This window comes from Solanum dulcamara, chromosome 4, assembly GCF_947179165.1.
Source record: "Solanum dulcamara chromosome 4, daSolDulc1.2, whole genome shotgun sequence".
NCBI lineage: Eukaryota > Viridiplantae > Streptophyta > Magnoliopsida > Solanales > Solanaceae > Solanum > Solanum dulcamara.
The window spans coordinates 12,760,984-12,888,977 of record NC_077240.1 but is presented as its reverse complement, the minus strand read 5'-3'; the positions used below and the strand labels follow the sequence as shown (position 1 = coordinate 12,888,977).

Below are 127,994 nucleotides of genomic sequence, written 5' to 3'. Positions count from 1 at the left end.
TAGTCGGCTCGTTGGTTCTTTGCCACTTTCTGAAGTGAATCAGACAAACTATAACCAACGAGAAAGAGGGTATGACCCCAGTAGTGATCGTGATCGAAGAATAAATTATAATTATGATGTTCGTCTAGCACCTAGAAATGATCAACAATACAAAAAGAAGAGTGAAAAATAAAAAGTTATTTCAAAGATAAATTCAGAAAGTATATGTCATAGATGTGGAGGTATGGGGCACTGGTCACGGACCTACCGGTCATCAAAACGTCTGGTTAAGCTATATTAGGCATCCTTACAGAGAATAAAAAATAATCCAGAGACAAACTTTATCTGTGAAGATAATATTGAGCGTATGCATCTGGATGTAGTTGATTTTTTCAATTTCAGAATGAAATATGAATATTGATAAGCCTGATAATATTTAAATATTTTTTTTCATTTGTCTGTACTAAATAATATGTTTATATTTTCTAATCCATGTAAATAAAAAAATTGTATAATGAGTCATGTTTTAATTATAATGTTTACTTTATTTCTTTTGAAGAAAAATATGGATATGCCTCAAATTTTGTTTGGATCAATGATCAATCACGAGGATATTTGTGTAATTGATAGTGAAATGACTCATGCCATTTTTAAATATGAGAAAAATTTCCTACTTGCTTAGAAGAAAAACAAATGTTACTATAATTTCTGGTAATTCGAAAATGATTGAAGGCTCCGGAAGATCTACTATATTTCTGTCTAAGGGGACAAAAATTATTATAGAAGATGCACTATTCTCTTCTAAATCCCTAAGAAACTTGTTAAGTTTTAAGGATACTCGCAAAAATGGATATCATGTTGAAACACTAAATGAAATGAATATTGAATACCTTGGTATAACAAAGAGTGTCTCAGACCAGAAATATATTTTGAAAAAATTATCAACTTTGTCGTCTAGCCTATATTATGCAGAAATTAGTGCAATTGAAGCACATTTGATCGTAAATCAGAAGTTTACTGATCTAAATATATTTGTGGTATGACATAATTGAATAAGTCATCCTGGATCAATAATGATGAGACGAGTTCTTGAAAATTCATCTGCACACCCATTAAAGAACCTGAAGATTCTTACGAATAATAAATTTTCATGTGCTCCTTATTATCAAGGCAAATTAATTAACAGACCATCAACTTTGAAGGTTGACATCGAATATCCTGATTTTTTAGAGCGTATACATGGAGATATATGTGGACCATATTTTATGGTCCTAATAGATACATCATCAAGATGGTATCATGTGTGCCTCTTATCATCTCAAAGTTATTAGCACAAATAGTAAGTTTAAGGGCGCAATTTTCAGATTATTCAATTAAAGCTATTCACCTTGATACTGCTAGAGATTTTACATTCCAAGCTTTTGATAATTATTGCTTATCAATTGGGATAAATAATTGAACATCATGTTGCTCATATTCATATTCAAAATGGCCTTGGAGAGTCATTTATTAAGCGCCTACAATTAATAGCAAGATCTCTACTTATGAAAATAAAATTATCGATTACTGTTTGAGTCATGCTATCTTACATGCAGCAGCACGTGTACGTCTCATATCAATAAATTATAATAAATACTCTCCGTCACAATTAGTATTTAGTCATGAGTTAAATATAGCATATCTACGAATTTTTTGCTGTGCGATATACGTGCCTGTAGCACTACCACAATATACAAAGATGGGCCCTCAACGAAGGTTGGGCATATATGTTGAGTTTGACTCACTCTCCATAATTCGCTATCTTGAACCGTTGACAGGAGACTTATTTACTGTTCGATTTGCAGATTGTCGGTTTGATGAAATAATTTTTCCGCAATTAGGGGAAGAGAAAAAGGAACTCAAAAGAGAAGAGAAATTGCATGAAAAGTTTCATCACTATCTCATTTTGATCCATGTACCCGCACATGTGAGCAGGAAGTTCAGAAAATCATCCATTTATATAAAATAGCACATCAAATGTCAGATGCATTTACTGATTTAAAACGGACAACTAAGTCACATATCCCTGCTGTGAATGTGCCTATTCGGATTGATGTCCCAAAAGGACCGTCTACTATTTGATAGCTTCTTATCCCAAACACGCCTGAAGCGTGGTAGACCATTGGGTTCAAAGGATAAAAATCCTAGAAAAAGAAACAGGAAAAATAATAAAAAATGATACTACAAAAGAACCTCGTGAAAAAGGTCAAGATTTGAGTAATCCTGATATTCTTGAAGAAATCACTGAACCCTAAACTCAAGTGAATGAAGAATTTTCAATAAATTCTATTGGATATGAGATAAGGTTAGATCGATCAAAAATTATGATGGATAGTGTTTTTGCATATAATGTTACACTTAACGTCATGCAAGATAGTGAAAGTTTTAAGGTTAAATTTATCGAAGAATGTCGACGTAGATGTGATTGGCCAGAATGGAAAAAAGGCAATACAATCAGAATTAGACTCACTTGCTAAACATGAGGTTTTGGACCTCTAGTCCAAACCCCTGAAGATGTAAAATCAATTGACTATAAATGGGTTTTTGTGCAAAAATGAAATGAGATAAATGAAATTGTAAGATACAAGTCACGCCTTGTTGCAAAAGAAGTATCTCAAAGACCCGAGGTCAACTATGAAGAAAATATTCACATGCTATGGATAGAATAACTTTTTGATACTCATTAGTTTAGGTGTACATAAAATTCTTGAAATACATCTAATGGATGTAGTTACAGCTTACCTTTATGATTCACTTGATAATGAAATTTACATGAAAATCTCAGAAGGATTAAAATTGGCTGAAGCATGTACTAAGTCTTGGTAGATATACTCAATCAAATTGCAAAGATCATTATATGGTCTGAAACAATCAGGGCGTATGTGGTATAATCGCTTTAGTGAGTACTTGATAAATGAAATGATATCATTTGTCTATGTGTTTTTATTAAGAAAACAGAATCAAAGTTTGTTATACTCGCCGTTTATGTTGATGGCATAAATCTCATTGGAACCCCTGAAGAGGTCCAAACGGTGATTGAATATCTAAAAAAAGAATTTGAGAGAAAAAATCTTGGAAAGACAAAACTTTGTTTGGGTCTACAAATTGAACACTTAGCAAACATGGTCTTTGTCTACCAATCTGCCTACACTAAGGAAATCTTAAAAAGATTTTACATGGATAAAGCACATCCATTAAGTACTTCAATGGTTGTTCGATCATTTGAAATGGATAAAGATCCATTTCGATCTCCAGAAGAGAATGAAGAACTTCTTGGTAATGAAATACCATATCTCAGTGATATTGATGCACTTACGTATCTTGCTAACGCAATGAGGCTTGATATAACATTTTCTGTTAATTTGCTGGCAAGATATAGTTCATCCCCAATGCGAAGTCATTGGAACGGTATCAAGCATATTTTGCGATACTTAAAGGGTACCATTGATATGAGTTTGTTTTATACTAACAAAGGTTGTGCAGACCTTGTTGGTTATGCAGATGCATGTTATTTATCAGACCCACATAAAGCTCGATCTCCAATAGACTATCTATTTACATACGGAAGAACTGCTATATTATGACGATCTACAAAGCAGTCTATTGTAGCTACTTCTTCAAATCATGCTGAAATAATAACAAATAATGAAACAAGTAGAGAATGTGTGTGGTTGAGATCAATGATAAAGTTTATCAAAGAAAGATGCGGCCTGAAAAATGATGTTAAAGTACCCACACTTATATTTGAAGACAATGTTGCGTGCATAGCTCAATTGAAAGGTGGCTTGATAAAAAGAGATAGAACGAAACGTATTTCACCAAAATTATTCTTCACATATGATCTCCAGAAGAATGGTGATATTGATGTACAACAAGTTCGTTCGAGTGATAATCTTGCAGATTTATTCACAAAGGCATTATCAATATTAACTTTTGAAAAGCTAAGTTATAAGATTGGAATGCGTCATCTCCAAAATATCAAATGAAGTTTTCATTAGGGAGAGTAAAATACGCGTTGTACTCTTTTTCCTTAACCAAGGTTTTGTCCTACTAAATTTTTCTGATAAGATTTTTAATGAGGCACCACTCAAGGCGTATTATCAAATATGTGTACTCTTTTTTCCTCACTCGGCTTTTTCCCAATGAATTTTTCCTAGGAAGATTTTAACAAGGCACGATATCTATGTGTGTTCAAGATAATTATATATATGATTTCTTATAAATTTTTTAATAAGACACATTAATTGATTGATATAAATCCTTTCCTTCTCCGTAGAAATTCGGCTATATATAGCCTATCTCTTTTGTGTAATTAAACATATTGAATAAGCATATTACTTCTATGCCTTTTTCTTCCACTGCCACTTCTCCTCTTCATTTCTTTATCTAGATTTAATATTTTATTTTATAACAATGTCCAAATTAATTTAGTAGAACAAGAAGATAACGTACAAATTAGAATGCACACAGTACAACTCTCACAAAATCATAATCTAATAATTCCTCTTTTTTTTTTTTACTTGTCAAAAATTTCTTAATTTGATATTTTTTTTACTAATCAAATTTGACAAATCAAGAAAGTACAATCTGTTTTTACCTATTATATCCTCAATTTATTGAGAGAGTTAATATCTTTTATATCAAAATATTTTGAAATTTGAATTATGAATTTAGTGATAAATAAATATAAAATGATAAATTCAATAATTGATTTTTTTTTCGAGTTAAAAATTGACAAAGGGAACTGAGCGAGCGAGTAGTCAGGACTCCCTAATCTGCCCAAATCTCTCAGCTGCGATCTTGTAAAACCAGCACAAAAATCCTAATTCGGTGGCAAATTTTTTCCCACTTTCGATGGACTCCCAATGGCTATTTCCATGAGGAATCTTGAAAAAGTTGCAATCTTTAAGCCTTCTCCCCATTCAATTCCACTGCTCAACTTCAATGGCCACCAACTCCTCAACAGCGCCGCCACCCAGTTACTCTCTCTCGATGATGACCAACAAGCGGCTAGCCTACGAGGAAGATTTAGAAGAAGACAGCAAGCCTTCTTTCTTGTTGGTAGCTCTCTGTCCTTGTCTCGTTTGTTTCATTCTCTTGCTCATTGTAGCATCCATTTTTCTCATTGTCAAGTTTCATCTCTTTTGCCACACCCCACTTCACTCTTTATTTTTCAAGAAAAGTTGCCATTGAGTAATCCCAGAAGGATTTGGCCTCTTTTGCCAAAAGGGTGTTTTTATGTTACCTATAGTAGTCATCCAGATGTGAAGTGTTTGGAGTTGAATACTAAGCAATTTAGCACTGTTCAAACTTCACTTTGTACATCTCAAGGTAAGTTGTCATTTAGTAATCCCAGAAAGATTTGGCCTTTTTCATCAAAAGGGTGTTTTTATTTTACTGGTATTAAGTTAAATGTGAAGTCTTTGAAGTTGAGTTGTAGGGGAATTTGTAGTTGTGTAGATAATGATGGTGAATTAGGAAGTGATAATGATGTTGAAAGTGAGAGTGATGAGAGGGTGGTGGAGTCGAAGGCGGATCCTAAAGAGGTGGATAGGGTGTGTAAGGTTATTGATGAGTTGTTTTCATTAGATAGGAATATGGAGGCTGTTTTGGATGAATGTGGGATCAACCTAAGCCATGATTTGGTAGTAGATGTGTTGGAGAGGTTCAAGCATGCTAGAAAACCAGCATTCAGATTCTTTTGTTGGGCGGCTCGGAGGCCAGGGTATGCTCATGATTCAAGAACGTATAATGCAATGATGTCAATACTTGGAAAGACAAGGCAGTTTGAGACTATGGTCTCGGTTCTTGAAGAAATGGGGGAGAAAGGTTTGCTTACAATGGAGGCATTTCTGATCTCCATGAAAGCATTTGCTGCAGCAAAAGAGCGGAAGAAAGCTATTGGGATGTTTGAGTTGATGAAGAAGTACAAGTTTAAAGTTGGGGTGGAGACAATCAATTGTTTACTTGATGCCCTGGGAAGGGCAAAGCTTGGGAAAGAAGCACAATTATTGTTTGAGAAATTGGAGCATAGATTCACACCAAATTTACTAACATATACGGTTTTGCTCAATGGTTGGTGTAGGGTAAAGAATCTGATGGATGCTGGTAAAGTGTGGAATGAGATGATTGATAAGGGATTTAAACCTGATATTGTGGCCCATAACACAATGCTGGAAGGGCTGTTAAAGTGTAAAAAAAGGTCTGATGCGATCAAGCTGTTTGAGGTTATGAAAGGAAAGGGTCCATCACCTAATACAAGAAGTTATACGATCTTGATCCGGGATTTGTGTAAGCAGGGTAAGATGAATGAAGCAGTTGCCGGCTTTGAGGAAATGCTTAGCTCTGGATGTGAGGCAGATGCTTCAACTTTTACCTGTTTGGTAACAGGCTTTGGAAATCAAAAGAGGATGGATAAAGTCTTTGCATTGCTGAAGGAGATGAAGGAAAAAGGATGCCCGCCTGATGGAAGACTGTATAATGCACTGATCAAATTAATAATAAATCGACGATTGCCGGATGATGCGGTTATTTTATATAAAAAGATGATCCGGAATGGAATTCAACCAACTATTCACACTTACAATATGCTGATGAAATCATTCTTCATGACAAAGAACTATGACATGGCTCATGCAACTTGGGAGGAAATGAGCCTGAGGGGTTGCTGTCCGGATGAAAATTCTTACACCATCTTCATTGGAGGGCTTATAGGGCAGGGGCGATCTATGGAGGCGTGTAAATACTTGGAGGAAATGATAGAAAAGGGCATGAAAGCACCTCAACTTGACTACAATAAATTTGCAGCTGATTTTTCTCGGGGTGGTAGGCCTGATATACTGGAGGAGTTGGCTAAGAGGATGAAGTTCTCTGGGAAGTTTGAGGTCTCAAGTCTCTTTGCTAGGTGGGCTGAGATGATGAAGAGTAGAGTAAAGCGCAGGGATCCCAGCTGATTTGCAATGCGAATAAATTATCTGTCCTGGCCGTGGTATTTTATGTTCTCGATAATGCAGATGAGAGGATCAATGACAAAGGAGTGTCACTTTTTGTTGTCAGAATATCATACAAGGTCTGAATATGAAAACTCATTCTTATTCCTGCTCTAAATTCCTCTTGTTACAGAACATCTTGTATTTCGTATGTTTTACGTTTACCCAGTTAATCATTTGTTCTTTTGGCATTCATTGGGCTTCTTGTTAATTCAAAGCATCTTTAAATACTTCTGCTGTGGTATGTTCACTGTACTTACTAGAACAACAGAACACTGAAGTCGTATCTTTCTTTTCCTGCTGTGATATGGCAAAAGAAGTAGCAAAGTATACTTTTGTTCTTCTAGGATCTCACATTAACAAATTATTTCTGAAAAAAATGAGATTGTGGATGGAGGATTAGCACATTGCAACCATATATGTATAGTTGCTTGAACAAGTTCTTACAAATTTAACAATTTAGAGGCGTAGGAATTGCTAAAATATTCTAAGAGAAGGCAAACGAAAGGAGAAATAGAACAAAGAAAGCGTAGTTCGAGTCAGAAAGGCGTTGATGATTCAAGTTTTTAGTGCAATCATCCAATTTGCTCCAACATCTCCAGTAAACATATTCTATAGTTGGTCAAAGTAACTTCGTCACTTCCGTGTACACATTGCAGGGCAACTCTGTAGCTAGAGCCCCCAACAACAAAGAAATAGATATTATTAGTCGTATAATTAATTTAGCTAAATTGTCACTTTTGTTCCTTTCTATAAACACATGATATAACACTAGTAAAAGATAGAAAATTAAATTTGACCCTTCTTCAATATGCCAATCATATTGTTTGATCCTAAATTGGAGCCTTGGCAAGATAAATTTCCTTTGGATTTGGATTTGTAACAAAAAATAATTAAACTAAGATATATGGATTGTGCACTATGAGTTTTTAATTCCCTCGGGATGATCTACACAATGAAAATTAGAGGGCACTAGATATGTGTGTCCAAGAGAAAAACATAAAAAAGAATAAGCAGAGAGGTCAAAGTACAAAGGATGAATAAGTATGACAAAACATTCTGAAAAAAGGAACAATAACTATAATAAATAGTGCGATAATTGAAGTATATGAGATGATAGATAGTAAAGAAATTGAAGGACAAGAAACTAAGGAGAAATGCTATGACTATTAGTATAGAAGGATAAGCGAGACAATACTCTACTATCTACAATCCTAATCCGTGTCCTTCATAATTTCCTATCTATGGTCATATCCTAGGTAAGCTACAACTGCATCATATCCCATCTAATCACATCTCCCCATTACTTCTTCGGTTTATTTCTATCTCTCATGAAACTAACCTCTCACTCTTTGCACTGAGGCATTCATGCATCGCCTCTTCACATATCCGGTCGGAACTATCTCGTGGCTTCACTTCCTGCATTTTGTCTTCCACCAGGTCATTCCTACCTTGTACAAGAAAAAGCATAGGAAAATAGTTTGGAAAAAGAAATATGAAAATGAAGAAGCCACGATAAATGAAAAATGAAATTACTACGAGCAATCCATATGATCCTCTATAATATTCATGAAGGGATATTATACTGCTTCTGTGTCCAATTAAGAAATTTTGGTTCTGTTAAATAATATTCATCCATTGGAGAAAAAAGAAACAATGAAATAATTTAATTTTATGTGAAAAAATCAAATTTGGTTAAATGATTTTCAGATATATATATGATGAATAAATTACACGTTTGGAAAGTTTCCATAATAACTACTCATAATTAATTTTAGGAAACTTTGGTAAACCTTTCCGATAAAAAATTGGACAAGTATGTATGTATATATAATATACTTTCTTTACTACCCTTTTTCATCCACATTACAACTAAGCTAGGTTTACTTGTTCATTGTTACAATATTCTTAGATCTCCAGAGACTAGCTACGTAGTTATGGCGATGCTTGATGTTAAGACACTGGAAAAAAAGAACAAGATTCTTTGGGCTGCGATGTTAAAGAAGCGTTATGCTAATGTGATCATGAAATCTCAACAACAAGTTCTTGGCAAAGCATTTGATGATAAAGCGATGAAGAAGAAGGCTGCAGTATGGGAGAAGCAGTTGCAAGAAGAAAAAGTGAAGTCACGGGAAAGAGACAGAAGCGGCGTGAATCGCACAGTTAGTTTTGGTGATGGTCTTCAAGCAGAAAAAGATTTGTTGGACATCATTGGTACTCCAAGTGGATGGTAAATCAAAGAGTTTGTATGTAGGAATGCATGATATATCACTGGATTGATATCTGTAAAATAATAGTACGTAGTATTCAATAGTTTATTTTTTCCATGTACTTGTTTCTTGATCTTAATTGTAGCCTATAAAGACATAGGAATTGCCTCTTGATTAGAATGTATTTCGTTTCATTTAACTTTGCTGTTCAAATTAATTAGAGTTTAGTACTACTATTTATTTTGCAACAAGTGCAACTACAAATTAAGCAGGATGTATATTATTTTTATTAGTTTCTAAACGATACAAATAATTCAATAATATAGAAATTTATACATGTGAAAAATATAGTCACGAGAACTTAAACGATAGTTAAAATGGATGCAACAATCGGGGATTTCACATTGAACAAAACTAAGGGGGTTAGGCAATTCCATGTCTATTGTGAATGTCTTCGTATTTGGGAGAAAGGAGTTGAAAATTGTATATTGTGTGTATTATTAATGTGATTTTGTACTCGATTACTTTGAGTTTTAAATAAAGAACTTCAACAAAAGACATAAACAAATTTACTATCCGTTCTAGTTAAGAAGTGATAAGTATGTATTCTTGTTCTTGAAATCATAATGGGATAGTATTTTATTGGTCTCCTTAACATCAATGGTCAAACGGAAAAGGAAAAATATTTGTGGGTGAAAAAGCAAATAAAAATATTGCTTAAATTTCCAAGTAATTCGAGTGGATTATGAAATTAAGAAAGTTTAATTTCTACTATAAGTTAAAAAATAAGTAAGAAATCAATTTGTTTTTCAAGAAAACAAGTTTAAAAAGGATAGTATATGCAAACACACACTTATTCAAAACTTTAAAAAGGATCGTAATGTTTTTTCTCGTTTTTTTCAAATCCAAACAATCGGAGTCTCATCCTCTTTTAAATTCTTCATTCTCCTACTTTCACTATTATGATCTCCATCTCCTCTCTTTCTGCACTCTCACTTGCCTCCCTCCTCTCTCTCCGCCATCTCTCCACTCTTTGTCTCCTCTCTCTCTGCCATCTCTCCACTCTTTGTCTCCTCTCTCTCGCCTTTGTCACTCTCTCTCTCTAATAAAAATACAGATGATAACAATTAAGGATACAAATACAATTGATAACACATAAATATAATATACAAGGTAACAGATGAATATAAATATAATTTGTTACAAATTACAATAGCGATACAATTGTATTTGTTGATATAATTATATTAGTTGATACAATTGTTTTTGGATACAAATTTTATTCGTTAATATACTTGATACAATTGATTTGCATCAACAAATTGAATACAATAGTCTTGATACAATTGTATTCATTGATACAAATCAATTGTATTCGTGATATAATTATCGATCAGATATACAATTATTGATTGGATATACAAATCAATTGTATCTCTTTCCCTTCTCTCCTCACTCTCTCAAATCTTGTTGCCTCTCTCCTCACTCTCTCAATCTAGCTCGCCTCTCTCCTCACTCTCTCAATCTCGCTCGTCTCTCTCCTAGTTCTGGTAGCTAGAGTTTGAAACAAATCAATTTATTCATAATACAATTGTCGATTCAATATATAAATCAATTGTGCGTCTCTCCTCTCTCTCTCTCTCTCATCTCGTTTGCCTTTCTCCTCTCTCTCCCAATCTCCTCGGCTCTCTCCTCCTTCTAACAAGTAGCAACAAATCATAAATTAAACAAACTATAGTTAAAGAGTCTAATTATATTTTCGGTTTTAATTATTTTTGAAATTTTCAAATACTTAGGGCATGTTTGGAAAGCCACCTTGGTAATTGGATTTGGTGTAATTTGATGTACTTACACTGTCTGACATGTTTAGTTGACCATGTAATTACTTGGTCAGCAGGTAATTGAGTGTAATTAGCAGAGGATAATTATACTCTCCAATTCTCAGGGGGAGGCTGTGAATTATTGTTATTACATGGTGTAATTACAAGCTGATTACTTTTTAATTTTTTTCTTATATTTCTTTTGTTTTAATTTATTTCTTCTTCTTATTATTTTTTAAAATTCTTATTATTTTAATATTCTAATATTTTCTAAAAATATATTTTTTATTTTGTATTGTTTATATTTCATTTTCTTTTCATTCTCAATTTTTACTTCATGCGATTCCATGCAATTTTTCATATTCACTTTTTAAAATTCTATGTATAGTATTTTCATTAGCATATTTTTGTTAGTATTCTAATTTTTAAATTAAAGTAGAAGTCATTGTTGAATAAAGTTGTAGACTTATGTTTTTATTTTCTTTTAAATCATATTTATGTACTTTGAAATTTGACATAAAAGTAGTATTATGTTAAAAAAATTATTTTGAAATTTAGAGCTTATGTTATATATTTAGTTTTATTTATTTTAGTATTATTGACTTGATATTTCACATTGCAAGCCAGTTATTTTTTAGTTAAGCTTGATAGATTAACTTTTTGTCAAATATTTTAATAATTTTATGACATTATATTTATAATATTAATATGTTTGTCTAATATGCATTTCATAATGTTCAAGGAAATCTTGTATTTTTAATTTTTATAATAATTTAATTAAAACATACTAATTTAAAAAATATAAATCAATTATTTTTATAATATTAGTAAGAATGTATGTATATTAATTAATATATTTTCAAAACACTATATATATCTTAAATATTTAATTTAATATCATTTATAAAGGCCCTTATTTGTCTAATATAAATTTTAAGTTTAGATAATTAACTTTTATTTTTAAAATATAATATAACATTGTAATTACACTTGTGCAACCAAAAGTACACTTGTATTTACACTGTAATTATAATGTGGCAAACAAACAACTCATTGTAATTACTAGGTTGTGTCACTACCCTAATAATTAGATCAATTCCAATTACTTGATGACTTTCCAAACAGACCCTAACTAATGTTGGTGGGTATTATGATAATATTCCCCTCTCCCCACTCTCTCAATCTCTCTGCTTCTCTCCTCCTGTTGATAGCTAGAGTTTGAAACAAATCAATTGTATTCGTAATACAGTTATCGATTCGATATATAAATCAATTGTGTGTCTCCTCTCTCTTTTCAATCTCGCTCGCCTCTCGCCTCTCTCCTCTCTCCTCTCTCCTCTCTCTCCCAATCTCCTCGTCTCTCTCCTCTTTCTAACAAATAGCAACAAATCATAATTAAGCAAATTATAGTTAAAACACCTAATTATATTTTTGATTTTAATTATTTTTAAAATTTTCAAATATCTTTTTTTAAATTAAATTTTCAAATACTTAAACTAATGTTGGTGGGTATTATGATAATATTCCTTGGTTACATGCTAAAGGAAAATTATCTTTAATTTTGCACCTATTATTTTCCTTTCCTTTGTCCATGTTTTCTTGTTTTTGGAGAAACTTGACAAGCCAAAGACAGGAAGAACCCATGGCTAGGAGCATCTCATACGTCACAGGCTCTCAGCTTCTCTCTCTCAAACGCCGCCCAAACATCGCCATCGTCGACGTCAGGTGATTACAAAGCTCAATTCTCACTTACATAATTTTCCAGATCTTTCTGCAAAACCCCATATCGTTTCTTTGTTTTTGGCCTCAAATTTGCAGGGATGATGAGAGGAGCTACGATGGGCACATAGCTGGGTCGCTTCACTTTGCCAGTGATACTTTTCTTGATAAAATACCCAGTCTTATTCAAGCTGCTAATGGCAAAGATACCCTTGTTTTCCACTGTGCTCTTAGCCAGGTTTGAATCTAGTTTTCTACTTTTTACCCATTTTTTGATGTTTGTCTATCTTTTTTCCATTTCCTTAATTGGGTATTTCTGTTTTTGGTTAAAGATTCTATCTTTGATCAGTCTATAGTTCCTGCACATATTCCTTTTATGGGGGTTTGTTTATCTGCTGTTGATGCATTTCTTTATGCAGCTGCTAATGGCATTGTGAACTTATCCTGGACTAATCTTGTTTCCTTATAGTCACACATTAGTTGGGAAATAGACTGGTTATCTGTTTATATGTATTTGACATCCTTCCCTCTTGAGCTATTTGAGATTGGGTCCCGCCCAAGTGTCCATCCTTGTGTGAGCCTGGTATTAAGGAGGTTGTTGGAATGGGTTAGAGTTCCACATTGGTCGTAGAATGCACCGGTGATCTCCTTATATGGACTTGGACAATCCTCCCTTCTTGAGCTAGCTTTTGGGGTTAAGTTAGGTCAAAGTATCATACCTTTACATTATCCATATTGTGTTTGGTAAAGATTGTATCTGGTTGGAAACTCAGTTGTATCTACATCACTCTACAAGTTTCTGCACATCTCCATATTGGTTTTCAATTGATTGGTATTTGTGGGGATTATTGGCTTGAATTTTGAATTGGTCAAAACTATGGGAAGGAAGGTGTTTTAGGATTTCAACTACTAGTAGTTGGAGTAATAACTTTTTAGAGTTATTGCAGTTGGTGGAACTAGAGATATCGAGATCAGTAAAGATACACAATGAAGCAAGGAAAGACTAATTAGAGTCTCTCTTTATCAAAAAATGGACTAATTAGAGAGTCTCATCTTATTTTTCTCCCTAATTATGGATATTCTTCATTGCTTAAGTTTCCTTCCTAGTATCAATCTTATGTCCCTTTCATGCGGTAATACCCTACAAGCTTCTCTAAAATATTAGGTAGTGTAGTCCTAAAAGTTACAGCACTTGGAGGAGAGAAGGGGCCCAGTTAACATGTAATATGCCAGAAATTTCTAGACTCCTTTAGTAAATTCTTAGAGTGTTATAAAGTGGATATTAGACTAAAAGTAATCATGCTACTGATATCTTTGTCTCTATGCTGAAAAGTACATTATGCCTTAGTATAAACCTTTAAAGCTTGGTTTTGTTCTGAAATTGCTCCAGTGTAACAATCCTCGACTCATCACATATAGCCCAAGCTTTTTTCCTCAATGGTGGGGTTCAGTCTGTCGGCTTGCTGGGATTCGAAAATTTGGTTCCTGAAGTTATTGTTCCAATCTACCTTCTCAAAAAAGTTGTTGTTCCAAACTTTGCCTGCTAAGCCCATCCCTTTGAGGCGAGTAAGAATAGTCCAAGCTTTTTGTGATTGTTCAGATTGTCACTGTGCAGTGTGACTATTAATTAACCTACATGTTTTTGGCATAGGCTTACAGTTTCTGTCCATGAGTTTTACCTACCACCAAAAGCTGTTACTGTGGGGTTAATAACAAACTAAGGATATATTGTTGTCCAACTTCAGATGTTCACTAGACAGTCATTATATTATACATAGTTCTGTGTGTTTGGAATCTTCAGGGACGAATTGCAGCATTCTATCTCCTTGTTAAAGCTTGAGAGATGCTTCTGCTGCACAATGTTTTAAGTTTATTTGGTAGCTACAATGTCTGATAAGATATATTGCTCTGTTTTTCACCATTTAACCATTAACTAAAATGTTTTGGTGATTTTTTTTTCTTCCAATAACATTCTGTATTCCTCAATCTGATCTTTACAATTGAAATTCAGAACTGCGTGGGGGATATTGTTGGGTCAATATGTAAAGCTATAATAATTTTTGATTAGAATTTGTTTAGTGATCTCTTTGGAATGTATATCCATTTGAGTAAAGGAGAATATGAAGCATCCTCCTACCTCCTTGTGCTAGCATTAGTGGGGGATATTGTTGGGTCAATATGTAAAGCTATAATAATTTTTGATTAGAATTTGTTTAGTGATCTCTTTGGAATGTATATCCATTTGAGTAAAGGAGAATATGAAGCATCCTCCTACCTCCTTGTGCTAGCATTAGTGGATACGCTATCTGTATCATAATTTTGCTATATATACCAATCTCGTTTTTGAAGCAACAACGAAAAGTTTATGAATAAAGTATATTGAAAGATTAGGGTAGACCGGTAGACTATACATAGATAGAGAGAGACAAAATAATAGTCAGTCTAGGCTGTGATTATTTGAAGCATGAAGTTGTAATTTGCAGAGCGAAGCAGTTACTAATTCTTGTTCTGGCATGCTAAGTTGCTCGGACACGGGTGCCGGTGTCCAAGACGGATGCGAATCCTAGAGTCAGATTCGGCAAAATCTAAATTTTAAGATTCGGGGATACAAATCCGAGTATGATACGGATGCGAGGATTCGGCTAAAATTTTTCAATATTATAAAAATATAGTTATAAAGATAAAGATATTCAGAAAAGAAAAAGAAAGTCATTCAAGACCTTTGGTATCATTGCTACTGTCTACCATGAGTCGGAACACAACTGCTTGAATATTTAGCATCTCTCTGTTTGGCTTGAAACAAGAAGCAACGAATATTGACCAAGAGGAAAAGTATCTTGGTTAACGTATCTGATGTGGGTTGACCGAATCCCACACCCACACCCGTCTGATGTATTTGATGTGGGTTGTTCATGGACTCTTGGTTAAAGTATCCGATTTGGGTTGACCGAATCCCACACGTGTCCCGCATACTCACCTGTCTCGTGTCGACACAGATGCGGCAACAAATATGAAGAGTCCGCGCAACTTAACTGGCATGTACGCTTAAGTCGCTACTCTGGAGTAAACCTGGAATGGGACAACTTATAGCTGATGGTGTCAGCTTGTGATTACGTCAAATAAGTTTAGAAATAGGAGGTAAAGTTTTAAAATAAGGCTTGCCTTTCTCAAAACTGTGAAAATTAGCAATAGCTTAAAGCCTAAAGGGTCATGTTATGTTAATATTCTTGCTTTTGGTCTTTGAAATTGCACTTGTTGCCCTATTCTAAGAGTAGGGCACAGGCAGTGCTAAGAGAGAGAGAGAGAGAGTACTTTTATAATACTGTACATTGCCAGTAAAGTTTACAGACATGAGATCTTATTTTCAAAGAATCGAACGAGCAAAAATGTGTCTAATATTGTCTTGAGTTATGGAATGGTTATGTTAGAAGTTATTAACTCAAATTCTAACCTTTGTAGTAGTTCTGAATATTTTTCATACTCGTAGTGCAAGTAGTAGCACTTCCTTTCGGCTTTAATTTAAATTTATGCTAATAAATACAAATAGATACTCTTCTCCATAACAACTTTTTCTCTACAAAAGTTCTTTCATAATACAAGAGTGGTATGTTAACGGAAACTGAATATTGCTACATCTTCAAGAAGAACTATTCATTTAACTTATTGAATCAAGAGGAGAATAATACCTCCTATCTGCGTCTCTTGTTTTCACATATGAATTAACTTGTTGAGTTGTGAATGACTATTTTCTAGGTTCGAGGACCAAAATGTGCAAGGAGGCTTGCAGAATATCTAGCTGAATCGAAAGATGATGTGGGAATAAAAAACATTATGGTATTGGAGCGTGGTTTTAATGGATGGGAGGCCTCTGGTAGACCAGTTTGTCGTTGCGCTGAGGTCTTCTGCAAGGGTCACAATGAACCAGCATAGCTATAAAAAGGGTAGATAAACCATGTCAAAGAAGAGGGGATATATTGTACCCTGATATAGTTCGACTGATTGTAATATTGCCCTATAAAAGGATCTATGGAGTTGTGATCTGAGAGGCATAAGTGGCTGTTTGGCTGCTGATACATGTATTATTGCTCATCAATTTTTTTGAAAAGAAACCAAATGATGCTATTTTCATTTTTATGCCATCTTAAATTACTATGTTGGCATAATTTGAATTTCCTTAAATTTCTTGTTCCGCTATCGTATGCCATCTTTGTTATATTCTGCGAGTGCGTGTTTGGTCATGAATTTTTTCACTTTTTTCAAAGTTCAACTTTGGAAAACACATTTAACATTTTGGAATTCAATTTGAACTAAGTTGAATTTCAGAATTTTCAAGAATTTGAATATAAAAAGGTGTTTTCATTTTTCTCAATTCAAATTACTCACTGAAAGTTTTTTTTTTTTAATGAAAAAAATTCAATTTGTATTCGTGGTCAAACATAATTTCAATTTTCAAAAATCATTTTACTTTAAAAATATTATTTTTTTTACAAATTTTACAATGAAACATGATTAAACACCCACCAATGAACGTTTGGCCATAAAGGAGTATCTTGTGTTCACATTTATTTTTTTAAAACTTTATTTGTTGAGAAATCAACTTTTCAGGACTAAACAATCAAAAGAAGAAACTTGCAGGACTAAAGTAGCATTAACATATTAGTTTACTCATAGATAGATAAATAACAATAGCGTTATCCTTACGTTGAATATCTGAGCCCTTCGTTTTTCCCTCTAATCCCTCTATGAGCAGCGCTTGTAACAATCCCCTTCTCTCTTCTTCCTTTCTTCATCAACCTCTCAAATCTTCAAGATTCCCAAATGTATCCATTTTATTGCCCAAAATTTCAAACCCCATTTCCCCAAATCGCTGCATTCGGATATACTCAAGTATTAAGGCATCTATGGAGTCCAGGAATCCCACACAGAGAAGAAGCACAAGTCCAAGAAAATTCAAACCCAGATATGGAACTTCAAGGAGATCAACTCTGAAGAAAAGTCTCAGTCAAGAACAAGTCAATTTTACTAAACCCATTCCTGATGACCCTGTCGTTGGGATTATTGGAGGTGGAATGTCTGGCCTTACCTGTGCTCTTTACTTGGAGAAAAGAGGCATTCGTTCAACCGTTTTCGACACGGTTGGTTATTTATTTCCCCTTTTTTGCGTTCTTTTAATCTATTTCACATTGCATTGGCTTAGTTCGTTTGTGATAATGTTTACTTACCTTGGAAAGAAACTTCAAAGTTCCACATATACTCGCTACGTGTCAATTATGTGTCTTTATTTTGTTTTTAGTCTGGCCTAGAAAGAGTGCGTCTTTGTATATTTAGTAAGTTTTCCAATTCCAACATCATACATGTCAAGTTTAATACCACGGGATTTAAAGGACTGGACACATCTTTAATGTAAGATAACAAGATTCAAAAGTGTCCCTTTATTTCTTAAACTCTGTGTCCTGTCAAACTAAGACACGGAAATTGGGACGAAAAGAGTATACTACCTCCTCCATCTCAGTTTACATTTCGTTTTGGCACGACCATGAATGTAGTAGTCGAAATATTTAATTGTGTTTAAATAAATTTGAAACCAAAACTAGCATAAAGCTGGCTTCTCGAAATATGTATGGCAAGCGTATTTAGAGAAACTACTGCTGGCAAGCATTCATTAAAACAATTAATATCTTTGCCATTTGTTTCTTCTCTAAATATTTATGGCAAAGTTTTACTTGTTGCTCTGTCAAACATTTCAATGTATCAACTACTATATGTGTCGTCTGGTTTATTATAATTGCTTGACAGTTATCGTTAGAGTTATATGATGATGCAGAGTAGAAGAATGCTATGGTGTATCTTATCATGTTTGATTGCTTTAGGGAATTCATGGGTTGGGAGGAAGAATGGGAACAAGAATGATTGATCATCAGCCTTTGATATTTGACCATGCAGCTCAGTTCTTCACGGTGACCAACCCCAAGTTTGCTGAGCTAGTTGATGACTGGTTGAAGAGAGATTTGGTTCGTGAATGGCAGGGTACAATTGGTGAGCTTGAAGTTGGTGGGAATTTTGTTCCATTTCCTTCTTCACCTCCCAAATATATAGCGGTCAACGGGATGCGCCCACTTGCGGATTCATTACTATCTCAGGTGCATAGCCTTTTGTGTTATACTTAACATCATTCTTCTCATAATGCCTCCATTCAACTAAGCAACTCCCTATAAATTTGTTTGTTGAGAATGTATGCTAGTGGGATTCTTTAATGCCGGTGTTTGTAAGTTTATGAAATTTCACTTTTTCACTGTCCTTCTATGTTTTGGTCGCATCATGTTTTTGGGTGCTATTTCCCCTCAATTTTATATAAGTTGATATGTTGGGCAGACTTCTTTGGTCAATGTGGTACGGCCTTGTTGGGTAAGTGCACTTGAACCATTTAATGGGACTTGGCACTTGAGTGAGAAGGGGAAGCCTTGTGGGCAGTTTGATGCAATTGTCATTGCACATAATGGTAATTCTTTTCAATTTATCTTGTAGTGTTGTCTTTAGATATTTTTTTTCTTTGCAAAAATTATCAAAATTTTAATGTGCTAAAGCAAACCTTCATTGAGTTTATCTCTTTAATCTGTCAAAGAGGACAACAGTTAGTGGTGGTGAAAGAGAAGATGCTCATATTTATTGGCCTGTATTTCACTTCAAAGAGCCTTTCCTCCTCATAGCTATGAGTTGGAGTTGTTGAAGTAAACTAATAATTGTTATCTTCCACCATGAAATTATTTTATCATCTTTACCTTATTACTATTTCATGTTTGTTTTTGGTTATTCAACTTACGTGCAGTAGAAAACCTTCATTTTTCCATAGTTTATCTCCTTGTTCTTTTTTCCTTTTGATCAAGTAAATTTATTGCCCTGTTTCATTGAAGAATAAATTATTTGAGTTTTTTTAGCCCCCAATGTTTTGGTCTAGTGGTAAGAGTGCCCATGATATGTAGGTTAGGTGCACGTCGTGGGTTTGAACCCTGCTGCAGACAAAAAAAAAACCTGGTATAAAAGTGCAGAAGGCTAGAAGGGCGGCCCATCATCCACTGAGTTTCAAATCGTTCTCCTCTAACCTCGGAAATTTATTGGTTGGCAATTTTTTTCGAGGTCTTAATCATATATCAGAGGAATAAATGTCGCCATGATGTTGCGATCTATGGGAACTAAAAGCATTCTTAGATCGTTCCCATTATCACCAACAAACAGTAGAGTTATGGATATATTAAAAAGTCTGTAATGAGGTATATGGTGATTAATAAAACCACCTTACCTTATTATCAATTAAATGATGATCAATCTAGTACTCAAAGTTAGACCCAAAGGCAGAATTAAGAAAACCACCTATCCACTTCTGATTCTTTTTACAATTCCATGATGTATAAACAAATAGACGATAAGTTTTGATGTTTGATTCTGCCTTGGTGGCAGGCCAATTTTGAGTACAATGGAAAAAAGGCCATGGAGACATATATCTAGTATATTATTTATGGAACTGGAGGCTGCATGACCTCTGCCAATCCATCCTGCTATTGGTCTAGTCCTGCATCTTTTTTCTTTTTTTGTGAACAGGAACTTTAATCCTGCATCTTTTGATGATTTCTTTGTGTTTATGTGTAAGTTTTATTGTTGCCTGCTTATGTTGACAGAACTTTTTGGATTCAGTCTACTAGAGAAAGCACATATACTTGCACCTTCTGCATAATTGCGATTTCTCCTTGGGTACGCTCATATTTTGTTTTACATGTCACCAGGAAAATGTGCAAATAGATTGCTTGCGGCATCAGGCTTACCCCTCATTGCAAGACAAATGAAGGTATTGGCAAATATTAGCTGGTCTTATCTCATCGATGCATATGTAACTTGATTCTTTTTTTCTTTCCTGTTTTATTGTTTCAATTCATGATTTTGTTTTTTCATAATCTTTCACAGAGACTTGAACTCAGTTCTATATGGGCTCTTCTTGCTGCATTTGAGGATCCTCTGCCTACTGCACTAAATGCAGAGTCCCTTTCCTTTGAAGGGGCTTTTGTAAAAGGGGTTGAATCTGTCTCATGGATGGCAAACAACACTAAGAAACTCTTAGCTTCAGATAGTGGTCCACAATGTTGGACATTTTTCAGCACTGCAACCTTTGGAAAGCAGAATAAAGTCCCTCAGGTCTCTTCTGTGACAATAGTTTGATCTCAAACTATTTATTTTTTGATTAAGTAAATGTATTTCATTCATAAACATGACCAAACTAGTTGTATGCAAGGGGTATACCAAAATATGATTCTCTACAAACTCCGCCCAAGCATCTATACAACAAGGAACTTTCTGTTTACACCAAAAGAAAATAAGGAAAGAAATGGAGACTATTCCTCAACTGGGAGAAACTCGACTCTACTCCCTTTTTTTTGTTGTTGATAAAGTTAACATTTTATAGACAAAAATACACCAAATAGTTTATTTCAGTAGCAACTATATCAGGATTATACAGTAAGCAAAACCAAAGAGATCTATCACCTATACGGCTATACTCCTCCTAAACCATCTAAAAAGTGAGTAGTATCCTCCACCTCTCTGGTGAGGACATAGTCAGACCAAAAATAAAAGGTTATTAGGCAGTTCAACTTCAAACTCTAGAAAGTGATGCTCTTGTTTTCAAAGCATCTCTGGTTCCTTCCCTCTCAAATTGTCCACCAGATGCAAGCAGGGACAATCTTCCATCTCTTTTGTGGCCTGGCATGTTCCCTTCTCTATTCCAGCATGCAAGAACTTCTGAGGTGTGCCCTGGCATGGACCAGCTGATACCCCTCAAATAAGAAAACACGTGCCACAGCTTCTCTATCACTCTGCAGTGTACTCCTTCAAAAGCTGTCATATTTCTCTCTCCAAACTGCCCACATTAACGCAACTGGAACCACATTCCAAGTTCTTCGTCTTCTCCTCCTTCTCCCATTCTTCCCGCTGAGCATCAAATCTTTCATAGTTTTTGGCATTGCCCAAGGGGTACCAAACCACTTAAACGTATCCCACCACAATCTCGTGGTTAGCTGCAATGTAATAGAAGATGATCCACGTCTTCACCCATCTCCCTACACATGTAGCACCAACTGATGCAGACAACCTTCTGCTTTCGAAGATTTTCCATTGTCAAAATCACCCCTCTAGTGGTTAGCCAAGTGAAAAAACGCACCTTCCTCGGCACACTTCGAACCCATATTGCATTACATGGGAAATCAGACTCCTCCCTAACCAAAAGTTTCTCATAAAAGGACTTCAATAGAACACTCCATTATTTTTCAGGCTGCATCACCACACATTGGGATTATCCACCTGATTGACTTGCCTATGAAGTAAGCCTAGTAGTCTTTGAAAGTCAGTCACTTCCCAATCTTGAAAATCTCTTCTAAATCTCAAGTCCCAAAAAATGATTAACCATATTTGCTTCAATAGCCATTGTATGAGTTGTTCATCGTAGGGTTAACCTTGAAAGCCCCTTTACTATTTGCTGTCCAGGCCATCCTATCAGCTTCCCATTCATTCCTTGAAATGAATCCAATGATCTGAAGAATTTCTTCATTCTATACAGCAACAAGTCATTTAAATTCCTTCTGAGTGTTTGGTTCCAGTCTTCAAGAGACATGCTTTACCCCAAATTTAGCTCTGCATCCTAAACTAGTCCATATAGATCTGGAAATTGATCTCTCAAAAGATAGTGCCTTATCCTGTTTTCATGCCAAAAAAGATGTTATTGCCATCTCAAGTCTCAACAGCTTATATCCAGTCCTTTCAGCAAAAAAAGGCCACAAAACCCTGATATGTCATCACAGCCCCACCCCATATGGGACAGTCACTGTATTGTTACACCACAATGAGTTCTCTTTGGCGTTGAACCTCCATAATCCCTTCATAAGCACCAGCTCTATTTCTCTAGATGGTTGGTATGCTCTTTTTCCCTCAAGGAATGTGTTCCCGTGATTGACTGATGAGATGGCTGGTCAATGCTTAATTTAGTTGGATTAGCCTGCTGCCTGCCTATCACTCATGTTTTATTATATTTGGCCCTTGACAGCTGTATTAGCTTAGTATTATATTTGAAGTGTTTCCAATCTTTAAATTTGTTAAAGAGGAGGTTCTGAGCCAAGTTTTAGGGGATGGTTAAATTTTTGTGATTTGTCGATTGTTGCTATATTAGCAGCCACATAGAACTTACATGGTCAGTATGATTGCTGAGGGAACTTTTCAGGTGAAGAATGTATGTGTATTATTTGTGGTGTGTGTGTGTTTGTGCACATATACATATACTGACAGCATTGGGCATACTCATGAAAGATCAAATTTTCTTTATCAGGAAAGTATTCCAAATGCTACGGCAGAGAAAGTGAAGGAAGCCATGCTTGAGGGTGTTGAGAAGGCTCTAGGACTATCAAAAAGATCACTCCAAAAGCCATTTTATACAAGATTACAACTATGGTATGAAGTTATGTTGAACAATCTAATCAATGTATGCTAATTGTCGCAAATGCTTAAATAAGAAACTGAGAGGAGGAGCACTATGACATAGAGTATTTTGTTACTATGGCATAGAGATGCTGCACCACTACCTATACAAATCAATCCTTATTCAGGACGCTTTTTTCATTCTCAGATTCTTCTATCTGGATCAATTGAAAAGATTACCTCTTCTCCTACATGTTTTGTCTATATTCTTTGTGTGATGGAGACTTCTCTTCATTGTTATTGATCATAAATTTTCTAATATAATTTAACAAGGCGAATGATCCTTCAAGTTCACATCTTTCCAATTTCAATCTAAGGCAGTAAACAGTTGGAACTGTAAGTTGGGAGTGGAGTGTTATTAGTAGGATCTTCTCTTCTGAAGCCGCTAATTTTATAGCAAATGGTCGTGTTTCTTGTTACTGCACCGTAGTTCCTGAAGCATGTCAATGTTGAATTTGGAGTCTCGGTTACTGTTATTGTCCAAGAACATGACTTAGTCCTATACTGAGAAAGCTATGCACTCTAAGAAATACGTGTTTCTTTTTTTTTGTGTGTGTGTTGGGGGTGATGGTGTGGATTAACTAACATTTTATTAATTACCAAGGATAAGCAGGACAAAACCATAGCGAACCTATCACAGTTTGCTATCTACTTGAGACTCAGTTACAAGCAGCAAAATAAAACTAAAGCAAATTAAAACAGGAGCTGTTGAATCTTGGCCCTGGTCCCTATAGGAGATCTAACATTACATGTATAAGCTACTTCTTTAGCTACTGCGTACTCTTGCCTTCAAGGTCCTCATGTTTCTTTCCACCCGTACTGTATGATTCTCCAGTATGTACTTTCTCATAGAAATTTAGGAAAAACCTTGTTTCAGATTCTTGTGTGTTGCTTTGTTGTAAAAATTGAATGAGCCAGTCCTGTTAATGCCACTTCCTGGTTTTCCTTTTTAGGAGTTTTCTGCTTATCTTTTTACTAAATCTATTGAAGAAGAAATTTTTTCCTGCTATCCATCTGTAATCATATGGGACTGGTTTATTTTACTACTTTGCAGGGGTGCAGCTCTTCCGACCAACACTCCTGGAATTCCATGCATCTTTGATCCTCGTGGAAGAGCTGGTATATGTGGTGATTGGCTACTTGGATCAAGCTTAGAAGCTGCAGCTTTAAGTGGCATAGCTCTTGCTGATCAAGTAATCCCCCTGAATTTCATTTTTCTGTCTCCTTATTGGCTCACTGCTAATTATGATAAAATATGAACATAAACCCATATTTGTTCTTGTTTGTGTCCATAAAGAAATGGATCTCGGCCCTAGCTCAACCCCAAAAGCTAGCTCAAGAGGTGAGGATTGTCCAAGCCATATTAAAGAGACCACCCAACCCTTAAAGGGCAGATGTGGGACTCTTCACGGTGTCTTTAATGGAGTACTCATTCTATTGAATTTACTCTGATGTTTAAAGCTGAAATGTTATTCCCAAGCTTATAGGACCTTCCCTACAGATTGCAGATTACTTCGAACAAGGTGGACCTTGCTCAGACGAGTTTGCTGTTGGTTTGCACGATGAATATAAGCCGCTTGAAGGACATGAAATAGGGCAGTTCCCAGGACTGGAATCTGTTGATCAAACCACAAATGTCCCAGCTTTGACACTTGCTACATGAATTGATCCTGTGACAAAGTCTTCAGTAAGTTCTTAAGCATTTATAATCTGTAATTCATGTTAGTTCCTTTTCTTAATGAAGACGCATTCTTCTTTTCTACATACATTTGATGCTCTTTCCGTTTTTCTGCAAAAGATGATTAGTTGGTTAAAGCAAGTGAACAAATTAAGACTCTCTATCAGAACAGGCAGTTTGCAATGCTGGTTATTGACAATACTTGAGCCTGAATCATTTTGCTAGCTCATGAGAAGGTATCAGATCTTCTGCATACTGGTATCCTTCAGAATGATAATTTTAGAATTTCAAGTTGGTGATAACCTTTTCTGCTGTCAGGTTCAGCTAAATACCTGATAATCGAAACCTGAGTTGGATTTCTCGAACCTGCATCTTTCAGTTGAAGAGGAACGCACACAGAAGTCAGAAGTCGAGACCCAATGTCATTAGAATCTCAGTTGGTGAGCAAGATTATTAAAACCTTGAACAACGAATTCTACAATTTCAGAAAGAAAATTTTGTAGTTTGAATATGCAGTGTGTTGTAGGTGTACATGAATTATCAGTATATATAGATGGTTTGGTAGGATCCCAAAAAGATGATGATTCGTAAGTAGGTAGTTCTTTCCACTTAAGGAAATTATTCTGTGGTTTGGGTATAAATAGACTGCCATTGTTATGAAGTTTGTCAAAATAGTGTGGTATCAAGCAAACAGAAGGTATTATTAAAAAAAAAAAAGACTTAGTAACTCAAGTGATCAGTATGTCTAAGGCTATTTCTAATCATAAAATTCAAATTTTGTATCCACCTTTTACTGTCTTTATCCTAACAACTATTTGTGAATTTTTGAACTCCATCTACCAATTGTTGAGGATTGAGTAAGAGCTTATCAGTAGATCTATCATGTTTCCCAATATTTTGTTTCACCTCAAAATTAGCATCATTTAAGGTTTAGGCACAGAAATTATTTAAATATTAATCATAAGGGTCATTTGATTAATATTAACCATGAACACAGTTCATAAAATATGTACAAATGTATGGTCATGAACACAAGTATTATTGCATATTAGCTTGAAGGTTATTATAAAACTTATAAACTTTAAATTTTTAATCCGCCTTTTTAAGTTTAATATAATACTTCAAACCACGAGATATATAAGTGTTAGAGGTAAATATGAAAGGAGGTTTATGAAATTATCAATCTTTATTTCATTGAGGCAATTAAGATATTGATAATTTGAAATTCCAAATGCAATCTAACTAAAATATGTTGAAATAAAACTATTCAACAAGTGCAGACCTTATCACTAACTTGTGAAGATAGAGATATTGTTTTTGAAAGACCTTTGATTCAAGTGTAGCAAATATAGGTACAAAAAAGGAGACAGTGAAGAAACTATAGCACGTAATAAGGAGACATTGTAAAGTCTACCAAAAAAGAGCAAAAACAACAATATAATGTGATACTCGAAATACAATACACAACATACTAGTATATATTATTGAAAACAAAAGCTACAATACAACTAATACTATGGCAAACACCAACCACTCTAACCGAGCCAACTACACTGCCTACTGACCTTCAACCCTAATACGAGTCTTCCACATCTTTCTATCTAAGATCATGTCCTCGATAACCTGCAAGTGCATCATATCATGTCTTATCACCTCTCCTCAATACTTCTTCGGGCTACCTTTACCTAATCTCCTCGAACCCTCTATAATCAACCTCCCACACCTCCTCACTGTGCATTTACGCATCTCCTCTTCACATGTCTCAAACATCTCAGTCTCGCTACCCTCAGCTTATCAATCACATATGTCACTCCCACCTTCACTCAAATATCCTCATTTCTAAGTAAAGGATATTTTTATTCAAACTATATTTGATATTATTAAAAAAAAAAGTTGTTCGGTAGTTGGTTAGAAGTATGTGAATATTAATAATGTAAAAATTATTTATGCGTGAATCTATTCATTATTTTATTAAGGTACTCCTTATGCAAAGTTTATTTATTTATATATTTATTTATGGGACAATTATTGTTATACCCCAAAAAGAAAAAATAGTTACCATTGAATACCTCATTACTTTCATTCCTCAAAAATGAGTTCGTGCGTCTTCTTGATATCAGAGTATATATATACCCTGATAGTATCATTAAAGGAAAAACACTGTTCAATTATTTCTTGATACTATCATAGTATATATATACTCTGACATTATCATGAAGGCATCAAGATCTGCTGTTAAAATGCTTAACTGTTATTGATACATTCAGAGTATATATATATCGTGCTGTTATCAAGGAGCAAAAAATAACTAATCACTAAATAAACTGTCCAATTACTTTTTGATACCATTAGAGTATATATGATTGTATATATACTCTGATAATATCATGAAGAGAAAACACTACAGTAAAAACACTGTTCAATTATTTCTTGATATCACCATAGTATATATATAATCTGACAGTATCAGCCTGGTCAAATGAAGAAGGGGCGGTGCGGTGCTGTAATTAAATTGGGCATTTGGTCCAATCAGGATAAATAAGTTGAGGTAAGTCTAATTTAAGTAAATAGTTCACTCCCTCAGTCTATTTTTTGTAGTTTTCTATTTATATATTAGTTATTCATACATTAGTATTTTCTTCTTCTATTTTACATAAAATAATATATAAATTATCTTATAACTTATACATGTATTAATTATGCGTGTTTCTAGATTACAAATCAAATATCATATTCATTTTACACAAATAATTTATCTCTAATCAGTTATCAAACGCAATATTACTTATGCATGATTTAATACTTACATAACTCACCTCCAAATCATTTACCAAATGACCTCTAATTCTTTTCAGTAATACTTCCTCCATTCCAAAATAATTGAATTGTTGGAATATTTTTTAGTGTTCAAAATAATTGAATTGTTAACTATTCAAGATAGATGATGGAAAACTTTTCTAATTTTATCCTTCATTAATTAAATTTCTAGGTTGACTTCCAAGAATAAATTAAATGAGTATTGAGATGTTAGCATTAAGTTTGAAAAGGGCAAAAATGAAAAAACATGACTAATTTTTGCCTTTATTTTTTTCTTAAGATGCGTGTCATATTCCAACAATTCAATTATTTTGAAATGGAGAAATAGTTTTTTTTTATTTTTCACCCGATATTTGATATCCATATTGAAGTTCAACTAAGTTGAAATTCACACCAAAAAATTCTATATTACGAGATAAAATGACGCCTAACAAAAATGACTCTATATACGAAAAAATTCTAATCCATAACCTCTAATTGTCTGCTCAAAACCTAATCACTCGTCGTACCTACAATTCAATTTTTGCTAGAAAATTAGAGGAAGATGGCTAGGGGTGTCAATGATTTTCAAAAAATCGACTTAACCAATCAAATCGAACCATACCAAACCGATTTTTAGGTTTATTTTATAAAATCGACGGTTTTTATATAAACTTATAACCATACTGAATAATTGAATAGGTTTTTCATTTTATAAAAATTAACCGAAAAAATAACGAATCGTATCGAATAATATAAGTGTAAAATATATTTTATATATTAAGTTTAAAAATAATAAAACATTAATTTTTTTTGCTTTAGGCCCAAGATAATGGAAGTAATTAAGGGATAACATAATTAACACTCAAAGTCACAACACTAAATCTTCTCGTACTACTCCGATTGAAACTAAATTAATTCTAACATCTCAACTCTCGATTAGTAACTAGTAAACTACAAGGTATTTAAATGATCTTGGATAATAAGTTACAAGTGATTAGACATTTTTTCTCTCTTATAGTTTAAATTTGTCTTATTGGATACTTAAATCAAGTAAATTTAGGTTTTGAGTTTTATCTTGATTGAGTTCTTTCCTCTTGTGTGATGTAAATTATATTTTTTTTTTGTCTTTGATTAATATTTTACACTGCCATAATATAATGGGATGAATCTCTATTCTTGTTTTTCTTAATCATCACCTTTTAAACAATAAAAATGTCTAGAATTTTTTTTTTTCAAAGTCATACAAAAGTATACATTGTAGCGTATAGTAACTTTTAAATTGTTTTTAAATACCAAATATTAATCGAACCATATCGATATAAAAAAAACACCAAAATATTGAGATGATTTTGAAAAGTTTTGTTTTGATTATATAAAATAAAATAATCAAAAAAAAAAGTATGATATAAATTTTATAAAATAACTGTCTGAATCGTACACCTTAAAATGGCTGTAATTTTATTTATTATAAAAAAATTGCAAACCCAAATCCCAATATATAAACCCCCTCCTTCTTGGGACATTATTCACACCCCTGTTCTTTTTCTTCTTCTTAAAAAAAGAAAAAAAAAACTCTCAAATTTCTCCATTTTCACTTCTTGATCCAAAAATTCAGAAAATGAAGATTCGTAAACACATACCAAATTCACCTTCATCATCTTCATCATCGTCATCATCTTCTTCTTCGTCTTCCTTATACACCTTTTCTTCCCTAACCGATAACTCCTTTGCTTCATCCATAGATTCATCTTCCTCAACTTCAACTTCTTCCTCTCTCACCACTGCCAGATGCCAGGGCCTTGATCTGCTCGTCAAAGCCATTCATCAGGTCACTGATGGTTCTGTTGTGGGTGTCCCTTACATTCAGAAAAGAGTTATCACGAGGAGGAGGAGAAGAGTTTTGAGTTTTGAACCTTTTTTTATAGCAGAGTGTTTCGAGAAACAGGATGATGGGGTGAAGTGCAAAGATGGGTCGTTGCCTAAACGACAGCAAAGGAAGAGATTGAAGACTGTTCCGACTAAATATCAAGATTCTGCTGTGATTCAGTCATCGAAGCCGAAACCCAAAAGCCGGAGACTTCAGAGATCTGCTAAGATTTGTGAGGAATTGGGGTCGTGAAACTGTTCTTTTTCGGTTTTCTCCATTTTGATTCTCCTCTTTTTCTGAGATCTTAGATGATCTTGTTCTCTTAGAGGTATCAATTTGATATATAGTATTTTTGTTTTTTTGGGTGGATGGGGGTAATTTTTCTGTTTTATGAATTTGTAATGGATTATGTTATAGTGAATTTTCGATCAATGAAGAAATGGAGAAAATTGAAAATTTTGGGGTATCAGATTCTGATCTGACTTGTGGATCCTTTGGATTTCATTGTAGCAAGTCAATTTTTGTACTCCTACTAGATTTTGGATTTATGAAATTTTTGAGTATTCCAAGATGAGATTTTGAAAGATTTTCTTGAGTTTTGGGCCATGGTTTTAAGGAACTTTCTAAATGCTGAAGCATAAACAATTTATTGCTCACTTTAGCTCAAAAAGTTCACAATTGACTTGGTGTCTTCTGTGTAGAGGAGATTTGAGCTGGAGATGTTGATCTTATCAATAATGAGCAAGTTCTTCTGAGTTCATGTGTCGATGGTCTAATTCTTGACTTCTACTCTTGATATTCACAACTTGCAGTTGGCATTCTGCTTATTTTGGATGGATTTAGGGTGATGCAGCTTGTCACTCTTACTTATTTATAGCTTGTTTAGTTTACTGTTTTGCTTCCATTGATCTTGGATGATGAAGCTTGATAATGGAAGATGTTACTTCTAATAGGTAAGCTAGTGAATTTCGTACACTCTACCCTTCCCAGGCCCACTTTGTGGGATTATACTGAGCATGTTGTTGTAAGCTAGTGAATTGGTTTAGCATTATGGTTATTTGGAATTTTAAAGCTTTATAATCTGAGTTTCTTGCAATGGAACAACTGCTTTTTGCTGAATATAAAGAGTATGTCAATTCTATATTTTCAAATATGTTGAAGGAGCTTAAGAGAGAACAGGTTTGAGGAGTGAAGCTAAGTCGTGAGCTGAAGTAGCTGCTCCTGGCAAATTAATCACCCCTCTATAATTAAGCACATGTTTTTCATATGACATTGGTGTTTGGGCCAGTTTGGGCGCCACTCGACTAGTCCACCACTTGCTACCTCCTATAGGTACCAGATAACTAATTCTATATACCAAGATGTAAGACATTTTTTGGTACTTACTGGGCAATTAATTGTAAGCACTTGTCTTCTTTCTTTCTTCTGTTTCTTTTGTTTCCCTTTGGCAAGCCCTTGTCGGAGTGAAAACAGTATAAAAAGTTTTCAGTTAAGAATTGCTTTAGTCTATGAACTGTTATTAAAGCAGTCAGGACAGTGGGAAGCTTCTTGGCCCTAGAAGATGATATGGAAGACAAAAACTCCTGTTAAGGTAGCTTGCTTTTGGTGGATAGCAACTTGGGGGGCATGTAATAAATTGCGAAGAGAGGTTTCGTCCTATGCCACAGATGCGACCTATGTCGGAAAAATTAGGACTCAGTTGAGCGCCTTTTTCTCCACTGCAGATTTGCCAGACAATGTCGGGATCTTTTTTAAGTATTTAGAGGTATTACGTGGGTGATGCCTCGTAATGTGAAGGGGTTAATGGAAAATTGGCAGTAGCAGGTGGTTCCTAAAGAGTTAAAGCAGATATGGAGGACTGTTCCATTGTGCATTTTCTGAAGGGCGGATTCTTATTTCTAGAACTAAAAGTTGATGCCTACAAAATTTGCATTTCTGGTATAAAAGTAGTCTACTAGTGAGTCTGAATCAGTATATGGATTTCTTAGATTTGTTAGGAAGGAGTGTATGATAGGCTGCCTGTTCGGAACTTTATATTTTGTGCCTTTTTCTGGACCATCTCGGTGCTAGTTAATAAAACCTTTACCTCATCAATAGTAAGCAAGTTCAAACTTTCTGAACTCATGTCTGATGTCTCTATGGTACAAGTCTTGATTTCTTCTTGATTCTCCCAAACTTGCAGCTGGGATTCTGATTAATTTGGATGGATTTAGGTTGATATTGCAGCTTGTCACTCTTATTTATAGCATGCTTAGTTTACTGTTTCCTCCATTGATCTTGGATGATGAAGCTTGATAATGGCAGATGTTGTTTCTAATAGATAAGCTAGTGAATCAGCTTAGCATTATGATTATCTTTCAAGTTTGAGGAGTGAGTCATGAGCTGAAGCAGCTGCTCCTGGCAAATTAATCACCACTCTATTACTAAGCACAGGATTTTCATATAATGGTGTCGTTTGGGCCAACTTGCGTGCGACTCAACCAGTCCACCACTTGCTACCTCCTATAGGTACCAGGTAACCAACTCTATATACTAGGTAACTGTCATGGTATTTTTAATTTTTCGCGAATTGTGTGTTTCACTTTGAAGAACCGTATGTTTTGCTTCTCGCTTTTCGCCTCACCCCCCATGGATCTTGTCACTTTTTTGAGCCATCTAGTTCACAGCATCCTCAATTGTAGTTTCTGTAACTGCAGGCAGTTGTTTCATGGTAGTGTAGTAGAAGAACATCTCACTTTTGCATTTGCCATGTCAAAGCATCTACTTTTAAAGCTCACATTAAGTGAAGGACTTGAAATTATACCAGTAGTTATAAGTTAAGCCTCTGGTGGGTTCTAAAATTGAACTTATGCCACTATCGTATAAGTTTTATAGAAATTAAGTTATACCTTGTAAGACATAAATTGTGTTTTAGTGAATATTGTCTTGCATTTTTTTTTTTTTCGATGTCAGAGGTATTTTCTTCGGCCACTATTTTGTTACTTAAAAGTGTTGAATAATAAAATTAAAGACACAAATTTAAAAGTAAAAAGTAAAGACCATCCCAAAATAGAAACATCGTGTGAAGGACCCTGTAATTACCAATAGTAATGTCCGTTTGCTCAAGTTTCTAAATACGCGTGATCTAAAACAACACATTTATGGGCCATTTGCACTTTGTCCCTATTTTGTATTGATCTTTACTTTATACATTTCATAACAAACCATTTTTTTATGGAATATAAATTTATATTTTTATATTATAATATTTTATAAGTTATGTTTAGACATAACTTTAATTTCTAAAAAATTATGCCTTCCGAAACACAATTCAATTGCTAAAAAGTAAAAATTAAAAATCAATTCATTTAAATGATAAAACGTGCCATTTTACATGACTCACTAGATGGCCCAAATATAAGAGGCCTGCGATTTGGGTTTGAGTAAAAGTTGAATGTCCAAAGCCTGTAAACTACATTAAGTCTTTCTATCAACAAAATCACTCAAATAAATTAGTTATGAAAAAAATTGGCATGGCAAAATATCTTTTTATATTATCTAAATATGAATCCATAAATAAATAAAATTTGTAAGCTCCTTCATTTAAATAATTTACTAGTACAAAACTATAAATATAAAACATAAAATAAAGAAAACAAAATAAAAGTGACTAAAATGATTTGAGGGGTATTTTGTCTTTACATATTTAATCTCATGATACTTTACATTTGACCGGATGTTGAGCCTCTCATAACCTAGTACGGGTGAACTAGGCAAGCGATTAAATCCCGTGTATTACTAATACCACCAAATGGAAGGTATTAGTTAAACATCCTATAATATCATGTAGGGTGTATAACTAATACATGTATTAGTTATACATAAACACAAAATTCCGATCAAACATAATACTAAATGATATCATACATAATACATGAATTATTTCTCTTAACACACTCTACCAATCAACCCCTAAATGAAAAAGGAACTCCTTTCAAATTGAACAAGAATTTTCACCAAATGATCCTCTTCTTCTGATAGCTATAAATTGTTATTAGGTAAATTATAGTAATTATAATTATACTCTAAATTATAGTTGTTTATGGAATTTATCTATCTATTTTTTTTTTGAAGCTAATGGAACTTTTAGATCACGTCTAAAAGAAGATTCTTTTGAATAAATTGAAAATCTAATGAAAAAAATTTGATTTCACAATTAAAAAAATTGTAAATTATACAAATGTTAGACAGTAATCTAATATTTTATTTATAAGGTTAAAAAATATATAATCAAATATTAGACTTTGGGTCTAATATTGTCTGGAAAAGCATTTTTCAAGGGGTAATATTTGCACCAACTTTTAAAATTAATGACAAAGTCAAATAAAAACCTAAAATGAGACATTTGCTGAATCAACAAAATTGAACCCTTATAGGCCCATATCGTACAAGTTTTATGAACCAACAAGACGAGCAGTAAATAATCCTCAAAATTTTTAAAATTTTTTATCAAATTACACATCTTATATTCCTATATTTTCAATTAATTCCTAGCATTTGTAAAAGTTTCAAAAATTCCTCTTCTGATACATACGAATGACGCTGATACATCGCGATTTGATACATAAGTCTTTTTCATGATACATCGCTAATTGATACAAACCAAACACACAATGTATCAGTAAAACATAAGTTTACTGTTATTTTTATTGTATTCATGATATATTAGGTGTTATAAGCTGATTCATAAAACAGAGTACTTAGAGTGCAAGTTCAGTGAGACACCTCAGGAGGTTGGCGCGAAAGTTAGTCTTGGTGACCAGGCCATCCAAAAGAAAAGTAGTTTCAAGTACCTTGAGTCTATCATACAAGGCAGCGGGGAGATTGACGATGATGTCACACATCGTATTGGGGCAGGGTGGATGAAATGGAGGCTCGCTTCCAGTGTGCTATGTGACAAGAAGGTGCCACTACAACTTAAGGGCAAGTTCTACAAAGTGGTGGTTAGACCGGCTATGTTATATGGGCCGGAGTGTTGGCCAGTTAAGGTCTGTTACATTTAAAAGATGAAAGTTTCCGAGGTGAGAATGTTGAGATGGATGTGTGGGCATACCAGGAGCGACAAGATTAGAAATGAGGTTATTCGAGACAAGGTAGGAGTGGCCTCGGTGGAAGACAAGATGTGAGAAATGCGACTGAGTTGGTTTGGGCATGTGAAGAGAAGAGACACAGATGCCCCAGTGCGGAGGTGTGAGAAGTTGGCCATGGATGGTTTCAGAAGAGGTAGGGATAGGCCAAAGAAATATTTGGGAGAGGTGATTAGACAGGGCATGACGCAGTTTAAGTTTACCGAGGACATGACCTTAGATAAGAAGGTGTGGATGACTCATATTAGGGTAGAAGGCTAGTACATAGTCTCGTTATTCTTTCGTATTAGTAGGCACAGTAGTGCACTATAATTTCTTATGCTCTGATTTTTATTATTATCTATTAATTTATGTACTTTGATTACTCTATTTTATCTGTGTCGCTTTCGTTATTTTCTTTCTCATATCGCTTTAACTTCTTAGCCTTATCTGACCTCTTTTTATGCTTTTATTGAGCCGATGGTCTCTCGGAAACAGTCGTTCTACCTTGGTAGAAGTAAGGTCTGCGTACACTTTACCCTCCTCAAACCCCACGATGTGGAATTTCACTGGGTTGTTGTTGTTGTAAGCTGATTCATAAGTTTTATTGATATTACAATGTTTGGTTTGTATCAACTAGCGATGTATCATGAAAAGGACTTATGTATCAAATCGCGATGTATCAGCGTCATTCGTATGTATCAGAAATCTGGAAAAAAAAAAAGGGAATTCGGATAATTACCAAAAAAATCGAGATAAATTGTAATTAGGTTTTTTCACTATGTGATTTAAGTAATCATCCCAAACTTTAATGTGTTTCTCTCTGTGCTTTTGTTTTTGTTTGGTACAATATGGTATTAAGCTTTGATACAATAGTTAAATTTTAGTTTAATAAATCGATAACCTTTCAAATTTGTCAGCTAATCTTATTTAGGCACTCAAACTTTAATTATTTAATTTTAAAACACATAATAAAGTATTTTCTTAAAAGTGATTCCGTTTTAAAACTGACATGTAAATACTAAGATTTTCTTTTTTGTATATGTTTTTTGTTGTTGTATATAATTTTTAAGAGATTTCTCATGAGCATAACCAACAAATGAAATTTCATGCATAGATAATTGAAAATGAAATTACATATGCAATAAACTTATCAGTAAATATAAATTTATGACGAGTCATACATATATGAAAAAGATAATTTTCTGCTCATTGTTGGAGCGGAATTCAGATTTTTTATTCATGAGGAAAAAGTCATTAATTCACTAAACTTCTTAAATATTCATACAAAGGTAATAAAAAACAGAAATAAGAAGACATTAATTAATGCATAATGACCGATTTTGTGTGATTACTTGTTATTTTAATACATTTTCTTCTTATTTTTATTTTTTACTTAAGCAGAGTGTAAAGTTGCTTTTCTTTCTTTTCTTTTTTCCCCTTTCTTACTCTCAAGTACTTTACATATATGTTGGGTCAATTCTTGCAAGTGCTAGTCTCCATGTTTAAAATTTTGAAAAAGAGAAGTCTTCTTTCAAAATTATAGAAGAAATATAGTATTTGGAGTTTCTTTAACTCTTGAGTAAAATATATTGACCAATAGTAATTAAGAAGTACTAATTGTATTGAGGATCGTGGAATCACTTGACATCACTGATTAGTTTGCTGATTAGTTGCCAGCTTAGCAGTTAGTCATTAGGCATAATTAATTATGTTAGTGTTGACAGGTGTATAACTTTGGTAGGTGGTTAAAGTAGTTAGTACAGTTATAGCCTAGCGTTATATATATTTATACCCAGTGCACTGTTACATTACACTTTTCATTATGAAAAAATATCCTTTAGCTCGTCCAGGGGCGGCTCAATACCCTTAAATGTGAGACATCCACCTTAGGCACTCAATTCAAATTTGAATTTAGTTTTCCTACTTTTTTATAGATCGTTTCGAAATGATAAAGAATATTTTTTTTTTATCAATTTTTAAATTTAACTTTTTACATGACATGTTTAAGATCACAAGATTAAAAGACATCTTGATATATATATATATATATATCTTTGATTTAAGACCATGAAAAATATAAAATTTAAAGTTTTCGATTTATTTTTGACTTTAGACCACTGATTAGCTTGAGCCGCCCTGAGCTCATCTTCCTCTCTTCTCTCTAATCAGATTCCATTGTTCATAGTTGTAGATATGAGAATTTGTCAAATTGTACAAGAATTGCACTCTATAATAACCTCTATAAAAAAAAGATGATATGACCTGATATGAGATCCATTATTTTTGTGTCTGAAAATTTATGATGACTTTAGTGATACAATCCATAACATTTGCATGCATTATAGATATGGCTATTAATATTTTATGTTTAAATAAGTGTTATATATCCCTTTGATGGAAGGAAACTTTTTAGTATTTTTTTTATTAGATAACTAATTCAAATCTCTATCTATCAAAACCAAATAAGCAATACACTTTTAAGCTTCGGTTGTTGTTCTCGAATTGATCACACATGTTAAACTTTCCAATTGGATCCACTTGAGATGCACAATATATACTAAATAAACCATGCATACAGGAAACAATCGTATAGTTTCTTTTTTTATAGTAATACTCCGTACTATTTTAACTTAGATCGATTATGAGGAATCAAGAGAAAATCTGAGAAAACGAACTGTCAAGGGTTTACGAGCACACTCTAAGACCTGTGGAGTGTTCTATGAGCCGTAGAGAGGCTCGTAGAAACCCCCCATCCCACCCCCAACACTTAGGCAAATTCTGAGTTCGGAGGTCCTTCCACGATGGCCTCTACGGTACGTAGAGTGTTCTACGGATAGTAGAGACCGTCCGTTGAAGGGGGCCTCCATGCCTAGCCCCAGGTTCCTTTTCACGAGCCTAGTTGACGACCCGTAGAAGGGTGTACGGGCCGTATAAGGTTTCGTAGGCCCAATCTCAAGGAAAACCTTCCCGATGCATGCATCCCCACAACGGATTTGTACGGCTCGTGAAAGGGTCTACGAACCGTAAAAGGTCCCATAGACTCAAACTCCAAGAGTCCCAGTTTCAGTAGCCTTTTCACGGACATCTTCAAGGGCCATGAAGGTTTGTACAGTCCATGAAAAGGCATCCGTAGATGACTCTGCTCAGATTTAATGCGAGGTACTTGAGTCTTTTCCCACCTTTTTCCAAACTAAACCCAAGATATTTTGGGACTAAAATTAGTCCCTTATCAATACCCAACGAGTTTTTTCTCTCATTTACACTTAGGATCTTTTGATAGAAAGAATTGGAGAGAAGGAGAAAAGCTAGGGTTCAGCGTTTCAACCAAATTCTTCAAGTTTCGTCTAAATCATTGATCTTCCTAGTATGTAAGGCTAATCACAACGTTGGACTAAGTTCGTCCCCGTGCCTTACATCTTCATTCAATCGAGTTGAGCTTTGAGTTTGAGTTTCAAGCCCGCTAAATTGAGTTTTTAAGTTATTTATGTAATTACTGAGTTCTTTGTATATATAAATATATGGTGATGATTCCCATGATTTGAATTCCTAAATTGTCGTTCATGACTACATTCACATGAATCTCAGTTAAATGTTTGCATTGTTTTTTAATGCATTATTTTAAGTTGCTTTTATTGCTTGTTTTACATACTTAAGTGAGTTAAACTGGTTGTTTACTATATAATCACAGTCTTTTGCATATGAGTTACTTAAGTCTTCAGTTCAACTTACTTAATTTCTTTCTTCCATATTATATATCATACAATACATTCCATGTACTAATGTCATTTGACGCTGCAATCCTTTTATGATGTAGACACAGGTGTTAGAGATCATCAACAGGTGTATCGTTGAGGATCATTTTTCGTTAGCCTATGGTGAGACCTAGCTCCTTGTATTCAGAGGAAATCTTGGGTCATCATTACAATCATTACTTACTAGTATTTGAGGTAGCCATGGGCATGTCCTGGTACCTATTTTCAGAGTCAGTTTTAGAGGTTTCATAGACTAGACACGCAGAGTTAGAGTCCTTTCAGTCTATTTTCAAAGATTATCTCTAAAGCTTTTTTTTACATAATTATATTATTTACAGGGTATTTTTTAGACTTATATTTAGAGAAGCTGGTAAAGTTGCTTGGGTTCAAGCCTTGAAAACAGCCTCTCGTAGAAATGCAAGGTAAGGCTGCGTACAACAGACCCTTGTGGTCGGGCCCTTCCCCGGACCCTGCGCATAGCGGGGGCTTAAATGCACCGGGCTGCCCTTTTTTTATATTTTGAGAAGCTGAACTTTATTTTCTTGTTTATGCCCATCTGAATTAATACTTTTTGTAAGGTAATGTCTTCCGCTAAGTAGTTAGATAATTCAAGGGTTCATTTGAAAACCAATAATGATTCTTGAGTGTCAGCCACATCTAGGGTGTAGACTCGGGCGTGACATTTTCAAAGCTTAAAAATATTTCAATTAGTAGATTCTTTGTTCCCTCATTTTCTTGAGTAAAAAAGGGATTGAGATGGGTTTAAATGTAACAATATGGACCATGGGAACTAATATTGCCGATTCTATTCGAGTTGATCAATTAAGGATTTGATTAACCTTTGCCATATATCTCGTACATTATATATTGAATAGATAATATTTTCAAGATACTTTCATGGTGAATAGTAGGAAATGTGAAGCTCATAATTTCGTACTAAAGAGAGTAGAGAGTTGAATCCTCTTCGAGGCATAATATTCAATAAGCATTTTCAATAAAAAAAAGATTGCATAAGGGCATATTTGAAATCCCATTGCAATTTACTTAAAATTGAGATGTAATCGCTATTGTATTGCTTTAAGTGAGGGGTATAATAAAATGGGAGAGTAAACAAAGGCTAATAATGTGTACTTATTTTACTAGATAATGGGTTATTTTAATATCAACAATATAATTAACTACTGTATATTTTTAAAGCTATGAAAATATATATATATATTAAATAAACTTAAGATCTTTTTTTAAAAAAATATTGATTTTAAATCAACTATTCTATTGAATCTCCCGGGACACTCGAAAGTTTGAACGAAGAAGTAGAAGAAAAGAAAGATGTGATAATAGTACAAGTGGTCTACTGAACTTTAATTTATCCAAAAAATATTCATAAAAAGTTAATACTATAAATACCAATCATGACAAGAATCTTTTTTTCTTAGACATAACAACTAACGAGTCATTTCTTATAACTGCAATTTTTTCTTTAATATCGTTATTAACTGTTACGAATGAATGGAAGAACCGTAAATTATGGTTGTCCTTTAGTAATCCCCCATTAAACTCTTCCTAAACCTACATTCTTTCCCTCCTATACAATACAATAAAGCCATAAATTTTTCACTAACCTTTAAAAAAAATAAAAAAAATCATCCCTTCTCTTTCTTCTTCTTCCAACACACTTTTAACGGCTAGCCACGGCGGTGAATTTTCTAAACTGCCATGGCAGCCTATTCTAACGTCCATTAACCTTCACCAGAAGACTGATTATCTTAATTGTATAATCTAATTTGTATTGTTGTTTTTATTATTGTTGTTGTTACAAGAAATTAAATTCCCGAAGTACGTACATGATAAAAACAAATTTTGATCTTAATATTTGAGATGGGGGATATTACAGATTCTCATGCAGATCAAGAGAAACATATGTCTTCATCGTCATCTAGTGAATTATCAGATCAATGCGACGAATTACAACGTTTAGAGGATGCACCACCTTTTTGGAGGAACCCTAATAAGAGGTTATCGAAACAACTTTCCATGTGTGAGATTCCACGTGACATTGCATGGGAAAAAAGACGTCGTCAATTTCTCCTTCAAGAGAGGAAAAAGAATATTATTGGGAATACTCAAGACCTTGAAGCTTATGTGACTGATGAGGATTTGAATGAACTAAAAGGTTGCATAGAATTAGGATTTGGATTCAACGAAGAAGAAGGACAAAGATTATGTAACACATTACCCGCACTTGATCTTTATTTCGCGGTAAATCGTCAGTATTTAACGAGCCCAATCTCTTCACCGGGTAGCAATAAAGGATCAATGTCATCTCCTGGTTCGTTGAATTCCCTCGGAGGAAGGTCATCATCGTTTGGAAGCCCTAGAAGTGATCATGTTGATGCATGGAAGATTTATAGCCCAGGTATTAATATAATTAATTGTAAGGTCTACGTACATCCTAGTCACTGGATATATTTGCTGATGATATAAATGTTGTGCAGGTGATGATCCTCAACAAGTTAAGACAAAGTTGAGGCATTGGGCGCAGGCAGTAGCTTGTTCCGTCAAACAGTCTTATTGAAGATGATGAAGGGGTGGTTCTGACTATGTTTTCTATTCAAGAAATTGATTTCCTCTTCATCGTATTGACCGATCTAGACCCTCGGACTTTTGCGGACTGAAATTTATGCGCCAATTGAAACAGAGCTACATAGTTTTAGCCGCTCAATTTCACCACTAGTTATGTTGATTCTCAATTTAGTTAATTGAGGCAACACGGATTTAAGAAGTTATATACACTACTGATATGTACATAATTATTTTATGTATTATTGTTGGTGTATTTTGACCTTTATTGATGATTGCTTCTCCTTTTTTTTTTTAAAAGAACTAGTTTAGAGTATGTGTTTTGCATCTGTGTTTCATGTTAATAAATAAAATTATATATTAAAAGAATAAACTTATTAAATAGTAGCAATTAATATTAAAATAAGTGTTATATCTATTTAAATGACATAAATATTATAATAATAATTAAATTACTATCTTAAAATCCTAAATATTAAAACAACTATTAAATTACTATTTTATTTAGTGTGAAATAATTTTTTAAAGGACAAAAAAGACGAACAATATTTCACTAACCTTGTTTGGATGGTTGTTACCCGTTGTATTGTATTGTATTGTTAGTTTAAATACAATATTTATTTTGATTGTATCCTATTGTTTAAATCGTATATTGTATTGTTTAACTCCATAGTTAGAATGAGATTTTTTATCGTTAGGTAACGACGAAAAGTCTCATTTTATGTAACGACTGATTTGGTGTGATCATGTTTTAATATTTTTTTCTCATTTTATCTTTATTTATTATTTAATAATAATTTTATTTTATCCTTTATCCTACCATTCCATAATATATAGCTCTATTCCGTATCCTACTTTTCTTGTAGGTTTATCATTCAAATTCTCGATGCATGACATTATATAACGACAGAGAACGATACAATCTATCCAAATATTGTATTCATTAAAATAATACAATACGATACAATACAACACAATATAATATAATACGATACATCATGAAACAATACATAACAACCATCCAAACAGAGTGTAAGAGGCTTGATGTTTTTAAATATACAAGAAAAAAAATGAAGTGATAAAAAAATCATCACGTACTCATGTTATAAACTGCCCAAACAACATATTAAAGACCAAATATTTGTGACCTCTTCGTCAGTGAAATTGCAATAAACTTGAAACTTTATATATAAAAAAGGTGAAATAAGTTTTAATATGCAAAATAAAAAAGTGGATTATTTTCATAAATAAAAAATATTAAAAACACAATAAACTAATTGGAAAAGGATAAATTAATATACTAACCTCAATAGATTTTAAGGATTGAAAAACTAAGATGAATGAGAGTTCACACTTTTATTAACATATGATATTTGTGTTTATATGCGTAAATAATAACATTCAAATTAGGATTTTTCTTTGTCTTGTTAAACTATTATTATTACTCCTTTTTTAATAATAATTTTTGTTTACATATATTCCAGGACTCCTTAAGTGTGATTCTCCTAAAATCCCTTATTATATATTTTCTTTTTACTATATATTTTAAAACTTTTTAATTTTAAAAATATTTTCCTCTTATCATATATTTTAACTCTTTGATTACAAAATATATATTTTGTACAAAAATGGTGAAAAGACAATTTGTCTAAAGTAGAATCTTTTAATTAAGAGCACAAAGTTCAAACAACATTATTAAGGAACTTCATGTTTTTAATGTAGTATAGATATAAATTAGCAATTGATGTTTATATGGAGAATTATTTGTAATTGTCTTTTATTTGATCCGATAAGATTAAAAATGGCTTATTTTCCCTACTATTAATATCTATTATCACTTGATGAAAGCCCCTGGTTGATGATGAAAATCATGATAAATATGATTTGGTGGTGTAAAAATTTCTTATATCGCCGTTATATGTAATTTATCATCCAATAGTTAATGTAGAAGCAATAATTGACTAAGATGTTCTAGTTGGAACAATCTATTTTAATTTGGTCAAAATTTAGTTATGATACTTTTTCCACCCATGGTGATTTAATTTAATTTTTTTACGTCCATGAACATGAATATGAGTCCTTTGGGTCTATACATCCCATACATATCGAGGGTATTATTGATGTCCAGCAATTTTCATTTTTCGATGTAAAATAAAATTAAGGATATTAGTTGATATCTTAAGAAGAAGTATCTTTTTCTTATCAGAGTTTTAAAGTGTTTTTCAAAATCAACCATCTAGACCCTTAATAAATAAATAAGACTAGTGTCACTCATCTAACTATCGACTTAAGAAAATGGAGAAAAGTTAAGCCCATTAACTATACAAGATACCTGCATGAATTGTGGTGATCAGTGGCGTACACGTTATTTTTTTTTAATAAGGGGTGTTGATAGAGATGACAAAACTAATTCATAATTTGTCCAACCTGCTTAAGTTCAGACAATGGCAGACTCATTTATTAGCTAAATTCATTTTGATTCATCCAATTCAACTTATTTAAAAAATAATTTGATATATAACTTAAATTGACCAATAATAAATCTCGTCTCAATCCGCCGTTTATTTTAGCTCAGTCCACCCTTTGACACCCCGAACTATCGACATTTGAACAAATAAGAAAATCACTATAATGAATTATATTAGAATACCACTGCACTGTATTCCAATTAACTAGACTCCACAAACTGTTGAGTACTAAAACGACACAATTGGTAATAAAATTATTTTGAAGGAAAATCGTGTTTACAAAATTGAAAATAACCATTTTGAAGCCATACTCTTTTTATTGCATTATGATAATTTAATTTAAACGATATATTTGATTTGCTAATAAGTCCTCATGATCAAATTTTATGTTTTAAGGAATTTCTTCACTTTATCAATTTTATATTGAGTAGTTAATCATTTTTTTCAAGTTGGGTGATTTTTAAGGTTTTGAGCTTGATATTAAAAGCTTAGAGAATGCTTTGGAAAATATATCTCCATTAAAATATAAATGGAATTGCAAATAAGAATGAATCTTAGCTAATTTCATAAAATTCAATCCATAAAAATAATAGTAAATATCATCAAATTCAAACTAGATAAGATTAAGAAGAAAGAGAAAAATAATAATTAAATAAAAGGGAGTAGTTAGCAAGAAAAATGTACTAGAAAATAGCATCAAGTTTGCTTAGAGCTCCAAATTGAATAGAAGAATGATATTTTTCAAAACGCCCCCTCTATCTCGGAGAGGTAATGATAAGGCTCATGTATATGTTATTCTTTTCTAGATCTCATTTTATAAAATTACACTAAATATATTGTTGTTATTGTTGTTTTATATTTATAAATTTCATCTAAATTCGAATTAGCAATTATTTTGAGTTAAGTTTCGCCCTTCGCCAATGCAACAAATATATTATTATACACATATTTGATTATTTTTTTTCCGATAATGGATTATCAAATCAAAATATTTTAACCACGGTAGTGGAATGGTCCATCATTATAAAAAGTCTCAAGTTCAAACCTTAATTATCAAGCAAATATAAATAAAATTATACTCATACACACGTAAAAAAATAAATAGGAAAAACTACCTAATTAGACAAACATTCCTATCATATATACTAATTCTTCCTATAATTTAAAATAATTACATATTATCTCGCTAATTAATTATTTCGTATCAAATTTCAAGTCAAATACATCTAAAAATGTATTTTTGCTACTAGATAACTAAAATAGGGAGAGAAGCGAGCGAGATAGGCTATGTATCCTAAGTGCATGCGAATCATACTAGATACAGGGAGAGGCGACCGAGATAGGAGAGAATCGAACGAGACAGTCAGATACATGCGAATCTACTTATATACAATGTATCTTGAACAAATTGCCAATGTATCCGAAGGCGCCAAATATATGTATCTAAAGTCCAAAATCTGATAAGATTCGCAATATTATAAATTAACATAAATCCAAATAATTAACTCATAAACTAGTGAGATTTCTGTAAGTTACCCAAAAATTAATAGGAAAAATACACAAATTAGACCACTTAGGTAAAATATTCACCCAAATTGGACCTAATTTAAACTATTTACCTTAATTGGACTCACGACCCAAACTATTTATTCGACTAACCTTTGTTCTATTCATTGAATCACTTCTTCTTCATACTTGATACCATCAGAGAGTATATATACTCTGATGATATCTATATATTTTGATGGTATGAAACAATAATTGAGTAGTCTTTTCACTGAAATACTGCATATACTCTAATGATATTAAAGAGAGACGCGAATTAATATATATATATATATATATTTTTTTTTTTTGGGTACAAGCGTTTATTTCCCAAAATTTATATTATGTAAAACCCAAAAGGTATTTGGGTTGACTGGAAGTCAAACTTGCAAAACCCTTGCTCTTTTTTTTCCCTCTTTTTTGGCAAAACCCTTGTTCGGCTGGTCTCATTGTATAAACACCATAAGTTTCTAGCGAAGCCTAAAGTAGAAATTATGGCTCCCGATGCTACTGATGCTCTTGCAGGTTTTGATTCTTTCACTTCTTTTTCCTTTCTTGAAATTTACTGCAAACAATAATGTTTTTAATATATATATATATATATATATATATATATATATATGTATGTATCGTGAAATTGTTTTGAGCAGTTAGAGAAAAAGTTAATAAGTTTCTGAAGGCTGCTTGTTCAGGGAATATTGATCTTATCAAGAGTAAGTTTTCAATTTCCTTCTTTATTTTGGGAATTCCAGTTTATGCTATGCTATATAGTATTGATGATTGTGAAACAGAGTTGGCAAAGCAACTGGATGACGGGAAAGGGTTGGCCGGTACAGTGGCGGATGTGAAGGATGCTAACAAAAGAGGGGCATTGATTTTTGCTGCTAGGGAAGGAAAAACTGAATTGTGCAAGTACTTGGTGGAAGACTTGAAGATTGATGTCAACGAAAAAGATGATGAAGGTATTTTATGAGCCACAGTAATAAATTTGTATAGGCCTAATTTGAGTTATTGTTTAGAAGAAGCACCCAAGGGTGTTGCCTAGTAGTCAATCAAGTGGTTGAGAGCCATCAGATCTCAGGTTCGAATACTATCGGAGACAAAAACACTAGGTCATTCTTCTTAGTACATGTTATCTCAAATGACCTAAAATATCTAAGAATCAATGCGAACTTGGGAATACAAAACGGGCAGATGCAAGTAATACATATAAGTGATACTAATTCGATGTGGTCAAGCATATCATTCAGGGACCCTCTAATTTTTGAAAACCCTTAATTTGCTTTGAAAGACAAATTATTCTTCAATATAGGAATGGTGGACTTAAATACAGCGGAATATATGGAGGATTTACATTATTGCTCCCATTTAATTTGATTTTGAGGCTCTTATTGATTGGTTGATTGATATGTGCTGAAAGTGATATTTCTGTATATTGATTTGAATATGTTGTTCATCATAGGTGAGACACCTGTTCTTCATGCTGCTAGGCAAGGACACACCGCTACTGTCCAGTATCTCATAGAACATGGTGCAGATCCTGCAATACCCAGCGCCTCGGGGGCAACAGCTTTGCATCATGCTGCAGGAAATGGTAGGTTCTTCCTCTTTGTTAATAGAAGTGATTGAAGCTTCTATTTGTGCCAGGGAAAGATTCCTGGGTTCATATGCATTTAATTGCCGTAACTTTGTGGCTCTTGTACAGTGAACTCTTCTATTTAAGGAGTTCCACATTTTAAAATAAAAATGTTTGACAAACCAGTCTATATATTTTTTTTAAAATTTTAATTGTTTGATATTAATTGATGGAACTTTTGGGGGGATAGAAATTGTTTTGGATGTAAGGAATATGAAAGAGAAAATTGTATTGAGAATTTGTCATATTATATAATATGCAAATTTCCTTTTTAGCAAAGTTTCCATAATTATTGAATCACATAATAATAGTTTAGTGACCCATGTTTTGGGAGTAAGAACTAAGAACTAAATCCCCTCAATGAATTGGTCAAAGTTCTTATTGTAAGCAAATAAACACAGAAAAGGCTAGGAAATCAGGCTATGATCAGCAGTAAGAAGCAGAGACGGATAGAGCGGGCTTTGCTATGTTTTCTATTTGCTTCACACTTTTCAGCCTTTCAGGTCACTTTTATACTTTCATCTGTCGAAAACCTAACTTTAGCCTCTATTTTGTTGGAACATCTGACCTTTCTTGCTTCATTCACCTTTTCTTTCCCTTCCCTCTGTCAATGCTACATCGTTTGTTCTCAATTGATGACTTGAAATGACCCTCGATTTCTAGAGCTTCAAAGAACTGGCATAACTCAAAACGTTATCTGATATTGTTAACTCTACGAGGAACATATAATGATGATGTAGTAAGGAAGACTGATACTTCTATGTCTCATTTGTTTGTTCTTCTAAGTCAACTCTATGAGGAACATAAAATTTGGGTTGTTGGTCATATAACTAGCCTTTGTTGTGTTCATAACAAACACATTATGAGACATCTTCATCTCAAACTGCAATTTGTTAATCATCATAAGCCTACCTGTTATGCCACATTTTTTCCACTTAATTCTAACATTTTCCTTTTTTTTTTCTCTTCTAAGTAGTATGAATGTGAATGGAGCGGGGTATCAAGAACAGAAGTACATGTGAAAGAAAAAACCACAAATTCTCCTGAAATATATTTGCAGAATTTTGTAGAGAATCATATTTTGTAGATTCTTTACCTTTTGGTTTATCCCTTGTATACGTCCAACTCGGCCATGTTTATGAATGAAATACTTTTACCTTAACCAAAATAAATAAATATTTGCAGATCTATTTTCTTGTTGGCACATAGTCTGAATTGGGGATCTAATCATGTTCTAATGGATATCAGTAGTTGAGATCTTAGTGTCAGCTTTTAGTTCTCTATTGGTAAAACAATGAGAGAAATCAATCAACATGTCATTCCTTGTTGCTTTATTGCTATTTATTGTGGTGTCCTGCATACTGTGATGTGTGTAGCTACATGCACTCTTCAATTTATTTGTACTTCTTTACACAGAGTGACACTTCATTGTGCATTGTTTTTGTTTGCAGGACATATTGAATTGGTTAAATTGTTACTGTCAAAGGGCGTAGATGTTGATTTACAAAGTGATGCTGGAACACCACTTATCTGGGCTGCAGGTCTCGGCCAGGATGATGTTGTCAAGGTTTTGCTGGAACACCATGCTAATGTGAGTGCTTTGTTACTTGCTTAAACCCCTCTTTCTCAATTTAAAAATACCAGCCATTGTTTAACAGTTCTCTTGACAAAGTGGAAAGCAGTTGTATGGTTTAAGTGTTTCCTATATAATGGCTTAAAGCTTCCTAGTTGGTTACTCAGTTCATTGTGGTTTTATAACAAGGAGAGACGTCGTTTTCAAACCTCGCCTCACCCTTATCGATGAAAATTTCACCCCACCCCTCCCCTCCAAAAGAAAAAAATGAGTCAGGCCATGTGAGGAGGCATGTTGATAAATAATAGAAGTATCTCCTCTCTAACAAGTTGCAATTAAAGCTTTTAGATGAGGTGGTTCCACAACCAAACAAATCCTTGCACACTGATGTATTCAAAAAGTGACCAATTAATAGATGTTAAGATGTTACTTTTTCCTCTTGTTTTATGTACTTTTTCCCCTTTGCCAAATAGTGTAGAATTTCCACTCCCAACCTGCCCTCTCTTCTTTTCTCACCCCGTCGCCTCTTTTCTTTTTTCTGTATTTGATAAAAATAAAATTGACCTGACCATCTTCTTTCATGCTTTTCAGTTTCACTTGGGGTGTGTTCGGTATGGAGGACATATTTTTGGGAAAATGTTTTCCAATTTTCTCATGTTCGGTTGGTCAAAATTTTTAGAAAATATTTCTTTAGGAAAGTAAGTTGTTTAAAAATGAGGAAATGACTTTTTAATAGAAGTAAGAAATACAAGTTCTACCAGTGGCATTCCACATTCCTCTCCACCCTTCAACACACCTCATCTTCACCCCCACACCTCTGTAGCCCCATCTCCCTCCACACCCCCTTCCAACCTTCATCTCTCATAATATTTGTTTAGATTATATGCAAATGGTTTTAGGATAATATTTTTTGCATATATACCGAACACAAGAAAACAATTAAGAAACCCATTTATTTTCTTAGAAAATATCTTCGAAGAGAACATATCTTCGAAGAGAACATGTTTTATGGAAAACATTTTCCTTGCTACCGAACACACCCTTGGTTGTTTTTTGATGTTTTGTGTTGCGAAAAAAGAAGTTAGCTTAGATATATGGAGAATTATCCTTTCTTGTATCTGATGGACAATTTGGAAGGAGAAGAATGCTAGATGTTTTGATAACATAGAGAATAGTATGCAAAAGATTAAGCTAAACTGCCTTTTGTTAATATGTTTTTGGTGTGATCAAATCTATTGAAATGACACTATCTCCATGATTGATGTTCTAGATTCAATTTAGGTAGGAGTTAGCAGGATTTTGAAGTAAATTTGTAATGGTTTTCAGTACATAGGTATGTACTGTTTGTGAGAAATATATGAAGTTACCAGTTCCAAAAAAAAAGATTTAGCTTAGATATAGTGTATACATCAGCTTTTGATTAGTTGATTCAACTTAAGATAAATTTTTCTTTCATAAGTTCAACTCAAGGTAATTTTCTCAGATCAATTCTTTATTGCATACAGCACCTGATTTGCATTTTTTACTGGTTAGAGAGGGCATATGTTGATAATATTTGGAAAAACCCAAGTCCTGGATTGTGCCCCCCCCCCCCCCAAAATAAAAAATAAAAAATAAATACAAATACATTTTGATGCATTCTTCTCTACTGTTGAGGATGGGTTTGTGGTTTAAGAAGATACTCTTTTGAAAAAATTATACTCCCTCTGTCCCAATTTATGTGATGTAGTTTGACTTGACACGGAATTTAAGAAAAAAGAAAGACTTTTGAAATTTTGGGTCTAAAATAAGTCATAGATATTTGTGGGTATAAATCATTTCATTAAGGTAAAATAGACATTTTAAAGTTAAATTGTTACTAAATATAGAATTATGTCTTCTTTTTTTTTTGGGACGGACTAAAAAGGAAAGTGAGTGGGATAGAGGGAGTAATTTCTATTTTTTCATTTGGCCTAAAAAATTACTTTGTGCAGATTCATGCTCAATCAGAAGATGATAATGTCTGTCCTTTGGTATCAGCTGTGGCAGCCGATTCATTCCCTTGCGTGGAGCTGTTAGTAAAGGTCAATAAAATTCTAATTTTTCATTAAGACTGCATATATTCATTCGATTGTTCTACTTTTTCACTTTTACTTTAAATTGCTGACTCCAATTGAGCATCCCGAAGAAGTTGTGTTGTAGAAAACATATGGTGCTGTTGTTTGATGAATTACAATTATGCACTTTGCTGTGTTGGAACCGTGCGAAATTTGTGCTAAAAGATTAAACCACAAGAAACTGCTTTGATCATATGAAGCTATGTGAGATTTGGTTCTATTACACCTTAGAGTTTTTCTTTCCTGAAACTCTCAACTTCTATTCTGCTTTTTTTTTTTAAAAAAATCTTTTTAAATATTTGTTTGAATAAATTGAAGATTAAACATGATTAAAAGGATAAAACAAGGCCTTGAGAGATACCCTAGAAAATTAAATGAGAAAAATTGCTAAAGAGAGAAGGGGAAAAAATTTCAGTTATGTACATTCAGTTTATTACCAGCATTAAGTGGTGAAGGGTAAAAGGGGTGGATTCATTATCCACCGAGTTTCTAACTTTGTGCCACTGGTCCTAGGGATTTTCTTGGTTATGAAAAAAGAAACTATTACCAGCAAAACTAACATATTTTAACCTCAATTTCACAGGCGATACAAGCCATTTAAAACACAATGTTACAATATAAAGTTTATTGACTAACTGTTTGGGACTTAAATTAGACTTCAGCTTTCAGGTTTATCAAAATAGGCAATTCAAACATTTCTTTTCACTGGATGGTCATCCTTTACAGTTTTATTATCTTGTTTCGATTTTGCTTTCTTCCCTTTTGCCTTTCTGTGGAAATGGGCTCCCTAATAGTACTTGAGGAACAAGGTTTGATCTCCTCTGCTTGTTAAATCTGCAACAGTTGTTAATGGCTCACACCCATGTTGCATTCATTTCAATGATTCTCTTTTAATTCTCTCTTTTTGTTTCTGAGATGTAGGAGAGGCTTTGCGTAGGAGCTTTATGTCTGGTTAAGCTCAATATTATGAAAAAATTTCTTGACCACATAGGTTTATGAATTTTGTGCACCTTACTTGACGTGGCATAAGCCAAGGCAAGAACCAACTACCTTTGTCAACATAGTCACACCTTATTAAAGTTGAAAAAGCGAAAGCATACAATTCGGAGGGAGTTTAGGTAGATAAATGCATAAAGACACTCAAGATTGCTCAATTAGTTTTGATCCAATAGAATAATGTAATCAATGTGGTACATAATGTAATTGCAAGATGGGGGTGCTTCCTACTACTTATCTTGGTCTACCACTTGGAGCATCTTATAAGGACCAAATAGTTTTAGGACCCGGTGATAGAAAGGGTAGAAAAGAGGTTTGCAGACTGCAAAAGAGATACTAAAAATATCATACTATCTTGAAGGAGTGGGAAGTGTTCTTTGGATATGTATCATTTAGGGTAGGTGATGGGAGTAGGATAAGTTTATGGAGATACAATACCTGCGGGAACAAGTAATTGAGTACCACATTTACAAATATGTACATAGTTTCATGCCAAAAGGAGACGTCAATTCAACGAATACAAATGGTGCAAGGTTAAGAAATATATATGGAATTGAGGATTTAGGAGAAACTTGCAAGTTTGGGAGGTCATAGAATTTCAGTCTATTTAAGAAACTTCATAAAAAAGTTCCCCACCAGCTAGCCGCGATGTACAGAAATGGGGAGCGGGGAATAATGGCATCTTTTTTTGTAAAGTCCCCTTAGAATTTTCTTGGTGGGGAGGAGCACACTTCTCCAAATATTTGGTGTTTCATTTCACATGGCTATCTACAATGTGACTTTGACGGTTGAAATTTGGGAAAGGAGGATTACATGTGTCAGTTGATGCTTCATGTGTAGAAGCTTCGCTGGAGATGTGAATCATCTTCTTCACATTATCAGTTAGTTTCGCTTGTGGTGGGAAATACCATGTTGGTTTGGTCTTTAATGGGTGCTGCCAGGCATGGTTAGAGAAGTATTGTTTAGTGGATCTTTCAAAGGCAAAAGAGATGACGCATGGCGTTGGATGTTGCTCCGCTATCACTTACGTGGACTATATATAGAGAAAGAAATAAGCGAGCTTTTGATGGAATAGAGAAGAATTTTGTACACTTATAGAATAGACTCTGAACCCTTAACGTGTTTTGGTGCACCCATGAGGTCACCGTAGGTTTAGAAGATTGGGTGTCATTTATAGAAAACCATATCTTTTTTTTAGGTTCTGTACTCTGTGATATACTTCATGCATATGTATATTTTCTTTCCCGTCGCTAATAAACTTTATTCTTTGATAAAAAGGAATAACAACACTTTTTACTTGACAAAGAAGGAATAACAACTTTTTGGTCCCTAAATTATTGGTAGATTTTACTTTTGGTCATTGTGATATATGACTCAACATATTTACCTTTAATTATTTAAGATGTGTGTTTTTGGCCCCTTCGTGATATGTTATATTTGCCTATTTAAAGAATGACATTACCATCAAATATGAAGTAACAATACAAATTTAGCATATTACATTAAGTGGTGAAACAATTAATAATTATGTTGAATTGTGAATATTCACAAGCAAAGGGAATGCCCAATTCAATCAATTGAAGATTTAATGTGCTTAGTTTGATACCATAGGGACTAAAATCAGAATTTATCAATAATTGAGTGATTAGAAGTGCTATTAACCCAAAAAAATGTTTCGAGAAAAGAGAAGTTAATGGAATTGAAAGTCTTGAGTGTTTGGTTCTACTTGGAAAGAGGAGTCTGTGGAGTCTCGACTGCCGGATGCATATTGTTTGTCACAATAGGAAACATATAATATGCGATCATGTTGTTCCCAATGAATTACTGTTTATCAGCTCTTCTTTCATCTTACCTTTTTTTCCTATGATTCCATTTGAAGTTATGGACGTTCTACTTTTAGACCCTTGTAGATATAGAGTACAACTAACACGGTTGGTTCTTAATCCAAGATGCTGGAGAAAACATTGCTTACATATTCGAAGATGGTTTATTGTGTAAAGCAATCTTTTCTGTCTACTTATCCAAAAAGGAAAAAGGAAAGAAAATTCATCTTCTCTCTGTAAAGCTATTTTTGCATATGCTACACCAGATTGGAGGAGTTGTTTGTGGGACCATCTATTTCACTTATTAGAACTGTCTTTTTCAATTTTTCCATTTTGGTTTGGATTTTGCTATGTTGCTTGGTTAAGCATGCCATCTGTCTACTCAAGGCTTAACTTCTTTTATGCTACCATACAGGCAGGGGCTGATGTCAATGTTAGGACTGGTGATGCAACTCCTTTGCTCATTGCTGCTCATAATGGTGGTGCAGAAATCATTAACTGCTTACTACAAGCTGGAGCTGATCCTAATGCTGCTGATGAGGTAATTGAAAAGAAAATCTAACAGAATATAATTTTCTTTATTATTTCACATCTTTTGTAGAAATTTCCAAGGAATCCTTCTTTTTTATAATGTTGGAAAGTTGATTCCGAACAATTTTAGTTTTATTTCATGTGTTCTATTTGTCAAGCTTGTATCAATTATATTCCTTATTACTTTCTAGTCTACTACCCCCTTATTCTTTTTAAGATTTGACATGCATAGTTTGGTTTGGACATCTAGATCCCTTGTAGAATATAGGTGCCTTGGTCATCTTTTCTCGGGGATTATTGAAGTTGAAGATATGTTCATAAACCCGGATTTAGAGTGAGAACTTATAACCGTAGGGTTATGAGTCAGTGGTTCATGATTTTGTTGAGAAAAATAATTCTATTTTGACTTCATAAGCATATCACAATTTTTTTGTTCTGAATATTTCTGAAATTACATAATTTTCAAAAGTATACAACATAAATTTGTTGTATTAAAAAAGCAATCCTTGTTGAGTTAATTCAATACATTCACATTCTGCAATGTAGTATCTTTTCATAGATATCAAATTTTAGGTATGTAAATTCAAACTAGGTAATGAGAAGATTGCTCACCCACAACTTATGGTCCTTCATCATCTAATATAACAAACTTAAGTACTAATGTGGTGTCCGAGTTACACCATGCTCCTTGTTGTCATTTTGTTATGTAGTAACGAAATCTCTCTTTTACGACCAAAAAAACCATATATCTACCAAGGTGTAAGCTTGTTACCCGGCTCAGTGCGCTTACACCCACACACACAAAAAGAAGAGAAGAAGAGAGAAAAGAAAAGACATGAATCTTGTAATATGGACTGTAGTCTGGTCCATTGTTGATCATTGTTGAAGACTACTGCTGCGATCTTCACCATTTTGGAGGGAGGGAGAGAGGGAGGGAGGGAGGGAATATCGGGCTGAAAAGGGGAATGTCAGTCAGAGAACATATAAAACCAAGACTAGGGTCTAGGTATTTTACTAATTGTGGTTTCTTAATGACCTTTTATGAGAAATTGTAAACCTGGTCATTTTGTTGTATAACCAGTCAATCCAATGGGTTTTCTGGTCCTACTGCTGGGTTCTCCGGTTCTGACAGGTTTTCAGGTAAACTGAGACCTGCTTTTTTGTGTTGACAGATCAACTGGTCCAATCTGGGGTTCAGAACATTTTACTGAAGAAAGTGTAGATAGTGCTTAGCTTTGCTGGATCAGATATGGTATGCATTCAGTATTAGCAGAACTAAGATTTAGTACTATCAGTGCATTCTGTAATGTGTCTGCGTAACTTCTTACAGCTTACTGTTTGCTGAAGGCTGATGCTCAATTGTCTCATGTTTTCTGGATCATCATTCATTACGATGAAAACCGACATGTATAGATGAAAGAGCTGGTGTATTACGTGTGATACCACTATTTTGTGACTTGAAGGGGCCTGGGAGTCTTCTTTTTGTCCTTGTCTAATGTATCTTTAACTTAGTATATGTGATTCATTCTGATCTAATTTAGAGACTCGGTGTCTGTACTTTACATATACTCATGTGGATTCTCCCTGGCATTCAGAACTTTCTTCTGGGTGAACACAGAACTTCAATCATGAACTTCATTAATTTCTGAACAAGTCGCCGGAAAAGAAATTCAATTTGCAATTTCAGCAGGGACTGTTATTGATACCGATATATTACTTTTGCTATTTCTACAGGATGGTACCAAACCAATACAAGTTGCAGCTACAAGAGGCAGTCGGGCAGCTGTTGAAGCTTTATTGCCCGTTACACAACGGATTCAAAGTGTTTCAGAATGGAGTGTGGATGGAGTGATTGAGTTTATGCAATCTGAATATAGGAGAGAACAGGTACTTAATTTGTCTCTCTGTAAGATAAATTGCTGCTGATTTTGTTCTTCTGTCTGAGTTGCTTGCAAATATTGGTATTAGCTGGGTTATTATTTCCTTCCCTTCACATGCAAATTTCAGCTTCTTTTTAATTGTCTAAACTGTGATAATACCAGGAAGGAGCAGAAGCTGGGAGGAAAGCAAACAAGTCAAGCGAACCTATTATTCTAAAGAAAGATTTACCTGAGGTCTGTTATTAATGGTCACTGTTTTCTTTTTTATGTGTGAATTTTGGGTCATTCTGTAGTCAAATTTTACATGAAAAGTATTAACTGCCTCTTTCTGTTGTTTCTTTTTTTACATTTGCCTTTTTGTATAATGTCAATAAGTGAAATATTTTCACATGTTTTTTTAGTTCTCCTTATGATAATAATCATTAACAAAAATGACTAAGCAGCATCTATGGTGAAGGGTAATTCTGGAACCAAAGTGAACCATTTCTGAAAATGGAACAAAATGAGCATACATTTTCCTCGTGTATATGCTATCTTTTGATCTTGCATTTCTTCTGGTTGAAGCACTCTTGAAGACAGACTTGAAATACTTTCATCGTGAATATGACAATACATCCAATTTAGGCAACAAATAGAATTTGCTTGTGCAAGTATATGTAGTAAAAAACATAATCAACACTGCATCTGGTTGCATGAAATTAATGTCCTCAATAAGTCCAATGAACAATGTTGTGGGAACAATTCAATGTTTGCTTACGGTACTGACCCAGTTAAACTATTCCTAGGGCTTCAAAATGCATAAAGTTTCTCTTTTATAGTTGGTGAAATCATACCAGTGATGTGGTTCCAGTTTTTCGTTTCAGCTGGCTTCAAATTGCCCAGAGGATCAATATCTTTTTTATACTCTATGTTTTACTTATATGTGTCTCTTACATTTGAAGAACCTCAGCATGGTCACCATCTTGTGTTGGAGAACCAGTTTATAGAATAGTGCTAAATATCTTGCATCGGCATAATTAATTGGTTTATAGGTGAATCCTGAAGCAAAGAAGAGAGCTGCAGATGCAAAGGCTAGGGGACACGAGGCATTTAAGATGAATGATTTTGCTATGGCTATAGATGCTTATACACAGGTACCTATTAGGCTTGCTTATTGAATTCCTCCTGAATTCCCCAGTAAAATACCTGCTAAAGGAAAAAAGAAAGAAGATAATGATGAGAGGAAGTAATTATCATGGTGCAAGTATATTGGATTAGACTAATTAATATTGTGTATGCATCACTTACGAGGCTCACTTGTGTTTGCTAATAATCTGCAGGCAATCGATTTTGATCCAACTGATGGCACTCTGGTTTCCAATAGAAGTCTCTGTTGGCTCCGCCTGGGTCAAGCTGAACATGCCTTAAGTGATGCCAAAGCCTGCAGAGAACTTAGACCAGATTGGGCAAAAGCTTGTTATCGGGAAGGTGCAGCTCTACGTCTATTGCAGGCATGCCCTTCTTCTCCTGGAGTCAAAATTTTCAAACTTGTATACCTATATTTTCTGATATTCTAATATTTCATTTTCAGAGGTTTGAAGAGGCAGCCAATGCTTTCTATGAGGGCGTACAGATCGACCCTGAAAGTATGGAGCTCGTAACTGCTTTCAGGTATGAATGTTGATACTTGAAGCTCTCCTGTTTAGCAAATGCAGTAGTTTCTATATCCGCATTCTTTCTCATTGTGATGAGGTACTAATATGATTGCAGGGAAGCTGTTGAGGCTGGTAGAAAATTTAATCGCAAACAAGTATAATTCACCGTCATCCTTGAATTAAAAAGCGCATAATGAGAGAACAAGTGGTCACTTCTTTTTTTGGGTGATAGGACTTTCGCTAGAGCAAGTAGATAATAGATCGGGCATGCCTTTTTTTTGGTAGTTCTAAATGTATTATTTAATATTTTGTTCTGTTGCAATTTATAGGCTCACAACATGATATGAATTCTTTAAGCTTTCTGATGTTCCTCCTGCAGATCTCAAGTTTTCACTTCTGAGTAATTTCAAAGTCATTATTTTTATGTTTTTATCTTTTAAAGTGGAGGATGATGCTTGGGTTTCAAGCTCTTTTGTTTTTCTCTATCTAGGTATAGGAAACTATCCATTAATATTATCTATAAAATCAGATTGTGTTCAATTGAAGAACATGTGATGTATAGATATGTATTTAAAACATTAAACATCGTAAATGTTTTCCAGAAACTCGGCACAAAGGGAGCAGAATTTCTAATTGGAAGAAAGAAAAAAAAAAGGCTAAGAAGAATGGGTTGTACTTTATTTTCCGGATATGATACAAAATGTGATATACTAATTATGTTTGATAACTAAGAGAAATAACTATATATTTTGTAATATTTTTATTCTGAGTAAAAAATAACGATCTAGCTTTATCAAGTAAGCCTAATAAAATATCATGATCTTGCTATACCATGAAAATAAAAAACATTTTCATTTAATTTGAAATTGTTGCGTTTGACTATAGTTTTTTTTAATTTTATTTATTTATAGAATTTGGATACTTTTTTATAAATATGATTTATATCCTCAATTTATTATAACTAGTAAAATAGCCTAACTTAACTTTTACAATATCACTATAATACAAAAAGTAAACAATATCCATCCATTATCATTTGCTTTTCAGATCATATGATTGTGGTCTTCCATGACTAGAATAAATAGGAAAGGTGATAGAGGATCACCTGTCTCAACCTCCTCTGTGATTGGAAAAAGCCTTTTGAGTTGCCATTTATGATTAGTGAAAACTTGACTTATGCAAAATTTTATACAGTTGAGGCCTTTTTCTTCCAAATCCCATGTCCTTCATAATCTTCAGCAGAAAAGACCAATTGACATGATCATAGGACTTCTATATCCAACTTATAAAGAATACTCGGAGATTTCTATTCAACTCTGGAATCCACCAACTCATAGGCAATAGGTGCATCATCCTCGATTTGTCTTCCTTTCAGAAAGACCATTTGATGCACACCAATCAACTTCCCCGTTACTGTCTTCAACCTCTCAGTTATCAACTTGGAGATAATCTTGTAGACTCCTCTTATCAAGTTGATAGGCCTGAAATCTTTCACTTCTTCAGCTCCAGCTTTCTTAGGGAGCAATGCTAAAAAAGTAGCATTGAAAGATTTTTCAAAGATTTCATTTTGATGGAAATTATGTATTGTCAACATCAGGTCTTCTTTTAGTATTTTTCCCTACAAGATTTGAGGAAGCTCATTGTGTAACCATCTGGGCCTGGGACTTTGCCACCATCACATTGTTTTAGACATTGCAAGACCTCTGACTCAGTAAAAGGTCTTTGCATCCATTCTTGTTCTTCTTCCTGGGATATAGTTGGGCAATCCAGGAGATCAAATATAGGTCTCCAGTCTTCAGGTTCAGTGTAAAGCTTATTGTAGAAATTAATCAGTGTTTCTGATCTCTATAGGGTCTTCAACGACCTGTCCTCTGCCCATCAGTCTATCAATAGTGTTGATCCGTTTGTGTGCTGTTGCCATATCCTGGAAGAGCCTTGTATTTTTATCTCCTCCTTTCAGCCACAACACACCGGATTTTTGTCTCCACTTGGATTCTTCATGTTTTGCCAATTCTTCCAGTTCCACAACTATAGTGGCTCTTACCATCATCTCATCTTTCATTAGGTCTCTACTCTCCAGTATCAAATCAATTTCAGCCAGTTCTTTAAGTAGCCTATTTTTCTTCTTGATTTGCTCTTCAAAATTTGATTTGCTCCATTCCTTGAGTTTCTGCGTTAGCATTTTTAATTTGATATTGAATCTATAATCTGGACAGCCTTCAAACAAGAATTCATTCCACCAGACCCGGTTCAATTCAGTGAAGCCCTCCACCTTGAGCCACCGATTTTCAAACTTAAAGTTTGACTTTTCTGCTCCCAGTTGCCACTCTCCAATAGGAAAGGGCAGTGATCAGATAAAACTCTAGGTAGTAGTTTTTGTCTGATGTTTTTGAATTTTTATTCCCATTCCATGGAGAGTAAGAATGTATTTAGTTGAGCTGCACTAGGATGATTAATGCCTCTAAACCAAGAAAACTTTCCACCAGTTAAATGGGGTCATGTAATTCCATCTCCTCTATCCACCTTGAGAAATAAGATATAACATATGAGATTCTGTTACACATCCTCTTCTTTCTTCCATAGTCCTGTTTGTGTTAAAATCTCCAAAGGTAATCAATGGGCCATCACAGAGTGTTTTGACTGCAGCCAATTCATTCCAACATAATAATTTCTCATTCTGGTATGAGGAGCATACACTCCGGTGAGGTAACAGGTAAAGAAATTGTGAGTTGATACAAATTCATATATAATGGAGTATTGGCCAGTTTCAACTAGAGTCTCGCTCCAACTTCTACTATCCCACAGCATAAGGATTCCCCCACAAATGTTTGGCCATAGCTTCTACTTCCTTGCTTATCTTTGTTTCTTGAAAACAATACACATCAGCCTTCCATTGTTGCATTAGACTCTTCATCAATGTTCTCTTGTTTTGGTTGTTTAGCCCCCTTACGTTCCTGGTGGTCAAGTTAGTTTTCATTTAAATTTTAGACTTAGATTTCTCCCTCTGCTTCTATTATCCTCTACTTCTTCATTTAAACAACAACAACAACAACATACCCAGTGAAATTCCACAAGTGCGGTGTGGGGAGGGTAGGACACCATTCTATTTCTACTAGCCTTTTATCCTAATCTGCGACCCCTTTCTATCTAAGGTCATGTCCTCGTTGGTATGAAGTAGCGCCATATCTTGTCTAATCAACTCTCTCCAATACTTTTTCGGTCTATCCCTACCTCTTCATTTAAACTGGATTTTAAAATTTTGAATTCATTTTTCCAAATTCCTCTGCTCTTTGGCGTTGTACTTGCCTTCCTCCTCCCCTTCTTGTTTAGTTGTGTTTTCCTCTCATCAATCTTCATCAACAAGGCTATGTTTTCTTTTTCAAAACCTTCAAAAGCCACCCCTTATGTGTTGCTCAGTTCTAGGATATGTGAATTAACCCAGTTTGATGATTCTGTCTCATTCTCTTCTTCAGAATTTGGGAGCTTAATGTTTACTGGTTCTGTGTCATGGATCTGTTGCAGCTGCATGTTTTCTTCTGTTGCTAGAGTATCGCCGTTCTGTCTCCTTTTCCTTCCTTGTCGTGTTCAAATTCCTGTGGACGACCTTCTTGAGACACGGTCTGACTGCAGCAGATATTTCTCTCTGGCTGCAGCAGATATTTCTCTCTTCCCCTTCACTTTGTATCTTCGTGTTCTTTTCTTTCGCAACAGATGTTTCCCAATTTCTGAATGCTTCCAGAAACTTGGCCGCCAGTTCTTTTAACTCTAAAAGGTTAAGTGCTCTGGTGGTTAAGAGAAATCTGGCCCAAATTAGTCTCTGACTTTGAATCATAAGTTGGTCCAGCTGCTTTACCATTTTCCCCTCCGCATGTGGTCTAGTGCTTACACTTCCACCTGCCTCTCTATTAACTCCTGGGTACTTCCTCGAGAACTGCTGGTTAATAGTTTTCTCCCTTTCTTCTTCTATGATACAGTACCTCCCCGGAATCTCTGTCCATAACTACATGGAGCAAGGAATTCCGGCGTCCTGTATGGTCACCTCCTTTGGAATTCTCGATCCATCACCTACGACTCTGTTTCTAGCCCACTTGAGATGATTTCGTAATTGTGTCTCCACAGAGGACTCCAATGGCCTTGAAATTTATCTGCGACCACAGGTGTAAGGGGAGCCCAATGATCTTGGTCCAGGTGGAACTCGGGCTGTTCTCCATATTTGTGGCCCCTATTATCGGAGTCCACCAATCAAGCATTACGTTTGAGTTATTCCAGACCCAATTGTCAGTGATCACCTGTTCTGCCATGTTTCTAGTCGCAAATTCGAACAAGAACTTCCTAGTCCCCATCTTGTATATTCAATCCGTGGCTTTGTCTCTAAAGATTGCTTGCCCATCTCCTCACCCCCGATAGGGTTGGCATCGTCATGTTCCTTCAAAATTCCCCACCAGACTTCTCTGCAGAACTTCATTTTGGCTGTACGAGGAGTCATTAATGTAAATGGTTTCAGCCTCCTTCATTAATGTTGGTCGAGCATTAACTCCATTCCTTTTCCTATTACTCCATTTAATGCTCTTCACTGCCTTTGCGAAAGGAATATTACTATCCACTAGCCTCTGTTTTATATTAATCTCCTCCCTTCTGTGACTAGAGAGGAATCTCCCCATTTTGTCCGCTATATGGTCCCATCCTGAATTGAACGCTGACTCTGGGATTGGGTTTAAACACAAAGTTTTTATATTTGGCATAGTCTTTTTTCTTGTCGGAAAAGGTTTATGATTCTATAAATAGAGGCTCATTTCTTCTAAACATAGTAGCATTTACAATGTAATCATAAGAGCTTTGAGAGTTTTGTGTGGGAGGAGAAACACAAGTGATATGTTATCACTTGTGTGAATCTGTTATTTCTCTCGATATTTATTGTGGATTGCTCATCTCCTTGTAGGTCAGTTAACCAAACCACGTTAAATGTTGTTTCTTTTGGTATATTTCTCATTTGTCTTCTTACATGGTCTTTCAAGATTTGATTTGCTAGTTTCCGCATGCACCTGATTATTTTCGGTCCTAAACACTTTTACCCGTAATATTTATCAAACTGATGTATCTGGGATATTTATTGAAGTTCCTGGCACAGTAAATTTCCAAGAAAGGTTCTACTTTCTTCCACCTTCTAACCACATTGTCTTCCATCTTTGAGGCTTCCCGCATGATCATAGATTTCTTGTTGAAGGAAGTTCTTGTGATGGTGTTTCTGCTCCTTTCAGTCCATTCATACCAGTTAACCGTCGTTCCTTTGATTCTCTCGAGGTCAAAAGATTTGAATCCTATCTCAAAGTAAATACAGTCCTCCATTGGAGCTGGAGAGAAGTGTAAAAGGTGGAGGGAAAGAAAAGAAAAGAAGAGCTGAGGGGGGTAAAGTCACCGGAAAGGGATGTTTAGAGGCTGTCTAGGTCATTGCTTGGGATATGTGCCTGGGAGCATTTATTTCAGTCTCTATGAGAAACAAAACTTGAGAGAAGGGGGAAGTTTTCAGGGGGTCTTTTTTTTTTTGAAAATGGAAACACTAAATTTTTGAACGACCCTTTCTGTGTTGTACTTTTTGTCATTTTGATGCATTCTTCTCTATTGTTGAGTATGGGTTTGCAGAAGGGGGGTGGGTGGGGTGAAGATACTCTTGAAAGTGTTATTTCTATTTGTTTGTATGGTCTAAAAAAGTTACTTTGTGCAGGTACATGCTCAAACAGGTGATGATAATATCTGCCCTCTGGGATCAGCTGTGGCAGCCAATTCATTGCCTTGCGTGGAGCTGTTAGTAAAGGTCAATAAAATTCTATTTTCTCCTTAAAACTGTATATATTCATTAGATCGTTCCTGTCTTTATCTATATGTACTTTAAATTGCTGAATCCAATTGAGCATCCCAAGAAGTTATGTTGCAGAAAACATGTGGCGCTGTTGTTTGGTGCATTATCATTCTGCATTTGCTATGTGTCTTGGAACCATGCAAAATTTGTGTTCGATCAAATCACATGAAACTGCTTTTGATCATGCGGGAGCCATGTGAAACTTGACTCTATTACACCTTTCCTGATTTTTTTTTTTTTTGGATAGAACACAATTTTAGTGACCAAGTAAGAGTTATGTACAAGTATCAGAAAAAGCTGAAATGGACAACCCCATTACAGCATAATAACTGCCAGCTACCAGACCACAAAACTTGCTACTATTGACTATCCTATAATACCAAAAAAAGAGAAGAAAACAGCTCTTCTTTGGTCTTACTTTTTTGTTCTATGATTCATTCCATTTGAAGTTATGTATGTTCTACTTTTAGACTATATTGTAAATACCGAGTACACCTAGTACGTTTGGTTCTTATATATCCTTCTTTGAGCATGGTTTGTCGAAATGAAGACTTAATCCAAAGACATAATCCAAGATGGTCTATTAAGTAAGGAATCCTTTACCTGCTGGAGAAAACATTGTTTACATATTCAAAGATGGTAATTGGTTAAAAAAATATATTTTCTATCTACTATCCAAAAAGGAAAAATAAAAATAAAACTAAAAATTCATGTTCGTTCTCTCTGAAGCAATTTTTACATATTCTACACTAGATTGGAACTGTTGTTGTTTGCGGGAACGCGAACATCTATTTCACCTATGAGAGCCGTCTTTTTCAATTTTTCCATTTTTCTTTGTATTTGCATTGTTGCTTGGTTAGGCGTGCCATCTGCCTACTTAAGGCTTAACTTCTTTTGTACTACCAGGCAGGGGCTAATTCAATGTTAAGACTGGTGAAGCAACTAGGTATGGTGAAACAACTCCTTTGCTCATTGCTGCTCATAATGGTAATGCAGAAATTGTTAACTGCTTACTACAAGCTGGAGCTGATCCTAATGTCGCCGATGAGGTAATTGAGAAGAAAATCTAACAAAATATAATTTTTTTCTTGTTTTAATATATTTTGGAAGAAATTTCCAAGGAATCCTTTTTCTTTCAATTGTTGGAAGATGATTCCAAACAATTTTAAGTTTTATTTTTGTGTGTTCTGTTTATCTGCAATCACATGTGAATCATATTCCTTATTATCACTTTATAGTCTACTTCCCACTTATTGTTTTTCAGATTTGACATGCATAGTTCGGTTTGGGAATCCAGATCCCTGGTAGAATCTAGTACCTTAGTCATCTTTTCCAGGGGATTATTGAAGTTAAAGATATGTTCTTAAACCTGGACCTAGAGTGAACTAATAGTCTTAGGGTTACGGGTCACTGGTTAATAATAGTCCAATGTAGTATCTTTTCATAGAATATGGATCAAATTTAGGTATGTAAATCAACTAACAAATGCTAATTCAATTTGGGTAATGAGAAGATGATTCACCCACAATTTATGATCCTTCATCGCCTAATATAACAAGAGATTGGAGCTCATTTTCATGAGAGATCTGGGACAAAGAAGAAGAAATATCTGGCTGAAAAGGGGAGTGTCAATCAGAAAACAAATAAAACCAAGATTATGGTGTACGTATTTTATAAATTGTGTTTCTTAACGACCTTTTATAAGAAGTTGTAAACTTGACCATTTTTGTTAGAATATGAATAGGAACAAGAATAGTATATAGAATCCTACTTTGAAAAAGATTGTAATATGGTATCTATAAATAGAATTCCAGTGTAATAATGTAGAGACACAATTCAATAATCACTCTGTTTCAAAAAGAATGACCTACTTTCCTTTTTAGTCTGTTTCAAAAAGAATGACCCATTTCATTTTTTGATAACATTTTAATTTCAGCTTTCCACGTGACATTTTTAAGGCCGCAAGATTAAAAGACATTTTGGTACATTTGACATAACTTTAATTTAGGACCACAAGATTGAAAAATCTTCTTTATTTTCTTAAACTTCGTGCCAAATCAAACTAGACCATTCTTTTTGAAACAGAGGGAGTAATATTTTTTCCTATATTTCTCACATGGTATTAGAGCTCTTACAATTCTGGTAGAGAATTAAAAAGCTTCTGCTACCGGTGGGTAGCTATAACCCATACATCACACCGTCTGGGCAATGATTATGTTAGCAAAAGTTGGGGCAATACTATATGCATGAAAATAATCATGCTGAGAAGGACTGATTTGAGAAGCATCCGGGACACAGAAAGTAGTCACCATGCTTCTTTTCGGTGGCTTCTTATATTTGATTTGTGTAGTACCGTGCATCTCTCAGATTACTACTTTCTCATATCCAATTTGTGTAGCACTGTGCATCTCTCAGATTACTACTTTCTCATATCCAATTTGTGTAGCACCGTGCATCTTTCGGTGACTAGTTTCTCATTTCTGAGTTGCGTAGCATCATGCATCATTCTGGAGACTACTTTCTCATATTTGATTTGTGTAGCACCGTGTATCTTTCCGGTGGCTACTTTCTCATATCTTATTTGTGTAGTACTGTGCATCTTTCCGGTGACTACTTTCTCATATATGAGTTGCGTAGCACCATGCATCTTTCTAAACTACTTTCTCATATCTGAGTTGCGTAGCACTGTGCGTCTTTCCGATGACTCCTCAGATCTGATTTGCATAGTTTCATGTGTCTATTCGGTGACTCCTCAGATGTGACTTACATAGTTTCACTTTTCATCAGTGTTATGCGAAAACCAACACTAAGAGGTACAATTTCTCCTGTGACCAAACCATAACTGGCGTGTGAGCTTGATCCGGCCAGTTTTTCGGCAGCTTTGATGTTCAAGATCTACTCGTCTTTTGATTTCAAAATGATCGATATATTTTATACCAGATTTCGAGCACTTTCCGACAACTGTTGCACTCTTTTCGGCAGATCTGAGTTCTCCAACAGTGTTCTTCTCTCTGTTTCAAATTCATTTTATAAATCACTTTAACAAACAACTACATGATTTTCCCCTTAGTGGTAATCTTCTATCTACTTTAGTTCCGTAACTGAAATATCTGAAAAGGAAGATGAATAACAAGAAAAATAGTAACTCTCTCCCGGCAAATCTGAGTTTTCCAGCAATGTTCTTCTCTGTTTCAGATTAATTTTTGCCAAAGGGTATACTCAGATATATGGGCTGGATTGTGGTGATACTTTCTCTCTCGTGGTTGAAATAGCATTTGTCTGACTTTTTCTCTCTATGGTTGTCGTTCGCCGTTGGCTTCTCAATCGGTTGGATTAAAAAAATAGTGTTCTTCTCCATGGTGATCTCGAGGAAGAAGTCTATATGGAGCAACTGCTTGATTTTGTTTCTCAGGGGGAATCTAGTAGCCTTGTATGTTGATTGCGCAGGTCACTCTATGGTCTAAAACAGTCTTTTCAAGCTTAGTTTGAGAAATTTAGCACAAGAATTGAGGGGTTTGGCATAACTCGTAGTGGAGTTGATCACTCTGTGTTTTATTGACATTTTGCTCAAATCCAATATTTCATGAGAGGACTAAGCACATTGAAATTGACTGTCACTTTGTCAGAGAAGTGAAGTTATCTTCACCAAACTCCTCATCGGTTCTCGTATCAATTGCATCTATAACAAGCGCGGTACATACGAATTTTATGCACCCACTTGAGGAAAAGTGTAAGAATAGGAATCGAAACAAGAACAGTAAATCCTACTTTGAAAAGGATTGTAATATAAAATCTATAAATAGGATCTCAGTTGCACCTAAGGGTTTGACGTAGTGGTCAATGAAGTGGTTGAAAATCTTGAAGTCTCAGATTCAAAACTCAGTGGAGACAAAAAACACTAGGTGATTCTTCCTATCTGTCCTAGCCTTGGTGGACAGAGTTACCTAATACTTGTTGCTGGTGGGAGGTGGCAGGTGGCAGGTGTCCCGTGGGATTAGTCGAGGTGCACAAAAGCTGGCCTGGACACACCGTAGTCATCAAAAAAATAAAAATAAATAGGATCTCAGTGTAATAATGTAGAGACAAAATTCAATAATATTCTCCTCCTATATTTCTCACAATTTTGTTGTACACTTGGTCAATCCAATGGTTTTTCTGGTCCTATTGGTGGATTTTCCAGTTCAGACAGGTTTTAAGTAAACTGAGACCTATTTCTTTTGGGTTGATAGATCAGCTGGTCCGATCTGGGCTCATTTAGCTGAAGAAAGTGCAGATAGTGATTTGCTTTGCTGCATTCTGTAATGTCTGCGAAGCTTTCTTACAGATTAGTGTTTGCTGAAGTCTTATGCTCAATTGTCTCGTGCCTTCTGCATTCCAGTGAAAACGAACATCTATAGATGTAAGAGCTTGTGTATTATGTGTGATACCACTACAGAAGTGACTTGATGGGACCTAGGAGTCTTCTTTTTTTCCTGGTCTACTTAGTAATATCTGATTCATTCTGATCTAAATTAGTGACCCGGTGTCTGTATTTAACATACACTTGTATGGTTTCCCAGGTAGTCAGAACTTCAATCATGTACTTTGTTACTTTCTGAGCAAAGTCTCTGGAAATAAAAAATCAATTAGTAATTTCTGAGGACTGTTAATTGATACTGAAATATAACTTTTGCTATCTCTACAGGATGGTAATAAGCCAATACATGTTGCAGCTACAAGAGGCAATCGAGCGGCTGTTGAAGCTTTATTGGCCGTCACACCACAGATTCAGAGTGTTCCTGAATGGAGTGTGGATGGAGTCATTGAGTTTATGCAATCTGAATATAGGAGAAAGCAGGTACTTAATTTGTCTTTCTGTAAGATAAATCGCTGCTGGTTTTGGTTTTCTGCCAGAACTCAGAGTTGCTTTTAAATATTGGTACTGGCTAGGTCGGTGACTATTTCCTTTCCTTCTCTCCTGCAAACTCTGCTTCCTTTTCATTGTCTAAACTGTGATAATAGCAGGAAAGAACAGAAGCTGGGGGGAAGCAAACTATGGCCCTATTCTTAGATCTCTACTTACAAGGCTGAAGGATGACTTCAAGAGCTTGAAGCAAAGAGAACGTATTATTCCAAAGAAAGATTTACCTGAGGTCTGTTATTGGTGGTCACTGTTTTCGATTTTATGTGTATTTTGGGTCATTTTGTTATCAAATTGTACGTGAAAGTATTAACTGCCTCCTGTTGTATTTTTTTTTTAAAATTTGCCTTTTGTGTATAATTTCAAGAAAGTGGAGTATTATCACATGTTTTGCTAGCTTTATCCTTGTGATAGTAATCATCTAACAGAAATGAATAAGCTTCTACAGTAAGGATAGTGCTGGCAATTTCAGCCCATATTAATGAGATCAATTCATTTAACCAAGATTTATTGAGTTGCATCACTTATATTTTAATTGGGTAAATATAGGTTTTAGCTTATTCTTAAAATCCCTAAAAATTTGGACAAAATGGGTATCCATATAGATCCAATAACACAATAACAGATCCCTCGGCCTCCAGAGAAAAGGAACAGACCAAAGTCCAGTACCTCTCCCAAAAATTACCATTTTTCCAGAGGCACAGTTGCTGCTTCTTGCGTGAATAAAGGCAAAAAATATAATACTAAAAGCCTCATTACAAAGAATGAGATGAAGCAGCAGAAAAATCTTTTTTTTTTCCTTTTTTTTTAAATCTTAATTAATCTTAAATACTTTAGTAAAATGATATGTAAATTGTGATATGGAAGGGGAGGCTGTGCTGTTGTTGTTGGTTATTGTGCATGTTTGGTTATATGCAGAATCACTCTATTTTGTAGGAATACTATATACTTTGGCTTTAATATCAACTTGATAGGCATTTTTATTTTTGGAAAAGAAAAAAGAATTTAATTGAACTGCAAGTATCCAATAATAACATCAGCATGATTGCATTCTCTAATTTGCTAAATTTAAAGCTTGGTGGAAATCAACATATATATGGAATAGTGTTGTATCTTTGTCGTCTCCATAAGAAAGAAAGAAGTTTAGAATATCAGAGATGGATTCGGAATTTTAATTTTTATGTATGAGTTCAAGATTCTGTTTTTTTCTTTTAACATATAAGTTCGAAACTTATATATATATATATATATATATATATATATATATATATATATATATATATATTTTACTTTTCAACATTATTTTTAGATATGTATAGAATTTTGAAGAATGGCAATGGAGTCTGGTTTTCTGAAAGATTATGTCCATTGTTAAAACTTGTAAAAAACAGAGCATAGTGTTTTTCATTTGTATGCTTTCTTTTCTCTTTTTAATTGCTTAATGGGTTTTGGTGTGTTATACATTGGCTTTAGGAGATCAAAGTGGGGTTAAAACCCTTTTATTTAAGCCATAATTTACCCATATTTATATAGATGGATTGCAATTCAATCCATTTTAGCTCAAATCCATATCCAATCCCACCCAAATCCGATCCAATCCTCAGATTTCCCACCTCTAGGTAAAGGGTAGTTCTGGCACAAAAGCAAACCATTTCTGAAAATGGACAAAGGGAGTACATATTTTCCTTGTGTAAAAATTATCTTTTATTCTTGCATTTCTTCTGGTTATGATAATACCTGTGGAACATGTAGACAACAAATTGAATTTGCATGTGCAAGTATATGTAGTAAATAACATAATAAACACTGCATCTGGGGTCATGCAATTAATGTCTTCAAGAAGTCCAAAATGGATTTATACTCTCTTGCCCTTTTCTTTGGTAGTTCCAAAATGGATCATTTGTTCTGTTGCATCTTTAGCAATTTAGACTCATTATTTTTGTTAATCTCAAACTTTTCCTTTTTTGCGTAATTTTTCAACATTTATTTTCATTCTGTTTATTTTTTCAAAGTCGGACCATGCTTAGGGTTATGCATTTTTTTTTTACCAAAAATAAGTTTATTATTCTTTTAAATAATATGTGTTATGCACCTACTATATATAACAATTCTAAATTTATTTATGAAAAGTAAAAAAGGAGAAATCGTATGTAGATAAATAGTGAATAAGTAAATAAGAACAAAACCAATTTTCTCATATAAGTAGTTTTATTAACAACAATGAGAACTCAAAAATAACTTTACACATTTGCGATCTAACACACACACATCTATATTACCTTAAAAGGATAAACTCTTTAACTTGAATATTAAACTATTATAATACTCTTTTTTTAACCTAAATATCCTATTTGAAAACAAGTGCCTACTAACAAAAGAAGCCAAGTGTTATGGCCCGCCACTTGATCTTGAAGAAGGTGGAAGAATCTAGAGTCTTGGAGATGTTAGTGGAAGACTCTAGATCCTTATAGAAGCTTGTAGAGAAGTCTTGAAAGACTTAGAATTCTCTAGAGTGTGTAGAGAATTCTAGAGAGGGACTTCTTTGTAAATATGGAGGGACTTGTATAGCAATTTTTATTTATACTTGAGCCCCTTAGGAGTAGTATAAATAGAGGGGGCATTCATTTGTAGCAAATCATCAAGCAATCAAGTATTCTTCCAAAGCAATACAAAAGCCTTCTTCATAAAAGCTCTCTTGTCTTTCTTACTATTTGGCATTCCCTTAGCGATCTAGTCTTAAAGGCTTACTTGAGCTTACAAGATCGTGAAAGATTCGTGAGTAAGTTGTCAAGTGCCGCACGGAGGTCTTAGTTGAAGTCTAAGTCCGTGACAACGTGGTATCAGAGCGAGGTTCTACTAAGGGATATGGCAAGTGAGGGAGACATCAACGCCCCTACCACCACCAACGTCAGGCAAGATGTTGGAAGGAAGCACCGCAAGGGAAGGAAAAACTCTAAGAGAAATGAGGAGGTGCCGCCTGAGCCTACACCAAGCGAGGCCCTAACATCCTACTCACCCTCGGCCACTGAGGTGAGTGACGACGAGCGAGGCGAGGAGCCCGTGGACGTCACGCCCGGCATAAAGTGGATTGCAAGGGTGGATGCTGCCCGGCAAGCTGTGGAGATATTAGGCAAGCGCTTGAACAAGGTCGACGGCAAGTTCAGGTCTCTAGAGGAGTTCACCCTTGAGGAGAACGACAACATCCGGAAAGAGTTGGAGGTGCGCAAGGCTGCCGAGTATGAGGTGAATGAGGTGATCACTTCCTTGGAGTGTCGGCTCATGGACGCGCTAAGCACGATGGAGACCATGAAGGCCGAGATGGAAGCACTCAAGGGAGATTTGAAAATGGGGAGATGCATGACGTCCAGCGCGGACCGGGAGGCCAAGATTGAGGCTCCCAAGCCACCAATGTTCAAAGGTGCCCGTGATGCACAAGAGGTGGAGAACTTCCTTTGGCACTTGGAGAATTACTTCAAGTGTAACAAAGTGAAGAGTGACGAGACGAGGATTAACACGACCGTTCTATACCTCTCGGAGATGGCCATGTTATGGTGGAAGCGCAAGGAGTCCGAGATCGGGAAGGGTCTATGCACCATCAACACCTGGAAGCAGTTCCGGGACGAGTTTAAGAAGGCCTTCTTCCCCAACAACGTCATCTATGAGGCTAAACGCAAGATATGCTCTTCCACTTCATGGATGGGCTGCAGAGTTGGGCCAAGACGGAGTTGGAGCGCCGTTAAGTCAGCACCATCGATGAGGCCATCACCCAAGCCGAAGCCTTGACGTACTTTAAGCATGACAGGCATGACAGAGGCAAGGGCAAAGAAATTAGGAGTAGTCATGCCAAAGGTGGGGGAGATCGTGGCAAAGGCAAAGAGCAACATCCTCCACCCAAGAGCCATGATTTCAACAAGTCCGACGGTAGAAGGTTCGGGCGACAGGGCTACGCCGAGAGAAAGGAGCAGACCTCGAAGGGCAGCGGCTGCTACATATGCGGAGGACCTCACGGCTATGCCAGGTATCCGGAGATGAAGAACCTTGGTGCCATACTGCGGGAGCGAAAGGATAAGGAAGTAGACCAAGGGCAGGGCTCGAACACGACTCAGCTAGGCATGATCGGGCTATGTGGAGCCATCGCGAAGCAAGCTGAGAAGGCGGGAGATTATTCTGCCCAATATGTTGACATATACATCAACGGACGACCAGCTCGTGCCATGGTGGATTCTGGAGCGGAAGCCAACATCATGACCAAGACGGCGACAGCAAGGTTGGGGCTAAGTTACGGGCCAAGCAACACCCGCCTGAAGACGGTCAATGCACCATTGACTCCCGTGTGCGGAGTCGCTCATGGAGTGGACATCACGTTGGGCAAGTGGCAAGGTAAGACAAGCTTCACTGTCGCCCCCTTAGATATATTTGATATCATCCTTGGACAGGAGTTCTTCCAACGGTACCACACGATGATCGATCCCTACCTCCAACAACTCTTGGTGATGGAGCGAGAAGGACCCTGCATGGTACCTCTAGTCAAGATGCCAAAGAAGGAAGGACAAGCCCACCTATCGGCCATGCAGCTTGTAAAGGGCCTAAAGAAGGGGGAGCCGACGTTCGTAGCCACCATTACGAGCTTGGATGAAGGCAATGGTGCTAAGGAGACATTGCCACCTTGCATAGAGAAGGTGCTTGAAGAAAAAAAAGATGTGATGCCCGAAGAGTTGCCAAGACACCTACCTCCAAGGCGCGAGGTAGACCACAGGATCGAGTTGGAGCCAGGAGCGAGGTCGCCCGCATACCCACCATACCGCATGGCTCCACCCGAGTTAGAGGAGCTGAGGAAGCAGTTGAAGGAGCTCCTCGAGGCCGGTCATATCCGTCCATCCAAGGCACCTTATGGCACGCCAGTGTTATTTCAAAAGAAGAAGGATGGCTCGTTGCGCCTGTGTATAGATTATCGGGCGCTCAATAAGGTGATCGTGAAGAACAAGTATCCCATCCCTCTCATTGCCGACTTGTTTGATAGACTTGGACAGGCCAAGTACTTTACCAAGGTGGATTTAAGGAAGGGCTACTACCAAGTACGCATAGCAGAGGGAGACGAACCGAAGACAACATGTGTAACGAGGTACGGAGCTTACGAGTGGTTGGTGATGCCCTTCGGCTTAACCAATGCACCCGCCACCTTTTGCACATTAATGAACAAAATCTTCCACCCCTACTTGGATCGGTTCGTGGTAGTCTACTTGGATGACATAGTCATCTATAGCAACACCTTGGATGAGAACATGGAGCATCTAAAGAAGGTATTCCAAGTTTTGCGCGAGAATGAGCTTTTCATCAAGCGGGAGAAGTGCGAGTTCACCCAACCTGAAGTGCACTTATTGGGACATGTTATCAGCCAAGGAGAGCTACGGATGGACGAAGCAAAAGTTCGGGCCATTAAAGAGTGGGAGGCGCCCACAAAGGTAACCGAACTTAGATCTTTTCTTGGACTTGCTAACTATTACCGCAGGTTCATAAGCGCCTACTCCACTAAAGCCGCTCCACTTACTAAGCTATTGAAGAAGAATAAGCCGTGGGTTTGGAGCGAGGAGTGCAAGGAGGCCTTTGAAGACCTCAAGGCTGCCGTGACAGAGGAGTCGGTCCTAGCGTTGCCTGACTTTTCCAAGACATTCGAAGTGCATACGGACGCTTCTGACTATGCCATTGGAGGAGTATTGATGCAAGAGAGGCACCCTATCGCCTTCGAGAGCCGCAAACTGAACGAGACAAAACGGCGGTACACCGTGCAGGAAAAGGAGATGACAGCCATCGTCCATTGCCTACGCACATGGAGACACTACTTACTTGGCTCCAAGTTCTTAGTCAAGACCGACAACGTGGCCACTAGCTACTTCCAGTCACAAAAGAAACTCACCCCGAAGCAAGCTAGGTGGCAAGACTTCTTGGCTGAGTTCGACTACGAGCTGGAGTACAAGCCGGGCAAAGGCAATGTTGTGGCTGATGCCCTTAGCAGGAAGTTCGAGCTGGCGGCCATCACCACAACACATTGCGACATCTAGGATGCAATCAAGGATGGTCTGCAGCATGACCTAGAGGCAAATAAGCTTATGGAGTTAGCCGTTCAGGGCAAGACAAGGCGCTTCTGGGTAGAAGATGGACTCTTGCTTACCGCCGGGCGAAGGATCTATGTGCCGAAATTCGGAGCTATCAGGCGATGAATCATGAAAGAAAGTCATGACACCTTATGGGCCGGACATCCAGGGCAGCGTCGCACAAGGGCACTGATTGAGGCGATTTATTACTGGCCACGCATGCGGGACGATATTGAATGCTATGTGCAGACTTGTCTTGTGTGCCAGCAAGACAAAGTAGAGCAGCGCCAACCAGGAGGACTCTTGGAGCCCCTGCCCATAGCGGAACGTCCATGGGAGAGCGTGACTATGGACTTCATCACATGCTTACCAAAGTCCGACGGGTACGGGACGATTATGGTCGTGGTGGACAGGTTCTCCAAGTATGCCAGCTTCATGGCCGCCACGGCAGGTTGCACTGCTAAGGAGGCTGCCAGACTATTTTTCAAGAATGTGGTGAAGTATTGGGGATTGCCAAGACACATCATTAGTGACAGAGACCCACGCTTCACCAGGAACTTTTGGAGAGAATTGTTCGAAATTCTTGGCACGAAATTACATTTCTCCACTAGTTTCCACCCGCAGACAGACGACCAAACGGAGCGAGTCAATGCCTTACTGGAGTGCTACTTGAGGCACTTTGTGAGCTCCCATCAGAAACATTGGGCGAGACTACTGGACGTAGCCCAATTCTCTTACAACCTACAACGGAGTGAGGCCACAGGGCGAACACCATTCGAGCTAGCCACAGGCCAACAACCATAAACTCCACATTCACTACCGGCCGCGTTCGAGGGCAAGAGTTTGGGGGCCTATCACATGGCCAAGGGTTTTGAGGAGCAGCTCGACACTGCCAAGTCTTATTTGGACAAGGCAGCGAAGAAGATGAAGAAGTTTGCCGACCGCAAGCGTCGTCCCACGGATTACCAAGTTGGAGACATGGTCTTGGTCAAGTTCAACCCCAGGCAATTCAAGGCGTTGCGAGGCATGCATCAAAACTTGGTGCGAAAGTACGAGGGCCCGTTCAGGATCGTTGCCAAGGTTGGCAATATCTCTTACAGGTTGGAGCTACCACCGCATCTTAAGGTTGATCCAGTCTTCCATGCCAACGTCCTCAAGCCATACCATGAGGACAAGGATGATCTTAGCCGAGGAGAATCAAGTCGGGCGCCACTCACAATCACCGCCTCGCATGATCGAGACATCGAAGCCATTATGGACTACCAAGCCAAGCGAAAACAGGGACAACAGGCCACTGCTATGTTCTTAGTCCATTGGAAGGGACAATCTCCGGAGGAGGCCACCTGGGAGAGATATGAAGACCTGTGGCAGTTCAAAGACAAGATCCGGGAGTTTTTGCAGCAGCAGTGCGCCGCGGTCGTCGCCACATCAGGTGGGGGAGAGTGTTATGGCCCGCCACTTGATCTTGAAGAAGGTGGAAGAATCTAGAGTCTTGGAGAGGTTAGTGGAAGACTCTAGATCCTTATAGAAGCTTGTAGAGAAGTCTTGAAAGACTTAGAATTCTCTAGAGTGTGTAGAGAATTCTAGAGAGGGACTTCTTTGTAAATATGGAGGGACTTGTATAGCAATTTTTATTTATACTTGAGCCCCTTAGAAGTAGTATAAATAGAGGGGGCATTTATTTGTAGCAAATCATCAAGCAATCAAGTATTCTTCCAAAGCAATACAAAAGCCTTCTTCATAAAAGCTCTCTTGTCTTTCTTACTATTTGGCATTCCCTTAGCGATCTAGTCTTAAAGGCTTACTTGAGCTTACAAGATCGTGAAAGATTCGTGAGTAAGTTGTCAAGTGCCGCACGGAGGTCTTAGTTGAAGTCTAAGTCCGTGACACAAGGCTTGATAATTTGACTTCATACTTTTCAACCAACCATTGTAACGTCTTTCAAGCACTTTTGCACTTGGTGTTTTTCTAATTCAGTCGATCAGATTTGTCACCAGCAATAGCGACTCAGTAATTGATTTGTCATCAGTATTATATTTAACATATATCAATCAACTGTCACACAACCTTAGAACATAAAGTGAAGTTTACTTGATGTGATACACAATTGTAGAAAACCTCTTAAATTTCCATGGTAAGAGAAAAAACTATCTGAATAGCTTTATTCTAATTAAATCATGTTAAAACAGTTACGTTATTGAACAAAGAAATTGAAATGAATTTTACTAGTAACTTTATTATAAAGGAATATGATGAGATGATAGTCCCGTTGCAAATTTTCCGACGAAATATGATGTTAATATGAATTGAATTTTTTTGAATAGAAATTTATGAGTTATTTAATTATATAAATATTTACTTGATATACATATTACTAATTTTAATTTATACTTTTTCAAATGTAATTTGCATTTTAGTAATGGAGAAATCACTTATTAGGTAAGGAAAAAGTTTGGAAAGAGAGATAATAATTATAAATAGAAGGTAAGTTAAAATTTTACAAGATTAATTTCATGAAAAATGTTTATTTGATACATAATATAGATAAATTAATATAATTCAAACAATTAACTAATTTCAAATATAGGTATGATACTTAATGGGGAGATTTAAGTTTGCTAAACATTCACAAACATCTAAATCAAATTTATAGGTTGGATGACATCTAATCATCTTGATTTCAATAAATCAAATCATAGTAAGATGAGCCATATTAATCATTCTCATACACATATACTTATTTGTTCATGTATACTTATTTACTCAACTTTTATATTAGTAATATTGATTTTTTTAAAAAAAATCATGTACTATAATTTAATATAGTCGTCGTGGTCTCTTTTCTTACTAATTGCTATGCTTTGGGCATCGTTTTCTTCTTATTGTACTTGGTTTGATGCATTTGAGCCGAGAGTATTTTGGAAACAAATTCTCTACTTCCACGAGGTAATAATAAGATCTACATACACTCTAGCCTCCTCATACTCCCACTTGATAAGATTTTATTGCGTATATTGTTGTTGTATTTCTCAATTCAAATGAATAAATAAATTAACTTAACCACTTTCAATTAATTTTTTTAAATCCTTAGTTCAAATTTTAAAATTTTACAGAATTCAAAAAAATTACATTATTCATATAACTGACAAACTACTGTCCTGATCATTTTTGTCATTTTCTGTAACTAACTGCATGCAAAACCCCTGCTCTGTTTTCTCCCTCCCTGTATAAACACCAGAAGTTTCTGCGTAAACCCCAAAATTCTTCAGTTATGGAAGCCGAAAACCTATGGCCAAAATCCCCTCCGCTTTCTAAAGGTTTTGATTCTTTTTCCTTTCTTCAAATATTGCATGGTTTCCGGTTAATATATCTTGAAATTGTTCTGTGCAGCTCAAGAAAAGGCTAAAAGGTTCCTGGAGGCTGCTTGTGAAGGGGATATTGAGCTTTTCAAGAGTGAGTTTTCAATTTCAAACACTATTTTCCTGCTTTATTTTGGGGTCGCAGTTGATGATTGTGAAACAGAATTGGCAAAGGAACGGGATCATGGGAAAGGGATGGTCGCTACGGTGGCGTCTGTGAAGGATGGTAAAGAACGAGGGGCATTGATATTTGCCGCTGCGGAAGGAAAAATTGAGTTGTGCAAGTACTTGGTGGAAGAATTGAAGATTGATGTCAATCAAAGAGATAAAGAAGGTATTCTCTACTAATAAGTTTGTCTTCATTCATCATTGACTTCTTGTTTACAAGAAACTGGCTCTAGCTAGGGCTTTTGTCCTGATTGAAACTTGAGGGGTTCTTTATTATTTTTTTCCTCATTAAAGTTTTGATGCATAGTATATTGTTTTCTAATAATTGGTGAGTTGGAGGTTTTGAATAATGTGTATAATTTTTTGTATTGGAAACTGTTTTTTTAATTTAAGTTTAGTCTTTCAATATTTCGATAGAATGATATGATAGACGAAAATGTAGTACATTGAATTAAAGTAGATATGAACATACCTAATCAGTAACAATTGGAAGACAAGTTCTAGAGAAAAGTTGTTAGACCAACAACATTATATGGGAATGAACATTGAACTTATGATGCGCTCTACTTGTCAACAAAATGAATATCTTAAAAATGCCAATGTTAAATCAAGGTGAAATCATACAAGATTATATAAAATTAGAAATATTAGAAGGACTTCGGTAATGGTTTGGCTTTGTCCTATGCAGGCCTCCAAATGCAACTATGTAGGTGTGAAATTATGATTATTGAAGGTGCTAAAAAGGGACAAGGTAAAACTAAAATAACAAGAGTGAGAAGTTATCTCAAAAGATCTAAAATCTCTAAGAATTAACACGGACCTGGCTAGAATACAAAACAATAGATGCAAATGATACTTATAGGTGATAATAATTCGTGGTGATCACGGCTTACTTGTGTATTTACATTAAGTCTTGGTAGGTCAAGCATATGAATTTAGGGGACCTCAAGTTTCTTGAAAACCCTTAATTTACTTTGAAAGACAATTTATTTGCCAATATAGGAATGGTAGACTCAAATACAGCGGAATAAATGGAGGATTCATATTACTGATTCCAACTTGTTTGAGATTGAGGCTCTTGTTGATTGATTGATATGTGCTGAAAGTGATATTGCTTTAAATATATATTATTTCTTCATAGGTCAGACTCCTGTTCTTCATGCTGCTAGGCAAGGACACACTGCTACTGTCCAGTACCTCATAGAGCAGGGTGCAGATCCTAAAACATCCAATGCCTCAGGGACAGCTTTGCATAATGCTGCAGTAAATGGTATTTTTCCTCTTCGTTAGTAGAAGTGATTGAAGCTTCTATTTGTGTCAGGAAAGAGTCCTGGGTTCATATGCATTTAATTGCTGTAACCTTGTGGCTTCTGGGTTCTAATTGTGTCAAGAAAGGCTTACTTGTGTACAGTGAACTTTTCTATTTAGGGAGTTCCACAATTTCTGATAAAATGTTTGAATAAAAAGTCAGTAATTATTTTTTAAATTTTGATATTAATTGATGGAAATTTTGGGGGACATAAGTTGTTTTGGATCTAGGAATATGAAAAGGTAAAACTGTGTTGAGAATATGAAAAGTTGATAATAGTAGAGTGACCCATCTACTTAACCCTGGGGCCTGGGTAGGCAGGTTTTCTTACATCTTTACTTAATCTAGTGGATTAGTTGAAGTGTCGCACATGCTGGTCGACAACTACTGTTATTTTTTAAAAGAAAAAGAATAAATATCTAAAGGTCTAAATCTGAAATTTTCTTAGTAAGAAAGTGTTTTGAGACTCATAATAACATGTCAGTTGTAGAAGTAGAAAAGGACTTGAAATGGGGAATAAAGTTTCAACTTCAAAACAGAAGGCTAGAAAAATCTCCCTATTGTGTAATGAGCCATTGACATGCTAGGGCTAGTGTGGACTTGATTCTATATTGTAACTCTCGTTATTGAATAAGTGATTACCACTTACCAGATAGTTGATTGAACAGAACTACAGTTCCCTTAGAAGTAATAAATGATAGTAAGTTGTGACCATTCTTACTTAAGGAAATAAGCTTTCAGGATTTTTTTTTCTGTACAGTGTCTCTCGTTATGGAATAAGTGAATCAAACAGGCAATTGAACAGAACAAGAGTTCTATTGGAAGTTTAACGACTAAGGAGAGAGACTGTAATTTTTGACCCCCTTACTGAAGGAAAAAACTTCATAAGGGCTTTCTTTGTTCAATCTGTAGCATTCCCTGCTATTTTGCATTTACAAGCGTAGCCCTTCATCATGGTTTCTCCAATTGAAGTAGGAACCAAAAGGTAATGATCAAAGTTCTATATCCGCCAAACAAGGAAATCAACACTCTGCTTCTTTGAGATCCAATTTTTATTTGAGCAGATCAGTTATATTGTTATGCATTGGCTTCACAATTTTCACCTTTCTTATATAGGAAGAGTCAGTTGAACTCCAAGCTAATATCAAAGGACAATGTAGGACAATACATATATATATTGGGGTTAAACAATCTGGCTTTTTGACGTCTAATATGTGGAGAAAATGGAAGAACTGATCAAAAGGTCCAGCAGACTATCTAAGGGCTGTTGTAAAGCCTGAGCAAATAAAGGGAGGAAGAGACCAATATTAACTCTGGAAAGGCAATATTTCAAGACTTGGATAGTATATTGATGCAATGTTCTATAAAGAAGGGTTCTTAATTGTTTCTCTTCAATAGTTCTCCAAAAAATGGACCTCAAAATAGTTTTTCATCCTTAAACCACATGAAACCCACTAGAATATGCGGAATTCCTGATTTGAGCAAGTTTTGGAGAGTAAGAACTAAAACCCCATCAATGAATTGGTCAAAGTTCTTATCTAAAACAAATAAACGCAGAAAAAGGTAAGCAAATAAGGCTATAATTAGCAGTAAGAAGCACAGAGATCGATAGGGTGGGATGGGGTCTGTTTTCTATTTGCTGCATAGTTTTCAGGTCACTGTTCTATTTTGAGCTGGTCAAAACCTAACTTTAGCCTCTGTTTCGATGGAAATGTTACGCTAACTTGTAAACTAAATTTGTAGAGACTTTGATTTCCTGAACATTTGTCCTTTCTCACTTCATTCTCCTTTTCTTTCCTTTCTTTTTGCCAATGCTACATCTTTTTTTCTCAATTGATGACTTGAAATGACCCTAGCTTACTAGAGCTTCAAAGAACTGTAACTGAAAAATGTTTTCTGGTATTGTAATTTATGCAGGGTATCTGTCCTTCCTCCAAACCACTGAACTGTTATATTTTTACTGAAAAATTCTGGTACTCTTTGTATTTCCCAGTCATTGGGGTGTCTCCTGAACACAAAATTCCACCCTTGAGATTTTCGCAGTTCAGCTGTAGTACTAAACTGTAGATATCTCGGAAGAGCATTTCCATGTTGCCTGCTTCATGCCATTCATCCTTCCAGAAAGCAGCTTTTTCTCCATTTGCAACTTTGATCTTGGTGTTGGGCTTGAATTCATTCCACAAGATCCTGATGTACCTCCTTTGCCATCCAATTATCATTCTCCTCATATTTAGCTTTGATGACTGTACCCCATAGATTTTGATTTTCATTAGAGTGTGTCTATAGCAACTTCATTCTGAGTGCCTTACTCTTCTAAGTGGTATGAATGTGAATGGGGTATCAAGAACATAAGCACATGTAAAAGAAAAAACTACAAGTGAAAATATATTTGCAGGTTTATTTTCCTTTGTTGCCACATAATCTGAATCGGGGATCTAATCATGTTCTAATGGATATCAGTAGTTGAGATCTTAGTGTCAGCTTTAAATTCTCTATTAGTAAAACAATGAGAGAAATCAATCAACATGTCATGTCTTATTTCTATATTGTTATTTATACTGGTGTCCTGCATACTCTTGTGTGTTTAGCTACATACATTCTTCAATTTATTATCCTTCTTTACATAGAATGACATTTTATTGTTCATTGTCTTTGTCTGCAGGACATATTAAATTGGTTAAATTGTTACTGTCAAAGGGTGTAGACATTGATTTGCAAAGTGATGTTGGAACACCACTTATATGCGCTGCAAGTCACGGCCAGGAAGATGCTGTTAAGGTTTTGCTGGAACACCATGCTAATGTGAGTGCTTTGTTACCTGTTTAGACCCCTCTTTTCTCAAATCAAAATTACCAGTCATTGTTTAACAATTCTCTCTAGACAAAGTGGAAAGCAGTTGTATGGTTCAAAGTGTTCCCTATCTAATGACTTAAAGCTTCCTAGTGGGTTTCTCAGTTCATCGTTGTTTTGTAACTGGGAGAGACGTTGTTTTCAAACATCAACATCACCCTTATCGGAAAAAAATTCACCCCATCCCTCCCCTCCCCTCCCCTCCCTTCAAAAGACTAAAAGAGTCAGGCAACATGTGAGGAGGCGTGTTGATAAGTAATAAAAGTATCCCCTCTCTAGCAACTTAAGCTTGACTTTTAGATGAAGTGGTTCCACAACCAAAACAAGTCTTTACATACTTTTCTTGCACTGATGTATTCAAAAAGTGACCAATTAATAGATGTTGAGCTGTTTGTTTCTCCTCTTGTTTTATGTACTTTCTTCCCTTTGCCAAACAGTGCAGAGTTTCCACTCCCAACCTGTACAGGCTTCTTTTCTTCCCCCCTTCCCTCTGTCTTTTTTTGTTTTTGATAAGTATTGACTTCACCATTTTCTTCATTCTTTTCAGTTTCATTTAGTTGTTTGTTAGTGTTTCTGTTGCGAAAAAAGAAGTTTTAGTAAATAAGTTAGCTTAGATATAGTATATAAATTAGCTTTTGATTGGTGATTCAACTTAAGATATTTTTTCTTTCACAAATTTAACTTAAGATGATTTTCTCAGATCTTTGCATACAGCACCTGATTTGCATTTCTTACTCGTTAGAGAGGGCACATGTTGATAATATGTGGAAAAACCCAAGTCCTTCTGGGTTGAACTTTTGTTCATTTTGATGCATTCTTCTCTACTGTTGAGGATGAGTTTGCGGAAAAAGGGGGGGGGGGGGGGTGAAGATACTCTATTAGCAAGTGTAATTTCTATTTGTTCGTATGGCCTAAAAAAGTTACTTTGTGCAGTTTGATGCTCAAACAGAAGATGATAATTTGTGCTCTCTGGTATCAGCTGTAGCAGCCAATTCATTGCGTTGCGTGGAGCTGTTAGTAAAGGTCAATAAAATTCTATTTTCTCCTTAAGACTGTAGATATTCATTACATCGTTCTACTCTTTCTCTATATTTACTTTAAATTGCTGATCCCAACAAAAATACCTGGAGGATGATCCCAACAGTAATTTCTTGGAGCATTTGGAATGAGAGAAACTACAGATGTTTTGATGGAATATCAATTCCCATGAGCACCATTAAGACTAGGTGTTTAGTCAGCTTTTATAATTGGCACCTTCTCTCCCCTGTAAACAGTATGATAATTTTTGGGATTCTGTTAGCTCCCTAACTCTAGCACAGTAGGGTTAAGGGGGTTTATCTTTTTGGCTGCTTTACAGGTTTTTGCATAGTTAGCTTCATGTTATTTTCATGTTTGAGGCAACTTTATTTTTAGTTGTAACCATGGCATCTCCTTGATGCCTTTCTAATTCAATTTAATTACTTCACCCGAAACAACACAAAATAACATTTCTTACATATTCAAAGATGGTTTATTGAAAAAAATATATTTTCTATCTACTTATCCAAAATGGAAAAATAAAAATAAAATTAAAAATTCATGTTCGTTCTCTCTGAAGCAATTCTTTACATATGCTACACCAGATTGGCACAGTTGTTTGCGGGAACACGAACATCTATTTCACTTATGAGAACCGTCTTTTTCAATTTTTTCCATTTTGTTTTGTACTTTGCAATGTTGTTTGGTTAAGCGTGCCGTCTGCCCACTTGAAGCTTAACTTTTTTTGTGCTACCAGGCAGGGGCTAATGTCAATGTTAAGGCTGGTGATGCAACTAGGTATGGTGAAACAACTCCTTTGCTCGTTGCTGCTCGGAAGGGTAATGCAGAAATTATTAACTTCTTACTACAAGCTGGAGCTGATCCTAATGCCGCTGATGAGGTAATTGAAAAGAAAATCTAACAAAATCTAATTTCTTTGTTGTTTCAATATATTTTGGACGAAATTTCCAAGGAATTTTTCTTCTTTCAATTGTTGGAAAGTACCTTAGTCATATTTTCCAAGGGATTATTGAAGTTAAAGATATGTTCTTATACCTGGACCTAGAGTGAGAACTAACAATCTTAGGGGTTGTTTGGTGTGAAGGATAACACCAAATAATCTCGCAATTAAATTATATTGGCACTTAAGTTGGTGTTTGGTTGGCAAGTCAGGGATAACTTATCCCGGGATTAATAAATAGTATCGGGATAAGTTATCCCTCCTCTTGAGTGGTATACTAATCCCAAGATAACTTATACCCAGATAAAATAGGTACTTCAAGAAGCATCATTTTTTTCACTACTGCATGAAGTAATTGAAGCATTCTAGCCGTGGCCAATAGAAAACTTGCTACTTTACTTTTCTCCAAGATGAAACTATTTGAAAGAAAACTGAAAACACGGATCAACACAGCAACATATGCAAAAATAGCCTCGAAAGAAATTACAAAATTTCCACCACGAGGAAGATAGCAACTACTACATACTAGTACAACCTCCACAACAATAAAATTAAGAAGGTGTCACGCCCCGGGAGGGTACCCTAGACGTAACCTGCACTCAGAAACCATTTCTGGCTCCCAAGCGAACCACATAGCCTGATCACACATCCGTTCATTCATTCAATCAGCGGAAGACAAAAAAAATAAAGAGAATATTTGGTGGGCAACTCAAAACATCAATCTAACTCAAAGAATAAAGGCCATGGGCCAACAAATCAACTATAGTATTTGTCATTAAAAATAGTTTGACAAGAATAATGTAAGGAAAGAAATACTCAATCGACCCTTAACTATCTAGTCTATGAAGCCTCTATCACTACTATCTAATTGGTGCCAATGACATGTTCATGCCTACCTCAATTCAAAATGAAAAGAGCTAACTCGATGCAAGAATGATATAAGCGGTAACCTCCGGATGTAGGGAATGACTCACCAATACGCTGAGTGTGTATAGATCCTCAATGGTGCTTCTATTGACGATCTCTTAGACCTGTCTCTGCATCATGAAACGATGTAGGTCCAACTGGACGTCAGTACATGGAATGTACGAGTATGTAATATGGCAGAATGAAACATACCTCAAGGAAGAATAACGTTGGTTCAAATATCTCCGAATCAGAAAGATAAGAGAGACTCAAATAAGGCGTCATAAGTCTAAAGTAAGAATACATTTTTTTAGGCAAAGACCAATCACACATCATACAATCCAATACAATCATACACAATACAGTTCAATCAAATCATATACCATCCGATTCAATTCAATTGTATATAATCGGTTCAATCCGGTCATATACGATCCGATCCAATCCAATCATATACCTTTCCATCGTACACTATCCAATCACATATCATATAATCTGATCCATCACACATCACCTAATCCAATCATATAAAATCAACTCAAAATCAACTCAACAATCAACTCAAAGGACTCAACTCAATAACTATGCAAATTAAATTATGCAACGTTTTACAATTCAACTCAAAGGACTCAACTTAATAAATATGTAACAACTCACTCAAGTGTCCCCAGGTCTAATAAGAAATGGTTTAGACGGGACCAATCACATACCATTCAAATCAATCTGACTCAGAGTACTATCAAGACCTATTTGGGAGTTTCTCTTAACCGACAACCATCACTTATGAGCCAGTGAAAGTACAACAAACCGACGTTGTTGCCGCGTCCGTTCATACTTTGCCAGGGTATGAACGAATCAACCAATCATGGATCCAATCCAACCAAGTCCCAAATGTCAGGACAAACATCTCGGGGAAACATCCGACTTTAACGGTTCAATCCCCCCTACGTTTGGCGACGTAGTTATTGGGTTCGAGTGTGGACTATACTCTTGCCCAATTCGGTGCTCGATACTCCTTCCAAGACTCAATGCTCATAAAACTCCATCTAATCAACTCAATCAAATCACATCGACAAGTCTCATTACAACCTTGTCAACTCATCAACTCTATCATGATCAAATCTCTTCCAATCATACTATCCGAGCAATCTCAATCATATCTTTCAAAAGAAATTTAAATGCATATTTATAGCAACATATGGACATAACAAATCATTCCTCCATCCATTTGAGAAATCTTTGAGACTCATCACAACTTCGAGACTTTAAATCGATACTTAATAATAGACAACATTTTTAAGAAAATAACATCCTTTATCAAACCTATATAATTAAGAAGATCAATAAAACATATTTAACAACTCATCTTCATCAACTCATATAGAATCAAATAAATAGGGGACAAAGCTCATATGAACATAATCACATGGTTAAAGAAATCAATAAGACATATTAACAAGTAAAATGCTCAATTCATTTATAATCAAAATACTCGTGTTCAAAATAATTAAAAGACTCCTCAACTCAACTCATGCTTAAACTCTTTTCAAATCATAGACGAAAACAATTACTCTTTAAACTCAAAATAGTGTATAAATAGTTTATGCAAAAATGGTTTCAAAATCATTTATTTCCAAAATGCTCATAAGACTCCAATCAACTCAGATTATGCAAATCACATATCACATAATCACATTAGACTCCAATCCGCTCCATCACATAACATCTTCATCAATATACATCTTCATCAATCATTCTACACATTTTAAATAAGCGCCATTCACGTCATCACTCACATCGTCATCAAAACGTCATCATCAAAACGTCATCATATATTATCATTTACGTCATCATCAAACATTATCATCACATCATTGTCAAGTATCATCATCACATCAATCATCAAACATCTACTCCAAAATCCTTATTTGGTCCTATATTCATTTTATAGAAGCAAAGGGACATTCTTAACTAACCAATTCATTCTTTTCATTCCAATCAATACATATATACACACAACTATCCATCTCAACCTCAAGACATTTATGACAAGAAATCTCATCTTGGGTTCATGTGAATGAAACATGAACCCATACTCTCAATAAAACTCAACTCATTTATATCGTCAATACCTATAAATCTATATACAAAGATACATTTGTAGTTAATAATATGAAAAATAACTATTTAGTAACTCAAGTCATTAAAATCATCAACCAACCAATAGTATTTAAAAATATTCCATAGTTTAGGGAAAACTTTCAAGAAAACCTTTCTAGAAGGTGTAACTCTTTCACAACTCCTAACCAACACATCTATGAGCATATGGAAGAACTCAATCCATATTTTAGGTTAGCCTTACATACCTTGTTTGAAGACTTTGAAGGAACTTGATGTTAGGTCTTCAATGGAAGGCTTGAATTCTTGAAGCTCTTGAAGGCACCCTTTGTTGGAGATGGATTTGGGGAAGAAGAAGAAGAAGAGAGGGAAATTTTCTAGGGCTTTTTAGAGAGAGAGAAAAGCTAAAAATAATGGTCCAAAATGCTCAAGGATGATGTATATATAATTTGGAAAAAGTCCAAGTTGCCCCTCTTCCAAAAATCTGGAAATTTGGGCAAAAGTCTTGCTGGCGCTATAGTGGCGCGTCGCGCCACTGCAGCGCCAAGCCAAAATAGGCTTAAAACCCTGCACATTTAATAGTGGTGCATCGCGCCAAGACCCAAACTACTGAGGCTATTTTATGGCGCTATAGTGGCGTGGGGCGCCACTGGAGCGCCAAGCCTAAATTTCGCCCAGGCCAGAATATTCCTGCAGTACTAGTCCGTAGTAAAATGGCCATAACATTTTACTCCGAACTCCAAAAATTGCAATCTTGGTGGCGTTGGAAAGAAGACTCAAAGACCTTTAATTTTGTAGGTCGTGGTCCACCCAGTTATTTATATCCTAGGATATATGGTCGTTTGAAGTTGACCCTTATACTAACTCATCCGAAAACTTAGTCGATTGGAGTTCTTTGGACTCGACTTGGTGTTAGAGATCCCTTATGACCCCTAAACACATCTAACACACTTAAAATACTTAGGAATTAATCCTAACTCATGTGTGTAGAATTACAAGTCCTCCGGTCCGAGTCTACCCACATGTGAAGAAATGTTCGAGTCTTTGCAAAAAAAATTCCGGGGTGTCACAAAAGGCTAGCCTATAAAAGGTTAATTATATACATTACTTTTTCATTAATCAAGTTGAGAAAAATAACAAGTCTTTAAACAGTCCTCCGAATGATCAATATTCAACACAAAAGAACCATATACCCAACTGTCACCAGAGAAAGATCACTTAATTGCTAGCATAAAAGTGTGATTAAATACAAAAAATAAGTCAATAGCATAATCCAAAAGTACTTCAGGTGAAGTAGCAGCAAAAACCTGAAAATTAACTACCAAAAAGCAAAACAGTTGCACTATGAATTTCAATTGCAATATCCAAACTAATCAATGCTCAAGGTTGTGCCAGCATATTCTGAAAAAAGAAAGAAGAAAGTTTAACAAAGTAGGCATTAAAAGTTTTTAAAACATAAAAGACATATTCATAAAGAGTTAAATGTGTAAATTTACCTTTTTCAACTATCTGAAGTTTCTGAATTTCTTCTAAAAGATCTTCAAGCTTGCATTCTTTGGAAGTTGATCTTAACCATTGTTGAGTGCAAATAAGAGTAGAAATAGGAATAGAAAGAACATCTTTTGCCATCCTAGAAATAATTGGATATCTAGCCGAAGAAACTTTCCACCAAGCCAAAATATCTAACTCTTTGGTCTTTTCCAAATCATCTACCAAGTACTTCTCAAGTTCTGATTTATTTTCAGTATTGTCTTCATCTGCCAAATATTTCTCCCATTGTGATTGTCACATCTCGTCACTATGCATGGTATCAATTTCATCATTCAAGCTTGTTTGACCATCAATTTTATCGGTATGAGTCCCACAAAAAGAACTCATGTAGTAATAATACAAGCGACTCAAAGTATCCATCACCTGTTTTGATTTTTCGTCTCCCACCAAACAACCATAAGAGTTTTTAAACAAATATTCCACACATTTTAACTTGTATCGAGGATCCAAAATAATAGCAATGAATAGTAACTTATTCATACTTTTTAAAGTACCCCAGTATTTGTTAAATTTAAGCTCCATCTTTTTAGCCATGCCACTCAAAATAGAATCTTCACTACGAACATATTTGCAAATTATCTTTTGAAGATTAAAGATCTAATAGAAGAAAGAATTGGAAGTAACATATGAAGTTCCTGAGAATTTCAAAGTTACCTGGTAGAAAATCTCAAGGAACTTAATGAAAACTTTAACATTCTTCCAATCATCTATCGATGGATGCCCTCCCACATTATTTGTTTCTAAACAATACTTGAGGTACTTGTGATCATCATCATACATTCTTGAAAATGCCCTTTCAAATTTTAAAGCTGTATCTAGCATCATATATGTGGAGTTCCACTTAATCTCAATATCTAAAGTCAAAAGACCATGAGTGTCAATCTTAACCTTCTCGACAAATGACTTAAAAGAATCAAACCTTCCAGCTGAGGACTTAACATATTTGATAGCATTTCTTACCCGAGAAATAGACTCATTTTGTTCACCGAGTCCTTCTTTCACGATCATATTTAGAATATGAGCATTACATCTAACATGTAAGAACTCATTTCCTAAGATACCTCATTTCCAATCCTCAATTCTTCTCTTCAAGTGTTTAATTGCAGAATCATTAGCAGTTACATTATCTAAGGTCACCGTGAATATGTTATCAATTTCTCAATCAAATAAGCACGCCTCAATCCCTTTAGCAATTGTTTCACCCTTATAATATGATGTTTGGAAAAAGTTGAGAATTTTCTTTTTCAAATTCCACTCATCATCGATCCAATGGGCAGTGACAACCATATAAGTTAGATTTTGAAGTGATGTCCACGTATCACTAGTAACACATACACGTTGATTATGAATAAGCTTTTCTTTTTCTTCTTGATATATTTTCAAACATTGTCTAGCAACAATCAAGTGAGAAGGTAATTGAAAATTAGGCAAAGCAACTGCCATTAATCTCCTAAAGTAAGAATTACCTTCAACCAAAATTGATGGAATTGGCCCTAAAAAAGCCATTAATCTCCTAAAACCTTCCCCTTCAACAACTTTAAAAGATTGTTCGTCAATAATGACAAACTCAACAATGACTCTCCTAATCTCATTGACCAGTACATGTACTATATGCTTGTTCCCTTTTTTTAACTACCTTGATTCTTGATTAATTTCTGTCAATAATTCTAAGAGGGGAATTAGGACAAACCTCATTTAAATGTCTCCATAGCGTTGAGGTCTCATTCGTACTTTCAGAAGCAAAGTTACTAGTACAATAGTTACATTTCACTTTTTTCTTACCCCATTTATCAAGATATTCAGTATAATATTTTCAAACGCCGGATGTTCTTCTGTCACTACTCACAAGGCTACGATCAGGGTCGCAAAGAGTTGTTTGTTTCCATTTTTTAGCATGATTGAGAGTAATATCATGAGTTTTATCACCGTCAAATTCAGGTTTCAGCAAAGTAGTTGGAGATACTTTGTTGGTTACCTCCATTAGCTCCACCTCTTTTTGAGTAGTTGTAGTTTCTATCTGAAAAAAAGTATCCGAAAATCTAAATAAATAAAGAAATCCAAAATCATTAGATAAAAACTAAATCAATAGAAAAAACCTAAATTAGTGGAGAAAATTTAAAATAACAGAGAAATAAAATAAAAAAAACATACAAGATGAAAGACTAGAGAAGCTATTCATTCAAGTAAAACTTCAAAGACACAAAAATAATTATACAAACAAAGAGTAGGGAACATACAAAAAGTAACCAAAAAAGTAAAAGGAAGAAAAAGTTACAAACTTACCAGGATTAAAGCTTCTTGCACTCAATTGTTATCATGAGAGACTGAAAGCAGAATAGAGGTCTACAGGGTTTGGGAGGAAATAAGAGGGAACTGAAAATCTAATGAGGAAAAACAATTATTTATGCTAACTATTTAGTAAGGATTTTTTATTTTACTTTAAACGTAAATGGGCTTGGAGAACATGGGCTAGACTTTTTTCTTGGAATGGTCCTAAATTATGAAGAAGTTAAAAAATAGATAAAGTTTAATAAACATATATAATATTTTAAATATGTACATATTTATCGGTTCGGTTTTCTTTATGGGTAACACCAAACCAAATCAAATGTTATCGATTTTTAAAAATCTAAAACCAAACCAAACCAAACCGAGCCGGTTTTCAGTTTATTAAATCGGTTTGACTTGGTTTATCGGTTTTGATCGGTTTTTCGGTCTCGTTTGAACACCCCTGCATACGGACATTATGCATAAAAATATTTAAGTTAAAGAAGATGAAATCTTTATTGTAAGAATGAATATTGAATAAATAAAGTTTGCCAAGAAAATATAAAAAACTAGATAAAGTGAAGTGTATTTTTGTAAATAAACAACCTATTTTTAAAATTTATGCACTGCATATTATTTTGAATACAACAAACTAAACACTCAATAAGAAATAATCTCAGCATAACTTATCTCATCATAACTAATCCCAACATAATTTATCTCATCATAACTAATTTCACCATATCTTGTATTCAAGGTCTGTCAAAAAATAAAGTCAAATATCTGCAGGTTTTCTTTATTGTGTATATTTGGTCAGCTGAATATACACAACGGTAAAATTCTCTCCTCTCATCTTCCACAACGGTAAGTGACTCCCCCACCCCCACCCCCGACCCCCCTGACCCCCCCACCTCCATCCCACCTACACCCAGGCCAACACCTTCCCAAGCGGCCACCGGCGAAGACTATTTCCGGCCAGATCTCTCCCCCTTCTGTTCTTTCTCTTCATCTCTTCTTTCCTTCTTCTTTGTGTTTTTTTTCTTTTCTTTTTTCCTCTTTGACTGCGATCGAAAATCCTCTATCAGTAGATTTTCGAGCAGTTTTTGCACAGGTATTTCGGTATTTCCGGCGAGTGAACAGTATTCGGCGAGTGAACAGTGTTTTCGGCGCATGAACAGTGTTTCCGGCGCGTGAACAGTGTTTCTGGCACGTGAACAGTGTTTCGAGGTGAACAGTATTTTTAGCACGTGAACAATATTTCCGACGTGAACCAGGTTCTTTTCAACTGGAGTTGGGACCTCCGGTTTCCAAATATTCTTTGTTCATACACTTGTCGTTATATTTTGCTGACTTTAGACCATTGAATACTTTAGTAGTTCATACGCGTTTTTGTGGCTTTGGATAGTGATGGTAGATTAGGGTCATGTTCTCATTTAGGGTCGGGGACGAGGGTAAGGAGGGGTAAATGGGTTAAAGGAGAGTCTAGACTAAGAGTAGGTTCTTGGAACATTGGCACGTTAACGGGAAAGTCAATAGAGCTAGTTAAGATTCTTAAGAAAAGGAAGATTAATATAGCTTGTGTCCAAGAGACCAAATGGGTAGGTACTAAAGCTAAGGAGGTAGACGGGTATAAGCTTTGGTTCTCTGGTAGATCAAAGTATAGGAATGGGGTAGGCATTTTAGTAGACAGTGATCTAAGGGATCAGGTGGTGGAGGTTAGGAGAATCACTGATAGGATGATGTCGATTAAGGTGGTCGTTGAAGGGACCACTCTGAACATTATTAGTGCTTATGCGCCACAAGCGGGCTTAGCAGAGGAGGAGAAGAGGCGCTTTTGGGAGGATTTGGATGAGTTAGTGGGAAGCATACCGCCTATTGAGAAGCTTTTCGTGGGAGGGGACTTCAATGGGCACATTGGGTCTATTTCGGGAGGGTATGACGATGTGCATGGAGGCTTTGGCTTCGGGGACAGAAATGGAGGAGGAGTTTCACTTTTGGAGTTCACAAGAGCTTTTGGGTTGGTGATAGTTAATTCGAATTTCCCAAAAAAAGAAGACCACTTGGTAACCTTCAGTAGTTCAGTGGCTAAGACTCAGATAGACTTTTTACTCCTTAGGAAGGATGATAAAGGTCTGTGCAAAGACTGCAAGGTCATTCCGATAGACAACCTTACAACCCGACATAAGCTCTTGGTAATGGATTTAGGGATCAAGATGACGAGGAAGAAGAGGGTCGGGAATGATCGACCTAGGATCAGATGGGGGAGTTTGACCACGGCTAGTGCCCTGGAGATGGGAGAGAAATTGAAGGACATGGGGGCCTGGAATAGTAGTGGGGATGCGAACAGTATGTGGGATAGGACGACTAGTTGTATTAGGGTTGTAGCAAGGGAAGTATTGGGAGTCTCAACAGGTAGTCGTTGTCGACATCAAGGGGACTGGTGGTGGAATGTAGAAGTGCAAGGGAAGGTGGAAGCAAAGAAAATGGCGTACGCGAAGTTGATAGAAAGCACGGATGAGGTGGAGAAGTGGACGAATAAGGAACTTTATAAGATAGCGAAGAAGGAGGCGAAGTCGGCTGTTTCGACGGCAAAAACGATAGCTTTTGAACTCCTTTATGCTGAACTAGAAGAAAAAGGTGGGGATAGGAAATTGTTCAAGCTAGCCAGGGCGCGGGAGAGAAGGGAACGCGATGTGGATCAAGTGAAGTGCATTAAGGACGAGCATGGAAAAGTATTGGTAGAAGAGACTCTCATTAAACAGAGGTGGCAGTCATACTTCCATAAACTCTTGAATGACGTAGGGGACAGAGACTTTGTGTTGGGAGATTTGGAACATACAGAGAGGCGTCGCAATTTTGGATATTGCAGGAGTATTAAGGTCGAAGAGGTTAAGGGTGCTGTTCGTAGGATGCGCTGGGGAAGAGCAACCGGACCTGACGAGATTCCTGGGGAATTTTGGAAGAGCGCCAGCTTGGTAGGTTTGGAGTGGCTGACTAGGTTATTTAATGTCATCTTTAAAACGGCAACGATGCCCGAAGAATGGAGGTCGAGCGTAATGATCCCTCTATACAAAAACAAAGGGGATATCCAGAGTTGCAACAACTATAGAGGTATCAAGTTACTAAGCCACACTATGAAAGTGTGGGAAAGAGTGGTGGAGATGAGGGTGAGGAGAGGCGTGTCTATTTCAGAGAACCAGTTCGGATTTATGCCGGGACGCTCAACTACAGAAGCCATCCATCTTATGAGGAGACTGGTGGAGCAATATAGAGAGAGGAAGAGGGACTTGCATATGGTATTCATCGACTTAGAAAAGGCCTACGATAAAGTTCCAAGAGAGATACTATGGAAATGTTTGGAGGCTAAAGATGTACCTGTGGCATACATTAGGGTGATCAAGGACATGTATGAGGGAGCCAAAACCAAGGTAAGGACAGTAGGAGGGGACTCAGAGCATTTCCCAGTTGGGATGGGGTTGCATCAAGGATCAGCTCTAAGTCCATTTTTATTTGCCTTGGTAATGGATGCATTGACGCGACAAATTCAAGGTGAGGTGCCATGGTGTATGCTTTTCGCGGATGACATAGTCCTAATTGATGAGACTCGTAGTGGAGTTAATGCTAAGGTGGAGGATTGGAGACATACCTTGGAGTCTAAAGGGTTTAAGCTGAGTATGACCAAGACAGAGTACTTAGAGTGCAAGTTTAGTGAGACACCCCAGGAGGTTGGCGTGGAAGTTAAGCTTGGTGCCCAAGCCATTCAAAAGAGAAGTAGTTTTAAGTATCTTGGGTCTATCATGCAAGGGAGCGGGGAGATTGACGATGATGTCAAACATCGTATTAGGGCAGCGTGGATGAAATGGAGGCCCGCTTCCGGAGTGTTATGCGACAAGAAGGTGCCACCACAACTTAAGGCAAGTTCTACAAAGTGGTGGTTAGACCGACTATGTTGTATGGGGCAGAGTGTTGACCAGTTAAGATCTCTCACATTCAAAAGATGAAAGTTGTCGAGATGAGAATGTTGAGATAGATGTGTGGTCACACCAGGAGCGACAGGATTAGAAATGAGGCTATTCGGGACAAGGTAGGAGTGGCCTCGGTGGAAGACAAGATGTGGGAAATGCGACTGAGATGGTTTGGGCATGTGAAGAGGAGAGACACAGATGACCCAGTGAGGAGGTGTGAGAGGTTGGCCATGGATGGTTATAGAAGAGGTAGGGGTAGGCCGAAGAAGTATTGGGGAGAGGTGATTAGACAGGACATGGCTCAGTTACAGCTTACCGAGGACATGACCTTAGATAGGAGGCTGTGGAGGACCCACATTAGGGTAGAAGGCTAGTACATAGTCTCGTTATTCTTCCCTATTCATAGGCGCACTAGCACATTACAATTCTTTGTACTCTCATTTCTGCTATTTCTGTTACTATTTATTGCTTTCAGTACTTTTGATTACTCTATTTTATCTGTGATGCCTTCGTTATTTATTTTCCTATAGCGCTTTAAATTTTTTAACCTTATCTGACCCCCTTTTATGCCTTTTTTGAGCCGAGGGTCTCTCGGAAACAGCCGTCCTACCTTGGTAGGAGTAAGGTCTGCGTACACTCTACCCTCCCCAGACCCCACGTTGTGGGATTTCACTGAGTTGTTGTTGTATTCAAACCAAATGACCCTTTAGGGTTATGGGTGATTTGTTCATAATTATGTTGAGAAAAATAATTCTATTTTGACTTCATAATAATATTGTAAAATCTTTTATTCTGAGTATTTCTGAAATAAATATTTTTCAAAGATCATGTAACATAAATTTGTTGTATTAGTAAAACAATCCCCACTAGGTTAATTTAATACCTGCACATTCTCCAATGTAGCATCTTTCATAGAATATGGATCAAATTTAGGTATGTAAATCAACTAACAAATGCTAATTCAAATTGGGTAACGAGAAGATCACTCACCCACAACTTATGATCTTTCATCGTCTTATATAACAAACTTATGTACTAATATAGTGTCCTAGTTATACAATGTTCCTTGTAGTCATTTTGTTATGTAGTAATGAAATCTCTCTTTTACACCATATACCTAACAAGGAGTGAGTCTCTCTTGTGTCTAAATGTGAAAACCCTTACTATAGCATTGTCGAGCACTGATGAAGCCTATTGCTGCGTCCTCACCACTTTGGAGACAGAATAGATAAGATAGATTGATCGATTTGGCTGGAAAGGGGAATGTCAATCAGAAAACAAATAAAACCCAGATTAGGGTCTACATATTTTACTAATTGTGGTTTCTTAGCGACCTTTTAGAAGAAATTGTAAACCTGGCCATTTTGTTGTACAATTGGTCAATTCAATGGGTTTTCTGGTCCTAGTGGTGGATTTTCCATTTTTTAGATAGGATTACGGTGGAAACTGACATCTATAGATGTAAGATCTGGTTTATTACGTGTGATACTACTGCAGATGTGACTTGATGGGACTTGCGAGTCTTCTTTTTGTCCCGGTCTACTGTATCTTTAACTTAGTAATATGTGATTCAACAATGCTTTTTTACATGGTTCATTGAAGGAGGAAGTTTTCATAAAGTTCCCACCTGGGCTTCTTCCTCCCTCACCCAATCATGTTTGCTTTCTTAAGAAGTCTCTTTACGGTTTAAAACAAACTTCTCGTAATGGTACTCAAGGCTTGCTGGTGCTTTAAGCTACAAGGGGTACACTTTCATCTTTAAATGACTACTCTTTATTTTTTAAACGATCCGAAGATCTTATCTCCATTATTGCAGTTTACGTGGATGATATACTATTGACTAGAGATGATCTTCATGAAATTGCTGCAATCAAGTCTTTTCTCAATACTGAATTCAGGGTAAAGGATTTAGGGGACATCAATTATTTTCTTGGTCTGGAAATTATTAGGGAGAAACAAGGATTTATCATCAGCCAACGCAAATTTGCTCTTGACCTCATCCAAGAATTTGATACTTCCCATGTTTCTTTTGTTACTTCTCCTTTAGATCCCTCTATCAACCTACAAGCAGATGCTGATGTACCTCTTTCTAATCCTACCACTTACAGGCATTTAGTAGGGAAATTGAATTACCTGACACACACTCGTCCAGATCTTGCTTTCCCCGTGCTGAAACTCAGTCACTCTCATTGCTCTGCTGCCCTTCGTGTATTGAAATATCTGGCTTTGGATCCAGGGCAAGGGATTTTGTTATCGTCTGATCCTTCCCTTGGATTTTCTTATCGTCTGATCCTTCCCTATCTCTTCAAGCTTTTTGTGATGCCGACTGGGTGTCTTGTAAGGATTCTCGCCGATCGATTAGTGGATTCTTCATTACCCCTGGTGGTTCCCCCATCTCGTGGAAATCGAAGAAGCAAGCTTCGATTTCACTTTCTTCAGTAGAGGCAGAATATAGGTCCATGAGAAAAGTCACCGTCGAGATAACTTGGCTCATTCGTTTACTAGAGGATCTTTCTGTTCCACCTTCATTACCGGTGCCTATTCATCCAACAGTCAAGCCGCGATTCATATCGTCCACAACCCTGTCTTCCATGAGAGGACAAAGCATGTGGAACTTGATTGTCACTTTGTTCGTTAGCAATACGCATCTGGGTTGATCTCTCTTCAGTTTGTTCCCTCAAAACACCAGTTCGCTGATATTTTCACTATGCCCCTTTTTGGAGCTTCTCACCATGGAGTTTTATCCAAGTTGGGGGTTTCTTCTCTCCCCTCTGTTGGAGAAGATTACAGGAACAAAGAAAAAGAAGAGAAGAAGAAGGAGATGAAGAAGCTGAAGAACTCAGAAAAGAACAATGAGGAAAGAAGAAGAAGCTGAAGAGTTTAAAACTCTTCAGCCCTCACATTTTGGGGCATACACGTGGAGTCTCCCTCTCCACATAAATATATATATATATATATATAATCTGCCACAAATACACTTAAATTTAAATATAGTTATGCCCATATAATTATGGGCAAGTAGAATAAAGTTTTGCACAAAATTAAAAATAGCCCATGTCTTCTTGTCTCCATTTTAGCTATTGTATAATTCTATATAAACTAATGTACATACCAAAGATGAATACACACAAAAATTGTATCTCAGCATCTTCCCCTCTTCAATTTTTACATGGTATCAGAGCATCTCTAAGCTCAATTCAGATCCGTATAAAACCCATCAACATCATCATCATCTTCAAAATCTGCATCATCATCATCTTCAGAATCCCTATTAAAACAAAATGCCTGAAACAACTCAAGTTAAGTCAGAAAGTGGTGAGAAAGGAACCATGTATGAAAGCAACCATCCTTACCATCTAAACAATTCAGACTCACCTGGTATGACTCTAGTCAACAATGTTTTCGATGGAAGAGGTTATCCAGGTTGGAGGAGATCCATCCTTTTATCCCTATCAGCCAAGAAGAAACTTGGTTTCATCAATGGAACCTGCAAGGCTCCAGAACTGGAATCTGCAGATTTTGAACAATGGAGTTCTGTTAATGACATGATCATATGTTGGATATCAAATGCACTCTCTAAGGATATTACAGATAGTGTGATGAGTTTCAAAACTGCTAAGGAACTTTGGGACAGTCTGGAGCAGAGGTTTGGCAAATCAAATGGTGCCAAAATCTACCACCTGCAAAAGGAATTAACGAGTCTAATACAAGGGAATAGTGACATTGCAGGTTACTTCACCAAACTTAAGAGATTATGGAATGAATTGGATGGGATAAATATAATTGCTTGCTGCTCATGTATATGCACTTGTGATAGAAAAGCAAAGTTAACAAAATCACTAGAAGATCAAAGGTTAATTCAATTCCTAATGGGACTAAATGATGTATATGCTCAGGCAAGGGGAAATATACTTATGATGAATCCCTTACCTGGAATGGATGTTGCATATTCATTACTTTTGCAGGATGAGAATCAAAGGGAAGTGTATGCAAACACAAACTACATCTCTGATTCTGGATCATTTCTGGCAGCAAGTCAAGCAAAATAACAGGACAACAAACTAATTGCTGAGTTTGCAGCATTCATGGCCAATGGACAGGGAAGAAATACACAGAGATTCAAACACCAAGCAATGAAAGGAACAAACACATACCAGAACCAGAGGTATACCAATCCAGCTCAGAACCAGAGACATGATAAGTCACAGAACAGGTTTAAGGGTAAGAAGAAATATGACCCAAACCTGTCATGCACCTATTGTGGGAAAACAGGGCATATACATGATGATTGCTACAGGCTGCATGGATTTCCTGCAGATTTTGAGTTCACCAACTCCAGAAACTATCAGCATCAGATTAAAGCAAATGCAACCTTGAATCAGCAAGCAGATGAAGGCACTGGGAGGACAGATCCTGGAATCAGTGATAGAAATTTTGAGGAATAGTTTAGCAAACAGCAGATTGCAGAGATGATGCAAATGTACAAGCAGAGCAAATTGGCAGAAACAAGAATCAATGCAAATGCAGTGGCTGGTACCATTTTTAAATACTCAAATTCTGTACCCACTAACCTTAAGCAGAATACTTGGATAATTGATTCAGGAGCCTCAGAACACATGTGTTTTGATCCCAATTCCTTCTTATTTCTAAAACCTCTGCCTATGCCTTTGAACATTAATTTACCTAATTCTTTCAAGGTAAGTGTGACCCATATAGGGAGCATCTCCATCTTGCCAGGGCAGGTCATAACTGATGTACTGCTTGTACCAGATTTTAAGTATAATCTACTTTCAATTCACAAGTTCTGTGTTCAGTTTCAGTGTGATGTCCTATTCACTGCTACTGGATGTTTCTTGCTGGGCCTTTCAGTGAGGAGTCCTCAAGCTTTTGGTGAAGTTAGAGAAGGACTCTATTTATTGGATTCCAACACTGACAAGTCTAGAAATAGTTTCAATTCAAATGATGTATCTTCAGATCCCATCCTACAATCATTTTCAGTTTTTAATTCAGTACATGTTAATGCTACTCCTAGTGTGAAACTTTGGCATGTAAGGTTGGGACATCTTCCATTTTTAGTAATGAAACATTTAAGTTTTCTTCCATGTGAATCCACCTCTGATTTTGTTTGTGACATATGCCCTAGAGCTAGGCAAACTAGACAACCCTTTCCTACTAGCAACATAAAATCCACACATATCTTTGATCTCATTCATATAGACACTTGGGGACCCTACAAGTGTAGTACTTACAATGGTTTCAAGTTCTTCCTCACCATAGTAGATGACTACAGTAGAGGGACATGGACATTCTTACTAAGCACCAAAAGCAATGCCTTCCCTGTACTGAAAAGCTTCCTATCCATGGTAGAAAGACAATTCAATGTCAGAGTTAAGACAATCAGATCTGACAATGCTTTAGAATTGGGGAAAGGGACACAGGAATCAGCATTTCTTGCTTCTCAAGGAATTTTACATCAGTTGTCCTGTGTTGCTACACCTCAACAAAATGGAACTGTTGAGAGAAAACATAGACACCTCTTAGAAATTGCAAGAGGATTGATGTTTCAGTCAAAATTGCCTATGACTTACTGGGGAGAGTCTGTTTTAACTGCTACTCATATCATTAATAGACTACCATCTAGTGTTCTAAAGGGACAAACACCCTATGCAGTACTTCTTAGACAAGAACCTACCTATGCTCACTTGAGGAATTTTGGATTTTTGTGTTATGCCTCTACTCTGGGACAAGGGAGAAACAAGTTTGATGAAAGGGCTACTGCTTGTGTTTTACTAGGATACCCTTTACAGCAGAAGGGGTATAAATTGTTATCTCTTGATACAAGGAAAGTGTTTGTATCCAGAGATGTCAGATTTCATGAGTCACATTTTCCTTTCAATTCATCTGATAGCTCCCACACACCTATTTTTTTGAACTACCCTTCTTTCTCAGATCATGATCCCTTTTACCCAGCTACACCCTCAGTACCACCACCTAATACTTCTACCTACAGACCCCAATCCGAATCCACACTTCCTCAGCAAATATCTCCACCTACATCACCAGATACTTCTGACCCTGCTCCTGTCACAGACCTACCAAGAAGATCTAGCAGGATGTCTCATGAACCTAGGTACCTAAAAGATTACATTTGCAATAGTGTAATATTCACTGATTCATGGACAACTTGTCTTGATCACTCTCATAAGCCAAAAGGATATGCTTTCTCCTCCCTATCCCTCCACAATCAGAAACTAATTCACTCTCTCTCTAATATCACTGAGCCTAACTGCTACAACTAGGCCTCCCAACATCCAGCATAGAGAGAGGCTATGAACTCCGAACTTTAGGCCTTGGCAACCAATCACACCTGGGATGTTGTCCTGCTGCCTAAAGGAAAGAGAGCTTTACCTTGCAAATGGGTATACAAGATAAAGCATCTCTCCAATGGGAGGATTGAACGACTAAAGGCCAGACTAGTCGTGAGGGGGGATATACAAAGAGAAGGTATAGATTATGGAGAAACTTTTTCACCTGTTGTGAAGATGACCACTATCCGGTGCCTACTGACCATTGCAGCTAAAAAGAAGTGGTCTGTTTCACAATTGGATGTCAACAATGCATTCTTGCATGGTGACCTCCAAGAAGAGGTTTTTATGAAGTTCCCAGCAGGACTGACACCTCCTAGCCCTAACCATGTCTGTCTCCTGAAGAAATCCTTATATGGTTTAAAGCAGGCTTCCCGGCAGTGGTATGCTCGACTTGTAGGAGCCTTAACTTTCAAAGGCTATTCCTCCTCTTTAAACGATTACTCCCACTTTTTCAAGCACAACGGGACACTTACTTCTATCCTAGCAGTATATGTCGACGATATTCTTCTCACTGGAAATGATCTGTATGAACTCGAAAATATCAAATGCTTTCTCAACACAGAATTCAGAGTTAAAAACCTAGGAGAAATTCACCATTTTCTTGGGATGGAAATTTTGAGAGAAGATCAAGGATTTATTGTAAATCAACGGCAGTTTACCATGGACCTTCTTCATGAGTTCGATGTCTCTCATCTGCCTGCAGTTCATTCTCCGCTGGATCCCTCCTTCAAGTTTTGAGCAGACGACAGCCCTCGCTTGGATAATCCCACTCTTTATCGTCACTTGGTTGGCAAGTTGAATTTTTTGACCAACACTCGCCCAGATCTATGTTTTGCTGTTCTTGCTCTGAGTTAATACATGCAACGACCCTGTTTGTCTCATTTCTCGGCTGCCTTACGCGTTTTACGCTACTTGAATACAGATCCAGCTCAGGGCATCCTACTTTCTTCCGACCCCTCATTTTCTCTACTGGCTTTTTGCGATGTGGACTGGGCATCTTGTAAAGATTTACGAAAATCGGTCAGTGGTTTTTTTATTACCCTCGGAGGAGCCCCAATCTCTTGGAAATCGAAGAAACAAATCTCGATCTCCTTGTCCTCCGCAGAAGCAGAATACAGGTCCATGCGCCGTGTTACTACTGAACTTACTTGGTTAGTTCGACTTCTTGAAGACCTTTCTGCTCCAATTTCTCTTCCGATTCCGCTACGCTCAGACAGTCAAGCAGCCATCCATATAGCTCGAAATCCGGTCTTCCATGAGCGCACCAAACATGTTGAGCTAGATTGTCATTTTGTGCGCCAACAGTTTCAATCTGGTCTGATTACCCTCTCATTTGTTCCTTCCAGAGACCAGCTCGCCGATCTCTTCACTAAGCCCCTTTCTGGGGTTTCTCATCAGGCGATCCTGCGCAAGTTGAAGGCACTGACACTCCCCTCCAACTTGAGGGGGGATGTTGGAGAAGATTACAGGAACAAAGAAAAAGAAGAGAAGAAGAAGGAGATGAAGAAGCTGAAGAACTCAGAAAAGAACAATGAGGAAAGAAGAAGAAGCTGAAGAGTTTAAAACTCTTCAGCCCTCACATTTTGGGGCATACACGTGGAGTCTCCCTCTCCACATAAAATATATATATATATATATATATATATATATAATCTGCCACAAATACACTTAAATTTAAATATAGTTATGCCCATATAATTATGGGCAAGTAGAATAAAGTTTTGCACAAAATTAAAAATAGCCCATGTCTTCTTGTCCCCATTTTAGCTATTGTATAATTCTATATAAACTAATGTACATACCAAAGATGAATACACACAAAAATTGTATCTCAGCATCTTCCCCTCTTCAATTTTTACACCCTCCAACTTGAGGGAGGATGTTGGCAAAGAAAAATCTGCCATTGCCTCACTCTCTAGTAATTGCAGAAAGAAAGAACTGAGGAAGACGACCCTACGTGGCTGAATCAGCACATGAGCACATGGGCATGGGCAGTACACTATATCAGCATAGAAGGGAATATAATGGGCAGCACACTAGTTAGACAATTAGAATATTTGGATAGGCTTTAGTCAACTGTACATAATACTTGTAGAAAGATTGGACATGATGATCAATAAACACATCAGAGAAAATTTCTACAAACGTCTCCCTCAAATCTTACAAAAACACAGAGCTTCAATCATGAACTTCGTTAATGAACTTCTTTAATTTCTGAGCGAAGTTGTGGAAAAAAGTCAATTAGCAATTTCCGAGGACTGTTAATTGATACCGAAATATAACTTCTGACTTGTCTACAGGATGGTAACAAGCCAATACATGTTGCAGCTACAAGTGGCAGTCGGGAGGCTGTTGAAGCTTTATTCGCGGTCACACCACGGATTCAGAGTGTTCCTGAATGGAGTGTGGATGGAGTCATTGAGTTTATGCAATCTGAATATAGGAGAAAACAGGTACTTAATTTGTCTCTCTGTAAGATAAATCGCTGCTGATTTTGGTTTTCTGCTAGAACTCAGAGTTGCTTTTAATTATTGGTACTGGCTAGGTTGGTGATTATTTCCTTCCCTTCTCTCCTGCAAACTTCTACTTCCTTTTCATTGTCTAAACTGTGATAATAGCAGGAAAGAACAGAAGCTGGGAGGCAAGCAAACAATGGCCCTAAGAAAGATTTACCTGAGGTCTGTTATTAGTGTTCGCTGTTTTCGATTTTATGTGTGAACTTTGGGTCATTTCATTATCAAATTGTAGGTGAAAAGTATATTTGCCTTTTTTTATAATGTCTAGAAAGTGGAATATTATCATATGTTTTTCTAGTTTTGTCCTTGTGATAATGATCATCAACATAAATGCATAAGCTTTTATAGTAAAGGTAGTGCAGGCAATTTAAGCCCACATAAATGAGATCATATTTAACCCATATTTATTGAGTTGGATCACTTATATTTTCATTGGGTAAATATGGGTTTTACCCTATTTTACAAATCCATAAAATATGGACAAAATGAGTAAAATATGGGTATCCATATAGATCCCAATAACACTATAACAGATTCTTCGGCCTCCAGAGAAAAGGAACAGACCAAAGTCCAGTATCTCTCCAAAAATTACCATTTCCCTGGACGCACAGTTGCTGCTGCTTGAGTGAATAAAAGGCCAAAAATATAATATTAAAAGCTTCATTACAAATAATGAGATGAAGAAGCAGAAAAATCTTTTTTTTTTCCTTCCCTTTTTTTTTTAAAAAAATCTTATTAATCTTAAATACTTTAGCAAAATGATCTGTCAATGATGATATGGAATAGGAGGGTGTGTTGTTGTTATCGGTTATCGTGCATGTATTTACTACAATAGTAGTGTACTGCTGTGCATTTGTTTGGTTATATTTGCAGAATCACTCCTTTAATATATAGGAGTACTAAATAGTTTGGCTTTAATATCAACTTGATAGGCATTTTTATTTTTGGAAAAGAAAAAAGAGTTTAATTGAACTGCAAGTAGACAATAATAATGACAGTGTAATTGCATTCTCTAATTTGATATAACAATTAGCTAAATTTTAAGTTTGGTGGAAATCAACATATATGGAATAGTTTTGGATCTTTGTCATCTCCATAAGAAGAAAGAAGTTCAGAATAGCAAAGTTGAATTCAGAATTTTAATTTGATAAGTTCAAGATTCTGTTTTTTTTTAAACATATGAGTTTGAAACATAATATTTATATTTTACTTTTCAACATATTTTTTAAGATATGTATAGATTTTGTGAAGAATGGCAATGGAGTCTGGTTTTCTGAAAGATTATCTCCATTGTTAAAACTTGTAAAGCAGAGCATAGTGTTTTTCATTTGTATGCTTTCTTTTCTCTTTTTAATTCTTATTGGATCTTGGATTTCATTTTTCTTTTTTTTACCTCTTTTATGTTATTTTTGCTCTTTGGGGTTGAAAAAAATCTGCAAAAGATTCTTTAAGGTGTGATTTTTTGTTTTTTTACATTGTACATATGAAAGTTATACATTGGTTTTAGGAGATCAAAGTGGGTTAAAATCGTTTTATTCAAGCCATATTTTACCCATATTTATATGGATGGATTGGAATTCAATCCATTTTGGCTCAACCCATATTCAATCCATCAAATCTGATCCAATCCACCCATTTGCCACCTTTAAGTAAAGGATAGTTCTGGCACAAAAGTAAACCATTTCTGAAACTGTAACAAAGTGAGTATATATTTTCCTTGTGTATATATTATCCGTTGTTCTTGTATTTGTTCTGGTTAAGCACTCTTGAAGACAGATTGGAAATCTCTCAATGTGAATATGATAATACATCTGTGAAACATGAAGACAACAAATTGAATTTGCATGTGCAAGTATATGTAGTAAATAACATAATAAACACTGCATCTGGGGGCATGAAATTAATGTCTTCAAGAAGTCCAATGAACAATGTTGTGGGAACAGTTCAATGTTTGCTTACGATACTGACCCAGTGAAACACTTCCTAGGGTTTCAAAATGCTTTAACTTCTCTTATAGCCGTGAAACACTTCCTAGGGCTTCAAAATGCTTTAATTTCTCTTATAGTCGTGAAATCGTACCAGTGATGTGGTTTCAGCCTCCCATTTCAGCTGACTTCAAATTGCGCAGAGGATCAATATCTTTTTACACTCTGTGCTTTAATTGTAGGTGTCTCTTTCATTTGAAGAATCTCAGCATGGACCATCTTGTGTTGGATAAATCAGTTTACAGAATAGTGCTAATTATCTTGCATCGGCATATTTGATTGGTTTATAGGTGAATCCTGAAGCAAAGAAGAAAGCTGCAGATGCAAATGCGAGGGGATTCGAGGCATTTAAGATGAATGATTTTGCTACGGCTATAGATGCTTATACGCAGGTACCTATTAGGCTTTTGAATTCTTCCTGTATTCCCAACTCTACCCCTTCCCCAGTAAAATACCTGCAAAAGGGAAAAAGAAAGAAGATAATGATGAGAGGAAATAATTATCCTCTTCATGGTGCAAGTAATTAATAATGTGTATCCATCACTTACAGGTCTCACTTGTGTTTGCTGATACTCTGCAGGCAATCAATTCTGATCCAACTGATGGCACTCTGTTTTCCAATAGAAGTCTTTGTCGGCTCTGCCTGACTGAAGCTAAACATGCCTTGGGTCAAGCTGAACACGCCTTGGGTCAAGCTAAACATGCCTTAAGTGATGCCAAGGCCTGCAAAAAACTTAGACCAGATTGGGCAGAAGCTTATTATCGGCAAGGTGCAGCTCTACGTGTATTGCAGGCATGCCCTCCTTTCTCTCCTGGAATCAAATTTTATCAACTTCTATACCTATATTTTATGATATTCTAATATTTTATTTTCAGAGGTTTTCAGAGGCAGCCAATGCTTTCTATAGGGGCATCCAGATCGACCCTGAAAATAAGGATCTCTTAACTGCTTTAAGGTACTTGAAGTTGTTGAGTTTAGCAACTGTAGGTGATATATTTCTCTAGCATCCAAGAACGTTACTCTAATGCAGTAGTGTCTATGTGATTGCAGGGAAACTGTTGAAAGCATGGATGGTAGAGAATAAGTTGTCTGTCATCAAAAAATGAGTTAGGAAGCACATAATAGTCACTTCTTTTTCCCTTTTCTTTGGTAGTTTCAAAATGGATCATTTTGATGTTTTGCCCTCTAGTTCTGTTGCATCTTCAGCAATTTATAGACACCGTTTTTGTTAATCTCAACTTTTCCTTTTTGCATAATTTTTCAAAATTTATTTTGACTCTGTTTATTTTTTCCGAGTGGAGGACCATGCCTGGGGTTATATTTTTAAAGATGAAAGATGTAACCTGATAACTGACCAACACAATAACAATAAGGTAAAGCTAAATTATATATGAGCATAATAATATAACACAACTACTCGTAACAAATTAACAATAATAAAAAAAGATTATAGTAAATTCAATATTAGAATACAACCAAGGTTAAAGGGAGAAAAATTATCCATCAAAATACATTTAAAGAGAAATAATATAAAGATATACCTTATTTTATTGTGAAACTCTTGAAAAACCTAACAAATAATTGAATGACTAAATTTTCGTATGAGTTGTATATATGCTAGTAATGACTAAATTTTTGTATGAGTTGTATATATGCTAGTATTAATAAGCAAAATAGCTTTATTTCAAAAATCCTATAGTATTAAGAGTTAATTATGAAAAAAATACTAGCTATGATTAAAAACAATAACTATGTATACATACTTGAGGTTTCTTATTAGAATTTAGTTATGATTAAAAACAATAACTATGTATACATTCATCATCCAAAATATGAATTTAAAAACACTATGAGCAGAATTCACATCAATGCACGTATTCTCAAGAGCAAATGACCCTTTTACTTAGGCTGTATTATGGGAGTGATTAATCATTTAGCACGCCTTGGTGTAATTTTAACCTTTTTTTTCACACATGTAAATTGCAAGGATTTTTTTGGATCAACCATAAAGGACATTTATCTGGAACTAATTATGAGCAGTATTAAAGGAGGGACGATCTTTCTGATGAAATTTTTGTTCATATTGTATAGAAGCATGTGTTTAGCCCCTCTTTTCGATATTTTGCTTTCTTTTTGGCTTTAAGGACCTTGTTCTTATTTAAGTTTGGATCCAAGGAAGGCAATTTACGTACATAGAATTTGTAGAATTGTGTGAGTAATAAGAAATCTTCCTTCAAAAATTAAGAATCTGTATTTGTAGGTTTTGTTGGCAATTAAATAAACTTGTCTAGTACTCTTGTATCATCATACAATAAACATGTATTTGAAGCAAAATCAATAAGTTGCTATCTTGTACACTAATAAATCATACTTCAGTTTTAACCAATTATTATTATTTGCAAAATAAATTGATAAAATGAGCTATAATTTATTTAGCACTGTGAAAATTATCAATACCTTGTACAGTGGTGCAAATTTCATACAGCGGCCTGGTTCATATGAAATTTGCCACAATTATAGAGATAAATTAGCATGCTATTTTCTTTGTTGTTGACGTGGTAAGTCTTGTAAAGGGGTATAACTAGTTCTGCATAAGTCATAAGCAATTTAGAATCATACATATTAGTCGACTCATATTAGGCTTGTTATTCTTTTCTATCACGAATCAAATTTTCTAATTAAAAAAGAAAAGAGAGGAAGGATTACACAAATTCTATACTGTTAAGAGCTAATTGCATCTTATTACTATTTTTTTTCAAATTACAAAATCCCTTAAATTTGCACTACTAAAAAAACTGTCAAAAAACGTCGCAAAAAAGCGACGGATAGCGTCGCTATTTTGGTCAAACTCGACGGAAAAGTGACACAGTCACTTATGTCATTTTTTTGCTCGACGCTTTTAATAAAGCGACGGACTGCATTGCAAAAAGCGACGGAATGCGTCGCCCCTAAATTTATTTTTTAAAAAAATATATATAAATAAAAAACGACAGACTGCGTCGTTTTATTTTTAAATTTTTATTTTTTTTTCCAGAAAAGCGACGGACAAAGGATTCCTTTCCATCGCTTTTGTTCTTAAAAATTTTCAGAAAAGAGACGGACATATGATGCTTGTCCGTCGCTTTTTTTCTTGGTGTTCTTGAAAATTTTCAAAAAAGCGACGGACATAGGGTTCATGTCCGTCGCTTTTCTAAAAAAAATTTAAAAAAAATTCAGAAAAGCGATGGACTAAAGGACCCCGTCCTTCGCTTTTCCTGTAACATTTTTGATTAGTTTCTGTTGCTCACCTGCAATTAAAATGTAATTCAATAATAATCAATACAATACAATACAATCCAACACAACTAACCAACCAACAAAACACACAATATACATCATAACAAACATAATTAAACACTCAAAACGAATGAAGTCATAATATTTTAAAGTCTTTCAAATTTAACAACTTAAAGATCATATATTATCCTACAATAATTCAACATTTCTAAAATGCAAGTTGGATATTTTTGGACAATTAAAGTATAAACTAATTTCAACAAGTAAACCAAATCAAAGCTAAGTGTCAACATTGGATGGACACAAATTGATCTTGCAAGAAAATCAATTTTGTCATCAATAGGATCACTAATGTTGTCACTTATGCTAAACTAACACTTTATAACTAAAGCACACCCTAAAAATTCAAACATATCCTAAGAACTCAAACAAACCCTAAGAAAAATGCAAGTGTTGTACATTGAATAAAAAAATTAATATATACAATAATTAAAATTTAAGAGGAAAAAATACCTCGACTTTTTTCAATTAGGTCTGAGATGGAGGGGTTGGTGGCAGTGGACTTGACGGCGCCAAATATTGGAATATTTAATTAGATTGTACCCCTGCACTGAAAATTTTGTCGAAAAATATTCAACTTTAATTAATTATTTCAAGTATGAAGGGGAGCCTTAGAGTAACTGGTAAAGTTGCTGCCATGTGACCAGGAGGTCACGGGTTCAAGCCTTGGAAACAGCCTCTGGCAGAAATGCAAGGTAAGGCTGCGTACAACAGACCCTTGTGATCGGGCCCTTCCCCGGACCCTGCACATAGCGGGAGCTTAAGTGCACCGGGCTGCCCTTTTTTTTTTAATTATTTCAAGTATCCTAAGTTCAAGTATCTAAAGTTGAGAATATATACAACCCAAAATAATTTCTAACTACTTAATTAAAAAATTCTAAAGTTCAATTTCTAAAATGTAAGTTCAAGTAAAAAAAATCCTAAAGTTCAACTTAAAAATCCTAAAGTTCAAGTTTTTAATTGAAGTTCAAAGTTCACAACTTAAAGTTGAGAATTTATACAAACCAAAAAAATCCTAAAATTCAAGTTTTAAAATCTAAGTTCAAGTTAAAAAATCCTAATATTCAACTTAAAAAATCCTAAATTTCAAGTTCAAAAGTTAAGTTGAAAGTTCACAACTTAAACTTCATATATCCTACAATAATTCAACATTTCTAAAGTTTAAGCTTAATTAATTCTTAAAAACCACAATTCAAGAAACCAAAGTTAATAACTTCATGAAAAATATAAATAATTCACAATTTCTAAATTCACAACCTAAGTTCAAATAAGTAAATGCTACATCAAAAAAAATTCTAAGTTCAACTTAAAAAATCCGGCCCAAAGTTCAAGTTCTAAATTCAATACAAATTATGATTAAGTTCTAAGTTGTAATTAGAAGCTCTAAATAAGTTCTAAGTTTTTAACGTCTAATTAACTTCTATAGTTACTTCTTAAATCTAACTTTTAACTTTTACAACACTTCAATTCAAACTAAAAAATACCCAAATTTACAATCTAATTCAAAAAAAACAATTCAACTAAAACCCAAAAATCTTCATTCACTAATTCACAATTAAATATACAAACTAACATTGTTAATAACTTTATAACTTCAAAAACACTTCAATTACAACTCAAAAAAAATCAAATCACAAACTAATTCAAAATACCCCAATTCAAAGTAAAACCCTAAAATCAAAACTATAACTTTTTGTTCACTAATTCACAATCAATGTTACAAATTGACTATGTTAACAACATATATTCAACAACATAAATGAAATAAACTAATTAACAATTCAAAATTTTCTCAATTTACAAAAAAATAAAACCCTAACTAAGTTTAACAAGGAGAGAAAAAGAGAAGAGAGAGAGGGTTTGACGGAGTACCTGAGAGAGAGGGAGGGACGACGCCGGTGGAGATGCCGGCGAGCTATGGCGGGGTGGGCGTCGGGGTCGGGGTTTAGGGGAGAGGATCGAAGAGAGAGAGAGAGAGTTAAGAGAGTATACAAAATAAAAAAATGGGAGAAATTGTGGTTGATATTCAGTAAGCGGCGACGGATAACGTCGCAAAGTCCGTTGCTCCATTTTAAAAAAATTGACCAAAAAACAACGAACTAAGCGACGCCGTCCTTCGCTATTTATAAAATAAAACTTTATAAAAAATATTATAAATTAAATTAAAAAATAAGCGAAGGACTCCGTCTCTTATTTTAAATTAAAATAATTATTTTTATCGGAAGAGACGGACGGCGTCGCCGTTTATATTAAATAATTTATAATTATTAATTAAAAATATTTTTGGCACAATAATCCGCCAAAATAATCGACGGACATAGAGTCACTGTCCGTCGCTTTTTAAAATAAAAAATAAAAATATAAGCGACGGACAGTGTCCCTTTGTCCGTCACTTTTTACCATCGACACAGTCCGTCACTTTTCTTTCCGTCGTTTTCCACTATTTTTTAGTAGTGTTGGTGGAATCCAGATACATCCCAAAATGTCTTGATACATCGCGTAAAGTGATTTATTCGACGTCCCGATACATCACGTAAAGTGATATATCCTACCGATACATCACATAAAGTTATGTATTCGACGTCCCGATACATCACGTAAAGTGATATATCCTACCGATACATCACATAAAGTGATGTATTCGACGTCCCGATACATCACGTAAAGTGATGCATCTGACCGATACATTGCGTAAAGTGATGTATCTGACGTCCCGATACATCACGTAAATTATTTGATCGATATATTGCATAAAGTGATGTATCCAATAATAGGAGTGAGTAGGAATTTTTGTAAGTTTTTAAAATAGTAGAAAAATTTAGAGAATATACTAAAATAAGTTGTGTATTTCAGGAATAGAGAAGCCGAGAGGATTGCAACGATTTTGAAAATTTTAAATTTGTATATGTAGTAGAGTAATCGAGACACTGTCATGAGTTTGAATTTCTATTACGGATTTGGTAAAATTTAATTAATAGCTTTTGTTGTATATTATGTATTTGTGTTAGAAATTCACGTATAAATAGTTTATTCAATGCAAAAGTTAGTATCACATCGTACAAATTATAAATAACATTAATGAAGAATTACCAAAATAAAAATAAATTGTTCGTATTTGTAACTTCTTATGGATATATAGCAATTAGAACTCAAAAGGAAAATAAAAAATGTAGATTTATGACAAATTATATTCCTACAAGACTCTCTACTTATATATTTTAAATAGATTTTAAATTTTAATATAGATTTAATTTTTTGTTAATGGTAATCAAGAGACACAAAAATGAAAATACATACTCGAGAATAAAAGAGAGTGAAATTCGATAACACGCTTAATTAAGCATTGCACGTAATATTAAATTACAAATTAGATTTTATAACAAATTTATTTATTTATACTTTGAATTTACTTAATTAGAATTTAAAATAAAATATATTTTGATACTTGATGAACAAGTTACAAGTTTCCATATTTTAGTTGAGTAATTAGTTTTTTTAGTTGAAGAAACTTCCATACCTATTCCCAAACCATTAAGTCGTAAGGGTTTCCAAAAATAATTAACATTCCAAGATTAACTAATTTGGTTACAAGTTTCCTTTCTATATTAAAAGTAAGTATAACCCAAATACAGCATTATACACCCATTACAGAAACACAGCATTAGAACCAAAGACTCAAAAAAGATAACGGAAACTTGAAAGAAGAAAACATGGAGACAACAGAAAACCCAACTAATCCCAATCTCAATGATGAAATGGATTTATTCCAAAAGATGTCGTCCTTTCTTAAGATTAGAACTGGAAAAGATGCTTTGATGAAGAAGCCAGAAAGGTGCATCGTTTGCAAGAAGAAGGTGGGATTATTAGGGTTCAATTGTACAAAGTGCGATGAAATATTTTGCGAGATTCATAGACATCCAGAGGAACATGCATGCGCTTTCAATTTCAAGTATAGAGGACGTGCGGTTTTGGCCAAGGAAAATCCACTTTGCAAAGCTGATAAACTCAAGAATAGGATATAAGCGTACGACTGCATTATGGACATGATTTGTAATATGGCGGCGGCGGCGGCAGCAAGCTGTTATCGGTGGTAAGAGTTTCTCAAATTTCATTTTTTTATTTCTTTCTTCTTCTACCTGTAGTCATTTAGGAATTAATGTCAAATTAGTTAATTGTTTCTATTTTGGTTTAAAAACTAAAAAAAAAATGTGTCTATTCTAGTTATTGTTTTACTTTGTTTTCAAAAAAAAAAATGTTTGCGGATTTTCTAGTTAATTGTTTCTACTTTGTTTTAAAAAATAAAAAAAATGTGTCTTTTCTAGTTATTGTTTTACTTTGTTTTCAAAAAATAAAAAATAAAAAAATATGTCTTTTCTAGTTATTGTTTTACTTTGTTTTCAAAATATAAAAATAAAAAAAATAGTTTGGGTCTTTTCTATTCGTCGTTTCTACTTTCTTTTTTTAAAAAAAAAATGTTTGCGGATTTTCTAGTTAATTGTTTCTACTTTGTTTTAAAAAATAAAAAAATGTGTCTTTTCTAGTTATTGTTTTACTTTTTTTTTCAAAAAATAAAAAATAAAAAAAATTGTTTGAATGTCTTTTCTACTTTGTTTTCTTTCTTCTTCTTTTGATGTGTTTGAATGTTTTCGAGTTGTTGTTTTACTGTTTGTGTGTTTTCCTAGTGGTTATTTCATCTGCATGTCAAATTAGGCTATAGTGGACCTTCCACTTGAATCGTGTTTTTGAGGATGCTTTTAAGGCTTTAGATTAACTAGGCTTTGATATATACTAAGTTGTGATCTAAGCATGTTTTAATATATAGGATTTAAATAAATCTCAATATTTTAGGCTACAATGTGATTGATTTAGAAATTACATAAAAAATATTTCATTTGGCTATTGTGGGGTTTCCAGTTGAATCATATTTTGGGATGCTTTAAAGGGCTTAGATTAACTAGGCTTTGATATAGACTAAATTGTGATCTGAGGATGTTTAACTAGGCTTTGATATATATCAAGTTATGATCTGAGAGTTAGGCTAAAGAAATAGAAAATCCAAGTACTGGATCCGTCTCGTCTAGAGTATTGCTTAACACTAAACAAGCTGCTGGCATACAAAAAATAGAGACATGGTATATGTTTCGGTCACACGAATTGCTGTTGAATGGTTGAATTAACGGGAGACATGTAAACCTTTTTTCTGATTTTGAGCCAAAAACTAAAATATTTTTCAATATATACTGTAAATCTCAGTTTATTCTATACTTGTGCATTGGATTCAGGCATGAACTTCTTTTCTTGTGTATCCCGACAATCTGTTGAAGATTATTACACACACTGCACTTTCTCAACCCCAAGTCTACGTGATGGTTTAGTGCTGCACTTGTTAGGATTACTGACATGACTGAAGTAGAAGCCTACCCTGCTTTACTACCCCGCTACAGTCTGAAGAAGGCTTTAGTTTTAGATTCAAAGTTGCGCCTTGTGATTAGATATAGAGTTGATAATATAGATCAGTCTATTGGCGAGGGAGAGAAAAACGCAATAAAAAGGACAGGCAATGAGCCGTGAACTTACAATGTATATTATCTAGGGTCAATGGAGATGCATTATGAGCTAAAATGTCAAATCTATATCTAATGGAATGCGAAGTATATCACAACAGAGCGAAAATGTACTTAAATGAAAAATCCTTACGAGCTTAAATGCTATATCTATTCTGATTGTGAATACTAAGCTTCTACATGCACCCTTGGCCCGTTATGTCTCATGTTGCGTATCCCCAGGTCCTTAGTGAGTGAGCCTTTCGGATTCTCACTAGTTCCTCCAATTAAATTAATTGAGGGCTATATTTCTACTGTTAAACTAGGAACTTGGCTGCTTAACTGAAAGTCGAAGACTGAGGCCTTTGAACGACTTTTTCAAAATATCCACGCTCGCTCTCAGCTGGGGTTAGGTCATACCTAATTCGTGACAGTAATAATATACTCGAGCAGTACCCTTCATTGGACTTGATCCTCTTCTGCCCATTACACATTCTGTAGACAGAGAGTTGGCTACATTTCAGTTGGTCTAGCCTGATCCAATGACTTCCTATGGAATATCTAGATTCTGAAATTATTTTCAAAGAGCCATAATGGTTGTGCAAATCCAATTCTTAGTTAATTCAACTCTTCAAAGTGACAGTGACTGTGCTAATTAAGAAGGTGACTTGTCTATGATCGAAAAGTGACGGCAAGTCGTGCTTATACATACCAAAAAGATTTTTTAACTCCGCCTGTGTTTTATTTCTTCTGTAACACAGCCGGTCCCAAGCCCGGACAAAGGAGGAGGGTTTATTTCTACTCGTGAAAGAGATGGCAGCGTCGTATTGTCTTGAGAGAAGGATTGTTCTTAAAGCTTTGGGGGCTGAGTTATACATCACTGATCCAGACAAAGGTATAGATGGTGTGCTTCAGAAGGTCGAAGAGATTGACTTTCATTTTCTTCTACAGTTTGAGAATCTTGCCAATCCAAAGGTGTCTCCTTTACCAATAGTTTATTCATTAATTTGCAATAAAATAGTAAAAAGTTTTATGTTTCTGTGCTCAAAACCAATTTGTTGCAGTGAGTAAGATTACTCCAATTCTTTCACTCATTATTAAATTTGTAGTCGTAATAGGTAAACTGTGATAAGCATGACTATTGACTTAATTTTCATCAGAATGAGTTTTTATGTTTGGAGATAATTTATTTCCACTCTGTTTCATGTGAATGTATATTTTGATTTCTTATCTTTACCTAAGATCTGGTTTCTAATTATTTGTCAAGCTAGACTACTTAGGTACCTTGCTTTGTATTTGTAAGGAAACTTTTGGTGCATTATAGATAGACCATCATTTCTCATTCAGAAAAGAAATCTTTTTGTGTGCTTTGCAGCTATAATTTGAACACACTGATTTTCTCTCATGTTCAATTATCTTGCATATGTGAGGGATGAGAATTACTTGTTACTACAATATAAACGGTAAACTTTGTGTAGGAAACACAAGTATTTTGCAAAAAAAGTGTTGTTCAAAAAGGCCACATTCTACAAATGATTGCCTATCAGATTATACAACCTGTCCACAAACTTGTCCAATAGAAATTTATTTCATGATCCAACATATCAAAAGTTCAAGTATTCTATTCAGCATTAAACTTTCCCAAAATTGTCTAAAAGTAACTCTCTTGTTTTACTTAAATAAGTGAAACATCACGTCCACAAATAAGTAAAATAATGCAAAGAGTAGAAGTCTGCAAAAAGGGGGTAAGCAGATTGACAGACTTGGAATCTTGAAGTGCACGCTGTGAACAGTAGGTGCTGCTTCCAATAAAACTGTGGTTAGGTTAGATTTTCAAGCTTCTCAATGTTGAACTAAGCACGGAGAGCCTGCTGGGAGCTCTCTGCTTATAGTCTTTTTCCAATGCCATTGCGGACAGAGATTGAAGCTCCGGGCTCTCTTTATCCTCCTTGCTTCGTCCTTTAGTCAGCTGCCCGATGGCAGATGTACACTGGAAATAACATTAAGTCAGAATCTCCAAGGGTGATCGGTAAACAACAAGAACCTACTTTGTTTAGTTGTGCGGTTTATTAACAGTCTATGAATTTTTAAAACCTCTAGCATTTGGAGAATTTAATTAATGTAAAGAAGTAGGGGGTTACATCTTTCAATTTCTTCTGTGCTCATCAATAAGCAATTTTAGCACTTACTAAGATAATTTTCTTCACCACTAGACCATTGACATATAAGAGAACTGGTAAACTCATCAAGGGTTAACAAAGCAAAAGAAATCATCAAGCATTACTTTGTCAAAATTAAGGAACGGAGATAGAGACAGATTCACTGACCAAACATATGCCAAAAAGTGCTCTGGTACTCTTGCCACCAGTCAAGTCTATGGTAGATGCAAAATATTTCTTCGCTGTCTGAAGATTTTCTAGTCCACCAAGTGTATAGAGCACCTGTTAAAGCCGGGACGAAATGTGATGAGTGATTATTTTATAGCTATTATCAGAAAAATGCATGCCATGGTGGAAGCAAGTTCTTCAGAAAATTAACATGCAATCCTAAACAACCTTATTCTCTAACCAACAACCAGTTGGTCCAGGAGATCATGGAAGTAAAATATGACAATCCAAAACTTTCAAATTTATTTCTCATTTTGTGTACTGTCTCTGATGTGATCTCATTTAAATACCAAAAACGAGAAAATCCAAAAAATGCCTGACCCGTTCATCAGTTGGGTCCCACCCTCCTCACTCTACCCAGCCGGTGCCAAGCTTCCCTCTTCAATCCCAGCTCACCACCACCTTACCTCTCCCGTTCCCCATTCAGACAGCCACCCCCTGCCCAGGTAGTCACTGCCTTATCCCACCCCACCAAACCTCTCCCTAGAGCCCCATCATACTCCTCTTCAACTTCATCCAGCACTCATTCGTTCTCCATCTCACTCCCCCACTCTATTCTACCTCCTCTACTTGGTCCCCCTCTTTCATGATAAACCAAAAGGATCCTTTAGATTTCTCTGAAGGATTTGTGGATTCAATCCACATTATCCTTAACCATCATATCAAAACACTTGTCGAGTTAGCTTCAAATTATCAAAGAGGCAGAGGTCTTAGGCATTTCTGTAACTAGAAGAAAGATACATTTTGTTTCCTCGTAGCAGAAAGCTGCTTGCTTGTACCTATAACATATAAACAATTTTCACTTGACAGGGAAATGCATGGCAGGTATCAATGGAATAGAGTTGCCAATAGTCTTCACACCAGAATAAAAAATTCTTACATTTCAGAGAGTAATCAGAGAGCCTCTGCCATGATGAGCACAGATGTTTGGTCAATAACATATGGAGCGTATGGATTTATTTTACAAGTAAACCAGTTGAGTCAAATTAACAATATATGGTGAAATGTCCTTGTTGTCTATCTATCTCAGACCTCATCAAATGGATTTTCCTCCAAAAGGCTAGAGTGAGCATTTTCTGCCTTACACCATAATCCCCTGGCCTCTAGCAACATAGCTTCTAGCCTGCTTGAGAATAATAACTCTTAGCTATTATTAAAAGGTCAAGTATACACGGATCGGAACTACGTACATACAACAACAACAACAACATGCCTATATAAATCCCACAAGAGGTAGAAGCTGTACCAACATAGTGATTCAGGGTTGTTGGCCACAGGTGAAGAAAATGCGAGCTACTAGAAATCAAGACAAGCATACATATTTATAGATCAAAAAGAACTCACCTAGAAACTTTCTTTGAAACCCACATTTGAACAGTGAATAACAATGCATACATTGACATATAGTGACGTACACAATAATGGAAATTAATTATCATGTAACATTTTATTATGTAAAATAGTACTAATTAAGTTTTCGTATGAGTTGTATATATATGCTAGTATTAATAAGTAAATAGCTTTATTTATAAACCAGATGTATAGTGTATTGATTATGCATTTCCATTTTTACCAAAACTATGATATTTGTTTTAATCAATATATGTAGATATATAATAAAAGGATGAGCGAATAAAAGCTGATAACAAAATCAATTTTCACATATAAGTAGGTTTATTAACAACGATAAGAACTCAAAAATATATTTACACATTTGAGAATAAAAGACAGTTAGAGCTTATAAAATATATATCTAATTAATGTACATAACACAAAAAAAAAATTAATAGATTTTAAAAAAAAAAATCTCAAAAATTCTCTATCTTTTATGCTTTGAAATTCAAATAATTTAAATTACAGTTTGAAAATTATCTCATTTGTGGAAAATAAAGAAAGACTAATACGGTTGTAACATAAATTACTAATTCCGGAAAGTTTCCATATTTATTAGTTTTAGGAAACTTTGTCAACCTATTCCGATACGAAAAGGGGCAACTTAATACTTTTGTTTCATCCACATTACAACTTACGGTTATTAGCTTGTTCATTGTTACGTTATGGAGATGCTTTCTGATTCTCAGCCAAAATCATTTGCCACGGAGAATGTTGCATGTTGTAGGAAGAGGAAGGTCTCAATGGAAGAGTTGGAAAAAGATAGCAAGATCCTTCGGGCCACGATGTTGAAGAAGTGTTACGCTAATGTGATCATGAAATCTCAACAACAAATTCTTGGCGAAGTGTTTGATGAAATAGAGATGAAAAAGGAGGTTAGGTTGTGGGAAAAGCAGTTGCGAGAAGAGAAAGTGAAGTCACTGGGATAGGGAGGCGGCACGGATCGCTATTGCAAATATCAAAAGGACGGTTGATTTAAATGACGCTCTTCAAGCGGAAAGAGAATTGTTGGCCATCATGGGTGCTCCACAACAAATTCTTGGCGAAGTATTTGATGGCAAAGAGATGAAGTAGAAGGTTGACTTGCGGGGGAAGCAGTTGCAAGAAGAGAAAGTGAAGTTGCAGCGGAAAAAAGATAGAGAAGCGTCTCGGATGGATATTGCAAGCATAAAAAGGACGGTTGATTTTGATGATAGTCTTCAAGCGGAAAGAGAGTTGTATGCGTGCTCCAAGTCGTCGGTATAACAGTTTGCCTGTGTTTCGATACAACTGCTTCTTGGTTACTAGCTTTCTCGAATGGATTTTTCGTTTGACACTAGTTTCTTTTAGTGTTTGTGAAACAAAAAATCATATGTAAAAATTTAGCAGTGCCAATGAATTGTAACTTGTGGTGAATTTACATTAATTTGAAGCAGAACTAGTAGAATAATATATATTGTAGTATACTTTCTCTGTTTTATCAAAAAAAAATTTAATCCTTCTAATATTTCTTTCACAACACTTAAATTTTAATTTTCCGCATGAGATATTTCAAACCACAAGATTGTAGAATAGTTTGGTATATTTAACATTTATTTAGTTTAAGAGCACAAGATTAAAAAAAAAAATCTTGCTAAATCAAAACGAAACAAATAAATTGAAACTCAGTATGTACTATTTTATTTTTCCCATGTAGCTGTGGCATACATCATAACAGTTGAAAATATAAAGATCGCTGGCAGATATGCATTCAGCAGAGAATATAATCCATGCTTGAACATAAAATATCCGTTGATACACACTGTCATCCGCTAGCGTAACTGCAAAAAGTTAAGATGTAGAGGGCATTGATGACTTGATAATTTGATAAATACAATGGAACGGATTTCCTTTTCAGTAGAAGGTAGAACCAATGATGATTTCCTTTTCAATTCCTCCCTGCAAACTAGAATTTCTTTAAAAGAAATGGTAAAGCAGATAATTATGGAAACTGGAAAAATCTGCAACTTGCAATTCGTCGAACAAATGGCCAGACATGATGCTGTTAGTGTTAGGAAATCCTGGAAACGAGGTCTGCTATCACCAGAACAGTCACCAAAAGAGGCACGGTGCCACCGGAACAGTTATAAAAGATCAGTACAGTACCGCCAAATACGATCATAAAAAATAAGCATAGTGTAAATGGAACAGAACAGTCACCGGAATTAGGAAGAGAGCTGCCGGAATGGTCATGTAAAATTATAAAAAGAAAAAAAAAACCTTCAATCAGACAAGCCACATAACGCTGCTTGCCAGTAAGCACAAGTTAGAGCCTTTATGTCAGTAGAGATCTAATTTTGATTACATCAAACCTTTGATTTGATAAAGCCACACTGATATAAAGTCTCTACTTTTTAGTATATACTGGGAAAACATTCAATTCTGGGAATATATCAGAGCTTTTCCTCCTTAGTTTGTTTCTCAATTTGATACAGGAAAGCAGATAAATTGATCATGTCAACCAATGTTGTATACATGATGTGAATCTGAGGAATTATACGTCAATTAAATATGACATTAAGGTACAAATCAAAACCGTAACAGAAGATGATACTTTTATAAAGTTGCCATCTTCCAAACCCATATTCTCAGAATATAACATACAAAGATAATTCTGCAGCTAGACATTGGTACTTGCTTTGACTCTTCCAAAGTATACTGGGATGTCTACCTATTATCGATCTTCAAGCTAATTTGATTAATTCTTTTAAAAACTAAAACAGGATTCCATCTAGTTCAAATGTGTACTCAAATTTACTAAAACATCTGGTTCTCAAATTAGACGCATATGTAAATACATACTATTTGATACCCAACCCACTACTTTTGGTGCGACTGCCATGCCAAATCAACATGTATGATATGATGGCAAACTAAGCATATTTCTTGACACATCAAAGCTAAACCAGATGCAAATTCAGATAAAAACAGTAATATATATATATATATGCATTTGGTACTTTCCTTGAACATTGGACGTGCATATGCATGGCCACATTAGCATAAACAGCATAAGGATTTGATTTCTTTCTCAACAGTGATGAGGTCAGCTTCCCCTGAATGTGATTAGCTTAAATACGAAGTTACAAACAATGAAGGTTAACAAAACTTGAGAAGGCTACCATAACAAGAAACTTCCCGTTCAAGTTGTAAACTGCCTTGACAACCAGATTTTATATACGTGATCACACAGCCATGAGTAAGAGCGATCCACCTTACTCTTTCAAAGGTCGTGCATGACTCGTAGCTAAATTCCAGCATTGGAACCACTCTGATGGGTGTCAATAGTTATGGAAGAACACTACTTATAATGCATTGCTGGAAAGAGGAAAGAAGAAGGGCAAGAGAAAGAGAGCTAAGGGACAAATCATCAGAAACAGAGTAAAAGGCAAAACAATCCAGCCTTTTTACAGCAAATAATACACCTAACTCCACAAACGCAATGCCAAATGGTACAACACTAAGCTACTAGATCAGATTAAGAACTAGCTATGCATAAATGAACAGTAAGATAGAAGCCTAAGAAATTCAAACAGATAGAAAGATGGATAATGCTGGTAACATGAAGCAACAAGGAGAAAGGATAACAACTTGAGAAGAGGGTAAAAGTAGAGATCACACGTTTTTGCATTCAAATTTGCTGATTTTATTCATCCAAAAAAAAAAAACCAAGAGAAAAGACATCATACTTGGAGCCAAATAAATGAAGAAATGTAACTTGTTTTCTTTCGGATAGGCAATAAAAAATTGTACAATTAGACCTAAAGATTATTTGATGGATACATAGATTCAGTAAAAACTAGCCAAATTTTTGATCGAGTACAATGGCAACACTTTGATCGACCCTCATTTGTATCATAATCAAAACCAGGTAGCAATCCCAATTCATAGCCCCTATCCTACTAAAACTCGAAAACAGGGTTGAGGCAAAAAGAGTCACCTTTAACGATCTTTACGCATACAGACACCTCCAAGCAACAAATCTGCTCTAAAATTAGAAATGTTCCTTCACACGTTACACTTTGCAACAACTACACCCAAACTCAGCACCAGAAATAAGCCAAATTAGCAACAAAAAGATCTCCAGGACCCGCATTTCGCCCAATGTAATCCAAGAACAATTAACAAACTGTTCTTTCAGATTTCCCATAACATTTGAAGCTGCAATAAATCAAAATACACTACCTATAATTTGGCCTGATTTGTTGCTCACTGACAACCGAAAGCAACCCACCTTCAGCAGCCTCATTCTCATCCAAGAACAAGTCCTCAGTTCCCCTTAACGCCCCGTGAATGCCCAAAACGAAAAACCCAACAATCAAAGCAACCAAAACATTGAGACCCACATGAGTAAGCGCCAAGGCAACAACAGTAACCAACCCTAACCCAACCAAAACAAGCCGATCGTCCAATTGGGTACCCGAAATTACAATTGGTTCTTCACGGAAATAGTAAAACCAAGCTACAGAAATAGCCAAGAAGACAATCATGGAGATGGGATGGTAAACAAGGCTGAGGAATAGAATGACAAGGATTACCATAGCGTAATTGACACGGAAGTAATTAAGGTTCCTCTTCACACGGGTCATGGCTTCGGAATAGTTGTAAGGAAGAGAGATAAGGGTGTAGTCGAAGAACACGCGCCATGGACGGCGTGTCGCCGTCTCGGATCTAGTGAACGTCGATGGCCGCAGTGGTGGTGGTGGTCGTGGTAACGGTGGCAGCGGTGGACGAGGGGGTTTTCTTGCGGAATGAGCGGCGGTTTGTGGTGGGGTGGAAGCTGGAAGCGTACCATAATTGGAAGGATTTTCAGAGATGGCCATTTGGTGTGTGAATTAGTATTGGAGGGAGAAGGATTCAGGTGAAATGGATCTTAGATTCAGAATTTTCTCCTCCTCCAGAATTTCTTACCCTCTTTTATACCTTGAAAAACAGAGCATTCAACAATGGAGGAGGAGGTGAGAGACAGCTTGAGGATGAATTGTCCTCCTGTTTTTTTCTTTTTCTTTATTTTAAGCTTTATAAGTATGACAGCCATGACCATGACTACGGCCAACATGTATCAAGTGATGTGAATCATTAATTTCTCTTTTTTTATATATATATAAAGGGATAATCATATAAAAATATTTGTTACACATTATTTTATATTTTTTTTCGTTTCAGTTTATTTATCATTTTTAGTCCGTTTTGACAAAATGCTTCTTATCGATCATAATGCTATCTAATCTCATCTCAAATATCCCTCGTATTTCTATTTATTGTGCAAAAAAATATTCTCTTGATACTTCTCTTTAGCTCAAACTTTCAATTGCAAACGCAGGAGAATCAAGACGAAGCAAATCAATACCTGAATATACATAGTAATAACAATAAGCTTTATTCCATTAAATCGTGAAGAGTATACAAAGTACATGTAGAGCTTCCATATACTAGTAGTATTGAAAGCCAACTCAGTTCTTTTTATTAACCTAAGACAGTACTTAGTACAAAATCAATCTCGATCGTGGTTTATTAATTATATTGATAATATATGGCACTTTTTTTTAGCTTAATTAGTCGTTGCAGTTGACAAATTGATAGTTGACAATAAGGTGGCCCTGCTGGAAGCCTAACCCATTAGTGTCCAATTGGTTAAACACATTCACATCCAAATCAAGCCCTCGATTGCTACATTGATCTACTATTCTCACTGTTGCTTGTGTTCCTGTTCCTGTGTTTGTCACCTGCACATCCACATGATTAATTTTATTGGACACATTAAAAGTAACATCAAATGTTGGAAAAGAACTTCTTTAGACTATTATAGTAGGATAGTTATTATTCAAATGATCTGATAGTGTAAAATTATTATGATACGTATAACTTACCCTCAAGCATCTACCGCAGGAAGCTTGGCCGGTAGGTCCAGCAGGACCGCAGAAAGCGGTCCAGCCATACTTCTGGCGCCAGGCGAGAGGCTTGTCAGCATCCCAAGTAGCGCAGAAAGCGCTGGCGGTTCTCAAATCCCAGTTTATGTTCTGCGGATTGTACAGATGATATGTTGACCTCACGTTCGTAGCGCTCTGTGCCGCGGCCATTGCCACCATCATGCTGATGACAAAAAATGCTACACACAACTTGTTAACTCTCTCCATAATATTGTAATTTTAATTTCTTGTGAGGTTTCTGTGAAATCGTGAAGGATAAATAGGCCTTATTTATAGGGACACTAGCTAGTTAGTTATTGTGAGAATTAATGGACATTCAGTGCACAATTGAGTTAGAAAAGTCATTGTTATTGATTTCGTGTAGCAGTTGTGAAAGACTGGAACTCTCTCTTACTCATTTTGTTGGGGTGTACTTCATACTTTTTGGAATTATTAGGAAAACTTTTCAATTTTTCCATTACAGTGTTTGAAGAAAAGTTTTGACGTAACTGATAAAATTATTATTACATAATAATTTCGAGTACAAGCTAAAAAACAGAAAGACCCCGCACATAGCACCACACCAGAATGCCCTTATTTGAATTAGGATTGCAAATTAGAAAGTAATTAATGACCAATTAGTTTAACTGAGCCCATGAAGCAACCTATTTTAACCACCTTTCTTGATCCAGAAAATAAGAACTAGCAACCATATGTGGAAGGAACAAACCACAATGAGTTTTCATTGGTGCAAATTAAAATTAATCATATCAGTTAATTTCGAATATCGTACGATAAAAAAATGAATCTTGCACATCTAAGGTGTGAGGTAGCTGCTCTACCAAATGGATAATTTTCAATTTTCTCTTATTATCGCATTTAATAACTTAATAGGGTTATGTGATTTGATCTTGATTGAAAATTTATTCCTAAAATGCAAGATTATTGAGTGAGACTGATTAATAGATTTAAATTTGTAAATGTTTTCCATGTAAATTATCCATTTATATAGTTCATTATCTACATGTTAAAATAGTCTCTTTCGTTATACTATTAATTAACTAGTAATGTTAGGCTAAATTAAAAACGATGTTTTCTCGTATAAATAATTGCCAAACATGTAGCTATATTAATCTAATTAGCGCAACGCCTTTAATTGAATCATATTCTCTAAATTAATTTTCCATTTCTATACTAATCATGAATGTACAATTTAAGTGAAAATGGAACTTTGAAAATATATATATATCGATTTGACCAATTCAAAATGAGTTATACTTGTAGAACGTTCATGTGGAAAATAAAATGAAATTCAAGAAACCCATGACTTGCGCAAATACTACTTTTCAATATATTCATGCATCAAATCATATAGAAGAAAGTACAAAAATCTTAAATGACGTTAATCTTTTCCCAGAATATATTAAAAAAATCGATTTCTCTACTATATATTCTCGTCCTACCTACCATTTGATTTGTCAAATGTTGTCTACAACATGGCAAAAGTGTTCCTTAATTTGGTCATTTCTGCTGAAGAAAAGTCTTCTTGGGTACGTGTATACTAAGAAACCATTTGATCAAACATTGTGAAGTGAACATTTTCTTGGCTCTCCTATTTTAGGTAATTCTAGAAAGCTAATCTTATCCCACACAGTCTTTAATTTTATCTAGTTTTCAACTGAAAAAAAAAAAAAGTTTACTAGTCATGAAATGGAAATGTTTCAAACATATTTATATATATCATATTTGCAACGTCAATGTTCAATTAAATGATATCTATTTTTATTACTCTATTTCACATCTCGACTGAAGTATAGTAATTACTATATTGTTACGCTGTTGTAATGACCTTTTCCTTTTCTCCGGTTGTTTCATATGATCTGTTTTTTGTTTTTTGTCGAACTCGATCTGCAAGATGCATATATACTAATAATAACCCCAGAGTACAAACTTTAAGAGGATTCATACCCAATAATTAAAGCTTTAGGACATAGACTAAATGTTGAGTATGATATGACAAATGTTGAGTAGGATTCTAACCTTTAGCTTTAAAACTTAGGCTAAATGTTGAGCATGATCTGCCAAATGTATTTATTCCATATTGATCACAAATAATATGGAATTATCATTTACAGTTTGTATGTTTCTTAATTTGTATTGAAGTATTATTAAAGGGACTAAAGATAGTTCCATCTTTAATTAAGAAGCTAATTAAAGATAGATCTAAGCTAATTAATTAGTGGGCTTTCACAAGTAATGAAATTTAACTGTCATACTACATTATAATTAAAAGGGAAAAAATAGACTTAATACATTGACAACCTCTTAAACTTATCAGGATTCATTTAGACACTAGAATTGTGATTTGTTCTAATTGAGCACCAAAACACATGCTAAAGTGTTTCTATTAGACACTTTCAAGTTCAAATTTTTGAAACTTTCATCTACATACATGTTTCCGGGGCATGCCCACAAATAGATAAATTAATGATTTAAAATATGTCAATTCCTTTTAATTATACGTATAAGCCTCAAGAATCTGTAAAACCTAATTGAGACCAATGTGTATAATCAAAGTAAATGACATATTGATGTGGTTAACTTAATTAATTACTTAATAGACACTTGAGAACAGGTACAATTAAAAAGATTTCCAAAATCTAAACAAAAAAGTGTCTAATAGGAACACTTTAAGGAGTCGTTTGGTAGGAAGTATTAAGAGAAATAGTCCATGTATATGTATGGTATTATTTAGTACTATGTTTGGTAGGAATTTTGGGCCTATGTATAACTAATCCATGGATTAGTTATGCACATACATGGTATCAACTAATACCTCCCATTTGGTGGTATTAGTAATACATAAGTTTAATACCATAGGATTAAGTTATATAACGACAAAAATACCCCACAAATCCTTTTAATCATTTTATTTATTTTCTTGATTTCATCTTTTATATTTGTACTAGTAAATTTATTTAAATAAATTAGCTTACAAATTTTATTATTTAGAGAGAGTTGTTTGTTGCTAAATAAATCAAATACAATATTTGAAATGTGAGTTGTTTAACATTTACTTATTGAAATGGCAAATATATCATCACATGACGTTTGTGATTTTAATTGAATGTAGTATTTGTTGATATATTTGTGGTTTCTAAGTATATGTATTTTGAACAATTTATAAAATTGGATAATATTAAAACTACAACTTGCAATTTTTAGGTGTAAACGTAGATGTTTTATTCACTTTTACAACCGTTTACCATTTTTTCGATTTTAAAAGTAGATGGTCTATCTTTTTTAAATTGAAAGTTGATGTTTTGTGAGTGATCGATTTATTAAGATGACAATTATTTATCATCAAATAACTCAAGTGAGAAAATAGCAAACATGGCAAAAAAATTGTTCTTCTCCTACCTAGTTAGAAGACCACAAAAAAAAATGTAATCCGACATTTATCTATCTTGACTCAATTACATAATATAGAAAATCTCATAATAATTCAAGGGTATAATTGAAAATAAGCATTTTGTAGAATTTTAATCCAAACAAAAGATTATTAGATGAGAAGCAATGAATCAAACACTTGATAAAAAATAATCCCGATACTAATTCCTGCGTTATGTATCTTTGTACCAAACCAAACGACCTAAGTATGTGTTTAGGTGCTCAATTTAGTCGTAGTTTGAGTATCTTAATGACAAGTTGAAGGAGCTGCTAATGTACTAAGGCAACAAAAAATACAAGTAGTATTGGAATATATGAAATTGTACACATCACAAGTGGAATCCAGTGGAAAAGGAAATTTCTTCACAACAAAAAGGTACCATATCTTTTGTGGTACAAAGTTGCAAGTTATTTGATAAAATGTTTGAGTTAAGCAACACGAGGATCATAGTACAACATTCCTGTACAATTCTGAGTCAGATTTGAATACATATGGGTACACTTCTTATGTATGGACAGCATTCTCTTCAGTGA

At 35.3% G+C, this 127,994-nt stretch overlaps 11 protein-coding genes and 2 long non-coding RNA genes across 17 annotated transcripts in view; 8 read left to right on the top strand and 5 right to left on the bottom strand.

The window, feature by feature from the left end:
• Positions 1-4,722: 4,722 nt before the first annotated feature.
• On the top strand, positions 4,723-9,391 carry LOC129886346 (pentatricopeptide repeat-containing protein At3g62470, mitochondrial-like). Its single transcript, XM_055960996.1, has 2 exons — positions 4,723-7,087; positions 8,920-9,391. The coding sequence occupies exon 1, from the start codon at positions 4,884-4,886 to the stop codon at positions 6,969-6,971; it is 2,088 nt and encodes a 695-aa protein (XP_055816971.1). The 5' UTR covers positions 4,723-4,883; the 3' UTR covers positions 6,972-7,087; positions 8,920-9,391.
• Positions 9,392-12,577: 3,186 nt separating this feature from the next.
• Positions 12,578-16,935, top strand: LOC129886345 (dual specificity phosphatase Cdc25). Its single transcript, XM_055960995.1, has 3 exons — positions 12,578-12,762; positions 12,856-12,994; positions 16,510-16,935. The coding sequence occupies exons 1-3, from the start codon at positions 12,629-12,631 to the stop codon at positions 16,684-16,686; spliced, it is 450 nt and encodes a 149-aa protein (XP_055816970.1). The 5' UTR covers positions 12,578-12,628; the 3' UTR covers positions 16,687-16,935.
• Positions 16,936-17,444: 509 nt separating this feature from the next.
• Positions 17,445-25,728, top strand: LOC129886343 (uncharacterized). 2 transcript variants are annotated; one of them, XM_055960994.1, is made up of 10 exons: positions 17,445-17,891; positions 18,627-18,896; positions 19,129-19,255; positions 20,535-20,596; positions 20,713-20,940; positions 23,120-23,241; positions 24,323-24,461; positions 24,770-24,955; positions 25,119-25,182; positions 25,265-25,728. In XM_055960994.1, exons 1-8 carry the CDS (start codon positions 17,499-17,501, stop codon positions 24,929-24,931), a joined length of 1,503 nt encoding a protein of 500 aa, XP_055816969.1. In that variant the 5' UTR covers positions 17,445-17,498; the 3' UTR covers positions 24,932-24,955; positions 25,119-25,182; positions 25,265-25,728. The 2 variants fall into 2 exon arrangements, with proteins under 2 accessions (XP_055816969.1, XP_055816967.1); XM_055960992.1 differs by having other exon boundaries at positions 17,446-17,891; positions 25,067-25,182.
• A 3,542-nt stretch (positions 25,729-29,270) lies between these two features.
• Positions 29,271-30,186, top strand: LOC129884705 (uncharacterized). Its single transcript, XM_055958989.1, has one exon. The coding sequence runs from the start codon at positions 29,364-29,366 to the stop codon at positions 29,862-29,864; it is 501 nt and encodes a 166-aa protein (XP_055814964.1). The 5' UTR covers positions 29,271-29,363; the 3' UTR covers positions 29,865-30,186.
• Positions 30,187-40,370: 10,184 nt separating this feature from the next.
• On the top strand, positions 40,371-41,153 carry LOC129886342 (uncharacterized). The gene is made up of 2 exons (XM_055960991.1): positions 40,371-40,888; positions 40,968-41,153. Exons 1-2 carry the CDS (start codon positions 40,393-40,395, stop codon positions 41,045-41,047), a joined length of 576 nt encoding a protein of 191 aa, XP_055816966.1. The 5' UTR covers positions 40,371-40,392; the 3' UTR covers positions 41,048-41,153.
• A 4,291-nt stretch (positions 41,154-45,444) lies between these two features.
• On the top strand, positions 45,445-57,782 carry LOC129886341 (uncharacterized). The gene is made up of 13 exons (XM_055960990.1): positions 45,445-45,590; positions 45,716-45,778; positions 45,857-46,027; positions 46,528-46,659; positions 48,153-48,292; positions 50,248-50,337; positions 53,605-53,730; positions 55,455-55,607; positions 55,763-55,834; positions 56,632-56,733; positions 56,920-57,090; positions 57,171-57,250; positions 57,350-57,782. Exons 1-13 carry the CDS (start codon positions 45,560-45,562, stop codon positions 57,393-57,395), a joined length of 1,377 nt encoding a protein of 458 aa, XP_055816965.1. The 5' UTR covers positions 45,445-45,559; the 3' UTR covers positions 57,396-57,782.
• Positions 57,783-58,273: 491 nt separating this feature from the next.
• Positions 58,274-68,302, top strand: LOC129886340 (uncharacterized). 2 transcript variants are annotated; one of them, XR_008766196.1, is made up of 5 exons: positions 58,274-62,173; positions 62,957-63,046; positions 63,998-64,140; positions 67,776-67,928; positions 68,093-68,302. It is a non-coding gene; the product is annotated as an uncharacterized LOC129886340 (long non-coding RNA). The 2 variants fall into 2 exon arrangements; XR_008766197.1 differs by having other exon boundaries at positions 58,275-62,173; positions 68,096-68,302.
• Positions 68,303-77,223: 8,921 nt separating this feature from the next.
• Positions 77,224-106,663, top strand: LOC129886338 (uncharacterized). Of its 3 annotated transcripts, none has more exons than XM_055960989.1 (13): positions 77,224-77,400; positions 77,474-77,536; positions 77,606-77,776; positions 78,752-78,880; positions 81,582-81,721; positions 82,703-82,792; positions 83,544-83,687; positions 103,224-103,376; positions 103,542-103,601; positions 105,715-105,816; positions 106,005-106,217; positions 106,311-106,380; positions 106,476-106,663. In XM_055960989.1, the coding sequence occupies exons 1-12, from the start codon at positions 77,355-77,357 to the stop codon at positions 106,368-106,370; spliced, it is 1,371 nt and encodes a 456-aa protein (XP_055816964.1). In that variant the 5' UTR covers positions 77,224-77,354; the 3' UTR covers positions 106,371-106,380; positions 106,476-106,663. The 3 variants fall into 3 exon arrangements, with proteins under 3 accessions (XP_055816964.1, XP_055816962.1, XP_055816963.1); XM_055960987.1 differs by having other exon boundaries at positions 77,225-77,400; positions 106,301-106,380; XM_055960988.1 differs by having other exon boundaries at positions 77,227-77,400; positions 103,545-103,601; positions 106,301-106,380.
• Positions 97,539-98,964, bottom strand: LOC129886339 (uncharacterized). Its single transcript, XR_008766195.1, has 3 exons — positions 98,800-98,964; positions 97,931-98,065; positions 97,539-97,840 (listed from the first exon to the last, which is right to left on the bottom strand). It is a non-coding gene; the product is annotated as an uncharacterized LOC129886339 (long non-coding RNA).
• Positions 106,664-115,873: 9,210 nt separating the features above from the next.
• Positions 115,874-118,088, bottom strand: LOC129884016 (uncharacterized). Its single transcript, XM_055958398.1, has 4 exons — positions 118,036-118,088; positions 117,724-117,814; positions 116,632-116,748; positions 115,874-116,294 (listed from the first exon to the last, which is right to left on the bottom strand). The coding sequence occupies exons 1-4, from the start codon at positions 118,086-118,088 to the stop codon at positions 116,130-116,132; spliced, it is 426 nt and encodes a 141-aa protein (XP_055814373.1). The 3' UTR covers positions 115,874-116,129.
• A 3,701-nt stretch (positions 118,089-121,789) lies between these two features.
• On the bottom strand, positions 121,790-123,142 carry LOC129886337 (PRA1 family protein F2). Its single transcript, XM_055960985.1, has one exon. It carries the CDS (start codon positions 122,922-122,924, stop codon positions 122,283-122,285), a length of 642 nt encoding a protein of 213 aa, XP_055816960.1. The 5' UTR covers positions 122,925-123,142; the 3' UTR covers positions 121,790-122,282.
• A 316-nt stretch (positions 123,143-123,458) lies between these two features.
• Positions 123,459-124,287, bottom strand: LOC129884704 (pathogenesis-related protein PR-4B). Its single transcript, XM_055958988.1, has 2 exons — positions 123,972-124,287; positions 123,459-123,827 (listed from the first exon to the last, which is right to left on the bottom strand). Exons 1-2 carry the CDS (start codon positions 124,236-124,238, stop codon positions 123,657-123,659), a joined length of 438 nt encoding a protein of 145 aa, XP_055814963.1. The 5' UTR covers positions 124,239-124,287; the 3' UTR covers positions 123,459-123,656.
• Positions 124,288-127,752: 3,465 nt separating this feature from the next.
• LOC129886336 (L10-interacting MYB domain-containing protein) overlaps positions 127,753-127,994 on the bottom strand; it is a 5,180-nt gene continuing 4,938 nt past the window's right edge. Inside the window, exon 3 of the mRNA XM_055960984.1 lies at positions 127,753-127,994. This exon is cut by the window's right edge and continues 675 nt beyond it. The gene's annotated coding sequence lies outside the window, so the exon portion shown is untranslated.

Excerpts from the sequence above, each read along its gene's own strand:
- LOC129886346 (XM_055960996.1), top strand. The coding sequence starts at position 4,884 with ATGGCTATTTCCATGAGGAATCTTGAAAAAGTTGCAATCTTTAAGCCT.
- LOC129886345 (XM_055960995.1), top strand. The coding sequence starts at position 12,629 with ATGTTTTCTTGTTTTTGGAGAAACTTGACAAGCCAAAGACAGGAAGAA. Across the intron at positions 12,763-12,855 it reads ATCGCCATCGTCGACGTCAG|GGATGATGAGAGGAGCTACG; the intron begins GTGATTACAAAG and ends TCAAATTTGCAG. Across the intron at positions 12,995-16,509 it reads TCCACTGTGCTCTTAGCCAG|GTTCGAGGACCAAAATGTGC; the intron begins GTTTGAATCTAG and ends ACTATTTTCTAG.
- LOC129886343 (XM_055960994.1), top strand. The coding sequence starts at position 17,499 with ATGAGCAGCGCTTGTAACAATCCCCTTCTCTCTTCTTCCTTTCTTCAT. Across the intron at positions 20,941-23,119 it reads AGCAGAATAAAGTCCCTCAG|GAAAGTATTCCAAATGCTAC; the intron begins GTCTCTTCTGTG and ends TTTCTTTATCAG. Across the intron at positions 23,242-24,322 it reads TATACAAGATTACAACTATG|GGGTGCAGCTCTTCCGACCA; the intron begins GTATGAAGTTAT and ends ACTACTTTGCAG.
- LOC129884705 (XM_055958989.1), top strand. The coding sequence starts at position 29,364 with ATGAAGATTCGTAAACACATACCAAATTCACCTTCATCATCTTCATCA.
- LOC129886342 (XM_055960991.1), top strand. The coding sequence starts at position 40,393 with ATGTCTTCATCGTCATCTAGTGAATTATCAGATCAATGCGACGAATTA. Across the intron at positions 40,889-40,967 it reads ATGGAAGATTTATAGCCCAG|GTGATGATCCTCAACAAGTT; the intron begins GTATTAATATAA and ends AATGTTGTGCAG.
- LOC129886341 (XM_055960990.1), top strand. The coding sequence starts at position 45,560 with ATGGCTCCCGATGCTACTGATGCTCTTGCAG. Across the intron at positions 46,028-46,527 it reads CAACGAAAAAGATGATGAAG|GTGAGACACCTGTTCTTCAT; the intron begins GTATTTTATGAG and ends TGTTCATCATAG. Across the intron at positions 46,660-48,152 it reads GCATCATGCTGCAGGAAATG|GACATATTGAATTGGTTAAA; the intron begins GTAGGTTCTTCC and ends TTTTGTTTGCAG.
- LOC129886338 (XM_055960987.1), top strand. The coding sequence starts at position 77,355 with ATGGAAGCCGAAAACCTATGGCCAAAATCCCCTCCGCTTTCTAAAG. Across the intron at positions 103,602-105,714 it reads CTAAGAAAGATTTACCTGAG|GTGAATCCTGAAGCAAAGAA; the intron begins GTCTGTTATTAG and ends ATTGGTTTATAG. Across the intron at positions 106,218-106,300 it reads CAGCTCTACGTGTATTGCAG|AGGTTTTCAGAGGCAGCCAA; the intron begins GCATGCCCTCCT and ends TTTTATTTTCAG.
- LOC129884016 (XM_055958398.1), bottom strand. The coding sequence starts at position 118,088 with ATGTATGCATTGTTATTCACTGTTCAAATGTGGGTTTCAAAGAAAGTT. Across the intron at positions 117,815-118,035 it reads GTTTCAAAGAAAGTTTCTAG|GCTAGAAGCTATGTTGCTAG; the intron begins GTGAGTTCTTTT and ends ATTCTCAAGCAG. Across the intron at positions 116,749-117,723 it reads AGGAAAATCCATTTGATGAG|CAGGTGCTCTATACACTTGG; the intron begins GTCTGAGATAGA and ends TCCCGGCTTTAA.
- LOC129886337 (XM_055960985.1), bottom strand. The coding sequence starts at position 122,924 with ATGGCCATCTCTGAAAATCCTTCCAATTATGGTACGCTTCCAGCTTCC.
- LOC129884704 (XM_055958988.1), bottom strand. The coding sequence starts at position 124,238 with ATGGAGAGAGTTAACAAGTTGTGTGTAGCATTTTTTGTCATCAGCATG. Across the intron at positions 123,828-123,971 it reads CCTGCGGTAGATGCTTGAGG|GTGACAAACACAGGAACAGG; the intron begins GTAAGTTATACG and ends GTGGATGTGCAG.